This window comes from Aquila chrysaetos, chromosome 12 (assembly GCF_900496995.4).
Source record: "Aquila chrysaetos chrysaetos chromosome 12, bAquChr1.4, whole genome shotgun sequence".
NCBI lineage: Eukaryota > Metazoa > Chordata > Aves > Accipitriformes > Accipitridae > Aquila > Aquila chrysaetos.
Genome location: NC_044015.1, coordinates 3,692,549 through 3,823,526, shown reverse-complemented (window position 1 = coordinate 3,823,526; position 130,978 = coordinate 3,692,549). Strand labels below are relative to the sequence as shown.

Here is a 130,978-nt window from a genome sequence, read left to right as displayed (position 1 = left end):
TCAGGCTTTTAATTCCCTGTCTCGGTCTTGAACGTGTACCAAAAATAAAGACTCATGGGAGTGGTGTCAGTGCACACCAGCACCTTTCCTGGCAGAGTTCCTGGTCCCTCCACCAGCTGCACCAGCCCTCAGAGGCCAATGTCCACCGCCTGCACCATGTCAGACGTCAGCCGTGAACTGCCTTTTTCAAGTGAATAAGTCATGTAGGTGTTGGCACTGAGGAAAATTTGCTTCTACTGTTAGTTCACAGCTGGCACCGGGCAGAGAGAGCTGAGAAGAAAGAGGGTGTTTTGCACCTCCCAGGGAAGGCAAAGAAGTAAGAGCTAAACTATTAGCTTGAATCTATGTATGTTAAAAGGAAACAGATTTGCTGCTGGCTCTTGCTTTATTCTTTCATTACACTGAACTGGAAAAGAGACCCTGCAGGCGACGGACTAAAGACATTCAGGTTACTATGGCCAAACAATGACATCAGCTGATAGATTAACTCATAACAGAGGGTGATGGTGACTCGCACACGACCCTGACAAGCAGAGTCTGTTAATGAGCCAAAAGAATAAAAAGGAAAATCTATTTCCCCAGACCTTGAAATATTAATAATATTTGCAAGAGGACAAAATAATGATGCAGCTCCCAAGAGACACGGAATGATCTTCTGCCAGACAGCCCAAGACACAAAGACGTCTGCTCTGTGTGTTTCTTATGAGGATGCTGAAGGCTGCACTGATCTCATGATTTGAGACAGGAATCCCGTGTCCTTGTGCTGCTAGCCATTTGTAAATAGCCATTTTAACGGGGTGATTGGCGGACACAAATTTGTTCTCATCACTTTTGGTCTTTCTGTGTTTTTCAGTAATTCATTTCAAATGTATCCTGAAGATTTTGGATTCTTCTTAGACATGGTTAGACCAGTAACCAAGCAGACCCTTGCATGGGGCTGGCTATTGGTCTGTGATAGTCCAAGCTGATAAACTGCTAGTACCCAGGTGTGGAGCAAGTCAGTGAACACTCTTCCAGCCAATTCCCATGCACTGTTCAGGGGATAAGTGAGGTCATGATCCAGTTTAGATGTCACTGCCTTGTCTGGGGGCAGGAGGAGAGTTTAAGGATCTGGACATGATCCGTGACGTGATAGTTGTTTTCAAGGCAGGAGAACAGTCCCTGTTATACTCATTTGAATGGATCTGCTTCCCCCTTCTTTTGCTTTAACATGACTTGTGGGTGGCAGAATTGGGCTTTGCTCAAGCATTTCAAGTATTGCAGTTTACTGCAGGGAGAATTCAGGGCTGAATTTGCTGCTTGGGATGGTTTGTTGTCTGTGGCACTGGACTGCAGCTATGTGATGGTAAGACTGTTCCAGCACACGCTGTACTGTTCCAGCTCCAATATTGCCTGTGTGGTCTGGCAATGTTCGCAATACAGATGCAGTTTTGTGCAGCACCTTCTGTGGAGGCAAATCTTGGGACAAGAAGTGAAGAAAAGAATGCCCAGGCAGTATGAAACCTGAGATAAGTTTGCATTTACGAACTGATGCTGCACAGGCAGACAAATCAAAATCTGTGGACCTCCTTTGAACAGAATAAACCGACCACCATATTACAGATGACATGTCACTGGAGAAGAATTAAAGAGTATCCATCCAGGGCAACGCAGCCGCATGAAGCGATGCATGCTGCCTCAGTTGGCAATGAACATGCTGGCTGATATATCATAGAATCACAGAATGGCTTGGGTTGGAAGGGTCCTTTCAAGGTCATCTAGTCCAACCCCCCTGCCATGAGCAGGGACACCTTCAACTAGAGCAGGTTGCTCAGAGCCCCGTCCAACCCGACCTTGAATGTTTCCAGGGATGGGGCATCAACCACCTCTCTCTGGGCAATCTGTGCCCGTGTTTCACCACCCTCATCATAAAATATTTCTTTCTTATATCTAGTCTGAATCTCCCCTCTTTTAGTTTAAAACCATTACCCCTTGTCCAACCACTACAGGCCCTGCTAGATATCAGAAGCCCAGTAAGCACTTCAGCGCAGGGCTCCACCTGAATGACCATACCATGTTTCTCAGCAGGGCTAACTTGTCCAGCAACCTTTCCAACAGGCCCTTTGGACGTAGCCACACAATTTTTGGAAATAGAGTACTCAACACAAGCCGTGCCACACCATTTAGCCTTGGGGCCAAAGGATAGTGCCTAGTTTATTTAGCTGATCATATGGACATAGCCTCAGAGAACTTACGTACAGTTTTTAGCTGCAAGAAATAACTGACAAAAATTTCACATGGAAAATTCTGGGGTAGTCCTTCTCCACAGAAAGTAAAATGCACTGCAGTTGAATTCAGTCACTGAAATGCCACGCAAAACTCTGCCACTGCCCTTCTGCTCTCCTACATTTCCTCACCAGATGTTTAAACCTGCTCACATCAAACCTGTGGAGGGTAACCCAGCCATACTTCCACTTTGACGTGTCCCTTGTTTTGCTAATTATTCAGGAAGGTTATGGAAGGGCCTGCCTCTTGTATTCTGTAGCTGTAAGCTGCTGAGATGCTATGATAGTTCAGCTGGTGAAAACAAAAGGTCACCTAGCAAAACCAGAGATGATCCCATTCTGTCTGTACATTGTTAGATGAAGTTTTCGAACTAAATATTTGATAGTTCAGGTTGAGTCTTTCCTTGTGCTTTTTCAAATAGGCTCACATATTTAGTGCTTGTCTGCAGTGCTTTCCACTGCCCCATGCAGTATGCAAAAATACTTTAATCTGACCTTGAAATACAGCCAGCTCTGAAGCAGAAGACTGCAGCTATTTGACAGCATAGATCATTGCCTTCAGTTTTAGGCATCAGAAGGAGATGCAGAAGGAAGTGCTTGGGAAAAAAGTGGGTGGTTATAGCCAAGTTGGATCGTGGTTAGGCCACTCTTAGTATGATTGGTCAACATTACTTAAGCTGCTGAAAACTGACTGCTCGTTGGGTACAGGAGAATGACTCTTAACATGTTTTGACAGTTTTGGTCGTATGTAGGAGCCTGGTGGCCATATGTGCAATAGAAGTTTACAAATATGATTTTATTTAGCTTGCCATGGTCAGGGAGCTGAAATCTTTGGTATAAATAATTTGCTCAGAGATGGGAAGACTTGAATGAAAACACACAGGATTTCCCATCTTCTGTGTTAGAACCAGGCAGAACTGAAGACAAGCCAAGACAGAACATAGGCACATGGGGGGACTCCTCCATGTGTTAACATATAAGAAGCGCTGTGTAAAACCTCCACAGGACATCCACATCTCTGCCCAAGGATTCATCTAGTGTTCATCCCTGTGCACACATAGAGCTCCAAAAATGGTTTCTTTAAAACTTTCTACTTTGAGTAGAGCTTGTACCGAGTTCAAAATGCATCATGTGAAAGAAAATTATTAAAAGCATCCTGCTTTTGCTTGATAGTGAGTAGAGGTCCCAATAAGGAGTCGGTGTTACAGGGTGGGATCTATTCAAGGAAGAACAATGCTGCATTAACACAGTGTTCTGCCTAACTGCAAAAATTAATAAAGAGAAATATACCGTGCTTCATATTTGTTTTTAAATCCCTTTACAGACCTTGGCTTGCTAGTCAGCTGAAAGCTCTAGTGCTTGGTCAGAGTGTTAGGACACCTTCTTTTCAGTGACATTTCCAGAATTTACTGGGTTGAGATGGGTTGAAAATGTCTGTGTTTGAAACATCCATTGCCAGTCCAAAGGATAGTGGGAACATCCCTCATGGCTAGTCATTCACATTGCATGGTTCATACTCTGCTCCTGCTTTTGGGAGTCCAGAGGAATCACTTGTTTGAACGGTGCAGTACCAAACATAGAGGGGTTTTGAAGGACTAAACTAGAGCTCAATGGTCTCAACCAACCTGAATTGTTTTGTCTACTAAGGAAGGAAAACGAAATATAATATAACATCATGCATTGGCAGAGAACACAACAGATGACCTCACAGGTCTTTTCCATCTGAAAAAAAAAAACCAAACCATACACAGGACAGCTTTTATTCTCCTAATAAGTAGCTAATTAACCCAGCTGCTTTCACCTTTACGTAATGGGATGCTTGTTATTTGCCTCTCTGCAATCCATGAGGAGGTGAGTTCAGTCTGGAAGTGAGATTGGACAATGTGTGAGGAGGCATCTCATTTGGAAAACACTCATTAGACACACAAACCAATGGTGCCTTGAAAGTCGGTGGGGAGAGGAGCACCTGGCTCAGGACATGCACAGGAGACTGCCTGAATCTGTGGTTATCTCTGCTCCGCTCTGGCTCAATACCGAGATATCCGTGAGCTACCCTCCCGCAGGTACCTTCAGGACTGCAGACGGGTGAGAACTACCCCCTTACCACAAAGGTCCTGAAATATCTAAAATCCTGCCTCTCCAACACAGGTGATGTTCATGACAGGGATGTCAGAATCATCTCCACTCTATAGCACAGGTCACCATAACACAGTGGTGGACTGGACCCGGGCCCAGCTCACAGAGCAGTTTTATCCAGACCCCAAGAACCCTGACAGGACACAGAACTCCATCAAGACTTCTCATTTAATCTTTGCCCCCAAAACTGCCAGCAGCTCTTCAGCCTTTGGTCACCAGTTGATCTCCCAGGCTACCTGTCCTGCTTAAAAACCCAGCAGCTTTTTCACATGGAGGGTCCAGTATGTCTTGTTTTTCTATAATGTTTCCATGTTCACCTTCCTGCTTGAATTAATGAGATATAAAACCAGCTCATCTGCTTTTGAAAGCAAGGACTCTTGCACACAAGAAACAAGGTTTTCTCCAACATTTTTGCTTACTTTTCTCATTTTTACTTCATCACTGAGCCCTTCCCAGCTGAGGGCTGTGGGAAGGTGCCAGGTATCCTCTCTCGTGTCCTCATGAGTAATACTAGAATATCATTCTTGGCCATTATGTAGTTCTTCATCACACAGTCTTACCCAGGTGTTGCTGGGTGATCTTTCAGACCCTTCAGTACTTCAGAGCCCACTCACACCAGGGAGTTGTTCTGCCATATAGAACAAATGCATTCATTTTGATTCGCTGCACATACATTTTTGATTACTTTTTTATTGACCCTCAGTTTTACCTTAGGTCAACCTGAAATTTGCCCTTTGATCTAAAATGAAATAATGCATTTGGTTTCACATTATATTTTACCAAGCCTAGACAAGACAGGCAAGACTTGAGATGGAGCTGCCATTTTAATCTTAAAACCATAGGCTTGTGTAGGTTGGAAGGGACCTCCAGAGATGTCTAGTCAACCACCTGCCCAAAGCAAGTCCAGTGTGAGCACCTTGTCAGTCCATGTGGAGTGGGAGTTATCTCCAAGAATGGAGATTCCATCATCCCTCTGTGCCTATTCACAGTGTTTGACCAGACTTTATACAAAAAAGGTTTTATATCTAAGTAGAATTTCCCTTGCTCCAACTTGTGTCCATTGCATCTTGGCCTTTCATTGTGCACCTCTGAGAAAACCTGTCTCTGTCTTCTCTGTACCCTCCTGTTAGGTAGGATCCTCCTCCCTTTGCCTTCTCTTCTTCTCACTGAGCAAACTAATTTTCTACAGCCTCTCCTTATACATCATGTACTCCAACCCCTGACCATCTCGGTGGCCTCTGCTGGACATACTCCAGTACATCAGTGTCTTCCTTGTACTGGGGAGCCAGAAACTGGAGACAGTGTCCAGATGTGGTCTCACAAGTGCCGAACAGAGGGGGAATAATCACTGCCCATGACCTGCTGGCTGCACTCTTGCTGATACAGCCCTGCATGTGGTTGGTCTTTCAAAGATGATGGAGAGCAGCCTCACAATGACTTCGGCCAGCGCCATCAGCACCTTCAGATGCATCCCATCTGGTCCCCTGTATATTTTTGTTTTGGGGGGAAACAAAAGTCTAAGAAATATCAAAACTTGAAGTTCTTACTTTCCAAAAAATGTATGTCCCTCTTTGTTTTGACTGAAAGAATTTGCGGATGATTCCAGAACTTCAAACAATATTTCTTCTAGAAAATTTGCCTACCACAGGAAAATTCTACCCATCACCATTTCAGATTAGCTTGTAAACTTTATGAAGTTGTGATTATTGGAATTTTAACTAATCTGTCCTTTGTTGCATGTTGTAAAAAGACCAGTAACCACCTCACAACTGAAAAGAGGGAGCTCTTGCCCTCTGCTCCCCTCCTGAACTTCTCCAGTCCCTGTGGGTTCATTCCTTTTCTCAATCTCCTTGCGCCAACTGACTGCTCTGGGCTTGGATTGTGCACAATGTTCACGAGTATGAACATGTTTTTTACTCATTTGTTTGCACTGAAAGAAAAAAGAAGGACGTTCTCTCCCCTGAGGAATGACTCCAACGTGTGCCTTGCTCATGGCTGGGCTCAGAAGTGTGTGGATGTGCTTGAAAGGCAGGCACAGAGCTCTGCCTGATCTTTGCCTTCAAGATAAGCTAGCTGTGGATTTCACCACACCGATACTTCTACAAAGTGAGTCGTAGGAAGGGATATTACAGCTTTCCCTAAAATTATCCTCTTGTTTTCACTTGAAATTAGTTCACATGGAATTTGCAGACTTTGGACCTTCCACTGGGGAAGTACGCTCATGTGGTGACTTGTGGATTGCTGATGTCCTAAAGAAAATTCCAGCTTCTCTATCTGAAAATTGTTTTTAGGCTTTGCCTTGGCAGATCCAAGCAGTAAGTGGCTGGAAATCCTGCATACGGCATTGAGCAGAAGTTCCTGGGATCTGGGGAGTTGGTCCAGTGTTCTCCATCTGTTCCAGCACCGTTGCCAAGTTAAACTTCTGTGCTACAGATTGCACAAAGGGGAGAAAAGAGCTACAAATTTAAAAAAAAGGTTTGAAAATGGGGGACTTTGAATTCAACCAAGGGAAAAGAGAATAACGTGGGCCTCTGGGGCTAGAGCAGGCAGCTGTGGTGGGGAGACTTCACATCTGCCTGGAGATGACCACTCCATGGCTGTGAGACTCCCCACCCCTATGAGCAAGGGCTGGATGCAGACTCCAGCCCACCTGAGGGCAAGAAGAAAGGTGTTTGTATCCCTGATTTGAATTTCACAGGAAATGGAGAGATCGCCTTACTCCTGGCAGGAGAAAGAGGCAATTTTCATTCTAAATAAGGCAGCTCCCATGTCAAAAGTTCCACAGTGAAATCCCACTGCACTCACTGCATGGCTTTTTATGAATAAAATCTTAATAAATGTCCAGTGCTTGATTTTTCGCAGCAGACTTGCCTGGCTTTGATCTACACTTGCCTGGGCTCAGCACGGCTGCTGCTGCCTGCCAAGCTAAAGAGAAAAAAAGTTACTTTCCTTAGGTTTAAATAAAAGTGTGTTTTTTTAAACATCTTGGCTGTTGAGTTGTGTGTTATACATCATGCCTCGGCCCCATCCCTTCTCTCCCAATCCAGAGCGCACACTGAAACAATTTCCCTGTGGTTTCCCTCCTTGGTGGAGTCGAATTCCTAGAAAACAAAAGGAATGTTGCAACTGTGGTCACAAGCTCTAAGACTGCAAATCTTACACACAGACGGGAGCCTTGGCTTGAGCAGGACACTGATAGCAGCTTATCATGAGTGGGTACTTTGGGTTTGATCCTTGCCGTTGGCTCCAGCAAAGCAGACGGGTCTGTCCGGTTCAGTACACATCCCAATTCCCACAGGAATGTAATGCCTCACACGTATGTGCAAAATTAGGGAATATTTCAATAGCCCTGGGAAAGGCAGAAGGCAATGAGGATCTGATCGCCTCTTGTTGGTTGGCCCCTTGCCCCCCATCCCTGAGGTCAACTCAGAGCTTCCCGTGACTTCCAGTGGCAAACCCGTAAGGATCTGGATGTGACCCGGTCCTGTCTAAATGCCCCTGACTGAAACCCAAAGTCTCAGGATGGGTGCTGGCTCTCATCCAAGGTAATCCACACTGAACTCAGGCAAAGCTGACGGATAGAGCTAAGAATGCATCTCGCTGGTGCTTGGGCAGTGGCTCACAGCCCAGCTGGACCCAGCTTTCCTCCATCTGCCCCCAAAGGCTGATTCAAGGGTGCTGGTGGAGAGGTGGGCTGGAAATGAGAACCTCATTCCCATCAAAGAGGTAATGCTACTCCTTGGGCTTGTGCGAAGCAGTGTGACAGTAGTGTCAGCACGGCCACTGCCCGGTGGCTCTGTTCATCCAGGTGTCACAGGCTCCTGCTGCAGCAAACCAGGAAAGCCCTGGGAAGGAAGGAGTTGGCAAGCATCATCTGCCCAGGGATCTGGAGTGCAGGGCTGCCTCCTGCTAGCCAGCACACACTCCCCAGGTGGGATCCCGTCCTGGTGCTGAGGGAAGCTTGGACTCCTCTCGTCACTCTGGAATGACTCCAACGGGACCTGAGCAAGGCCAGCCCCACTGCGAGGGCAAGGCCACTCCAGGCTCCATTGGTGTCTGTGGGCCATCCAAAATAGTGGTGGTTCCTCTGCCAGATTGGAACTGAGCACTGACAGCATAAGCAGAGACCAGAGGATTGCTCCCGGTCTGGATATCTAGAAGACAGCTGCCCTTTTCTGCCTGACCTCAATCTATTCTGTCCATCATGAATGAGCCTAAAACCTGGACAATGAGATCCAAAGAGCAAAGAAAATAAGTAAGTGCCATCTGTACTTACTTGTACTTGGCATTTCAGCAACTCTGGTTTCATCAGGCCTTTCTGCTTTTGGAAATCTATGAAACAAAAGACCGCTTTAACTATTACGATGCTCTTGTTTTTTGCATGAGCAGCAGCAGGACTCTTCACATCCCACTCAGAGAACTGTGAGCAACCGCAAGGCTGATGGCTGTGAGCTGTTGTTAACATATTACGGTCCCGTGTCTCTCCCACTGGTGCCCTATCCTTGACTCCTCTCCCCTCTTCTCCCACTGCTACCAGCACCTGCAGTAACACCCCCCACCAGTGCCCCAAGTGACTGGGTTGCTCAGTGCACCAGGAGGTGGCTGCCAGTCCCTTCCCCTGTCCCTCTGCTGCCTGTCCCTTGCTGGAAGTCAAATGCCTGTCCTCATGCCTGGGGCTTCCCTTCCAACACACTAAGCAAACTTTGGCTTTCTAGAATTACAGTCATTAATGGTAAAGTGTGCCCAGGGAGGACATTTGCAGTAAGAGGTTCCTCTCCTCCCATAAATCCTGCTATAGACCGTCCTACCTTACCTGGAGAAGATCTTATTGAAGAGTGTTTTTTTTCAGAAATAAAACCCCCAAATTTGCTTTTGTGAGGGCAGCTCCCCCAGGGCTCATTCCAGGCAGTGATGGTTGGATCTGGAGACTTTACAGTGCTGTTTCATGCCAGGGTGCAATGCACCTGGGTTATTTTAGGTATCAGCCATAGGGTGATCCCTTGGGATGGTTTTGAGTTTGGGTTTTGTTTGGTGAATTTTAAAGGGCGTCTAGACAATGTGCAGGAGGGGATATATGCAGTATTCTAGGAGGTGAAAGTCATTGCTATTTCCCATCGTCAGTAGATGGGCTAATTTGCAACCTTTTGGGGCCATCAGCTGTCACTGACCTCAGCAGATGGCTGCCTCCTATTAATTGTCCACCAGATGAGAGGGTGATTAATGAGGGAGAAAATTTCTGGGGGTGGTAGTAGATTCTCTGCTGTGGAGATCAGAGTCACATTTTCAGGACAAAGGCAAGGTACTGGAACATCATTTAACCCTTCCCTTCACAGGCTATGCTGCTCTGGCATTAACTGGGGGAAGCAGTGCACAGCACAGCTTGTCCAGCTGTTTTAAACCTTAGACAGGAATCACCTATTCCCTGGGCTCATCCATTCCCTTCCACTGGCTGCGTGAGTAGAAAGTTCATGTCATGAATCCTAGTGCCTTGATGTCCACACCGGACCTTTTTTACTATATGTTTTAGGCAAACAAATATTACTGGACTTAGCAAAAGGTGAGGCAGCAAAGTGATCTGGGCTGCATTATTTAGAATGTCAGATAAGATGATAAAATAGTCTGGTTTGATGTTAAAAACCTGTTGATCATGCTAGACTGTATGCTAAACTGGAAAGCAAGTGAAACAGTTAATGTTGTAGTACAATTTCCCTGAGGAAACCTTTGTCTGAATTTGTTCCTGACTGTCTTTAAATGCTTCATGTGGTGCTGCTGGCTTCCACTTTTGATCTTAAATAAGTTATGAAATTTGATGAGAAATTTCTGGAAATTCCCTGTATCTGTTTTTGACTCCTATTCACTGCAGAAGCATTCTTCAAAGGAAGACGGCATCATGCCCCCATCTGCGGGCACGGAAGCTGAAGCACAGAGAGATGTGATTATCCCTCAGCAGACCTGAAGAAAGATGGAATTTGTCTCTTGAGCTCTGTCTTGATCTCACAAAAATCACTTATATTCTACAACACCCAGAAACAGCATCAAAAGCATATTGGCTAGGTAATACTAAGATTATGTGGCACTCATGCCCTTGGGGTATGCTGAGAAGGCTTTCGGTACAGGAAAAGCACACGTCCCTTGCCATGTGTCTGCCTTGCAGACCGCCCATGGGCCATCTGCCCAGACTATCAGACATTCTGCTACCTTGCCGGGTTTATCTGGACATGGGTCCCTGCATGGACGGTTGCACGGCTCCTGCCGTGCCAGAGCCTGGATTGCAGGGTTACTGGTTTGTACTGCCAGCAAACCCAGCCTGGAAGACAGCTCTGGAGCTCTGTTAGCTTGCAGTGCAGCAGATTCAGGGGATGTGTCTTCCCATTCCATCACCCAACTCATGTGAGCCTGGCCTATCTTTGAATAAGTCCTGTTCTTAGAGGGACAGGACTCTGGCCATACTCTGGAGCAGCTGCAGGAGGAAGGGATGCTCTGCGGGTTGTTCTGGCCCCAAGGAACATCCAGCTGTCTTTCAGGAGGAGTCCAGGGGTCACAGCTCCATCCAGGACAGAGCATCTTTGGCTCCCTCACAGTCACCCTTGCACAGGCCTTTCTGGCTTCTTAGGATCCTTCTCCTGGCCTCCTCCATCACCATCATCTGAGCATTTGGTCCTAGTGATCACAGCTCTGCCCGCTGGCAGCATCCCATGCCCCGGCACCACAAAGCTCTCAGGTAGTGCAGGTTCATCAGCCATGTCCACTTTGCCGTATCATCTTCAGACCATTATACACCATTCCCTTTAAATAAAATCTCTAAATTCTTTGTTTCAAAGCTGGAGCGAGCAGCTGTGGGCTTGCCAGGACACAGCCTTGCAGGGAGCTTGGAGCAGCGGCGTAAATCCCACATTCCCTGACCTCAGTTCTCAGCAAGAATCTGAACATGAGAGCCTGATCTTGATTTTTTTTTTTTTTAAATGACATCACGATTAAGAACTGTTGCTGTCCTGACAGAAATTGTGTCATCTTACAAGAAGCAACACGTACTAATTTTAGCGAATGCATTTTTTAGGTTGCACTCAATGAAGTCAGAAATGGAAAAGTTAAAGCTACTTTAACTCAGCTTTGTTATATGTTTTTGACAGTCACTGATACAACTGAAAATATCATCTCCTACACTTTTATGCAGAAATGTAGGAAAGAGATGTGATAATGTGTAACATCAGAACTGGCACGCCAAATTCCCATGTCTCATTATATTTATACTCATAAGAACCTGATATCATGTATTGCCCAGAGAAAGAGCCATGAGATAGCCCAGTTAAGCATTAAAAAGAAAATGTTGAAGTGAACAACTGTCTAGGTAACTTTAAACATCCTCCCCTGTGCATTTTCATGGTTATAATGACATTAATTAATGAGGATCTCATGCTATTTTTCCATAGGATTGTCACATGCAGTGCATGTGATACCTGGAGCTCACCACAATGAAGAGATGGGATCTTTTTCTCCACCCTGTCAGACGGTCCTATGCATTATTTATTGCCTACAGTTCAGTCTAGGTGCACAAGAGACATGGCAAAAATTCCTGGACCAATATTATGAAAAGCCTGTAAATCTCTGAGTTTGTCAAATAGTTTTGACAGATAATTAATTATTTGCAAATCTTTCATTTCACTTATCGTAAAATTATATGCTGTACTTTTTCCTTTCAAAAGAACATTTTAGGAGCTTGAATAAATATAATAATTTTAAATTAATTAAAAACCCCTCCAAAACCAAAAGTAAATGCATTGTTTAAAGTCAAATTATACGTTCATGTCAAGCTAAAATGTTCATCAAATCATCCCTAAATGACTTTTCCTTTCTCTTCCTTTATTTTTCAGTATGTCTAGTGCAGCAAAAAAATCAATTACTTGTACAGCTCTATTCTAAGCACATAATTAATAATAATAATTAATTACAAGCATTTTTCCACTGTGCTTCACATATTAAAACTGAAACACTTCACAAGTAGTTTATCTTCATGACAGCCCTGTGAACTAAGGCGAGGCATTATCCTGTTTTACAGGCAGGGTTCTTAAACACAGTGCAGTTGGCATGAAAAGATATTTGCTAATTTTGAGATGGTGGTAACTGATTTGTTTCTATGATATTAATTTTACAGGGGTTCACGCACTTTTAAAAAAGTTTGGGCCCTCATAGTTTTCTTTGGGTACGATTTGGAAGCCACAATGGCCAAGCTAAGAAAATTTCTGTAACTTAATTATGCTTGTCAGTTGGCAACCTTAGTTAAAGTAGTGGTTACTGTTCCTGTCCTATAGCTAACTTTGCTCCAGAAAGATCTGTCATGTGATTGATACTTATCTGCCTTTATTCCTACAAACAGGGGTTCTCCATTTGGCTCTTAAAAACTGCAGAAGGGCAGCTGCTTTTTATTTAGGGTAATGTTACATGGGCTGGTTGGGAGTGTATTTAGCCATCCTATGGCTCCTCACACTCCAGAGCTTTTCCTTTGCAGAGTTTTGTGGACCATGAAACAAACCAGCTGAGAAACATCAACTGTTCCACCACTTTTTGTTTCTCAGGGGGCTGATGTGCACCCCAGTATTGCCTGAAAGAAAGATGACTTTCCTCCAACTCCGTCTCCCATCCCAGCATGAGGTCTGCTATGAAGTTTATGAAGTTCTATTGGATGCAAAGAGCAGAGGTAGGTGACACACTCGAGGTATTCGGTTGCCTTCTCCATACCACCTGGGACCGGGGACACCCAGGAACGATTGGGATGAATATATTATTGTGCACAAAAGCAATGCCAAAACACCCAGCCACCCAGGGGGAAAACAGATGGGGAGCTAGACAAACGCATGCAAGTGTTTGTAACTCCCTGTGGCCAGCAACAAGCATTTGATGGCAGGGAAATAAAAAACTGGTTGGAGGCTTGAAGGAGACTTTGAAGGAGATCTTGCTGGGATGCCTGAATCCTGGGGCTTGCTATGCCCTAATCACATGCAGCTGTGCTGAAAAGCCCTGCTCTAGAAAATCAGGGAGGGAGCTAAAAGCATCGTGTTCACAGAGGTTTGCGTATGTTGGAGGGATTAAAATGCTTCTTAACCCTCCAAAGCGGAATGCGGGGGGGGGGGGGGGGGGGGGGAAAAAAAAAAAGAGTATATTTCCCTTGCATGCTAGTCATTTGTAGGGCTGTGTCCCACTGCAGCCCTCATAGAGAGGCTGCAGAGAGAGGAGAGCAAATGTACCCAGGAAATGTTAATTAAATGTGTTCTCCGAGATCAGTTACATGTGAATTAACAGAGGAAGTGCATTGAGCAGGATGCCAGAGGTGAGACACGGGATAGCATCTATTCTAAGCACAAAGAACAGTCTTCACTAGCCCAGATTCCCTAGACTGTAGACCCAAATAAAATCTAACTGGCATTACAAATGCTTTCCAAAAGTAAAGATCTGTGGTTGATTTAGCACCTGGAAAGGAAACAAGAAAAATTCTCCATTTATGTAATATCACCTGCTCTGGACACTTGAAAGTCTGTTTTTTAAAATACTTGGTGATCAAAAGTTGCAGATAGATTTTTTTTTTTTTTTTTTTTTTTTTTTTTTTTTTTTTTTTTTTTTTTTTTGGGGAGCTTCTGCAAATATAACAAAGACCCTGTGTGCATGCTTAGGTGCCAGAATACCTTTAACTATCCAGTGCCCACATAAAAAGTGTGATGATCACAATGTAGGAGTCCGCAAGGATTAAACTAGACTAGACTGGAAAGGGAATCTTTTGCCTCAACGGTTGTCACCAACTTGCTGTGCCCTTGAGAGGCAGGAAAATGTAGTTTCTTGTGCTTTCATTGCTATTCTGCTCTGTATGATATCCCAGTTCTGCCATTCCCAACCAGGTAAAGTGCACACTTATTTTCAATTGAAATAGGTCTTGCAGGATTGGGCCCAGGAAATAGTTTTTGTATCTCATTGAGCTCTACAGAGCACTGCAGATGTGTTGACAGAGCTGCATTCCTTGCAATGCTCCATTATTGGCTGCCTGTGAAAACGAGCTCTGCCTTTTCCCTGTTAGTCTCTGCAAGTTTGCTGTTAATTAGGCTGAGCATCATTCTGACTTCTATAAAGCTAGTAGGGGGTTGATTAGGAAGAGCGAAAAGAACAAAGAAGGCAGCGAGGACATTTCAAAGAGAGGCAGGAGGAGAAGAGATGACAGTCGCCCTGTCAGCTTGGGGCTTGCCCTGGAATTTCTGCACCTCTGTGAACTGATCCGATAGCTGCATTTGAACCCTCATCCGCTGGGTGTAAAGAGGCAACCGAGCTCCAAGCCAGATGGTGGGATAATAAGGAGGCGTTCACCCCACCGGGTGCGTTGTGCACGGCCGTTTGGGTTCCGTTTGGTGCAGAAACTTCTCTGAACCTCTTTGACCTGAAAAGCAGCTTGATTTGGGCTTTGCGGGGAGACTTCTGGCATGCCGTCCGTCCACGCTGGGGGACTTCCACCTCCTGGAAAAGTCGTGGGTGTGCAGTGGCACAGAGCAGACGGAGCTCAGAGAGGAGGAGGGCCATGTGCGTTTTATTATATATTATTTAAAGAAAAGCCATCAGTAATCATTCCTAAAGCAAGAGGCAGAGGAAAGATTTTCTGCACAGAGCAAAAGAGTGGAATTAGATTCAGAGCTGACATTCAGACATAGTTCTTCCTTAGAAGAAAGACTTAATATCACAACATACTTTTTTTTTTTAATATATTCAATTTTAGAAAATGCTTTTAACTTCAAAGATTTTCTCCTCTGGAGCCGAGGTGACTTTTGAGCATGAAGGTCCTGGGCTGGGTCACCTATCCCTCAAGCCATCTGTCTTTCCTTAATTGTGTCACATTAGTTGTATTAAGTACAGGAAAATGATCAGCAAGAAAAGTGCCTTTTACTTGAATTTTTTTTTTCCCTACTGCTAACACACCATCATTTTTCAAGAAAAGAAATTAAGAGTAAGTCCCAAATTGAAACCGAATTATTTTTCACCAACTCTTTTGATGTGAAGTCACTGTTACTAATGCCCTCCTGCAGCTCCAGCCTAAATTTGGGACAAGCAGACACCGCGTCCAGCTGAACTGAAAGCGTTCCCTAATTAACTGAACCAAACGAGAGTACTCGGCTCAGAAGGAATGGTTAGGTGATAATCATGTCTGCATTCAGACGTCTCTTGCTAAACCCAACCTCTCCCCCAGCCCCTCCTTGAAGTTAAAAACTTTTGGCTGAAGAATGCGGTAGGGTTGTCCTCTTGCTACTCCCACTCCTCCTGCACCCCTTTCTCCGCCACAAGGCCCTCCCCCTGTCCAATTTGGATGAGGCTGTACCTTTTCTTCTCTCCTTCAAGAGTGAGGGTTTTATTCCCTTCTTTTCTGCCCAGATCTCCACTAAACAAAGGAGCTCTGGGCACATCACCAGTTCCAGGACGTAAAGGTATTTAAACAGTTTCAGACTAAATCCAGAGCTGCATAGCTAAGAGCTGATTGCTTTCTCTTTATCTGCCTAATTGTTTGTCTGCCTAATTGTATTTTACTGTGTTTTGCACATATTTTTTTAATTGATTGATTTAATTTGCACACTCAAAGGCATGGTTTTGAAACGTCTTTCCTGATTCCCTCCAAACTTGCAAATCAGTTTAAAATCTGACTTAGTGATTGATTCTCTCTTTGCTTTGCCAGTATATTTCTTACAAGTGGTGTCTGATGGAATTTCTCAGAGCTGAAAATAATTTTTGAGCCTTTTTTTTTTTTAAAAAACCTCTCTTTTGATGGTGTAAATGACTTTTCCATACTCTCCTAGTAAGACTTGTGTGAACGCTCTCAGGGTATGTGCCTGTGTATCGATCATTTGTCATGCTTCTAATTTCTCCGTGAGGAAATGGATGCATCTGGACTTTCTTCAGTTTAAAGTTGTGCACGAAGGCTGGAAATCTCCTGAAGTGCAAAACTTCATGCTTTTTACGACTTCTTTTTCCATCTGTTCTCTACCTCGGGAGCTCTGGGAGCAGAGGAAACGCTCTCCCTTTTGTCTCGCTGAAGATAATCATATCCCAGCCTTCAGCAGACAGGCGTGTGTAGCGAAGTAGCAGAGCTCTTACGGCTGCAGGAAGGGCAGTTTCTTTGTCTCTGCCTCTGCTCCCAGCCCTGCCTTTTTCCTTCCCACTCTGTCTTTCTCATTCACTGCATTTGAAATATTAGAGCCTGAAAAATGCATGCCCTCCAGAGCCGAGACATTCCCAGCTGGGACACTGGGAGCAGTGAGGGTTTTTTTAATTTTTTTTTTTTTAATTTTTTTTTTTAGACACATTTTCTGTCTTGTCTGGGCAGATTTTTTTTTTTTTTTTTCCCCTGCTTTGGGGCTGGGCTGGAACGGGAAAGTGCTGCTGTGGGAAAGCAAGGGGGACAGTTAGGGGAGGCTCGGGGGCCCTGTCCCTCCCCGCAGGAGCCGGACTCGGAGCCCGTGCCTCTCGCAGAAGCAGCAGATTATTCCCACTCTGGGGTGGAGAGGGGAGACCTGTGAGGATTCCTCCCCGAAAGAACAAACTTTTGGGGTCTCGAGGTGAGAGATGCTTTCTGATCCTCCGCCGGCCAGGAGGAGGAGGAGGAGGAAGGAAGGGTTCCCCAGCCCCATTTTCACAGGCAGAGCTGGGAGATTTGGGGAAGGGGGGGAGTGCGATGAGGCTGGGGGTGAGGGGGGGAGGAAGAAGAGGGAGCAGAAGGGAGTAAGAGTCTACAGAGCACATTCCTCCGCGATCCATTTTACAGAGCCTTTTCATCGGGCTTTCCCATAGCCTCCCTGGTCTCCTGCCCTGAGCCCGGCCTCACAGCCCTGCCGGCTCCCGGCTCCCCACATTAACACCCTCAGGCCGAGGCCGGCCGCCCCCTCACAGGCGACCCTCCCCGGATTCCGCTGTGACTCCCACTGGGATCTGTGTCGTCCCAGGCTCCGTACCCCTCGCTCGGGGCTGTTTTCCTTTGCCCCTCAGCGCCTAGAGCCTCCCGGAGCCAGGACGGCTGTAAGGACTAAAATAAAGCTGCTCCGGAGTCCGCCGTGGGCTCCTTCTCCCCTCAGCGCCCCACGGCGCGGGCTGACCCCCCGCTTCCCTCTGGGCTCTGCCCCTCGGCTCTGCTCGCGCTGGCCCCAGGCAGGGCCCGTGGCCTGCCCACGGGACCCCTCCGCCATGTCACCTACCCCCGGCGGGGGGAAGCAGGGCTCGTGCCTTTTTTTTTTTTTTTTTTTTTTTTTTTTTTCCCCTTGTTCATCAGGACGGGCTTGCTCAGGGCAGAAAGTCTCTGGGGGCTGAGGACCTGCCCTGGGTGTGATTCAGGGCCAAAGTCTGGATCTGGCCCCTGCCCAGCTCTGGCCATCTCGTAGGCTCGGTTGCCGGCCCCAGCCCTGGAGAGCTGGCTGTGCTGCGCTCGCCCCAAGGTGTGTCCACAACCAGAGGTGTGAGGGGTCTCCTTGCTGCCTCCATCGGCCCACTCCTCCCCTCCACGGAGGCTTTGGACCCTCTGTCATCCTCCTCCCTGTGTCCTCTCGTGCTCGGCTGCCTGTCCCAGCTCAGGAGCTCTCCTACATCCTTCCAGCATGCCCAGCCCTCCGCCTTCTCCTCGCTCCCTTCACCCTCCATGGAAACCAGGTTTAGCTTAATGCACCACGTCTTCATGCTCTAGTCCCAGCTCACAGTCTTCCATCTCGCTCCAGCCCATGATGACGCTTTTGCCTACCTCAGCACTGGTGTACATGTCCCTCTGATGGGTTTGCCAACAGACTGCTCCCCTCATCCAGCTAGAATTACTGGGTATCTGGGAGGTTGTTTTCCAGCAACTGATCTCCATGCTATGGCCTGTCTGGAGTACAGTGCAGTAAAACCAGAGCTGTGGGACCTGGGAAGATGGTCCATAAATAGGATATGCTCTTTCTTGAAGTTCTCTTCTTGCTTCATAGCTCTGCATCTCCTGTTACTCCTCTGAACCAAGGCACTATGCCGGGGTCAGTATCACAACCCATCATCATGGGCAGGCCCAGGACAGATGTGCTTTTCTCATTCTTTGTTTCTCCATCAGGAGGGCAAAATAGATGCAAGGGCAGAACCGTGACTCTTGGAGATCTCTTGGTTTCCAGCTCTTGGGAAAGAAAGGTTTGGCAATGCTGTGGTAGGGAATGATAGTGTGAACATGTTGGTTGCATGTACAAGGATCCAAACTCGGTGTGACTGTATGACCCCACTGGATTAACTCTGGGGAGGGGCCACCTGGGATGATCAACTGTTTTAAAAATGTGAAAGCCCTTAAGAACACTTGTGTCTCTTTCTTTCTCTTTCCTCTGTTTTTGCTTCTAGAAAGGGAACGGCAGGACGGCACCTTGGCACTTAGGGGCTGCTGCCAAAAACCATCCTCCACCAAGGCAGCAGGGAGCCTCCAGCTGGAAGAAGCTTTCAGGGCAGCCGGGGGAATCAAGGAATCCGTGCCATCATGGGGGTATTATGGCTGGCCAGGTTCATGCTGGGATGTACAGCAGTTATGTACGTGGAACAAGCCCAGGGTCAATATGAAGGGGACTTGCAGACAGACAGATTTGCAGGCTACGAGGAAAGACAGCCAGCAAACAGAGTGAGAAGAAGAGGCCAAGACACTTTACGAGGGTACGTTTAATGTTCTTTTCTATTTTACAAAGCAGAACTTGGGTTATTATCATAGCACATAGAGACATGCTTACAGAATTTCCTTTCCTTGAGCTCAGGAAGTGGTCTCCTCTGCAGACCTACAGTAGGAGGAAAGCTCATGCCACAGAGGACAGTGAAGCAGGCTCCCGTGCGAGCAGAGCGCTGTGCACTGAGCTCTGCTGCTTTGTTCGGGGGATCACAGCACCTTAGGGCTCACCTGCAATGGCTGTGAAGAGCCATCCACGATCTGCCTGTTTGTGGGAGGGATGCTGCGCATTTAGTTGGAGTGATGGCTGTGGCTGGGCTTTCCACTGTCGCTAGTGGGGATGCTGTCAACTCTGGTTTTGACCCTGGAGTTGCCTTCGGCTCTCTCCTACCAGTCAATGCTCTGGGCTGTATTGAGAGGTTATTGCCTCTGATAGCTGCTTTTACATGATGATTGTTGCTAATGGGAAGGTGTCACATGAAGTCATTTGTTGTGCAGCATAGTTGTGGCTTGTGGTCTCATCTATAGACAAATCAGTGTGAGAGCTGGACCCATGAGTGTTTTCCACCTGAGGAGGGAGACAGGGCTCAGCTAGAAAATCCTGAAGCTTGTGCTGGAGCTCAGCTGTGTTTGCATGCTCTCAAGATGGTTCCTGGCCCCAGCATTGATTCTGGGTTATTTTAAGTCTGCCTGGCTGTCGTTCTTGGAAAGTGTTCCTGTGTCAGTGGGCAGAATCAGAGCAGAACGTGATACACGCGCGAAGCCTGGGCTGTGCCAGAGTCCTCCGGCACTTGCTGGGGAATGCTTCTTGAATGGGATGGAGTGCCGTGCTTTCAGCCCAGACAGTCAAATGTGCCGTGTTTGGGCTGGAGCTGGAACACAGAGCCTGGCCGTCGAGCTGCCAGGGGCAGGGCTGTGGGGCTGGCGGCATCTGCTCTTGGAATTCAAATGTGCATGGCCACTCCCTCCTGCTACGGCAGATTCGGAAAAGATGGACAGCAACTGTCCTGGGGGTTTGATCTTCTCAAAACTAGCTACCAAAAGCAGCCGTTAGCTCACTCACAGGGTAGGGACACCCTATGTCTCCCCCAATATGACCCATAAGTACTTTCGCCATGCTCCTCTCTTTGAGTCCGTCATCCCTCGGATAAAACATCCCAAATGTTTATGCCTAATGGGGATGAAGGCCGTTACTTGAAAAGGATGGGATGACAGTCTACCAGATCCAGAGGCTCTTGTTCAGCCTGGCTGCCCAAGGCTATGTGATTGATTACTGTGCTCATAATGGGGATGGAAAGGTTTGGAAAGAGTTGATGTGTGTGTGGATAATGCTGTCTCACGCAGCCATGTGAAGAGAAAGGAAGGGCAGAGCAAGGAATCGAATGTTTCCATTCCCCACGGGACCTGAAAGAAGGTCACTGGTGTTCAGTGGTCTTATGGCACTCAGTGATTTAGGTGACCAGATGCTGTTTTCAAAAATGATTTACAGCTTAAATCCTTTTGACTTCTGGTGATTCTGAAGGGTCCAAATCCCAAGTGCATTTTAAAAATGAAGCCCAGATTCCCAAGTTAGAAATTACTTCTGAAAACCCTTCTGTACTTTAAAGCCTCAGACATGGACCAACATTTAAGTAAAGTAATACCAAATTATCGGTTGTGTAAGTTCTTAGTGGCCACACAGTAAGTTCGAGACAGGATCAGAATCAGGCCTGAAGTGTCTGGCTCCCAGTCCCCCGCAGAGAGCAGGACCACACTGCTACCTCCTTCAGTTTCTCTTCTGCTTTCCTCCTGTCCTCTGAAGCAATTGCTGTAGGAAAAGAAAAAACCCCACTGGGATAAGTGCAAGGTCTGTTTAAGGAAGTCTGTGCGACTATAATTTAAGATGACTGAAGAATCATTGTTTCTTGGCCCTTGGGAGAGCAGTCTTGTTTCAAGGGAGGGAATCATGGTGGGCAATGCAGGGGAAGCTGGTAAAACTCAGAGTGGCTGGAGCTTCTGCCCCAGGCACTTCCCATGCTCTGTGTCAAGCGACCCTGACAGTCTCCTAGGTTTTGTGTCCAAATCTCTCCCTCAGGATTTCCAGCCCTTCAGCAATCTCTCTCTTTAAAATCTCTATTTTACAAGCAGAGAAAACCACTTGAGATGAGAAATCTATTGAAGAGCGATGTTTTAAATAATGTTCTACTGGGCTTAGAAAGCAGCTACAGATGTCACCAGCTGCAATGCTGTAGATGTGTCTGGCAGCCAGTGAAAGCCATCTCCTGCAGAGCCACAGGCCCAGTAATTTTTGCTGTAGATTCCCCAAACAGCACTAGTCCCTCGTCCTTATGCTCTGGCTTGGAACAATTCTGGAGAGTTGCAGCTGTGGATCAACATCTTCCCTGACCTGGGTTTTGCTGCCTTAAGGTATCAGGATTCTTTGCTGCTGTGAAATTTAAGTGAGTTTGATACACTTCTTTGGGAAAATCAGATAAGTAATAATTTAAGGTTTGGTTCATTCACAGACTAGCACTGCAGTAGCAAAAGAAATGAATGAACAGTGAGTTTTCTTGATGCAGCTTTAAATGTAAAGGAAGGTAGGGTTGTCGTCTTAAGTGTGGTGCTATTTTACAATGTAGGTATGCAAGTGGCTTATCTTGACTATTGGGATCTGTGGAATCATCTATTCTATAATGCCACACCTCTAAACACACATCTGAACCTCTGAACATGTTTATCTGTGGTCTCTATTTTAATAGTTTATGACACCATTTCAAATATTTGCTTTGGCATTTGCTTTCAAAGACCCACAACTTACTTTCTCAGAGAGAGAGAATAATTTCAATCCAACTTTCATCAGAAATACCTTCAGTTCTGAGACTTTCTTTGGTTCTGAGGCTTGCATGAAAGGAATTTAAATAGAACAGGAATTAAAATAAGGCAAAGCTTAGCTGCATTACATGGGCCTGATCTGGCTGCTTGCCTGGTGAGCCCCTGGCCACCACCCGCAGCCACCATCCTGAACACTCTTGTTTCTGTGTGAATGTTCAAAAGTTTGTATCTCTGTTCTGAATGAAAGGAAACAGACAAACAGATTTTGAGGATTTGCTGGTTAGATCTAATGACGAACCAGTGCAGAGTCCTAACTTATGCTCCTCTTCTCCTTCGTGGAAACCTTCTGCTCAGGGCTTCCAGACTGTCTGTAGCCCTGTCATATTTGTTCCTTGAAATAATTTGTTTTCCCAACACAACTTAGTCAGTGTTTTACTTTCATACACTATGCTTGAGACCTTCTATCCTGCCAGATCTCAAAGCCTTTTACAATGCTAACATGCCATTCACAGATCACTTCATCCATGGCAGAAGTGTTTTTGCTCCCAAAATAGATTATGACAGACAGATACATTAGAGGACTCAAAGGACAGTCGCCTATCTTGACAAGCTAGATCTGGCTTTTGCTCTACCATTTATTCTTGTATGGGCCTCCTTTTCTCTTGGGTGGGTGGAACCACAGATTGCCTCCACCTCTAAATTGTGTTGTATCACAATTTGGACAAGAAAATAGAATCACACCAGAACTGCACAGAGAAGTGTGACCCAGATGTCATTATAGGGAAATTTTTACCAACTCTGGAAGAATCAAATACCCAAACATATTTGGTGCTCCTTCCTTCATTTTCTCTTAAAATCTTCTACTCCTACACATAGCACAAATAACTTTCTGTGGGTTTCCCAGGAAAGTCTTGAGTAAGCCCAAGTAAGAGAGGATATCTGCTTGCTTTTGGTGGCAAGTTACTTTGTGTGAAGTTTTAGTCGGTTAGTACTAATAGAAATGCACAGAATCATTTAATGTCATAGAGCTCATAGTGAGAAACTGCTCTCTAGTAACTCCGTGAGCGACACAAGCTCTCCTTGCTGACGTCTGGTGAACTGGCTGTGCACGAGGACAGTTGTAGATGTCAGTAAAAGAGGCTTCAGCAATGCAGGAGGAAAGATTGTATATGTTTCTGCTGGAAACATATGTATTTGGAGCTCTAGTTCCATCCCATTCTCCTTTAATAAAAGGAAAAGTATGAAATAAATGCAAAGCATGAAATAAATGCAACATAAACAAGCCTGTTATTCACCAATGCTTTTACAAATAACAATTAATAAAGTAATGTAGAGCAATAAATCACAGCCAAAGCCATGATTTAATCTGTCCTTAAACTCATTAAAGTAGAGACAATTTAAAATGACCGTCTCCTGAAAGGAACAGCACTGACAAATCCATTTATGTGGCAGGATTTGAATGGGATTATTAGTTTAATGAACTATTGAACAGTTTCCAAGAGCAAGAATGTGTTTAACAAAGGGGAAAGAAAAGATGATTAGTCTGCAGCCAGCTGAGCTCTTTGCTGGCAGTATGATTTCCTGTAAGTTCATGGCTGCCTGTTTTTTCAAGTAAGAATAAAGGCTCAGCTATAGCTTGACTTTAAACACAACTAATTATGTCAAGCCCATTAATTATGAAATGGCCACTGCAATTGAGAAGATGGATGAAGAGAGGGTGTTTGGAGAGGCATTTGTCATACCTCTTCCATTGCTCTGACTTACACAAAAAGACAGAAAGGTGTCTAAATTAATTGTGGGGAATGGGGAATATGTGGAGTTTCCAAGCTGCTCTCCCGTAGATTTTTGACACCTTCTTATCTTCCGACTTGACACTGGGGAATGGAGAGGAAAGGCACATTGCAACTGCAAAACACCAGCAGAAGAGGAGTTCCTGGGATGTAGATGAACTCTCCATCCACCACCCTAAGCTTGACAGCTCGGATGCAGTGGAGAGGGAAAGCCACAGGCTGTGATTCTGGGCCACGTGGCACCAGGTTAAACTGGAGCTGACACTGGGATGATGTTTAATGTCAAGGGGAGATCTGACATAGCAGAGATGAGCTTCACCACTTTTGCAGTTTACTGTGAGATGTGCACAGAGAGCAGATGATTTCCAGCAGCGTTTTAATCTGAGTCCATCCCTGACACTGCAGTTCCACAAGCATCTTAGTACAGGAATTACAAAAGGTTTTTTTGCACCAGTAGCAATTGTAATTTTCTTCACTCTTGCTTTAGGTTTATCGGAAACATGTGCCTTTAAAAAGAGCTGATGCCCAAAACACAACCAGCACTGTCAGATGTTTCATGATTCAGTCCCTGATTCTGCCTCTGCCAAGTTCAAGCATAAAGTTTTAGTTGACTTCGTTGAAAGGAATAAGTCCCAAGTGGGAGTCAGCAAATCTTTTCTGCAGTGTTACCATCTCTGCTGCTACTGTAAATCTAGTGAGAGGTATTGATTTCCTCAACATCCCAGAGTGAAGGTCTTTAAATGTAGAAGTTCAGCTTTCATTCCTTATAAAAAAAATTGATTTCTTGACCTTGAAGTGATAGAAAACTTGCTTGAAAATGAAATCCTGTTTAGAGCAAGAACAAAGGTGCTACTAAGAGGTGGTGGAAGTTATATGTTCCATTTCTTAACTTGATCTTATACTTTAGGCAACCAGACTCTCTCATACTGATTGTGTGGGTTGTTTGTGAAAAAGAGCCGGTAACTATGGTGATTTAAATACTTAAAAAAGCAAATTTGTGGGGTATGTCACTAACTACACCAACTGAAACTACAAGCACATGTAGCCAAAGAGTAGCAACAGGACTCCAGTACTTACTAAAAATTGTTGCCTAAAATGGACTGTGCTGCTTGTGGTTGCCCACGTCATTGCAGTTGGACCGGTAGTTGGACTTGTAGGTCCCTTCCAACTGAAACGTTCTGTTCTATTCTATTCCATTCCACTCCAAACACTGGTTTTCTTACAAGATGGTGAAATGCATATTCATGCATGCACAGAGGACTCTCCATCTGCAAGGAGGCAGCTTTGGAGCATCTTCACTTAGAAATGATGAGGAAGAACATGGCAGGGAAGACCGTGGTCAAACTGTAGCAAATCTTTCTTGCCTTCCTCCACCACATTCCTGCCCTGGGCAGAATGTGTGTCTCCATGCTCCAAGGCTTGCTAAAAATGAGTTTAGAGTGAGTGTACATCACTTCAGTAAAGGTGCAACTGGAGCTTCTGTCACTGTGACCCAGTCACCTCTTGAGCACATTTTGGCTGTTTCCAGGTCCACATACTCCACACATAAACCTTGATATTTATTCATAAAGCCAGAGATGAAATACTACAAATAACAGGAGGAACAAAATTAAGGCAGCAGCTGGAAACTTCTGACTTAAGAGTCTTGTTCCTAAATTTTCCTTGTGTCTTGATTTATATTGTGAAATGGTTGATCTTGGACTTCTGGCCTAGGCTGGTTTCTCTCGTTATTGGCAGGAAACATGAAGGCGAGTATTGGCATGGCAAAAGATTATCTGGCGTAGAAGTTAATAGGTTATATGGGTTTTGTTTGGAAGTTTTAAGAACTGTATTTGAAGTCTTGATATATTTCAGAATTTAAGGGAAAAAAAGATGGAAGAGTTGGTAATGCTGCTTTCCAAATGAAAGTGTTAAGCAGTTCCTGGAAATCAGTTGCATTTTTAGGCTTTTTCAAAGGAAAGTCTTCTCTAGGGTTCCTTGCTGATATATAGGATTTAAATTTATATGTGCACAAATAAAGGAAGATTTTCCCTACCATCGCTCATACAAAATGTGCGAAGATCTGAATAAAGGGGAAAAAATACTATTATTGACAAAGAAAAGGTATATAACAAAGGATTTTATAGACCCAATTTGCTAAAAAAAATTGTACGCATTATTGGGCTTGAACTTGGCATTAATCTAAGCAGATAGAATCCAAAACCTATACAGTCTTTGTAAGACTTTCCTTGCATTTTGCTTCATCCCTTTTATGAAACTGAATAATAATCATGCATCTTTTAAAAATGATTTCCATCTCTCTTCCCCCCCCCCCCCCCCCCCCCCGCCCCCACAAAATTTCAGCTAAAATTCAGGTGTCTACCCCGGAGTCAGCTTTGCACGGCTCAGGTCACCTCAACTTGGGCAGTACTTTGTTGTAAGCATAGAGATTGATTTTGGTGTGATCTAGTTACCTTGGTGGCAGCCAGGCAACCTTCTCACCGTGGCTTTTTCTCTATGTATGTGCGTCTGGAGTCCACATGTGCAAGGAGTCCTGCCTGAGTGCAAGGAGGAATTTTGAGCTGGGGCTGCAGTTTTGTACTGGGGATCCAGAGGTCCCTGATGGGACTTCACTTCATTGTAGTCTCTTGCTCCATCACCTTACTGATGTCCTTACTGATAGCTGCATCTCAGCAGGAGAAGGAAAGGGGGCTGAGATGTGGTCTTGAAAAATTACAGATCCCTGTATCTCTGTATTAGACATATCAGACATGGCCTGTCCCCAAGGCACCCAAAGCTGCCCTCTGCTCTTAATTATGGTGGGAAATTCAACCCTGGGCACAGAGACAGGAGGCGTACCGTCAAACACTAGAAAGGCCCATTTAATGCTGTTTCAATTTCAATACAAAGAGAATTTAATATGTATTAGAAGTAGAAATGTAATAACCATCTGGAAAAAATAATTTAATTTCTCCCCATTTTCTAATAATATAAAAATGAAAACAGTAAACACCTGAGTAACTTTGAAATTACATAATTGCTCAGTTAAAAGGCATATATTTTGATATAATGCATTTTCCTGGTTAATTAAAGAAAATGCTAAATTAGGTGTCAAGGCTATCTTTAGTTTCAGATCTGCATTCTCCAGGAAAAAAATAACTAAAACATAAACCCAGAGATTAAAGTAACTGCTTAAATTAAGGCTTCCTTTCTGTTAACTGAAATAACCAAGAAAATATAGTCTCTGTTCACTTAAACCAATCTTTCTTGTCTAGAGTCTCTCCTAAGTTCTGGGAAGAGGAGCAGTCAGTGATGAACTCTTCCTAGACCTCCCTGTTTCCTTAAGGAGAGCCACAGTGGAGATCAACAGCTGAATTCAGGTGCTTGAAAGGCTCAGCTTTCTTCGAGCATCTTATGTCAAGGTCTTCCGAGTCCCAGCTACTCAGTCTGGGCTCAAGCAGAGATCAGGTCAGCATTGCTGGGCAGCAGAAATGAGAGATGCTCAGTAATGCTACCTGGGTTTGCTCAGGAGGGAGCTGTGCACCAGTTCACACCACCTTTATCCCCGGGGATGGAGGTAGGGGTGCTCCTGGGGCCAGGGAAAGTAAAGGGTCTCCAGCAGGAATGCAAGAGACACTGTAAGTCTGGGGCTTTGGTGAGATCTGAGAAAAATGTTTCTGTTGCCACAGATGTATTACTTGAGTTGAGTGTTACAGGCATTGCTGCGAGTCTTAGGAAAGCCATCCATAGCTCGGCTCAGCAAACAACTTCAGGAGGTACTGAATTCTGAATACTTTTGCGCTTGCAATATTACCCAGCAAAATAGCAGTTTTAAGGTGTGTGGCTTCCACTGGTGGTAACAGAAAGTTAGCATCTCTGTACCTTTAAAACCAAATTCTTAGAACCAAAAATAATTGAAACCGCTGGGACTTGAACTCATTCCTAAAAGCTAAACAGATGCTGGGCTGCTTTGCAGAATAAGAGGATGATGTTTCAGGTGGGAGGAATGAAGCACCTCCTTTGCAGGACTGAGTCAATATCCTTACATTAAACAGGGGGTTGTCTGGATAGGAACAGCTGGCTTCTGCAGTGGTATTGCTCTACTTTCTCATTTGCAAGTTACTTATCAAACTGTATACATTGCTTGAACACATATAGGCCTGGGGAAGTAAGCAGTGAACATAGAGATAGCACAGTCCTAGACTCATAAAACTGATGTATCACTGAAATAAAAACTTGCAGTACATTCAGCGGATCTGGTAAGTCAAGAACAAGGAGGACACGAATATGCTCCCCGTTAGGCCAAGGATCCAAAAGTCAGCATTGTTTCAAATCTGTTCTCACGCCATGACACAATCCCAAATCCCTCTGGGTGGGGAGACGCATTACCAAAAACCACTATCACATTTGGCAGTAATTATTGCCCCCCCGGTGATCTCCACTGAGGCCAAGGGTCACTGATGCCTGCAATGATGCTCCCCAGTTATTGTGAGAGATGATCCCTGGGGCACAGCAAAGAATCAGGCTAAGATCAAAACCAAAAAGAATCTTGAATTATAGGAAAAATTTCCAGCTCAGATGGAGAGGTAGGATCATTGTCCCTGGAATAGCCATGTGCTTAAGTCATATAAGACACATTCATTTTATTTGACTCTTTGCACAGGCATGAATTTCATGATGAAAGGAGGGCTGCGGGTGGGGGGCAAATAGTCTAAAAAGAAACTTCTATGTCTCTTCCCCAAAACAGCTCTTCTGTGGATAGCAGACAACCCTCCTTTTTGCAGTATCAAATCAGAAGTCCTCACTAGCCTGGCATTAGCTATATTTTCTCTGAGTTATTGAATTTACAGCAAAGGGTAACTCTGAATGACTTGGGGAAATCTGGAGCAGTGTTTGGGCTGATGGCCATTCCTAAAGCTGAACAAGTAGAAGTGCATTGAGAATTGACTAAATCTGTTGCTGGGGTGTTTGATTTCCCCATAAATATTTCTAAGCTGAAACTTGAAGACAGAAAAAACCTGAAAATAAAGTAAGGGACAGGGAAGGTAGTGATTATAAGCATGCCAAGGGGTTTCCATTCTTCCCATGTAAGTTGTCAGAATAGCTGCACCCCACCCCAAACTGGGTGTGTTTGCAGAGGGGAAGAGAGATTTTCATGTCTCTTGAGATATCCCAAGAATAGAAAGAAAGAAGAACAGAAGAAAAACTGAGAAGATTGGGCAAGCTTATTGGACTTCTAAAATTAAGAGATTGTGCTTAAGCAGAAGAGGGGGAAATAGCTCCCCCGGACCTGCTGGCTGTGCTTCTTCTAATGTAGCCCAGGATGTGGTCTGCTGCTGTTACGGATTTCTCCTATGATGAATCTCACCCACCTATTTTGAGGACCAGTACCACAGATGAAGTCTCTTATCTCTTGATCATTAGGTTTGTGGCTGGATAGTTAAGCTGTGGTGCTTCTCATCCTGAAATCACGAGGTGGTGATCCCATGTGCTGGTGGGAAAGTTGCCGCTCACCCTTCCATAAAACACTGGGCTCCAGCCCTACTACTTAGCCTGCACAGTTGTACTTTGGCAGAGCAGGAGGGTGGTTTTTACTGAATGTTTTGTTTGAAACACTTAGAGAAAACGGAATTTGTGCTTGGTCATTTGCCTGACTTACATCTGGGGCCTGGTAAAAGCGCAAGCCATACTTTTATTAACAAAGTCTTAGTTTACAAAAAGACGAAGTAGTATGAATTTCTGAGAGCACCTACTCGGCAACCTTGACTTGTTCTCATCAAGATAGCAGAGAAAACCTGCAAGAGATGTAAAGTGTTGGCATCTCTGCCCTTACCAAGAGACTCAATCTGGTCCAGAGAACCATTGCTCAGTGCAGCCAGACCTTCTTAGCTCAGACTCCTTTTCCCATTGAAAAGAGAGTATCTTGAAAAGTAGTGCTCAGGAGACAGTCACAGCACCGAGGACCTGTTTTCAGCCAGCAAGAAGAAGCTTTAGATTGTATCAAGGAGGGAAATAACAAATTACTGTGATAAATAAGGAAAAGGATCCCCATGCTCAGGCAGCAGATACCCAGTCCAAACTTTTCCAGGCAGACACAAAGAAAACAATGAGCTGGAGAAGCGTTTGCTGGACGACTGAGCATGCACCAAAGCAGACTAGTTCCAGGCTCTCAGTCACTGGACAAGGGTCTGGACTTGGTGAAAAGAGCAGGAAATTGGCCCAAAGTAATGAACTATAGTGAATTCTTCCTGAATTAATATGTTGAATCCCCCTGGATGAGGCCAGTGTGAAGGAGAACATGTGAGCAGCCGGGGGAGCAATCCTTGTGCAGACGAAAGCAGCTCTGAGAATTACCCCAGCCCTGGCAAGCCACCAATTTTCATTCACTTCTGTCTTCCTCTAATTTAAGGAATGGAAATACTGCTTCTGAAGGCCAGTGACAACTGAGGTACACTGATTACTCATGACAGGAGAGACAAATCCTGGGCTGCTGTTCCTGCTGTCTGGAAAGCACACACTACATGTAGCCAAGGGTTCATTAGCCGTGGGTCTTGCTGGATGGCAGGAGAAGTGCTCCTTGCAAGACACTGCCGTTACTACACAAATCAGCCCTTTAGTGACTGTGCAGAGCTTTCTGAAGAAGGTTTGGAGAGTTTTGGAGAATATTTGGAGAATACCAATATTTGGAGAATATTTGGAGAATACCAGTTCTAGCTGGGTATTCCTTCTGCCATGGCTGAAGGAGTGGACACAGACCCGTGTGCATGCACATGTATTGAGGACATATCTGTGGGTGAGCAGGAAGCTCAAGGTGACTTGACTTTAGTTTTTGGCTAGCATCTGAGTCTGCAAAGTGTTCTCAGCCTGGACTTCACACACTGTGCTGTCTGCCCTCTCCTACCTTTAACAATGAGTACAATTCTGCTTCGGTTACACTAGGCATCTGACAATAATTGGCAGGACAGAGTCTTTTTCGGCTGCTTGCTCAGCTAGTAGGCAACAATTCAGTGCTCTAGGCTGTATTTCCCAGGCTGCTAACAGGAACAGGCTGCTGCAGCAACAGCCAGATGCCGCTTGTGTTCTGTCCCCACAGGCGGGCTGGCACCCTGAGCCTGTGGGCAGTCTTGTGGTATGGACTGTCTCCCAGTCCTTGCTCATGCCTCCGACTCCATTGTGGATTTGGGAGAAAGGCTTCTCTTGCTAACAGCCATGCATTTTCACATCACATGGCCACAGCTCTGCTCTGCTCCAGTGGTTTTTTCTTGGCATCTCCAAATTCTCAGATGGAGTCACTGCCAGCAGGCAGCATTTGGTGCCATCAATTGAAATTCATGCTTACTTTGTCCCTGCTTATCTCTATAATCCTATTGTTTATTTAAAGTGGACAAAGAAGACAATATAGCTAGCATTGCTTTTCCCTCGGTCCTTTTCTTAGCATCACTCTTTTGGCCATATTCATTTTCATGAAAATAGTTCTCTTTAGCAGCTGAGCTCTTTCAGCCTTTTCCTAGGCTGCACAGAAGGTGATGAGGGAAGGTCTGCCTCATATAGGCAGGTCTATTTTTGCATCAGCCATGCAAACCAGGGGGGTGGACCAGCAGTGCAGTCGTTTGCCAGAAAGCATTGCTAGAAAGGACTGGCACAAACATGTCAGCTTTTATCTTTATGGCTCTAACACCCAAAGGAAAAGTCACGCAGGCATAAGCACCATCTCAGCAGTGTAACTATGTCTCGCCAGGACTGCATCATGTCTGGATAAGACTGTCTTGCTACTGCTGGCTAGCAAGGAGGTAAAGCTGACAGTGAGTAGAGCTAAAAAAACCCTCCTGATTTTTAATTCAGGACTGATTGCTGTGAGGTTTCTTGATAGTTCTGAAATATCTGTGGATTTTGATTATCAGCAATAATCAAAATGTTGTGGGCAAGTTGATTGAATTTAAATGATTTTCCCTCTAACCTTGACCTTCCCATTCTTAGGAGCTCTTCACCACAAACTATGGTTGCAGTTTTCTGTTTAACAACTAAATGACATGCCTTTTATCCACACCTTCTTGCTAATGAGAACATGGGTTTCCAGCTTGTATTTCCCAGGATCGAGATAACTGTTGTTAATTTTAAAAAGTAATTTTGTCACAACTTTGCTGAAGATGTTGGTTTTCTCTTACAAAACAGCATTCTCCTTATTGAGTTCTTGCTTTGGAATCTAATTTCATTCTCCCTCTAGGTCATTTCTATGACACCATTAATTTGAACCCATTCAGAATGGATTCTGCCCATGTTTTGTTTTGAAACTTTGCTAATTTTTAGCATATGCTTATAAAGGTTCAGTTTTGGAGGAACAATTGTGATCTGGTAGTTTAGTCTACTGTGTAACAGGGTGCCCAGGACCTCTCCCAGGATCCCTGCACAGAGCTTGATGAAATCCTTGGCTGACTGTCTTTTAGAAGGAGGTGGTACTTGCCACCATAGTTAAAAATACACACTTCATTATCAATTTCATTCAACTTCCACTTTCTTCTGTCTTAGTCTATGGGATTGATGCCAAATACCTCTTCCTTCACTGACTTTGACAAAAAAATCCCTGATTAAATGGCTATATAATATTCTTTAATCTTCAACAAGGCTTGAAGTAGCCTGAGGCCAGGGTGTGAAGATCATTAGTGTACTAAGGTTAATGGCTACCTCCCTTGCATAGCTGTTCACATCGACATATTGAAAACAGGGGACGAGCAAACAGATTCAGGTGGAAGTTAAACTGCAATATTTGGTGCCTGGCTCTGAGTTGTCTGGGCTGCCTACACATTGCATGGAAAGTCCTATATCAAAAAAAGATCATCCACCCATCCATCCATCCATCCATCCTGTATGCTGGGAACCTGAGGTCTGAAACTTAGGCTTTACAGGACCTCCATCTGCTCAGAGTGAACTTATGTTCCCAGTCAATGCCAACCACAGACATATGTCTACTCCTAACTGGAGATTTACACTTGAATATCAGGGGCAGTACTAGCTAGCTTTGTGTTTTATCCAACCTAATGCAACCAGGAACTGCAACCCAAGATGTTCCCCCATCTGCAGGGAACCTTAATCCATAGCAACAAAATCAGCTCTGCATTCAAGGTCTCCTTTTAACTTCTAAGCCCAGGAGAAGCAACAGATGCCCAGGCTTTTGGAAAATATAGGCGCTTTTGAAATCAAAATACAGATTTAGTCTCTACCTCCAACCATAGCACCAAATTATTTTAGCAGAGCCCTTGATTCGATGTTTGCAGGGCTGGTGAAGGAGGCTCCACATAGCACTGGACAAAAGCAGGTCATATGGAAAAAACAGTTGCCACAGTTTCTACACAGGTCATCGTGTGCTCTGGGAAAATTAGAACTGGGAAGCAGAGCAGCACCCTTCATTGCACAGAAAGTCATTCAACATGGTCTGTGCAGCTCAGGGCTCTTCTAGTCACCATGAAGAGTAGAAACTAGGATTGCTTTTACGTGGGAACATCATTGCTCAGTACAGGGTTCCTCAGAGTTTGCTCTTAGTCCAGCTCAGTGTTTTTGTCATTAATGCAAACACTGCCCAGTTCCTTTTTCCATGGGAAAGCATTCTACTTCTTCCACTTTGGAAAGGTACACCAGCAGCATATCTGCTGCACATCTGCTGTGTGTCTGCTGCATGTCTGCTGCACATCTGCTATATATGTCTGCACATGTGCTGCATTTCTGCTGTGTCCCTGTTTTGTGTCTGCTGTGTGTTTGCTGGATGTGCTCTGCACATCTTCAGTGTGACTGCTGTACGTACACTGTGTTTCTGTTACATCTGCTGTGCATCCTCTGTATATCTGCTGCATATCTGCTTTATGATTGCTGTGTGTTTTCTGCACACATGTTGTATGTATGCTTCAACTTTGCTGCGTGTCTTCTGTGTATCTCCTGTGCATCTACTGCAATCATGCTGAAGGTGGAAGACTCATGTATGCCTGGGTAACTGATTCAGGGTTGTCTGGAATCCACTACCCTCTCCCAGCCAGAAAAGGAATCTGCTGCCCTAAAGCACTACAAGTTCTTGCCAAAGTCCAGACTAGAATCTGGTAGATGGGCACTACAGAGTGCAGCTGAGATTGGCTGTTGTGCCCAGGGTGCACAACCATCCCAGCACCCTCCGCCTTCCCACTCCTGGCTTGCTGCAGGAACTTGAGAATGGCAACCAGAGGAAGAAAATCTTCCCCTAATCCCCACCACTCAGGCAAAATTTCCAGGCAGAAACAAAGGCAAGTTCAGTAAAAAAGACTAATGGCACACTTACTATAACAGAGACGTCAGGATTTGAGGAAGGACAAGCAAGACAAGTTCTGCAGTAAGCACTTCACAGCATGGGAGGGAAGTAGAAACGTCCATGGTTAAAGCAGTTTCAACACAGCCACAGGTAATGGTTGGGGTGCTGTTTTAAAAGAATGAAGGGAAGCTGAGGCAGTACCTCCCTTATATGCATGGTTCTTGCTGGTGGCAGAATAACAGGGAAATAAAAAGAGACTGTTCCCTGGAAAATGAAATTAATTTGCTGATCTAGCTGAAGATCAGGGACAAATTGACACATTTTCAGAATTAAAAAAAACCCAAACGAATCAACCAATGCTTTTGGAGTTTGTAAAAATCGGATATTGTTGTTGCTTCAGTCTGCCAAATCCATCAATTTGCTCCCATGCGCCATCTAGCCAGAGCTATTTCTGCAGGTAGCTGTGATATGCTGGTAGTTGTGGAGGTGTACTTCGCAATGAAATGAATTACAGTGAACATAGAATCACAGAATCACAGCATGGTTGAGGTTGGAAGGGACCTCTGGAGGTCATCTGGTCCAACCACCCTGCTCAAGCAGGGTCACCTAGAGCTGGTTGCCCAGGACGATGTCCAAACAGCTTTTGAATATCTCCAAGGACGGAGAATCCACAACCTCTCTGGGCAACCTGTTCTATGCTCAGTCACCCAAACAGTGAAAAAGTGTTTCCTCATGCTCAGGTGGAACCTCCTGTGTTTCAGAAACATCCCAAACTGCATAGCAGAAAATTGCCAAATCTGATTCATTGACATAATCCCATCCTGTCTGTGCAATGATGATGATAGTTACTATCACCACCCCCAGGCAATCTGCTGAAGTGGTTGATGTAGAACTTAATTAGTAAAAATTAGAATGAGGATATGGAAATTTTGGACAATAGATCCTGACAAACTAATCTGATATTTTCCTTCTCTTATCAAAGAGAAAATTAAAGGGTGATGTAACAACCTACATAGGTCTACTGGGTGAAGAGACTTTGTTAACAAATGGTTCTTCAATCCAGCATGCAAAGATATAACAAGATCTAATGGCTGAAAGAAGAAGCTAGATAGATTCAGACCCCAAAATTAAGCTTAGAGTTTTAACAGTGGGGATTATTACTCACTAGAAAACCTCCAAAGTGTACGCTTGTTTGCTGGTGATTTTAGTTCAAATTCTCATGCATTTCTGAAAGATGTGATCCCTCAGCAAATCTCCAAGAAGAGGTTGGAGGGTTGCTAGCCAGGGTCCAGGTAAAGTCTAAACTCTCTGCCTACACTTACCTCTCTACTGCCTTCCCCCATCTGTCTGATCCTGTGTTAGAGCCCCAGCACCTCTGCAAGGGGCTGTGTTCTCATGACTCCACACTTGAGAATGTCACAAGAGTATGAACATTACCTAGGTTTGTGGTTTTCATGTTTTCTTTTGGGGATTTTTCTTGGGAAGTCTGTTAGTTCATGTATGGATGTGTAGCATGGCACAACATGGTGTAAATGCCATGCTGAGGTATACGCTTGGGCTGGGTTTCCTGCCGTCTTTGCTATGTGACATTGATTAAGCCATCCAACAAAAAAGTGAAGACAAAGAAAACCACGGGCAGCCTGTCTGATAGACAAGTTGGAGTGTGCAGGAGTTTAACTGGAGAGTCAGAAAGGAAGAGCAGGACTTTGTCCACCTTATGCATAAACAGCACTGCTAAGCTTTGTTCACAAGAGACAGATGTCCTCCTCCTGTGCAGCTTATCAAGATATTCACTTGCTTGTGGTCTCTAGGGTTGTCTGGTATCTAGGTCTCTCTCATCCCACATGGAAATGCAGGTCACCAACTGACTGTGTCTAAACTTGTGGGTATGGTCCCATGCCATGACTTTGTGTCAGGGTAGCTCTGGCTCTGCTTCAGTTCCTCACTCCTCCATATAGTCCTAAGAGGGTCACTGTAAGATCACAGCCCCAAAGCATTCTGCACAGGGAGGTCAGAAGTCAGTTATTAAAATAATATATGGTGGCTCCTTTTGGTGGGAATTAAACATGGCTTGTTCAAACTCACAGTGAGGGAATGGAGTTTGGCAGAGAAATGTCACACAAGAAGCTCTTCAACTGCTCTCCTGCAGCGATGATACATGCTGAATTTATCCAATGGTACTGCATAGAAACAGAGGAAAAAAATTGTTTTTAATTTTCAGACCCAATGTCTGTGGCTCGAGGTTCCATTCCTACTGCTGCCCCGGCTGGAAAACGCTGCCCGGAGGGAACCAGTGCATTGTCCGTGAGTATCCATTTTCCTGTTAAGGGCACCAAGGGAACTAACTGTCATGTGGGAAGGAATGCATATCTCACATTTCAGCAGATGACAGAACATTTCATAATCCACTGGGACAGGAGCAGCGATTGCTGGGAGTTCTCATCTCTGCTAGTCTTGATTAAAGCAGGGTGGTTGCAATTGGTCCCATTTAGTGTGTGGCCTTTTATCTTCTGCCAAATTGCCACTGTGTTCCTTGTTGCTTGACAGTTTGTGTGCCTGCTTTAGAAGATTAGCCTCAAAGGAAAGCTATTGGTGACTCCTGAGAAAGTTATTTTAGGGCTGCTTGTTTAGGTGAAATAATTCAGTCAGTTTCTAGAACAACAGCTAGATGCTGACATTGCAAACTTGATGTCATGAGATGGTGTCTACAAGCAGGAATTTGCATCTTTCTTTGAGTGGCCATCCAAAGCAGGATGCTGATTTAGATAAATCACACCTCTATTTTGGCAGGTAGCTTTCCTATTTGGAGTAGAGCATTATTGGACTCCTAAGTGCTGATACACTCCTATAAAATCCATTAAGGGGCTGATGTTTTGCATTTCTGTCAATTAAAGGCATGAGCTATAGGGAGATGAAGGAGCCTGCCCTTTGGAGGATGCTCCCATGGGAGGTGAAAGTCAGCTTAGGAGTAAATAAATGAGATTCTTACTGGAGACAATAGGGGTATTTGTACTCCATTTAGTCATGCTTCAGACTGAAACACAGCAAATACACTGGAGATATTAACCAAAACCTGGATATACAGAATAGCAGACAGCACTATGGGATGCTTGTATCTCCTAGTATTTTAGCTTTCTGAATAAATTTTCTGCATTAGAGCACGCTTGGAATTGTATGTGAATGCCCTTTTCCAAAACTTCATAAAAGTAATTGACAGTGGGAGGTTTCAAGTTGAGGAAAACAGTAGGCTTCTCTAGTGGGATCTCCCACATAATACAGGTCATATATTTCAGAAGTAATTCCACCTTCAGAGTCAAAACCTCAGTCATCTTGGAGAGAAACACATTGTGTTTCCTAATATAGAGCTGTCTGGGACCTCAGATATACAAAACTGAACCCAGAGCTGCAAATACTCTCCTCTCAAAGGAAATGGTGTCTGTTGTATTATGAGTGATGGGGCCAGTTAATGTGTCCTTGCACACAATGAGTAACCAGTTCCAGAGTATGGCATTTTACTCACTCAAGAAAGAAGGGCAAAAAAGAGGCATGACGTCTCAAGAGTTAAATGCATCCGACTTCACCCCAGGTGATGGTAAGACATGGAGTTCTGTGCCCTCTCCTTTCCCCACAAGAAGAGACAGGCAAACTCATAAAATCCTCCTCAGATCCCTTGGATGTATCCCACCAAGGATACAAGGCTGGAGTTTAATGCTGGCTGCAGCGAAGGGTTAAGGAACTCACAGCCAAATAGCTGCTCAGTGGCATGCAGGGTTAGCGACATTCAGACAACTCTGCTGACTTTTCTCATAACTGTAAAACATGCCATCTGGGCTGGAGGTCCTCAGGGGACTGTGTGTTGTAATTGTATTTATAAAACACACAGAGATGAGATACTTTCATGGGGCTCTAATAAAATCTGTGCTTACACAGGTGGAACAATACTGCCAGCTATGCTCTTGGCTCCCATGGCACAGGAAGGGGAAGAGATTAGCAGGGGTCCCAGGCAAGAAAGGATGGGGATTGATACGAAGGCATCCTGCTGATGCATCTCTGGCTGACTCGGGCTCAGCCCCTCATTCAACAGGAGATGCATCTCAGTAACAGCCAGTTTCCTCAATGCCAGACTGTGGACTGCAAAATGCTTCATGGAAACACAAAATTTTTCAGGAAAAGAACAACCTGGCTCAGTGTGAATGTCACTTGTCTCTGCTGAGAAACATTTTTAGCAGGCAATAGTGAAATGTGCCTTCCCCATCCTCTGCTGCTGAAAAAGCAATGTGGTAGCAGGACCAGCCACAGTCTGTGATAAAAGGAAGATGTCTCCAGGAACTCCCTGTGAGCAAGTGGGTCCTTCCCACTGTTGCTCAGCCCATGCCGAGGTCTTCAAGTGTTATCCCAGCTTCATCCCCAGGTTATTATTCTTAAAAGAGATGATTTCACACCCTTTTGGCAGCCAAAAGTGCATCTGTGAGCAAGTTCACAGACTAGCACATTGTGCTAATCACTGTGTCCTATTCTTCCTCCAGCAATTTGCAGGAATTCTTGTGGTGATGGATTTTGTTCACGGCCAAACATGTGTACGTGCTCCAATGGACAACTTTCTCCCAACTGTGGCTCAGCTGGAGGTAAGAGAACATTGCTGGTGATTCTCCTCCCTCTGCAGTAGTTATGTGCTCTCTTAAAAATTTCCCAGTCACAATGAAAGGAAATCTCTGAAATATTTTGTGTTTTGGCAGCCAGGTTTTAATCTGAATTGGGTAGTATTCACAAAATCTTTCATTTCTTGTGGCACTTTTACTAATGGTCCTCATTGCCCTGATACCTGGAGAAAACTGGCAACCTGCTTCCAATTTCTGCTACTTTGGTATGAGAAATCCTACAGGTTGCAGCTCAAGAAATCATATCTCACAGCAGCAAGTAGCAACATTGCTGCCAAAGAGTCTATCGACCCCTGGCTGTTCTTTGAAGTGGAATTAAATCTGTCACTGCTTTTGTTAACCAAATAAATATATTTTTTCCAATGGAAAAATTACTAAGTTTTTCTTAGCCTGTGATTTGGATGTCAGGGACCATTGCCCAGCATTTTTAGCAAACTGCAGTGACATGATGAAGTTGCACACTGGCAAAGTTGGGAATGCAGAAACTGCATTGCCACTTTTTCTGCTTTATTCTCCCATCTCAGACCTTTAGGACAAAAAACTGAAAAGCTCTGGGAAGAGGACTGGGTGGCTGAAGTTTCTGAAAACAAACTATGGAGGACTCAGCAGCGTGACAGTCACATATGCAGAAAGCAATTCCCATATCCCTCTGGTAGTCCCTGCAGGACGTATTCAAGACCAGATCTTGCTTGCAACCACTGCGTTACCCTGCAGCACATGGCTCTGCACAGAAAACACTCCTTTTGCTTGAGTCTCAATCCTGAGAGCTGATGGTCTTGCGTACTTTCTGGAAGGGAATTATTGCTCCTCTGTACCCTTTTTTCCACTGGGTTGTACTGCTGGAAACGACCTGGGAGTTATGGTAGACACCAGGCTGGATGTGAGTCAATAGTCATATAACAGAGGTCAATGGCCACAAGTTGCCACTTGGGATGTTCAAGCTTGGGATCTTGAGGCATGACGAGAACTTTCGTACACTGGAGGGTGGTGCAGTGCTGGGACAGGTAACCAGAGCTGTGGGGGATCGCTCTCCTTGGGGGGTTTGAAGACTTAGCTAGACAAAGTCATAGCCAGCCTGATCTGGGGGGGGTGGCTAGATAGAGATGTCCAGCAAGCCCTTCCACCCACGCTCCTGTAAGCCAGCACAGAGACCCACCTGGGTCAATGCAGGCTACGCACGAGCCAACAGGTCTGCCCGAAAGGGCTTCACTTGTTTCTAAAGCCAGTAGCAGTGCGTGAATGGGGATTGGCCTTCATTCTAGATCTCCAAATCATACTGGGTGACCATTTGCACCTGACTGTATAAGCAGTCCACCCATACATGATGACACTACTCAAACACACCAGCCAAAAAACCCCGAACCTGCAAGCAAAGGAACAGAGCTGTGGCACAGTGTTGTTTTAAGAAGGCTGATTTTGCTAGTGCCCTATGTGAAATGCAGAAGTTAATGGGATTTCATGGAGTCTTTTAAGGTCTCAGATGACCATTGCTAGAGACAACCCAGAAATTTATTTTCCATTATTGCCCATCTGTAGGCAAGCTATTGTTAATAAAGTGACTCGCAGGCATCTGATTGAAGGCCAGAGAACTAGCCCCCTCAAACCTCAAAACCACATTCAGGGTGTGACTCAAAGAAGGAAATTCCCAGAATCTGATTCCAAAGTGCCACGTTGTGCTACAGCCCTGCAGATGTGCCCTGCAAGCGCTCAGCACCAGAGCCTATGCGTGCGCTGCTCCGCAGACCTTCCCTGTGCTTTGCTGAGAGGAAGGTGCTGGAAACACAAAAGTTTCTGGAGTGAGGGTCCATATGTTAGCAATCATGGAGGAATGCAAGGAATGCTGTAAGCACTATATACGTTTGGGCACAGACCTGGCATTCCCCTGAGCCTGGGGTGGATTTCAGCATGTACTCGGGGCGGGGGGGGGGGGTAGGTTCCTCTGCAGGGGCTTCATCAAATCTGGCATTCATTGTGGGGATGTTTGGATCTGCATTTATCATGAATGCTTCAGGGAGGTAAAGAAGACAAATTGTGCATTCCAGAGGCAATAAAAGCCACTCTGCCTCTCTCTGTCATAACAAAAAGCTTGGTTTCCTACTTCAGGGAGTAAAGATATTTTAGGAGTAAAAATATTTTAGGAGTAATTTGCAAGTGACTGTTTAGATAGTAGTAGTCAGTAAGCAGACAGAAAACCTGCCTGCAAACTCCACTACTGATGGCTGGCAGAACAGCTGCAGCCACTGATCCTTTAAAATAAATTGTAGAACTAATCCAATCCAATCCAATCATGAGAAAAGTTAACTAGGGCGAGCTGTCATTCTCTTTTTCCTAGAACTTCGGTCTCTGCTACCCTGGAAAATCCTGACAAAGCATAACAGGCCTTTAAATTCTTGGTTGAAAGATGTTCTTTTGCACTTCAAGTCTGCAGGGGGTTCTACCAGTGCCAGCCTTGGAGATAAGTCAGATCGTGATGGGACTTCAGGGCTTTTGGGATCATGGCAGAAATAAGAAATGAGACCTGCTCCATGCAGGTCCAGGAACAGTCTTTGCCAGTTAGTTGGAAAGTTTCTGGATGAGCATCATGGCTCTTCTTATGTACACACCCTGAACTCCCCAAATTTCTCAGCTTCACTAAACCTTACCACTTGCTGAATGCATTGAATGCGAGGCTCAGGGTGCTGTGTAGGGAAGAGCTCTGACATATGGACAGCTCTGACAGACAGACACTTCCTAGCTACCTCTGTCTCTGGGCAGCCCTCCCAGATTTGCTGTATGTAATGGCTTTCCCAGGGCTGATTAATTGTAGTGAGGGGTGTAGGGTGAGCATGTGCTGGAAACAGTGCCTTTTCCCAGAGAGACTGGTCTGATGTCTGACAATCTGGGCAATGCTTTGAAGCCTCAAGCTTAGTTTCTCTAACGATTAAGCTTTCATCTAAATTTGGCCTGATCTCTGGCCATAGAGCAATAGGAAGAATAGTAGACATCATGACTAATTCAAACCACACTAGCAATGCATGGATTAAATGTACAGCACATGTGCCGAGCATTTTGAATGCAAAGCTCTGAGACTTCCCATTCTGCTCCTCCTTCCTTTCAGGCTTCCTCTGAACAAGGCGTCAACCATATAATTATCCCTATTGGACACTTCTGAGTCCTACTACCTTTTGGACAGACATTTCACTTGCACTGGCCCCATCTCTTCCCTTCTTGGAACTGATGTAGCATGCGCAGAGAAGACACAAGCCACAGCTGAGCATCCACTCACATATGCACTCTCCAGCCCCACCTTCTTCAAGCTGCCAGGTCACGGCCCCTCCTATCCCTGGCAGACAAGAACTGTGGTGTACATGCTGAAAAACAGTTTTCACATAACTTGCTATAACCTCAGGCACTTGCAGTTTGAGTTGTCACATCTTACAAAGGAAGAATGCATTGTTCCAGGCATTGCAGTAAAGAATGAAAGCTGTTTGACCTGTATTTGTAACTCAGTGTTTAGCAGTAAACCTCCCCTTTTGGGCTCTTCTACTTAAATACCACATTCCTTAAACATTGAATAGTGATGAAACAGTTAAAGCCAATACTGGCTTTGTGTCTACATCAGTATAAAACTTCCCGACTCTTATTTATTGCTATTGTTTTCCCACAGTGTATTAGTCACATTCAGTGTGTCATAATCTAGTGTGAAAGCTGAACTCTAACATAGAAAGAATAGATGATACGTGCTTTTCTTTTCAGATTTCTTAAAAAAACCTCTTGTATTAAATGAATCTCACCAATAAGGCCACATAGTAATTGTAAAAGGAAGAGAACTATCTTAAAAGTTGATGATTTTCCGCCGCCAAAGAAATTCTATCCCCCCAAACATCTCATAGGTCTTTTAATATGAAGGCATATTAAAGATTAGACAGCCCAGAATGTGAAAAGCGTGTTTTGAAAATGGAGCAACAATCTAAAAGAATACTAAAAAGGGTATGAATATATTTGAAAAGTGTAGTATCCTAAAAGAAAGAATTGTTTAGAATGACAGTTACCAAAGAAAGGGAGATATCGGGAAATATGCCCTTACTCACAGTCACATGAGCTATGGCAGGACGTCCTGTAGAAAGGACAAAGCTGCAGATGTTTAATTGGGGTAGATTCCTTAATGAAGTAAAATGATGAGCATCTTTGATTTCTGTGGAATGAGGCCTATTTATATTACTCTAAAAACTTTTTGCCATAAGAGAACAGTGATACCTTGCCTTGTATGAGATGGACTTGAAGAATTATATCCCCTAAATTGCTCCTAGTTTCACACTGCCCATTGTGTTCATGGCTTTCCCCTATCTGAACAGTTCAATACTACCAGGTACAGGAACAATAAAAATGTATTACGTCTAGGGAGTAAAGAACAGACCGCGGTATTTACTTTTGTAAGCAACTCTGGGGTAATTATACGTCAGTAAAAGTGCAAGCCTTTAACCACACCATGGGCTCATATCCTACCATGGGAAGTCAGCAGTCCCTCCATTTAACTTGAAGCAACTGGACACCTAACATCACCCTTAGATTCTGCATTGAGACAAGAAAGTTTTGAACATCCATTACATGTGAGGTGTTCACCTCCTGTCACAGACAATTTGTTGCATCATCGTGTAATATTTCCCTGCTCTTCTCCACAGTCCAAACCTGCAATGTGAGATGCATGAATGGTGGGAGCTGCAATGAGGAGTCCTGCCTCTGCCAGAAAGGCTATACTGGAACATACTGTGGACAGCGTAAGTACTGGCAACACCTGCTGTATACATGGTGAGCTGAAGGGCAAGGCTAGATTCATGCAGCCTCGTGACTAGAGAGGTCACCTTGCACACACTGATGTACTCTTTGATGTCATCCCTGTATTCTCCTCTCCATTGGAATCTCAGCCTGCTCTCCTTAGGGGGTATAGATATTAGATATAATTTCACTGTAAATATATATAAAAATATATATGCAAATATATACGTATATTAGATATCATTTCTCTGCAAATAGTTTCAGATAAACAGCATATTCTCTGGGAATGGGCTTTTTCTGGGAAACCTTCATTTTAGCTCAAATGAAGTCTTTCAATTAGAAGAAGTAAAACAAAAAAACCGAAACAAACCAACATTTTTTGATTATAAAGTACGCCTGGTTACATTTGGGGAAGTTCACTTTTTAGTTCTGTTTATTTGACAACACTGACTTTCTATAAGGAAACGTCAATATAGTAATTGAAAGACATTTTTTCAACGTTTTATGACTTGGTTTTCTATTTTGCCAAAGCACCTATACCTTTCATAGGGAGAAATTCAGTTTTTTCCCCTAGTTTCCCATGAAAGATATTTGGCAATTTTAAATCATTGCTTATGCACATTGTAGAATTAACAACCAAACAACTTAGGTGCCATCTTTAAGAATTGTCTAGTAAGCAAGTATGCACAACAGTTTTTAAAAAGAATCTCTGATCAAATGGAACTTCCCAGGCAAATTTCCAATCCCTGTATCAATGTGAGATTCACTAAAGTCTTCAGTGAAGTCTGTGAGAATTTTTTTAAAGATGGGCAAACCACCATATTTCCCCTAAACTTATCCTCAGCTATGACTGATTCATTTTTGCTGAAACTTTCCAAAAAGTTCAACTAAAGGCAGACACACCATATGGAAAATTTCATTCTGAATAGCTAAAGCTTGGGAAAATTATAAGTAACAGCAATCCGGGGCTTATAATGGAACGTGCTAGGCAACCTTAATTATGTGCTGCTACCAGCTCCACCTATAATATCCTCAGTAGAGTTTTCATAATGGTTCAGATATTGGCAAGACATCACTGACAGGGTGGGGAACAATGGAGAGTCCCACTGGCAGCATCCCAGCAGAGCAGATTTCGGCTTCCTCGGCTCTAAGATGGGTGTAGCCTTTGAAGGCTGTGAAATGCAGCAGTACCTGGCCTCTCTGCAGCTCAGAGCTTGGCACTAGACCAGTGAGGGCCACGCTGAGGTATCGTACAAGATTGCTGTAGACCTCACCTTTCATGAGTTTATATTCTTCTCATCTTCAATGCGCTGGTGTTGCTGGGCAACTGAGTAGCTCAGAGAGTGAAGCTCCGTATGGGAACTTTAAGAAGTGTCATAACAGTCGTAACAATCTCATTAGTCTTTACAGCTACTGAGATCTTTTTAGTAGGTCAATGGCATCTGTCACAACCAGCAATTGCTCATGTCATGAGCAGAAATGTTCCTACATCCTGTTCAATTAGCTTAGTCTCAGCCCAGGACCTAATCAGCAACCTATTCCTTTGACTTCAGTCCTAGGCTATTGACTGCAGTTTTTCAACTAAGGGTAGCAGGTCTAATTTTAAGTCAATGAATACTTGTGTGCTGATCAGACTGGATCTTCTTTGCTTTGGGTACATGGGTTTAAACAGCTGACTAGTCTCCTCTCCTCACATTTCACTGTTGTCATATGTTAAACATTTGCCTTTATGCAGTTTCTAATTTTTATCAGTTCCTCTTGACCTTGACATTTAAATCCCTATGCTGACCTGAATGAACTGAGATTCCAGAGTGTAGGAAATCCTCTCAAGTGAAATAAGAGTTTATAGCCTTTTTATAAATGAGTTCATTCATAAACAGGAAGTAATTTTCCAGGAAAAAATATTAAGACTTTTCTCTGTATATTCACTGCGTGGAGGAGACTCCTGACGGGTGAACAACACAAAGTAGGTGATATTCCAAGTCCTGCCAGCACCACACGCCTCACACTGTGGTTTCATTAAGAGCAGAAATCACTGATTTCTCTTTCTATTTCAAAATAGCTGTCTGTGAAAATGGCTGTCAGAATGGAGGTCGATGCATTGGGCCAAACCGTTGTGCTTGTGTCTATGGATTCACCGGTCCCCAGTGTGAGAGAGGTAAGGAACACATTTTCATGATATTATCACTGACAGAGCATAGGATCAGGAGTTGTATATTTAAGCACGTGTATTAAGGATTCACAATTTTATGTGAATTTCTGCTCAATTCCTCTGCCTGATGATACAGCCTGTAATGACAACCTCATACCCAAACAACTTCCTGAGATCCCTGGTTATTACATGTTCAGGATGCAAAGTGCCTACTGACTGCACGGCTGGTCTGTGTCTCTGGATCCTCCTCTCCATATGTGGCCCCTTGTAGCTGTTTGTTAAACATCAGTAAAACCCTGTGCTGAGTACAAAATGGGTATTTTCCTCTTGCGCATTTCCCTGTTTCTTGTCTTGATAACCTGGGAGTGGCTTAGAAATGCCGGGAAGCCCCTTACCACAGCATCCTCATGAAGGGAAGGTGACACCATCAGTCCCTTCCTAAACACTAAGAGAGAAGGGAAAAGAAACGTAAGCCAAAACTTTCAAACATGTGATGGGTTGACCCCAGCCGGCAGCCAAACACCCATCCTACGTCTCTCTCACTCCCCTCTCCCTTGGGATGGGTAGAAGACAGAAGGAAGTCAGAAAGACTCATGGCTGGAGATGATGTCAGTTTAATAAGGAGAGCAAAAGCTGTGTGTGGTAGCAAAACAAAATAAGGAATTGATTCACTACTTCCCACCAGTGGGCAGACATCCAGCCAATTCCTGGGAAACAGGACCTCAGCACCTGTAACGGTGTCTTGGGAAGACTAACACTGTAACCATCTTATATCCCCCCCTTCCTCCTTCTTTCCCTGAGGTTTTATGGCTGAGCATGATGTCATATGGTGTGGAATATCCCTTTGGTCAGTTCTGGTCACTTGTCCTAGCTGTGTCCCCTCCCAGCCTCTTGCCCAGCCCCAGACTACTAGACTGGGGCTGGAAAGAAGCCTTGGCGTTGTGCAAGCACTGTTCAGCAACAGCCGAAACACTGGGGTGTTATCCACACTGTTTTAGCTACAAAAGCAAAACACTGCACCACAATGAGGAAAGTTAACTCCATCCCAGTCAGACCCAACACAGCCAGCTAATTTTGGTGCCCATCTTGAGTTACCCTGAGCTGGACTTGCAGGACTCGATGATCTTAAAGGTCTTTTCCAACCTAAATGATCCTATGATTCTGTGACTCAGTGTTCACTGTTCCTGCTCAGCACTGCAAGTACAACTCCCTGCAGCTCTTGCAGAGGAATGAGTCTAAGGAGTTAGGGACCACACGCAGTTAGGGACCACATGCAAAATGCCGGTTTAAGGACTTGGCCAGCTCGCACAGGAACTCCATCAGACATGGGTAGATGGCAGTTCACCAGGCGAGCACTCAGGTCCCCCATCAGTAAGACCATTTCTGCAGACTCCTGCCTCTCTCACTAAATAGAATCAAATTCCTGCAGCAACTCAGTTTATTGCCTGAATTTGACCTGTCCTGTGTGCTTCAGGAGACAGTTACTTTTGGGTGAAGGAAGTCAATACCATGTACCATGAAAAATTAAAACTAATGATGTCACCAATGCTAATAGCCGATAATTTTCAAATGAACATGGACCTGAAACCCCAAAAGTCAACATTCCGACCTTTGCAAAATTATTTTCACGGATTAGTACTATAATTACATGAAAAACCTTGAAAATTATGACCAGAACTTAAGGTTTTCCATGAAAGTACCTTATTGTAGTAAAAATGTTTCAAAGGGAAGCATAAGCCAACTCTGGTTTATTGTAAACCTCATGCAGTTTGATGCCAGCTGCTCATCCAGTATGAATCGAAACAGCTCCAGTAAGAACCACAGTTTTCACCAGCTAAGCATATGGCTCTTAGTGACATGTGGCTTTGCTGTATTTCATCCAGCCAGCATGTGCCGAATGGCTAGATCAGGTTTACATTTGGGCAGTGTGGGTATGACTGAGGTTTTGGCTGAGATATGAAATTTCTCCCTTTCCTGTTGGCTTAAATGGACATCTCACGACACTGCTCTGATATGATTTTTGGCAAGGTCAGAGTGGCACAGAGCAGAAATGAAACTGAAACATGAAGCCAATGTGCAAACTCCCAGGATTAAGATCAAAGCACCCTGGAAATATTCTGCTTTTCTAGCCTCTCGCTTTCTCGAGATTGGGCTAATTCTATTTAACTCCATGTCCAAGGATCGGACTGTTCTTGCCTTTAATGTTTTTTTCCAAGTTGGGGATTCTTGGCAATGTGATTTAGAGGGTGAGATAGGAATAACAGTTGGTTTCCGGTAGCCCAGGCATCAGCCAGCCCAGCTTGAACAGTGGCCAGCAGAAATACGCAGAACTCAACATAGTTGTGCAATGTTCCCTGGTTGCAAAAGTATCTACTGAACCTAATGGTGCAGGTGCCCCATAAAAGGCCTCTGCTGTGGTTTGAGCCTCACATTTATTGGATGCAGAGAAGGGAAAGCTTTTTAAGAGCCTCCACACACATTTATTGAAGTAACCTTTCATTGTTCCAGTCTCCTTCTTTGTACTCTACTGCAAACACAGGTATCAGTCGAGCACTGCCGTTATATATTCTTTAAGCCCTCTCCCTGCCTTTTTGTAACACACACACACACGTGTACATGCAGATGTGGATTGCTGTAGTTATGGAAAGGAATTATGATAACAGCCTTTCTCTTTTGAAGGCTCTACCTTGCAAGATTCCTTCCCCTAAAACCCTAAACCCAAGCCCCAGAACTGTGTGTGTAGAGCAGCTTACTTTTTTTCTAGCTCATGGGGAACTGAAGTAGAGATTCATAAATCGATATGGACATTGGCCTTGTTTGAAAAGAAAGCTAGAAATTTCTTAAAGAAACTTCTGGATACAGCAATGCCAGGAGGGACTGAAAAATCCAACTGTCCTGACTCTTGTGTGTGTGGTAGTGGAGGGGGTAGGAGAGAGAGTGGAAGAGGCAGGAAAAGAAGGGGTCTGAGCAGGGGCAGACTTTGGAGACATCTTGTAATGTATAAAATTCTTTAAATAAAGAGAGCATTTTTACAAAGCCTTTAGAGATTTGGTTTAGTCCAGACTTGTACTAAGAGACAAAACAAGCTCTCCAGCTGTGTATACACAGGTCTTCCCTGCCAAGACAAACAGAGCGCTTGCTTTGCTAAGAGATGTTAAAAGTTACACTTTTCAAAGAGGCTCCTGGCTGGGCAGTCTGTGAGTTTGCAGCCAGGTGAGGTGGTTGTGACTGACCTACCAGAATAATTAGCGTGACAGCAAAGAACTTAACCCTTCCAAGGAGAAAATTAATTCCTGCTCCATCACTAGGCCTGTTAAGATGAAGTCCCTAAGCACCAGACTTACTGGAGACATGACCACTGTTGAATTCCTGTTCAGTTTCTCCATTTAAAGCAGCCACGTTATTTGACATGTTTACAAGCATCCTTGGGAGTCTCCAGTAACAGGAGACTCAAGTAGCAGGCTTGGAAGCAACATGGATCATCTATAGCTCTCCATTTATCTCTGAGTCTTGTTCCTAAAGATTTTTCTGAAGAAAGATTAATTCAAAGCAGAGCCTGAAACCCACTGGCTTCATATGTAGGAAGTACAGCTTTCAGCCCAAGGCTCCGTGGTGATGCTCTCATAGCACGGCTGGGTAGGTGTACTCTGGAAATTCCTTGGATTCTTGCCTGCATCTCTGTGGGCAGAGAGCTTCCATTAATGCCAGTTACTGTCTAGCAAGACATCATTCACCTTCCTCCTTCCGACACAGAGTAGCTACTGTGGTGTTTCTCATGGGGGAACCATTGCTAACTACTAAAAGCAGCACGCTGGCACTAGGCAATAAGAATGCACTCTTGCACTCTAGCATCCTTGTGCCTGCTGCTTCCAGACCACAAAATGAGAGATTGTCCTGGCTACGGAGCACGAAGAAAATGACAGGTAGTTTAAGCTGGCTTTCACTGCCTTTCAGGAAAGAAAGCAGAGATAATGTGATACGTACAGTCATTTCGCTCCGTGTTGTGAGATGTCTACTGATAGGAACCATCTGGGCTGGCAGATCAGACCACACTCAGCCGGCAGAAGAGAGGACGTATTGTAGGATACATCTCTCCACCTCTCCCAGCCCCATTACTGAAATGGGGCAGTTGGTTTGAATCATAGCTGGGTATTGTGGAGATTTTATGTTCTGAGCATAGGACAAAGCAGTATGAGCTCTGCTGCTCCATCCTGAGTCTGGCTCACTGCTTGTGCTTGTTTAGGCAGCTCATTACATCACCCTGTTACATTTCTCTGTAAAATAATAGACATTTTGCTGCAGCACAAGAACTGTGAGGAGTCACCAGAGGGTTGCAGGAGGGCTGGTAAATCAACTGCTAGCAGCAATAAGAGCACGATTGAGGCAGGACTGTGTGTTGAGATACAGTCAACTGTGCATTTGCTCCTGATGATGTTCCCAAATAAGCCACCTCAAGGCTAGAGCCACAGTGTTAAATAAACCATAAGATGCCTCAGACTGAAAAGTTGTGTTAAGAGACCAGTCTGGTAGGAAGGATGGGCTTGCTCCAGCTCATATTGCTGTGGCTGGCTTCTGGACCAAGAGCTTCTGGCTGGCTTGCCTCCAGCCAGCATGGATGCACTGGATATTTGATGATGTGCTTTTACAGGCAGAGATGTTACCTCAGCCTAAGAAAGGATACTGAATATTCTCAGCTTGATATAAATGCCAGGAAATGTGGTTTTTAAAGAGCCCTTCTGTATCAAAATTCACCAGTATCCATGTTTCAGGTGTAGCAGAAGCAGGCCAGATGATACCTCACACACAGATGGCCCTGAACCGATGACTCTTTGGCTTTGCAACTTGCTGTTATATTTGGGGACGTCATCTGTCTGCTCCTCTGTCACTCATCTGCTTCTCTACCAAAGAGCTCTGTAGGAGAAGCCTCTTGAGCTCAGCACAGGCATAACCAAGAGTACAAAGGGATTTCCCTCAGTCAGGACAAATCTCTAAGTGGTTTGTTCAAGCTGAAATGCCAGTCTTCCTCATGAACATTTCTTCCCAAGAAGACCTGGATAAAATGGTGCCATTACTTCAGGAAGAGTCTTTGGTCAAACACACTTTACATCCTGAGGGCTGTACCCTCTTCAGCAGCGCACACGCTGGCAGAAGGGGCTAGCTGACAGTATCACAGAGGGGTGGGATGTCCCTTAGCAGAAAAGTCTTTCTTGTAGAATGTCACAACCCGTGAAATCAGGGGCTGCCCCTGGTCATTCTCTTGAAGCAAGGCAAAGGGACTGAAAGCTGAAGGAAAACAAGTTCAAATTGGAAAAAACAGATCATGGAGACCAAGGAGGTCCGTTTCAGCTGGCTGTCTTCGACAGGAATGTGCTGGATCCCCCTCTGCACTACAAAACCTCACTTTAGACCTCTGTGGGATAGATGTGTCCAGCTGAGGACAGCGCGCCATGAAACCTTATAGGTGATGGGCTCATAACAGCACTGAGAGGCAGGATTCACTGACCAAATGCAGACATTGCCTTTAGGATGAATGTATATAGAGGGGTGATCAGTTCTGCCACAGACATACGGACTATGGACGTCTCTACATTTAATCAGGTGAATCCCATCTCTGGAGTCTTCAGATCAAGAGAGAAGGGCTTTCTAAGGATGTGTTGTGGCTAATCCATACGTGGTAGGGTTTAGGCAAGAGTCTCTGGTTGTCATGTGCTAGCTTGCTTGACGTTGGGACTTCAGACCAATTCATTCTTAACAGATTTAAAATCTGTAAATGCCTTAACAGTGTAAAGATAGTTGTCTGTAGGCTTCTCTCTGCTGCAAGGCACAGCGTGGTTGCCACGATCTGATTGTTATATGTGCAGAAGATAATACCACGCAAAGATACTAACTTGTTTCAAAGAACACAGACCTGCATTAGTCCAGCTCATATCTGTGCTGAGGAGTCGGGATTCTCAGAAAGGCTCGTTAGCTTTGTACAATTGCTGTTGTTTGTAGTGTGGCCGTTAGCTGTTCCTTTGCTCTCTGGAGGTGTGCTTTCCTACAGGCTTTGGGGTATCAGTTTAGACTGGCAAGCAGTGAAAAACGTGCCCATCTGTGTTGATGAAAAGAAGGCATTCAAACCGCACAAATCTATCCAACTACAGATTTATTTAGGGTTTTAATTTGACTTTATTTTGCTATAACCATAAAAAGAGATAATATTACTTTTAAACTATAATAAACTAAATTCCTGAATGCTAAGCAACAGCTTCTGCTGCTGTACACTCAACAAGCTGCATGTTCAACAGCTCAGGGCTCCAGTAAGAGGCTGCTTTGTAATGGAAGCAATCTAGCTACCTTCACACTTCATTCAGGAAATACTCCACTTCAGAGGTAAATACCTTAATAGCTAGGTACTCAAAGAATCTTAGCATCATTTCCTCTCTCTACTTGACATCTTCAGGGATGAAGAACTACTGAATATATTGTATAATCCCAGCAGCCTTTGGTAACCTGAACTCACATTACATCAGTGTCAGAGGAAAAGCTGCAGTACAGAAAAAATGAATCTGTGGGGAGAGAAGCCAATTTTTTTTTTAATAGTTTTACAGAAAAATGAAACATTTTGATGTCATGTCTCTGATTTCACCCTCCTTCAAGTAGGAAAAAATTTGTTGTAAAAAGTGACAACGTTTGACTCAGGTGAAGGTGTGGAAGCTCCTCCTGATTCCAAGGATGATGTTTAATTTGGTTTTTTTTTCCATCCAAATGCTGAAGTCTTCACTGTGGATGCCAGTTGGTACCTCTTGTGAAAGAAAGTCTTCATTTACTTTGGAAAAAAAAGATTTTTAGAGTAACATTCTCGATCTTTGTGGAGACTGGTTCCTATGATTTGTCTGGTTCAGAAGGCCCTTGCTATGTCTGCATGTCCTTTCCTCTTAATGGTGCAAGATTTCCAAAAGTTTAACCAACAAACTTGTGGGGTGGTGTTCTTCAGGGCAAACACTTCTGGGCTGAGCTGAAAGCCAGCTGTGCTCCTGAAGCCTTGCATAGTTCCTCCCAAGTCCCATATCCCATGAAGAGTCTTGGAAAGGATTGTGTCCATGTAAAGATAATAGCAAACTTAAAACTGGCATCCAGTGTCTGAGTTCTGGCTCTTCCTTAGCCAGTGCAAGAAAACAAAGCCCTATCACTGAATGCAGTGTTTCAAACATGTGAACAAAAGCAAGGTTAGAGCCACAGCAGGTCCTAGATATACAACATCCATGGAAGAGGCAGTGTGTATCTCCTGTTCTTCCACAGTCCTCACTGCAGGACTGTTCCCTTTCCAAAACCATAACCAGGACTGGGTTGGATTGAAGTGAAAATGCTCCCAAACAGCAGCTTCTCACCAACAGAATCCATGTCTTTCAACAATTCACAGCTGTTTTCATGAGATTCTCATTTCTCCTATTTCTTTCCAAATACCTCGAGGACTGTCAACCATTGAGTGAGGAGGACACAAGCTTTCAAATACTGCCATGCGTAGATGGGTTAAACCGTCTACAGCCATCCTCTAAAAGAGGAAGACTGAGAGCCTGTGTGTGGACCTTGATCCCATCCCATGGTAGAGCCTTGGTTGGTCTCTTTGCAGCAGGTCTCCAGATGAAGCCACAGCAGCAGTCAGTGAAGAGCAGATCATGTTCTGCATGTCCAGTGCTTCTCCAAAAGCACTTGGGATATAACCGGAGTGGGCAAAATCGGGTCCCAGGCATAAACAAGACATAGTACATGGGGAAAAAGGACAGATAGCATCTAAACCGCTACTCAATACATTTTACTTTAAAGCTGTTGCTAATTTTCATCTGTTTTCTTCCTGCATCTCCATTATTCTGCTTATATCAAGATACAGCTTTTTATATTTTAGCATGTATGTAACATGAGGATCTCCTTTGATGTGCACTCAGGGAAGATTTCTGAGTCTCCATAACATGTCTGTGTCTGTAGATTCACCAAAGTTTCAAAAGGATTTTGATGTCTTTTTTTTCTGGAGGGTGGCCTTGTGAACCCAGGGTTCCTTATAACTCATACAATTCCAGTCCTGGAAGAAATGTCCATTAACAGTGAGTCAGACTAATGCAAGTCCCGGGATTAGCATATTTTTATATGCTATATCAATTTCTCAAAGATCCTTACTGTATAGGACAGCAGTTGCTCTCATCCTCCTAATTTAATTTGATTTCTATCAGTCTAACTGCCACTTACCCATTGTCCTGAAATATTTAAGCACTAGAAGAATTGCATAAGGAGGCTGTGGATTTTTATATCTGTAGGTGTTTAAGAGCAGGTTATACAAATATTGGTTAGGTCTAACTCTGGTAGTCAGCCTTGTCTAAGGGAAAGAGAAATTCAAAATGATCTCTAGCATTCCCTCCAGCCGTAGCTCTTCTAGTGACAGACACCCCATGCCGTATATAAACAGAATACATGATCCAAAACACCATCTTGTAACGTACAGATGGATGCTAGTGAGTGTCTCAGCATAAATGGCACTTTAATCCACTCAGATTTCCAGATGGTGGGAATATTGCAGAATACCCCATTATTCTTGCTTGTAAGGCCTCTCCAACCCCCTTCTGAGAAGAGCTATTAAGAGTGGCTTTGTCTCAGCTTTTCTGTTTCCTCTTCATAATGATTTTTTTTCCCCAAATTTTCAGTCTAATTTGGAGGCTTAGGAGAAACGAAGCAGCCACACAGGATGTGTCTGATCCCCATGCATGCATGTAAAAGCCATAGCAGGAAGCAGCCAACAGTAACGCGGTCCCTTTGCTCACTCCTGCCTAACTCAGGTCACAGTCCTGAACTTCCGAAATGCCGCTCCTAGTGAAGTAATCCGTAGGGATGTATGTATTTCACACCTTTAGCTGGAAACTCCCCCAAAGGCAAGGCACGCAAGAACATACAACATGCCAGCAAGAAAGGGACCACAAATAGTTCATGGAAATTCAATGATATCTGAGATAACTTGGAAAGGTCTTTAATCTCAGCCTTTGCATTTCAGATTAAGGTACGTCAAATTCATTAATTTGAGCTGCCCAGTAGAATTTTTGTTCTGGGGATAAATGTCAGCTTGGCAAAAATATCTCCCCCATACAACCTCTGGCTGTGCCTGAGGTCTATGCACATCGTAAAGCTGAGCCCCAGTCCATCTGCTTTTCTGAAGGAAGAGTGACGCACAGCAACAACCCCAGAGGAATGGAGAAATCCCAGAAACATGGACTGGGATGTGGCTCCTGAGACCAAACTGAAATTTGCTTTGCCTGGGGCTCCACATACATCCCCTGAGCTGCAAGGCTGTGCCAGGGTGTCATGAACTCTTCTTCATTTCTTGGGTTTCAGTTTTCTGGGGTAGGAAAAAGGCAAGGGAAAGCACTGGCTATGGTGGCTCCTTTCTGCCATGCCCACTCAAAGCCGTCTGGGTGGTGCAAGTATAGTACGCAGCTGAGACATGAGTTTGCCGAACACTCGGTAAGCCCTTCTTCCTATCAGTTCTGGATTAAGCTTGAAATTACTTCAACCAAAAATCTTATGGAGGAATGCTATTGGCAGCGGTTAAGATTTTTTTTCCCCCAATGAGCTTTTTAATAAAAGACTGTGTTTACAAAGAGATTTCTCATCCTCGTTAGAAACCAGGGGTTCAGCTGATTTTTCCTGGTGCTCTGCTAATCCAGATGTTAAGACATAAAGCAGAACTTGTAGCTGAGATGTGTGATGGAGTTCCTTCTCCTCAGCCTGCCTCCAAAGGTGAGGCATAAGCTCCCATCTCTCTACATTGTGGTAGAAAAAGCGTTTTGATACTCAAGTGCAGTCCGAAGAGCTCTGACATCTACTGCTATAACTTGCCTGCCTTTATGCAGAAAGGTCTGGCAGAAACTTCACCACAAGTGGAATGCAACTCTGTACTCAGTTGTAGGTTGCCATTTTCCTCCTGCAGACAGGTTTACTTCATAAAATAATTATAGTTCTGTGAAACCACATTTCCCTCTGATCTCTGCAGAAAGCCAGTCATAGTCTGCTGGGAATACTGGTGGGATGTAGATGCATCCTGCACATATAATTTTCCTGCATGCCCATGGGCTTTATGGTACAATCCTTAATGAGACAATCACATACTACTTTTCCCCTGCCAGAGAGTGGGCAGCACTCCCAAAGCACAGCTACTTAATACCTTTGTTTGCTGCTTGGTGTTCAGCAGGTAGCTCAGAGGCCCGTTCCTTGTGCAAAATGGGAACTAGCCTCTGGAATCAGAATTAATTTCCTTCAGAGACCTTCATGGAAACAGCATTCCCAAGATTTATCTTTAAATCTGACAGGAATGTTTTGACTGGAATTTTCCAAAACTGCTTATCCTGGGTACAAACCTCTTTCAGCCTGAATAGGTAAAATTTGGCAAACGTACAAGTAATAGCAAAGAGGGTCTTTGCAAAGAGATGCATGAGTCAACCTTGTCCAAAGGCAAGCCATTTGCGTTGCCACTAAGAAACACAGGAGCGTTTGAGTCAGCTGTAGCTGAGTGAGCCGAGGAGGCTGGACCGTCATGGGTTGGGACCTTCTTGTCTCTGCAGCTGGCACCTCATTCCCTGCTCTGGGTTGGGCAGGAAGGTGGCTGTCTTATCTTCTGACCCTTCATCGCTCTTGGATGCAGTGACATGTGGCTTTCTCTCCTTCTCACTGTGGGGTGGGGTGTCCATGAGCAAGAGTAGTCTGATGTTATTGAACCTGCTGATCCTTGTGGGAGAAGAGCGGCATGAAGATAAATGCCTGTTTCCACTCTTCACCCAAATCCGGAGACTCTCTCTGCAAGGGCTGTAAGCAGCCCTCTGCTAGCTGACTGTGAGGAGTGCAATAGAACATCACATCACAGTCACAGGCTCAGTGGAGCACGTTTGGAGGTAGATGCATGAACAGCTGCAGTTCCTGTGCACTGATATCAACCCAAGGCTGTGCATCAACCCACCGTTCTCTGCAAGCCCGTGAAGATGACGAGGAGGAACACAGACTGGCAGGAGAGGCATTGCTTGGTCCACATCTACTCAAAGGCCCTTGGGCAGTTCAGCAAATGGGTGCTCAGGTCATGGTGGCACAGCAGCTCCAGGCCTCTCCAGCCAAGCAGGGTCCACATACATGCCCCATTTGTGGCAGGGACTTGGAAATCTTCCCACTGAAGACAAAGACAAAGCCTGCTAAAGTGTACTGGGATAAGAAGATGCTAAGGAGAGCGCAATATTTCCACTTCCATTAATACAGTCTGAGAAAAATCTAATAACATGCTGTTTGTATCTACTTGGTCATTTCTGAGACTTCTTCCTTCTATTTCAAGATGCTTTAGCTGTGGATAAGCCTCTTCCAAAGAACACCTTGCTCTGCCTCACACGAGCATTGCATTGCCACTTTTGAAATACAAAACCTTTGCTGAATGCAGCAACGGACAGATGAAGATGACTGCAGCTCATGCACAGTAACATTAATACAATCAGGCAAGACCTGTAAAACTAACCACATTGTTTGGAAGTCCTTGCTCAGTAGTGTCCTTGCCATTACTTCTTCCCAGCTCATTGTCCCAAAAGGAAGGTAGGCAAAGTCCACAATCTCTCTGCCCAAAAATGCTTCCCACTTGGCAGACACAAATTTCTCCTTCCCTTGCTCAGTCCTATCAGGAACACACAGTCAGGAGGAATCCCCCCAAATTCAGTCACAGCTCAGCCCAGCCCAGCCACCATCTCCTTATATTCTTTCCCCTGATATGCAGGAGCCTGCCCATAGTCATGATCTCTGCCAAAGGAGTCTGAGAGGTGCAAGTCTTCCCCCCCCGGGGCAGGTGTGTGTGTGGGGAAGAGTCTGGAGCTACCAAACCCCATGCCACCCCCAGCACCTCCATTCCTGCACCTCCATCTCTGGACAAACTGACCAGACAGGTATTCAACAGCCCACAGCGTTCTGACCCCGTGATCTCTTCCAGGACGGAGGACACAGCATGGATCCCCCTGCTCAAACCCTCTCAGACATTTCTACTACTGCTGGAACCACTGGCCCAGTGTTACCGTGTGTGCGCTTTGTGCCTCAGATGCTGCTGTAGTGGAGAGCCCTTGGAGGAGGGTTGTGCATGGAGCTCTATCTCAGGTTTCATCAGGCTAAGACTTTGACAGGAAACTGTAAAAATAGGACAGGAAAACTTAAAAAACTTCTCCCTTTACTATTTCCTTTGAATATGTTTTTTCAGCACTTGGAATGTCTGGCCTTATAAACTGCCCCAGCCAGCTTTTTCTTTTCTGCAAAAGTCCAAACAGTTAAACATCAGGAATGTGGCTGTGTTTGTATGAGGTAAGGAAATGACTAGGTGGAGAAAGTATTCCATGAGAAAGGAGCCCTTTACGGAGACCCTCACGCTGTTCTCCCTGCATCCACCATCCCCCCTCCCACCAAAGCTGTCACGTATCGACACAGCCTGAGAGGCTTAGCAGACATTTAGAGTTGCGCTGTGTGCCGAGACCTATGATCAGTGTTGTAAAATCTCTGCATTCACGTTTAGTGCAACAGAAATAATTGCGGGATTTTTGGTTGGCTCCTTTCGGTTGGTTGTCTGGCTGGTGGCTTTTGGATGCTGTTCCCCTGTGTACTTTCCCATACGTTCATGGTCTCTCTATAAGCAGGGCATGAACTGCCCCATTAAGCATTTAATTTGTAAGTTATCAGCTCTCCCGGCATGTCCCAGGGGGCACAGCCAGTCTTCTCTGTGGGGTCTCTGGGGAACACCCCCATCACAAGCAGCCAGAGTCTGTGTGGGAATCTGTTTGGGTAGAATTTGCAGAGGCATCTGCCAGATTAGTGCCTTGCCTTGGTTGCATCGGCTCTCGCTCACTCCCAGAGCTCCAAAGCCCAGAAGGTTACAGACAGAAAGAATTGCAAGGCTGTGCTCCCGTGGCCTGGGGGACCAAGCCTCCTGCTGATGGAAATCATTCACTCAAAATAGAAAAATAGATATTGGGCTTGATATCCACTCTCCTTGCTCTCCTGTACTCAGTTGCTGGAGCTTTTAGAAAGCAACGTGGAAGCCTGCCAAAGCCTGGGGCATGTGTTGTAGTGACCTCATCCCAGCGAGGTCTGTAGCTCTCTGGGGATTACTTACAGGCCACGTTTCTCCTTACTGTTTTAAGAAAAAGCCTTCAGCGAAAGCATTGTTTATTATGAGAAGGAATTTGATTTTTAGCAAAGAAAAATCTCTTCTTCCTTGCTGCTCTCTTTATTTATTTTGTAAAGAAGGAATTCACCCAGCCCATGGCCTGTCTCACGAGGGGATTCCAGCCAAATGGTGCCAGAGAAATGGCAGGCTGAAAGACGGGGTGAGAGTGCGGCGGAGAGCTCTTCAGTCCCTTCACCTTCCTTTTAGCCTGGACTCTGCAGATCTGCTTACACGGCTGGGGTCAGGCATATTCGCGTTTCTAGGATTGTGTTTTAAATAGCAAGGAAAGTAGTGCAATTGTTCCTGCTTTTGCATCTTCACCCAGGGATCTGGATTCCCATTGCAAGCATTAATTTACTTGGTGATACCCTGCTGGGTAGATGGATGTTGTAGAGGTGGAGGAAGCTATCCTTTTTCTTGTGAAAATTTTCAAACAAAATGCTTCTCTTCAAAAGTTCTTTGTCAAAACCTACCAATTTTCCCCAAGGTACAGTAACAGCCGGTTAAAAGAGAGTAAAATGTTAATTTTAAATGCCTTTTGTTTTCCCCCTACAGCAAAGCAGTAATTTAAATTGGATATGAAATAAAGTTGTAAATATTTCAGGTTCAGATACTGTTTCAATTCAGGTGTTGTTACAAACCATTTGAAAAATGCCCTTGTTTATGGAAGTGTTCAGTTTGAGATCTCCTTCAAAGAAATCAGTCTGAGTTGCTGAAATTAACATTTCCATGAAAATAATGGCATTGAGTTATGCTGTATAGCCCAGGGAAACATTCCCTACAAAAGATTTCCATTGTTTTCATTTAGCATTGGGGAAACTGAGCAATAGAGAAGGTGCCTTCCAACTGTTGTATATAAATGTTTGATAGCCTCAGAGTGGTAATTTTAAATAGTCTGAAACGCATTATTCTTTTTTAATGAGTCCAAGCTGCATTTCTGGCATAAATTATAGCCATGGCTGGCAAGGAGTAGTGCATCATTTTTTATTACCTCTTGTAGGAGGTGAGACAGGTTCTGGCAAGGTGAACTTGGGTTAAGTAGGGTAGGCAAAGCCTGGGCAGCGTCCCTGGTCAGCACAGCACCCCAAGTGCTGGAAACGGAGAAACTATGAGGTTTTGTGTGCTGGCTTGGCTGAACCAGAAGTACTTGAAGCCATTTACTGTGCTTTAATGTCCCACCCCTTCCAGCAGGACTCCATGCAGCACGTGGGTGAAGGCAGATGTCCACAGCAACCGTGAAGCGTTCCTCCACTTACGTCCTAGACACACTAATTAGGAAAGTTAAAAATGTCTACAGGGATATTTTCAGGAAGCTGCTTGCAAGTGGAATAGCGTGGCTCAGTGTAAGAGCACGTGTAATGGCATGGATCCCACCCATTAACTCCCCAAGGGTTTGCGGCTTGGAATTGTCAGGAATGGCCATTCATTAACTATAGGGGTTCCTAACGATCTCCATGACAACCAGCCAAACATGGAAACTGGGAATGAGGTCTATTCCTGCTACGCTTCCTCTTCTGAGCACATCTGGGGCCTGTGTTGGCTGCAGGACTGAGTAGATAAGACTCACTGTAGCCCCAACATGGCTCTGCAGCATCTGCAAAAGTCCCCAGTTCAGGCTAGGTGGTGCTTCAAAGCCGTACGTGGGGGGAGGCGAGGGTTTGAAAACAAAGAGCATAGCAAGGAGTCAGATTTCTTGTGGTTAATGCAAACACGTTGATGCTTCAACTCTGATTCCATGGTGCCTTTTGCAATTTGAGCGGTCTCCTTGCTGGCTGCTCAAGACAAGTAGGCATGAATAGTAACCTAATCTAACTCTACGGTGATAAGAAATCTACAGACTGAATGTGCTGAGCACCGTCTACTTTGAAATTAATAGGGCAAGAAAGAAAAATGAGATCAGTGCATGGATGAGACTGATGACAGATGCTGGGCGAGAAGCTGATGTCTGTCCTATGCTGTGTGTTTACTGTTTGCAAAACTGTATTTGGAAAGCTTAAGTCAGGCAGTGAGCTGGCATGTTTTTTGCAGCTACAAATGACTGGTAAAGGCCCAGATGTGCATGGCCCTGCTGTGTTAAAAGTCTGTTCTGTAGAGGTGAAAAGATTCTGGCTGATTCCCAAAATAAAGCCTGATCCAGTATTTCTTGCAATCTCTTTAATGAGAACTTTACCTGCAGATGGAAAGGTGGAACTCATCCATATCCTACCACTGGACACTGTTACTGTAAGGCTGAGTAAGCTTGAAAGAGGGAACAGGAAGAAATCTCAGCTTTCAGCGAGGAAGCCACCTCGTCTCTGTTTTTCCAAGGAATGTACCAGCAAAGACCAAACTTCTGAAGGACAACTACCTGCAACAGGGTTCCTGGAAGATGGGATCCCATACATAGACTGTAAAAGGGCTTTAGACATCTCCTAAGTGCACATATTTCCTTAATAAAATTTGATTGGTGCCTCATTAAAAATTTAATAATTTGACCATTAAAATTAGCAACAGATGGGAGCTGGAATGCAGCCAGGCTTTCTGGCCTCCAGACTGCAATTTCCTTGGCTTCATTCCCTCTAAAGAAGTAATCTACATATGAAAATCTATTTTTGTCAATTATTTGTTTAAAAGGGGGTGTTCTTACAATCACACTTTCATTATCAATCTCAAGGAATTCTTGCTGCGTTGCATCCAGCCATGCCTCAGCAGGATAATGTGGGAGGTGCAAGTTTACCCCTTTTCTCTCTGTACAGTGCTGCCATGCCTCAGCTTTTGGGTTATACATTTATGTGATTTGACCTCCTAAGCCAACCAGAGCCCTTTGTAGGTAGAACCACAATGACATCAGCCACATGTTCTTCTCCATGCTCCTTCTGACTAGGAAAGGGGGAAAGCAAGCCCTCTTTATTAGGTGTTTCTGCATTGTCCTAGGGTTAACAAGGTTTCAGAATAGCTCATAAAATGTATGATATTTCACTGTAAGCACATAGGCACTGCCACATTCAGCCACAGCTGCAGCCCACCTAACTGTAGTTATCTAACACAGAGGCTCCAGCTGCAATGATGCTGCAGCACAATGTTGAACCCAAAACAACTCTAAAATTTAACTGCCCGGATGGCTTACAGAGTGGTAAGAGGGTGGATTCAGGGCCCCTGTCTGAGATGACTTTGTGCCTCAAAGCTCTGGCAGTGCCCATAAGCTAATGTCTGGGGAACAGTATAGGAACAGCGCAATCCTGTATGATCCTCCTCTGTAAGAATTTCCTGGGGACCAGGCACCTGTAGCTCACAATCTTTGACAATTCACAACATCCTCTGTTAGAATTCCCCTTAACTTATGTGTTGCCTGAAGAACCACTTTTCTCAATTTATTTTGAATCAGCATCACTTCTTATCTGCAGTAATGCATGCTGACTCTGCAAGTGAGTAGCCTGTTCCTCCTCAGGCCACTCATGATTTTGTACCCTGCTATCAGGTCTTCCTCCAGGTGTTTCTTTTTCAGACTGAGAACCGCTAACCAGTGCAGCTGTTCCTCATACATAAGCCCTTCCACACCTTTGATCATCCTTGTTGTCCTTTTCTGATCCTTTCCCAATTCTGCTAGCTGCTTTCTGAGTTGGGGGCTAGGACTGCAAGCAGCCCTCAGGACGGAAACAAACTGTGAGTTTAGTGATGATGCTCTCTCTTTTGTTCTTTATTCCTCTCCTAATACTTTAGTACAGTCTGTCAGCTTTTTTGTTGTTACTGAGTTGATCACTCTATTGAAATAAGATCACAAAGCAATTTCTTTCATAGTTCTTTGGGTATGATGGTTGAGAAGATTTAAATTGTTCACTAGTGTGGTTATAAAGAGGTCTCCTTGGTCTGTTCCTCAAGGTTGAAAATTTGAGCAAAAGCTTTGCAGTTTTACTAAAAAAGACAGCGGGTGAGAAAACAACTCAAATTTTGTTGATTTCTTTTCTAGGAATAAAGTAGAACAAACTAATGCATTAAACTTGGCATGGCAGGAGACATTAATGAGGACCATGTGCTTTGGTATCTTGTTAAAATTTGGGTCAAAAAAAGATGATTATTTGGTAACTCACCATTGCAAATGTAGTACATATTTCTGTGCAGATTTCCAAACAAAGGCATTTTTATGAGATCACGTCACCTTTATACCAGTGTAACTTCAAAATCATTGCCCTTTTTTATTTTCCCTCAAATCCTTCTTGCTGTTTACATCTCAGTGACAACCACAGACCAAACTTGTTTTGACACTCTTTTCAGCATTAGTTTTTAAGTATGACTGTGCTCCCAACTGCTCAAGAAATATAAATCAGAGGGAGCATTAAGCTGGAAATAAGTAATTATTGTGCTAATTGATTCTTTCCCAGAGATGGAGGAGGATTTCCTGTGTGGTTTCCATGTAGCTTATGCTTACCCTGATGCCAGGTGGGACAATTATAACACAGATGAACCTCACACAGTTTTTACTCAGCACAAGCCCCAGGGCTGAGGAAGGCACATCAGCACAGGCACTGGCAGTCTAAAGCCTGCAGTAATTGCCAGCATTTCCAGATGATCTTTTACAGCCCAGGATAAAGGCACTCTGTCACGGTTTCATGCAAATGTAGGTTCTGCCAATGTGGCTGCCATGCAAACATACCCTATGGGAGAAAGCTTTCTGTCTCAAACCATCTATTTAATGGTTTTCCTTGCTTTTTATTCTTTGCACATGTGTGTCAGGATTTAAATAGAAGGGAGCTGATTGCAAAGATCATGTGTGGAAAGACTTATATCTGAGAACTTGCAGGCCAAGAAACGGAGCTTTGCTTTGTTGAGTGTCTACATTATACTAAGACATTTCTGGAAACAGAATTATTAATCTTCAGATGTGGGTGCCAGTGCTGCCCATGGCTTGTGATTTAGGTATAACCACCCTCCACACAAGTTTTTTGTTGCTTCACATGTCAAATCCAAATGTTTCACTGCAAAGACAGCTGTGAGCTAATCTGGGTACTGATGCAGGGATTTGGGTTCACAGTCAATTACTAATTACTGGGCACTCCAACATCAAAATTCCCTAAGCAACTTTGCAAATCTCAGCCAGGCTATCTGAAATAACAGCTATTTGACCAACACCTAACTTTCTTAGACAGTTAATGTGGAATTTTCTGGTCTGACAATAACATGGTTAAAGGTCCTTTTTCCAGCCACAGATCAAACACTTGCATGCAGTCATCTATTCCCAGTAGAAGGAAAAAAACTCTTGTTTAAGAATTTTGTTTCCTGATGAATTCCTGCTGTGCTAATATCCCTAATCAAGGGTCATAAGAGCCCAGACAGTGGCAAAACCAGATTCCTTAGTGCAAGCCCTTCAAAATCTTTTTGGTTTTAAGGGATAGGAGGGTCCCTGTTGGGAATGGGAAACAGGCTAATTGTTTCTGCAGCATCTGGGTTTTAAAGATCTAGTTAAAATTGCCAGGGGACCTTTAAGAGTTAAACCAAAGAAATTAATCACAATGACATGTATTACTGCAGGAGGTTGCCTTTACAGAGACTGTCAGAGAGTATAGAAATCCCTTTGTGGGCTTTACAGTAGACATCATGGGGAAACGTTTGGGAATTCTATCCTAGAAAGTTTTGTGGGTGAGATTTAGGACTCTTACTCTGCAAGCCGAGTAGAAGTGATCTGACAACAAAACATCTCCATCATCCTCTATGTTTGCATTATATGGACTGTCAGGCCCTAAGGCTGTCCAGGAAAGATGCTTGTACCACATCATCTCCATGTGTACCTTTGCCCCTAACTAAAATGAAGTTTGATTGCTTTGCTGACCCCAGCAGTTCCACAGAACAGGTGAACTTGCAGCCCTGAAATTGCTTCTTTGCCTGACTTCATATTTTGAATTCATTCTAGGGCCAGTACTTAAAGGGAGTGACTCAAAGTATAGAATAAGTGTAGTTCATGGGATGAGTCTGAGGGACACCAGGAAGACCTGGCTTGGAGAACCTCTAGATGATGGCATGAAATGTACAGCAGAAAGATCAACCTCCAGTACTGGTCTCCAGCTGGGTCTTAAATTTTTATTCTTTTCAAGATTGCGGATTTTTTTTTTTCCAGAACTTGTTGACTTTGCACCTGAACGAAAGGAAAGGGAATAGGCACTCTGTGTATTAGACAGAAAACCTTGTGTTTGTGCCTTGATCTAACCTGTGGATGTTATTTTCTCCCTCAGACTATCGTACTGGTCCCTGCTTTAGCCAAGTAAATAACCAGATGTGCCAGGGCCAACTCAGTGGGATCGTCTGCACCAAGACCATGTGTTGTGCCACCATTGGACGGGCCTGGGGTCACCCATGCGAGATGTGCCCTGCCCAGCCTCACCCCTGCCGCCGAGGTTTCATTCCCAACATTCGCACTGGAGCCTGTCAAGGTAAATGCCATGAACATCTAAAGGATGTTCCCTTACCCATCCTGATGTGCACTGAAAGGGTGAGTGATGAATACCTGTCAGGAGCCCCAATACAGAGAAAGTTCTCTGTGTAAACTTTGCTAAATCCATCATTGCATGTCACAGAGCATCACCATGGACCTTGGGTCTCCCATCGGATCATCTAAGATCCTCTTAGCTCAGTTAAAGATTCTGGCCATGCTGTGGTTCTCAGGTGACTTCCTCCATCCCACAAGATGTAGTGAATCAGGCTTGTGTGTCACCAGGTTTAAAACTAAGTTACAGCCTTCCATATAGCCTCATTCTGTGGTGCTGCTGTTGTTGGAGCTTCTGTCCCAGCACTGGAATGTGATCAACACTTCTATCGGGTGGCTAGTGCTCTGTAAATTGTATTATTGGTTCAAAACAAAAGCCATGACTCCTTCAAGATCACACAGGCAATTACAGTATACATGAATCACATGCTTAGAGGTTGCATTCAATGTCTAGGACACCCAGGCAAAAATAGCAGAATGGTCCACTGAGCTCCCATCAGCAGGTCCCATTGGCAGCCTTTCTGGAGCTGCCATTGCACCTCCATAGTGGTGGGTTGCAGGAGTCTTCATTTAGAGTTGCATGAATTCCTTTCTGCATCCACAACTGATTTCAGCCTTTACTTGCCATGATCAAAAGCCAAAATTACAGTCCAAGTCCCACATTGGCCAGTGTCTGTAGGATAAAATTGGGAAGGCTGAAGAGGACAACTCTCTTGCTGTCTGTTGTAATCTGTGTTTTATAGCCCTCATCTCTTCAGGAGAGCTTGGCCTATTTAATAGATTTGTCACTCACTGTTACTGCAAGCAGAACTGGAGTATAAATAATAACTGCAGCACATGAGCATGCCGGTTCTAGCAGCAAGTACTGAGGCCTTGCTGAGGTGCTTTGGAAAGCACAGTGTCGCCTCATCAATGAGAAGACCATGACTGCAGGATGACCCTTCCTTGGTCAGGGCTGAAGAGCAAAACCTTACAGTCCACAGGTTCCCCTCTCTGCCCTGCAGTAGGTGTTGCTCTCTGAAGGCTGCAGGAGGATGTCCCACCAAACCAATTCTCCTCCCCAACTCAGCTACCAGCCTGGAACAAACCACGAGGGCGTAGACACATTGATGTTTGCTTTGGAAAATATTACTATACTTTTGTCTCCCTCTTGCTTGTGTAGATGAGCCAGCAATACCTTTATGTCCCTTTTCTGTCCTTCACCTTATCTCTAATGTAATCGGATGGGTAATTGCATTATGAAACGTAAATCCACCTACTTGGAGCAAAGCTGCTTCTTTCTCATAGCACTCCCGCCATGCTAGGATTGAACACTCATCTGTTGCAACGGCTGCACTTTCTAACATCTTTGCTCTTCCTCCTGTAGATGTGGATGAATGTCAAGCCATTCCTGGCCTCTGTCAAGGTGGTAACTGCATCAACACTGTGGGTTCTTATGAGTGCAAATGCCCTGCAGGACACAAGCAGAGTGAGACCAGCCACAGATGTGAAGGTAAGATTGCAGGCTTCTGCACGGCTTCACCAAACTGCTCAGCATTGGGTTCCCAGCTAACACTCTGAGAGCACAAGGGCATTTAAAAACTTGAGAATCTCTCTGCTCACAGGGTATCTCCAAGGCTGTCAAAACAGAGATGTGAAAGAGCTCCCATGTCAGCCTTGATCCTAGCTCCCAAACAGGAGGGAGTACTGCAAGCATCAAGGCATGTTAGAAAATGTACTGCAAAATGAATTTCTGAGCTCTTTATCTGCTTCCCAGAGCCCGAGGCAAAGAAATGAGGAATAGAGCTTGCCTCATCTTCTGATCTTCTCTTAAACTAGAAAGAGGTGGGGGGTTTGTGCAGGTGTTTTCTGAAAGATATTTTAATGGCAACACAGACTCATTGAAGAGAAGGGACCTCTGGAGGGCTTTAGATATCTGCTTAGATCAGGACTGGCTTCAAAGCTATATCAGGTTGCTCAGTCTGATCAAGTTTTGAAAACTCAAAGCCTTTTCTTTTGGGGCTCTTGTCCCAGGGTTGCACCACTGTCATGGTGATGAAAATTTTCCTTATATCCACTTGATATTTATATTTTTGCTGCTTGCAACTTCTTGGCTCTAGTTCACTAAAGTAACTGGAAGGAAGGCAAAGTGGGTGGAGTCTGAGTAGCTGAGATGGTGATGGAATAAGACAACCAGAAGTAACATCATAGCTCTTGGAGTACTGCAGAAGGTCTGATTCCATGAGATGAGGGTATAGAGCAAGCAAATGCAGTGTTGCTTCACTGACTTGGTGACATTTTTCCAAACTGACATGTTGGCCAGAATCTGAACCTTGTTCTTGACTACAAAGCAAGCACAAATGAAAATTTGGTATTAGAGACATGAAATGCCAGTCAGCAGCATGCTTATGAGCATCCCTCCTTTGAGCCAGTGGCCTGATACTGTCCCAGACCCAGAGGGGAAGCATACCTCGCTGCCAGTCCAGGGTTATCTGCAGGCAGCCTGCCTGCTGTGCCTGGTTTTCCTGTTTTTCTGGTTACTTTGTAGGATGCACCTTGCTCATATTCAACTGAGTTGTAAATGGGAGTGACCTTTTCAGCCTCAGCATCTCTCTTGGAAATGATACAGTGCTTCAGAGGCATGGTTTGTGCTTACAGTTAGGGATGCTCTAAAACTTTCCTGCTTTAGCAGTAGCTATGGAGCTACTGTAGCTTGAAGCCAAGCAGTGGGGAATGCAGTCTGCCTCGTCACAGCGTCAGCCTTAGCCTGGCGCTGTGGGCAGCCTGGGGATTGCAGTCAACTTTCAAACTCTCTGGAGAAGTTCCCAACCTGATGGAAGGGAACTTTGCAGAAACTACTCTTTGGCTCTTCAGCACAGAATTTGGAGGAGTTTAGGTATTAATTACCTTCTAAAAACTCTTCAGTGGAGGACCCAGATGCTTTGCCCAGATGTGCAGGTGCAACTCTGCTCTGAACATGTAGGCAAGCTGATCTGCAGTGTCAGCAGTCAGACCTCCATGTCTGGAGACAGGGCTCCAGGAAACAGAAAGGATCAGTCTCAACAGCTCAGCAGGGTCTGGTAAGGTGGTGCAGAGAGCTCTGCCATTTTCAAGGGAAATACTTGCCACGTGGTTAGCGGAGTTGCTTAGAAATGGCCAAATACCTCATCCTCAGACCAGAGAACTGCTTTCATTTGGGCTGTGAAAATTTAACAACGTTAAGACCAGTTGTGGTAGTTAAGGCAGAGCTCTGCCTGCTTCTGGAAGCCCTTGGAACTGCTTTTTGCTCTTGGACTCAGGATAAGTTGGTCCACTGTGTTACTTAGTGAAATTCAGGACTCGCCTAGACAATGCAAGGCAATGTCTTGGTCCATGCCGTAAGGCGCACACTTCTGTAGTGAAGTGTGGAGCGCAGACAGGATGAGGTGCAGTCAGTATGTTAAACATTCACAGTGCCACCAGTCTGAGCACTCTTCATGCTGTTTTGAGTCTGGCTCCAGTTCATTAAGGTCCAGTCTCAGCATCTCCTTTATCACTGCTCAGCATGTCTCTGAGAGGTGTGCAGACCTCTGTGGGAAGGACACGCTCTCCCCAAGCATTTTGCAGCAGTTCTCGTGGGTCAGACGCATACCTTGCCAGGCAGGCTGCACCTCTCAGAAGTAGGGGAATAAGCATTTGTTGTATTTTCCAAACATCTGGCAAATGAAAAGCAAAACAGCATTAAACTTTTCCTGCCTTGGTTGTAAAAGCTCTTTCCCACGTACCCTAATGAAACCCCGCTGGCCTGTGTTTGCCACTTTAGGGTTGAAACGTGTTTGTTGTGCTGGTGTGACTGCGTCACACCTAGCCGGGCTTCAGGAACTCGGCTTCCCAAGTGGAGTTGGGAGCTGGGCTTCAGGAACTCCACTTCCCATTCCTGTCCAAGGCTCTGCTGTAACCAAGACAAGGGCTGATGAATGTACTAGAATCCAGATGTTTAACCTCAAATTTGTTTCCAGGTGGCAAAGTTATTTGCAGTGGTAGAACTGTAGGCAGCTAACTATTACACAGAGAGAGCACTTGCAGCAGCCACCATATAAGCATGGTAACTTAAGCAGTCACCATATAAGCATTAAAGCACCTCCATGGCACTGTGGGTTTGACAGCATTCGTTGTCCCACGGGGTTTCTCCCAATGGTCAGTTCTCAGGGAAAGGATCATTACTGCTTCCAGGTGACTGCTCCCATACCCCCACCTTCCTGCAATCCAGACATTTTCCTTGCTAGGATAATTCTAGTAGTCTCTGTGTCAGTGCATGCCGTGTGACCCGGGTTCAGCCCTTCAGAAAAACTTTTCCAAAGTGAGACACAAGCTACAGAGGTTAATCCTCCAGTGGGGGAAGGACGTTCTTTTATGTTGAGAAGACATCTGTGTCTGTGGATCTTCCTTGGCAGGATGCCATGAGACTTTCTAAAATTTTAACAGAGGGGTTTCTTGCAGTGCTCCAGCATCCAAGGACTTGGAACCGGTAGAATCCAAAACAGCCCTTTTACCTGCATCTCGGGTGAAGAACCAGTTCCCCAAATCCAGTGATGCCCCATGCAATTTGGCTGGCCAATGGGCAAAGGCTGGGCTGCACTAGAACCATGGGCCCAGCCTCAGGATGCAGAAAATTGTTCTTGCCTTGGTCTGCCTCACCCATGCTGGCTGGGGACCAGACAAAGCACATATGAAATCAGTTTAGCTGGAATCTCCTATATACCAAGATTAAAAACAATCCATTGTCTGAATCTGTCATCCAGATGCGAGGGGCCTCTGTGTGGGTCCCCACTTCCCAGAACGCCTGCAAAAGCAGCATGATGTGGCCATAAACAGCTTCCTTTCACTCTCCTTCCTGGATGGCCATAAAAAGAGACATCTCCAGCATCTATGGTGTCTGTTCCATCACTTATCTTACCTCAATGGCTGAGGAGACCACCAAAAGAGGATGCTTTCCTTTGGTATGATTTACTGACCTAGGGGTCCTTCTGTGAGAATGACATAAACATGAAGGATGCTCTAAACTGATAGGGTTGAGATTGTTTTCGAGGGCTTGTTTCCCAGACATGAATCACCAGCATGTCCCCACCAGGCAGTCAGAAGGTGAAGAGGATACCTTTGTCTGGGTTATCACTGCTCCCCTCTAGGGCATGTACCCTGTGTGAGTCCCTAAAACTATGTGAATAGGGGAATAGAAAGCCAGCATCTTGTAAGGGGTTCATCTGATGCTAACACTTTATAAATATAGGAAGATCTGGACCCTGTCTCAGAGTTTGCTGCGTGCTTTGGTACGTCAGGAGGGAACAGTTTGGTACAGCTGATAGAGCACTGAATTCCTGATTTGCTGAAATGGTCTGTACTGCCAAAGTGGCTGTATCAGTCCAAGCAACCTCCTCGCTGAGCCAAGGGTTTTAATCAAAATAATGACCACAAGCATAAGAGGATATTTTCTTTATCCAGGTGTGCTCCAAGCCTAAAATCTCAAAGCTGCAGGAGTTCCATTGTTGAGTCCGTTTGTGCTAACTTTATAGCTGGTGAAAGGAGTGATCTCTCAGCTTGCGCTGAGACCATCTTGCTTTAGGAAGAGGAGATGGTTTCCCCTTGTTTTCAGATTCCTTATCCAAGACTAGCATCCAGGAAATATTAAAGCTAGATTAAATGTCTATGTTAAATTCTTCCCTAGTTCCCAAGAGCTTGTATTTTCTGCTTAGAAGATTCCTCCTGGGGAGTGAAGTCAGCAGATGGGATTGCGTTTGAGCCAAAGGTCAGAGCCCGTGTCACTGTGTCTGCTGATTAATGATGTCTCCCTCATTAACGCAGCAGCATGTACCACTAATCTTCTTTGGTCTTTTTATTGGTGGGAATAGGCAGGAGTAGAGATAATGTTTTTTGTTTCCCATAGTGATACTTATCTCTTAACACAAATGGCACCTGGAATTAAGGCTCCATTTTCAGTCCCTGAATCCCTGAAGAATAAAGATGCTTTTCTTATGCAAGATCTTCTATGCTGATAACGGAGGCCAGCTCAGGCCCTGATCTCCCAAGCATGTGAGGGGGCTGCAGCTGGATACACCGGGTGAATTTTGGTCAACCCCAGAAGGAAAATGATGTCCTTTTTCTATCTGCAAAATGTGAAAACGTGCACACAACGTCAAGTTTGGATTTGAACCTAAATATCCTCCAAGTTCAGGGTTGCTCAGTTCCAGAGTTATTTCTGCAGCTCATCTCTAATGAATGTGACACTTTCAAATAGTGGCTTATTTTATGCCTTTGTTCATTGTATTCTGAGGGAGCTCGAGGGATCAAGAGTTCCTGAGCTTGGGCCTGTGCAACATATAATGAGAAATTTCTGGCACTGAGAGTTGCCTGCTCACTTTCTGAAAGATGTAAGCAGTCTGTGAAACACAGCCCGGGGAGGGGGGGGGCGGCTGGATCGAGGGTGGGGAAGGGGAAGGCTGTTCTCTTAACCAGCACTAGAGACAAGGCCAGCTTTGCAAGTGCCAAAGGATTGCTTTTATATTGTGTTGGTATGAAAAGATGAGCAAGGAGGACAGATGTTGCCAGCTCAGGGCTAAATTGACAGACTCTATGCCTGCCTTATGGGGAAACTGGAAAAGAGCAGGGTCTGTTGAGGTTTGCAGGGGAATGAGAAGTGTGTGAGCACTGAGAGAAGGGCACGCTTCTATCCACCTGACTTCTTACCACTGCTGGAAGGAAAGAATTGTTGAGGAGGATGCAAGAAAGCACTCCTGGCACTAATGGTGCAAAATGAAGAAAGGAAACATCAAAGCTGAAATCAGACACATCTTCCTGATACAAAAACCTTTATCAATAAATCATAGGGAAGTGGGGGGGGGTGTTACCCAGAGTGACGTTTTTAAATTATCCTGGAAGCCACCATAAAAATTACACTTAAGGGAACAATTCCACGGCATGTTCTTAAGGGTGGAATCACTGACTGAGTAAAGCTTTTCCTTCCATAACTTTAGTGGTTCTCTGCCAATAATTTAACTTCTTTTCTTAATAGCCCTTCCTCTACTGCATAACAAAATGCTAAGCCAGCTCAGTTATCAGTGAAGTATGTAATGCCAGTACCTCACCCAGGATGCTTTCCAATGCCCCAAAAGGAATAAGTGTCTCGCATCCAAAATTGTTCCAGGATGATAACATACAAGATACAAAAAAGTACATGGAGAAACACCAGGCAAGGGAGTGAAAGACACTGCATGCTTTGTGCAACAAGCTCTGTTCAAATCCATCCGGGGTAGATCCATTTTGACGGTCTTCTGCATCTCCAGGAGATGGATTCTGCCAAGGGAGAACAAGTCCTTTAATTACAAATCTCATGTATTTTCACTTGCCCCTTTCTATTTAACATTTGTAGGGTGACATGTTAGATGCTACTTATGTCCCTCCGGGCTAGTCTTTTGTCACCGCTACACAAAACTCCAAATTTTCTGATGAAGACGAGGCTCTATTTTTTTACTCTGTAGAATCTCATTCATGTTTCTGAATTGGAGGGAGCTTTCCTGCATTTTCCATGAGCAGAGCGGGTAGACTGGCCCACTCTCCTCACGAATGGAACATGATAGCCATTTTATTAGCGTGTTTTCAATTTTCTTACAAAATGTCCACAGAAGAGCTCATTGTTTGGATCCATTAAAAGCTCATTTCCATGGATTTGGTGTGGTTTGGAGGGTTCCATTACTCTCCTCTGTGGTTTCTTTGTGCTTTCTGGAAGGGAAGGTCTGAGAGTCCCGTGCGCTGCACGAGAGAGGGCTGATGAGGCATGACCTCTGCTACGTGACACAGAGATGTTTTCTCCATCAAGTCCTGTTTTTTTAGCAGATGGAAAGGTTGGGGTTTCAACATGTCTGTGGGCACCCGTGTTGGATGGGCTTTGCAGACTGCAACTCTCTTTCTGAAGCTCTGTAGCCTTTGGCTTCCAGCATTTTCAGCCTTAATGATCAGGCCAACTCCAACCCAGCGAGTTGGAGACCAGATCCAAAATCAACGTTTGCATTGAATTCTGCCATTGTCTGAAGAGCAGAGTACACAGAATATTGCTTTAATTTTTAACAGAGAGTTGGAAAACTCATGAAGTAGCCAGGTTGGAGTTGGAAGAATTCCCTACCCAGAGCTGGCAGCTGGGTGTTAATGAGAGGTGTACATATCCGTCCCACTGTGTCAAGCTCTCCATGGACTTCAGCTCTGAATGAATCAAAACTATGAGACACTTTACAAAGAGAAAATGAAGACGGCAAATGTGGTGGGGAAGAACTGAAACAACAACAAAGCCCAGAGCTCAGTTTCTCAAAGTACAGGATGTGCGAGTAGTCTTGAGAAACTCTGGCTTTATTTCTGCTTCTTGGGTTGCTAACACTGCTCTCATCTGAGCTAGGATTTTCAAGGGGAAACAAATGTTGCAGTTTGATTTAACCTTTTGAATTAACTCTGTTTTTCCTTGAGAATGGAATGCAGTTGCTGCCCCCACAAACACGTACACTTTTTCTTGGGTGACTGACGCTGTGTCATAAGTATTGATCTAATAAGATGCCTGCCTGTCAGCTGGCCTCCAGATCTCTGATCCAACAAACTTGAGGAGAGCTATGCCGAAGTTTTAAGCTGTTATTTCTAATAGCACAACCAGCTTTTGCTTCATAAAGCTCTTTCCCTTCCAGTGTTCTGCAAATTGTAACCAAACACAGGCCTGTAATTAAATGACAGGGCAGGCTGTAGTGATAAAATCTCTTTCGCTGCAGGGGCCCAGGTGGGGGAAGTGTTTTCTGTAGATTTGCATTGCTGCCTCTCGAGGTTTCAAGTCATGTCTGTCTGTTGGAGGGGCTCTGAGCATCAAAGAGCTAAAGGAGCACTGCAAGGACAGAGGCGATATCTCTGCTGCTTGCAAAAGGCGGCTGAAATCTTTGGCTAGCCAAAAGCATAATTTTGAGTTCCTAAGAAGCCAAACAGGAAGGCATCTTCCCCTCTTGATATATGAGTGTATGCCCTATGCACTTGGGCTTAATTTTGTGCATGTTGAAATCGAGGTTTCACTTGAGTCCTCAGGACTCAGAGTTGCAGCCAAAGTAAAACAGAAGATAATTGTGTTTGTAACAGGTTGTGTGAGTAAGGAGGAGAGGTTGAAGATTATTTCTTTGACCACATGAAGCACCCATGGGGGGTCTCTGTCCACACCATATGCCTCACTTCAAAAAGCAGCTCGGCTCATCTTACTTGAACACATACATTGTCAGCGTCTATCGCTGAGGTCAGTGGAATGAATTTTACTATGTCTCACTTTGCAGGGAAAAATCACCGTGAGGGCACAACTCTTCTGCTCTGTTTAGATGTTTCCATTCAGATGTGATGAATTACTGCCTGGATGAAATTATCTCCTTCTGCTGAGTGTAAATGGCATCTAGAAAAAACTCTGATGGAGATGCATGCTCTGTAACCATCTAACACATCTGACCACAACTCAACATGCACCACTGTCCGGATCATTTCTGCCATCTTTTCCTCTAGAGGTCTAACAGTGTAGACCCTCTTATACCTCTTTTCCCACAGAGCAAGGCGGGGGCTTTGGGGTGATGCGAATTAACTGTCCTCATCAGATGTCCATGGCTGTCCCACCCTGCAGCCAAAGGCTGGTGTAATGGGGTCACAGTGCCTGGGACATGATGGCAGAAGGCTTCTGGCATCCTCTCTAACTTTAGAGAGAAAGATAAAGTTTATAAGGATGTTTCTGGAGGACTGAGGACAATGCTTAGTCCTTGAGAGTCACTTATGTGCAGCCAGATTTCACCCCCACTTGCCCTCCCTTGGATTTGTGCCTATGCTAGGGAATCCTTTTACAGACATTGTTAAGTGAGTTGAATCCGTCCCAAGCCTTGGAGAACTACCCCTGTCCCTGGGTAGGTAGACCAAAGATTCTTTACCACTGGTAGAAATCTGTCTGCTTCATTCCAGCCTGAATTTACAATGTCTCAGCTTCAGTTTTCATCTTTTCTTTTTGAGACTGCAGAGCACTGCGTTCTCAACATCATCTTTGTGCCTCTTTTCTATGAACCCATCACATCCTCACAGTTTCTTGGATAAATGTAATTGAGTCCTGCCTAGTCCCTTAACAACAGGCAGTTTTTTCCAGGCCTTGAGTCGTCCCCCTAGACTCTGAACCCCTCCATTTTGTTAACACCCTCTTGTAAGAACTGACACCACACAGAGCTGTGGCATCCAGGAATGATCCTAGTTAAGAGGTAACATCACCTACCTGCTTCTGCTCGGTGTTTCTCCCATACATCTTCAGGGCTGCACTAGCATCGCTAGCCACTGCATGGCACTGTGAGATTGCAGTCAGACATTTCCTTCCTAACTCAAATTTTTTCTCAGTTTCACACTGGACAGGACACAGCTCACCACCCCTCGGGGTAGCCCCCACCCATTTCTTACAGAAATTTCTTGCCCATTTCTCAGATCTGTCACTGTGGCTCATATCCATCATCACAGCCAGGCCTTCTGGCTCCCGACACAGACTTCTTCTGGTCCCTCCCTTGCCCTGATGGGTGGGTTCAGGTAACTCTTTCCCATGTCTGTATGCTGCCTTCATCACTGAAGACTGCTAGATGAGCTCTTCCAAAGACATCCTCCATCCCCACTCCTAGATGAGAGGTCTTTGCTGTTCTGCTTTTTTTCTGGCAGATTAGTCTTTGCCCTGCAGCAACTCTAACCTCCACACATGCAAACGCCATCAGGCTGTGCAAGGCTGTTATGCTGTTCACATCAGAAAAATCCCCTTGAAGGAGCAGACTTTGACCAGTTCCTTTTCATTACTTTCCTGCCAGCCCCAGGCAGCATCTGAATTGCGTATAAAAATCCCCTTATCCATTCACAACAGCACGATAGATTTAAAATACAATAAATAAAGTTGCTTAGCAGAAATGATTTATTTTGCCAATTGCCAAGACACATTTTTTTTTGCCACCATAAAAACTATCGAGCAAATATTCCTTCTGTCTTTTACCACCACCTGGACCATGACCACCAACCAGCTGCTTTGGGTGGATTAATTAGAGGTTGGATCTAATTCCGTCTCAGCTTCTGAAACAGATTTCGGTTGGCAATAGAAAAAAATCTACAACCCTGCTCCCAGAGAAGTCCTCAGAGCCAAGTGCCCCACAAGCATGGCTAGAACCTGTACATTTAATTATATTGACATTTTGATCAAAATTTGTTGAAAACAGATTGCCCTTTTCAAAATAGCCGATTTGCCACTCTGTTCCCTTTGATTTTTCAAGTTTCAGGTCCCAAGTGATAGCTGCATACAGAAGTTTTAGGCTGTCTCTCTCTGTATCATCTGTATAGGTACTTGTTGAATTTTCCACCCAAGAATTTTCTCAAGGTTGTAATATAAATGGGCTGAAAAGTTTGGAGAACTCTACAGTTCTCAAGCAAACCCTATAGTGTCTCATCTTTCCAAGTCAGTTCTTCCAGCATGGATTAAAATCTAACTCTGAGCAAGATTTCAAATATAGGTGCTCTGTTTCAGGATCCAGACCTAGGCATCCAGGACCTTGGCAATGGGGCTAGTTTCCATGTTCAGCCTGTGGTGGGGGTCTGCCATATCTCCACACTAGACAGATGCTTGTAGAGCACATCGTAAGTTCAGATGGCAGAAGCTGCAACTGGGGTGATTGTCTCTGAATTGTGGTACTTTTATATCCTCTCTGCAATTATTACCATATGTCTGGGCACTGGGGCTGCCTGATCCTTCTGATGTCTGAGTCCAGCTGTTGTGCCTTGACAAAATCTTGTAATGTCCTTATTTTCCATGCTCTTAAATCCAGAGAGATGCCTCTCACTGATATGTTATGTTGTCACACACATGGCAGTGGGAGGCTGGAGAAGCAGGCTGCTGCAGAAGCAGTGTGGCAGGGCTTACTAACGTGGATAGTGTTTCTTTGATTGCCATGGATAATTAGGTGTGATCTCTCCAAGGACTCAGTCTATATCTCTATCTTGCTAATCTTCTCTGTGACAAGATAAATAGTTCAAACTATGGCATGCTCATGGCATTGTTACGCAAATCAGTTCACACTAAAATAGGACTGCTGATCGAGGAGCTGAACCCATAGAGTGATATGCCCTGGCCTCCCTTGCCTAACTGATAGTACAGAGGCCTTTTCACCTGGATTTGGATGCCTGAATGTACTTAAAATTGAACCAAATCCTTCCTGTATGGAGAAGTTTGATGAATAATGCATGAGCCCAGTGCTTTTCAAAAACATGATGTTGTCTCTGATGTTGCATCTCTGCTTTCAGAGGCCTCCAAGTCACATGGAGGGACCTGCTGTCCAGCCAGTCATGTACCTGCACAGACACGTTTCTGTCTTGAAGCTTTCTTTGTACTCCAGGGAGCTCGACATTTTAGATCAGCCTACCCGAAGACCTACACTGTCAGTAGAGATAAGCAGAGGACTCCATGAAGCCCTCTGTATCACCCCCTGGGGAATTCTCATTTTCCATACTGATCCACTGCTACAAGGCCACTTATGGTCTCGGGCATCCCATGACAACCCATAACACCAGCTACTGTCTTCTGTGATCCCAGTTCTGGTCCTGGATCCACACTGCAGATAGGAAAGGAGATGGTTTGCAGGGAAACATAATCACTGTTGGTTTGTTCTTTTCTAGATGTGGATGAGTGTGGCGCGATCTCTGGCGTGTGCGATGGCGGCGAGTGCACCAACACAGCAGGCAGCTACGTGTGCACATGTCCGCGTGGTTTCATGACCAGCCCCGATGGATCACGCTGCATTGGTAAGATGCTAAATAGATCTCGGGACCACAGATACAGGGAGAGATCACAATCTGAAATCCAGACCTGGTGATTTGCAAATCACTGTCTGGTGTTCACCAGATTTGCAAATCAAAGGGCACATTGTTCCTGCAATAGCTGGAAAGTGCTCTTTTCCATGTGCTGTCCTTGCACGTGCCATGGCTGACGTGGTCCGTCCTGGTCACAGGTTTTGATGCTGTTGCAGACCAGGGCTTTCTCCATCTCCGTAACTTGGACTGCAGGTGCCTCAGTGCTTGAAGTGTTTGACAAGGGGTTGCTGAGGACACTAGGAGGAGGACTGGGGTGGAAGGGGTCTGGCTGCGATAGTGGTCTGTTTGAGGAAGGATCCTTGTGCTCCTACTCAGAGAACTGCAGCAGCTAGCCGGAGAATCCCAGGCACTACCCCTTTTCTCCCGCAGTAGATGTCAGCCAGGGAGAGACACCAGTACTCCCCCTACAACTGAACTGCAGGCACAGTGTGTGGTTGTGGAGTGTGGAAGTCCAAGGGAAGGCTTGCAAACCTTCCCGGAGCAGTGATGGGGAACATCCCACAACTGCATATTCATCTGCTTGCTTTGCAGAGGTGAAGGGGGGAAAGGTTTACTCCAAGTGTTTGCATAACCAATGCAAATAAACGGTGACTTTTATCGTTTCCTCCTGCTTCGTGCTTAGACCACAGGTAATGGCTCATAAATCCCTAGTGCCCCAAGCTAATAATCAGTAGGGCTGTGGACTCAGTTGGCTTCATCTCACTGAACTCAACCTTTTGGGAGTGAGTTGCTTTGCACTGAGCTGGTTGTCTGGATCCCTTCTGTACCCAGTGCAGAGAAAGAGGGGCTTCCCAAGCGCAGCACGGGGCACTGCAGACACCTATTCCTGCACCCATGCTGAACCTGCAGGTTTACAAGTCTGTCCTGTAAGCTCTTGCGCATTACCTTGTAGCCCACCTTCCTCCCACAGTATCCAATTTCTGGCAACAGAATGACTCCCAGGCTCGTACAGAAATCACAGTGGTGCCATCCCCATCCTGCAGACTGCACCGAGGGCTTGGTGGGGCTGGTGTGTGCCGCTCTACCGGCTCTGACGTACCTGTTCGCCCTGTCTCAGTTTGGCGCAAAGCATCTGTATTTCAAAGCTTCCCAGAGCTGGCGTGGGTCCAGGCAAGCTTTCTCCAGACTGACGAGCTGTCCTGCCTCCAGACTACAGAGCCTGGAGTGAATCTTGCATGTTTAACAGATCAAAATTCCTTTCCAAGCCTTGTAAATATTTGATGGTCCATTTCTCTTTGTAACAGACAACAGTTTCTATGATAAATAGATCAGCTCTCTGTTTACTTGCTCTCAGCAGGGGCATGCACTTTAGTCAAAATGAATCCCAGGGTTTGTCTCACTATTCAGAAAGTTAATTCGCCTTTAGAAAGGCAAGGATGCAAGGATTTGTAAAGAGGAACTGTTACAGAAAAGGCAAAGATCATTGTTAGTGCAATGGAAAATGTCAGGTACAGCTTTCTGTTGAGAGTCCTGGAAATTAATACAGAAAAAAATAATTTCCAAATTCTTTTATATGCACAGAACCTGGAGTGAAAATTAATCATGTTCCAGTTCCGGAAAGAAAAACGTTGTAAAGCATAATGTACCAGTTACCTTGTTTGGGAATCTGATAGATTTTAATGAGAATGAAATTCTTTTCCTCCCTGTTTCCCAGACCCTGCCGTAAGCCTGGAGGGGTGTGACGGCTGTCGGATGAGTCATACGGACATTTCCCCACTTTACTTGAAACCAAGTGCTTCAAGAAATGAAAACTAAATAAAATTAGAAAGCCCAAATTTAAAAATAGTCCAAAGCTTAGTTAGCTGCAGTGGACTATGACAGCATCTGAACTCAATACATCATGCTCTAGCCATTTCCCTGAGCTAATATATGCTGCTAGTGTGCTGTCACATTTTGGGACAGACAATATTTTTTCTGGCAAAATGCACAGTTACTATTGGGGTGTTGTTGCCCTGGGATCCATATTTTGCAAACCCTGCTTCTATCCTTTGAGGGGGTTTTAGTGCTCGTTTTGAGAGTTTATGGTAGTTTAAGCTCACAATTTACGTCCTATGAAATAAATCAAATAAATAGTTTGTAAAATTGAAAATTAATAAATAATGTGGCCACCCTTAAAGCATGAACAGCATCAGGAGAGAGGAGAAGAGATTGTCACACTGCCACCTCTCAGATGTTTAGACTGGAAGTGACCGCAGTGTCTCATATATCATGGGGCACCAGCACTGGCTATGTGGTGACTTTATGGTGGCAGCCTTGATATATTCCCATCCCTTTCCCCTCCTTTTTTAGTAAAGTAAACACCTTTTTATTGCATTTGAATAATCTCCTGTAGTTTTTGCAGCTGAAACAGCAAGACACTGAGCTTGAGTTGATCCCAAATCTCATTAGCTGCTTTCACTGCCTTCCTCAGTAAAATGCAAACAGCAGCATAGCTGGAGAAAGTCCGTCATAGTTTGAAATGAACATTTATTGAATGATTCAACCACCTGTGCTTGACACAAAGAATCCAGTTCCACACATGTTCATAACAGTTTCATTCATTTATGCTTGTAAAAGACAGGCTCAGTGTTTTGCAGGCAGCAGAAGGATCTGCTCCAGCAGACTGTGAGGTTTTTTTTTCTTTTCAGTACAATGGGTTGCTTTTCAAGAACAGCTTAAAAGAATAATTTTCAAATGAGAAAAATGGCCTTTCAGATGCATTTCCAGACATGTACATGGTGTTCCTTTGTTCGTTGCAAGTCAGCACTCCTGCACATTGCTTTCTTTGCTCTTTTTCCCTGATAGTGCAGCAAAGCTCTGAGAGATTTGGGTCTTATCTCTTCTTGGGCAGCATCAGCAGATTTACTGCCTAAAATTCTGGGTAGGGCCAGATCTTGCTTATCGTTGCAAAGTCCTAGGCTCAGAGAAGGTTGTGAGGGTACTACTGAAGACTTCACCTGCCTGGACAACCCTTTTGGCCCTCTTTGGTCATTATCCAGGAAAGAAAAGAGCAAGAGGAAAGAGGAAACATGAGGAGATATTTATGAGGGCAAGAAATGACAAAAGGGAAGTGGTGTGAGGGTCACAGGCTCAAACCAGATTGATAAGGAGCTGGGGAGTGTTTCTGAGCAGAGTCTCCCAACAGGTCCGAGGCATCAAGAGAGCTGGTGATGCTGCCAAGCCGGGGTCTGCCTGGACATCTGCAGGGACCAGAGGGTGTAGAAAGGCTCCATAGTGTGAACCTGTGCAGGAACCTCAACTACAAACTGGATCATTCAGCCCACATTTGTAAAACATTTCCCCCTAGAGAGAATAATTTTTTATCAAATCATTTCAGGGATGCATTTATACCTCAACCTTGTAACCGTTGAACTGGGATGTGAATTTGGAAAAGACCAAACAGCCAGGGAAGGAGTGAATTTATTATGGCACTTGCCAGCAAAGAAACTGTCCTGCAATAACACCCAGAGCTTCCCCGTTTGCACTGCAGCCCTCCTGCAGTAAGGCAGCAGAAGCGTTGGTGGCCAAGGTGTGCCATGGGTATTGCAGTTTGGTGGGAGCTGTGCACAAAGGGATGCTTTGTGCCCTTGTTCTGGCATGATTCTTCACTGAGACAGACACCACCATCTAATCTTACCCAGACAAGAATGAAATTGGTCAGTTTTCCAGAAACAGAGAACATATGATGGCATCATCGCTCCAGACTGACTGTTCTCACCACAGTATGAGGCTCCTTTTTTGCACCCTTCTTCCTTGCAAACCAAGCACCATTGGACATCTTGGGTGGGAGACCTTTGGCTACATGCTGCTGTGTTGCAGCTCCCTTCTGAGCTAATAGCCCTCAGGTTCTTTGTAGTCAGAGCCAACTGCCTTTTGCAACCACTAGTTTGTTTGGGTTTGGTCACTTGAGCTTCTCAGTTTCTGTACATGACAAGTCACAAAGTGAGAGAAATACTCACCCTTTGAAGTTCTTTCCTGGGAAACAGTACCAGCACTTTCTATTCCTCCATCTCTCCCTGCCCCTACCCCACCACCAAAGAAACAAACCAGGTTTTCATCAGGATGAAAACCGCAAAATCCCTTGCAGGTGCACGACACATCTTAGACACCTTGCGCAGACCACAAAGAGGATGTCCACACTGAAAGGGAAGACAGAGATTAGCCGTGCTGGATAGTCACTCGGAGGGTGCAGCTCCTGCTGTGGGCTTCTCCTGGGCATCAGGACACACACACCAGAGCATCATGGCCCAGCCGGACAGGTGCAGACTCTGCCAGACCCCAGCAGAAAGGTCCAGCTTGGAGTCGCTCCTGTCCCATTATGATAAGCAGGCCAAACTCCATCTCCTGCTCTACCGCTCCTGGCTGGACCTTGTAAAGCATCCACAGCATCTCTGAGTCAGAGACCTCTGACAGACCTGTGGCTCTATCCCCCACCTCTGTGCACCATCTAATCTCGTGTGGAATTCTACCTCCTTTCTCGCCTGCAGCATTATCTGATTTACTGAGGTTATTGTGCAAACCTGTTCCCTTAACAGCTGCAGAGGAAGGCAGAACAAAACCATGACGGCTTTGTGCTCGTACCTCCAGCATGTGGGTGGTCCTGCAGGAGGTCACAGAGGGACTGCAGGGACCCACTGTTCTTTCCATCCACCCCTCTCTCTGCCCAAGGCAGCTCCAGATGAGTTTTCAATTAGTTCTGACCTTCATTTCTGAGAGAAATTATTATAAACTGCAGCAAAGACAGCTGAATTTAATAAACATTTGTCCAGATGAATAAGAGCTGGACCATTCCCCCCGTTACACAAACTGCTGTGACCTCCCTGCCTTGTCAAACTTGTCAGCACATGTCTGTCTGTGGGGAAGGAGACTGCGTTCTCCAAATCACTCCTTGCCCATTAACTGGCTGCCTGTCACCGTGTATCATAGCTTTTGGGACAGCAAGCATCCCACAGAAGAACAGAAGGAGCCGGGTGGGATCTCTCCTCTCTAATGCCCAAAGGGTATATTCCAAACTACCACCCTCAGATCTAGAAGTTCATTTAAGCTCAGCCCTAAGTCCTCACTTCACTAAACTCCCATCAAGGGTTTGAGGTGCAGCTTTTCCAAATGGCCCCACTATCTTGCCCTGGCTTGTTCAGACAGCAGCTTCCTTCTGGAATAAGAGGGGGCTACATGACACGCTGTGGAAACACAGCCCTCTTCTACACTCCAGCATCTGCTGAAACCCGCAAAGACGTGGGCACTGCTTTTGCACTTTTGCCACTTGCCAGAGGTCAAGGGTTTGGGATGACCCAAACACCCATGTGGCTTGTACTTCCCTTCATTAGGATTAGGAGCTAATCCAGTGTTGCATTCAATCCCCTCACTCAAGTTTCCCTTCTCCTAGTCTGTCTGTCTTTCTGCAAGTCTCTTTGGTGGATAAAGTTTCCTAAAAGGGAATAGTTCATGCTGAACTCAGTGCTGCAGAATGGTGGAAAGGATGTATCTGAGAAAAGACCTGCTGGTTTAGTCACCCTGGCTTTAAATGGGGTCACTATCCTCTGCAAGTCACTGAGCTGTGATTAGAGAAGAAATGTAACCACAGCCCACAGATCAAACAGCTCCATGCAATTAATTTCAATTATATTTCAGGGAAGTGTCAGCCTGCTGGCTAATGTCAGTCTAGAGGCACAGATGACAAATCAGACTAGACTTTCTCCCTCATTAATTTACTTGAGAAACAAGGACGGGAGATGAATGAGTGGAAGATTCCAGGTTTTCCTACAGGACTTGGTGCCAGACGGAGCCTGCTAGACATGTGAAAGACCCTCAGTCTCCTGGGCCTTGTCCAGAAGCCACACACACCAAACACCGGTGCCAGGCTCGGTGTCTGTGGCTTTGGCCAGGCTTGCGGACTTTGACCACCATCCAGGGCTCTTTCTCCTCCCAGCTCAGTCCAGGCTGTGAGAACTAACCCATGACCTGAAACAGGCATCCACTGGGAATGGGAGTGATCAGGCTGGAGGGATGCGGAATTGGGAACAGCTCCGTTTGTTTAGCGAGAGGTGCTGGGACCACTGGGACCTGGCAGGGAATGCTTCCTCATGGGAAGCCTGGAACGTGGGACATTTGCCATTAAATCAGTTCTGGGAAGGAGGGGCAGGTCCTTGCCAGGCCTGAGATGTGCAGGACCACGCTGGACACCGGTGGCTGTGGCAAGGTCCTTGCTTAGCACAGCATCGGGGATCACTGACTAACGCTGGAAGGGTTGTACCTGAATCCCCAGCCTGAGCAAAGTGGAGTAGGAAATGGCTGACCACCTTGGTCTGCCAGCTCTGTCCTGCAACAAGTGAGAACAAGGGAAAGGACTGTTGCAGCCAGGGCTTCAGCCTAGAGCAGGAATGGCTGAGGAATGCCCACTCACTGTCTGGGAACCCTCAAAATAGTAGCAGGCAGCGCTGGATTGTTTTTATCACAGGGAAGTGTTTTTAGTGGCAGAAATCAGAGGAAAATAGATTGTGCTGGGTCCAACAGCCCAAGAGAGGAGAAGACACTGCCCTCCACGTCGCCAAGTTCAGGGCCTGTTGTACTGTTATATTGGCACTGATTGCCTACCCTTGGTCACAAATGTAATATAAATACGGAAGACAGACACTAACATCAGAGGAGGAACCTGAAGAATGGACATCTCAGCCCCTCTCCCAGCTGGTATGTTGGGTCAGTGGTGGAACCCGTCCCTGACATCTCTCATTAGTGCAGAAACTCTGGTGAGAGGAGGGAGACACCTGTAAATAATCCCATTTCTTTGGGAAGGTGAGGAAGCACGGGATGACGTGGGGGACCGCATCTGTTTTCTGTTCTGTGAGTTCAGCCAGAATCTGCTGAGTCAGCTTGTCCTTCCCGCAGGGCAAGGAAGGCAGCTCCCAATGGAGAATCCAATGGGGAGGGATTGCCCACCTCCTGCCTGTTTCTGGCTCTTGGTCAGGCTGCTTATAGTATTTAGGAGCCTAAATGGGAATGTGAGATCTGATACTGGGGAATGAGGCCTGGCCCTACAGCCTTGATGTGCTCCCGATGGAGGTGCTGGAGAACCTCATGATCTGGGAGGATGAGGCAGAACAGCAGGTCAGATTGGGACATTGGACAGCCAGAAGAGATGCTATTTGGAATGGACCTGACCAAGAATATGGTGATGAAATGCTGTGAATATGTCTCCTTCTCCTCTCCCTCTCTGCAGACCAGCGGATTGGGACGTGTTTCTCTGCTTTGATCGGGGGTCGCTGTGCCGGGGACCTTCCCGGCCAGTACACCAAGATGCAGTGCTGCTGTGACTCAGGGCGTTGCTGGGCCATTGGTCAGACTCCAGAGATGTGCCCTGTCCGGGGGTCTGGTAAGTGCAACCCAAAGGACCTCCACCTGCTGCTTGGCCAACTCTTGGCTCTTACGGCCCTGGTGGTACCCCAGGCTTGACGTGGAGAATCATCAACGTAAAACCCAGAGAAAGGTCACATGGGGATGCTGGCTCTCCTGCCTGGGTCTCATCTGAAGTTGAGCCAAATGAGTTCAGCCAAGGCGAGAATTTATCCCTTTCCTCCTACCCCTTCATGTCTCTTTGGCTTCCACCATAATTGATCCTTGGAGCCAAATGAGGGTGAGCCCAGGCAGCAGGAGGCCTTGAGGAGGCACAGCACTGTAGATAAATCTCTCTGCCGCTCTTCTTTCATCACCAGCTCTGAGCAGGGCAGAGCTTCACAGTGTCTGGCACCGTCCTGTGTCCCGTCCTTTCCTGCATGAAGGGAGCCCACGGTGCCAGCTGTCCCACGCACCCTGAGAAGCCGTTGCCAAACACCCTGGCAAGCTGTGTCTCATCATCTGCTCCGGAGTGAAGGGTGTTACAGCCCTCCTCACCCATCTGCCCTTTTCCCATCAGCACCCACTCTCTTTGCTCCCTGCCGGTCCGTCTCCATCCCTCTGTTCTCTGCACTCTGGCGGAGGCAGGAGGGGGATTCAGGCACTCTTGGAAAAGCACTAAGGCAGCTGTTTTGTTTCAGATGAGTACCGCAGGCTTTGCATCGAAGGACTCCCAGTCGTGCCAGGGTTCCCTGGGAGCTTTCCAGGAATTCCTGGATTTGGGCCCAATGGTGTTGGGCCGGGACTCAACGGGCCTGGAGGCATCGGACCAAATGGGGCAAATGGACAAGGCGGGATCCCAGGTCTGCCTGGAATGGGCCCAGGAAGTTCAAGCATTGGTAATTAAAATTACTTTCTTACTGTGCTGACCCAATTTGGCTGCCTGTCTCAGAACACAGGCAGCGTGTCTGCCTGCGTGCCGGCCCGCTTCTTTGAGCCATGCACACATGAGCAAAGCGCCCATGCTCTTAGCCAGCTACAAGGTTTATTTTGACGTGGGGGGAGTGATGGGATGTGACACTAATACTGTGCAAGATGCTGAGCCCAGAAGCAGATCAAACAGCATCTGCTGGCAGAGCAAGGGAGCCGAGGCTGGCTCTGGTGCAGAATATCTTTCTAATTACCAAATAGGAATGAAGCTTTCACGTCACCGCCTCACTCTCTGCCTCCCCAAAACAAAACTGTTTTTTTCACCACCTTGGATACCCCTGTCATGTGCATCCCTGTATAGCTCCTTGCTAAAGGCTGAAGCCTGTGAAAATGCACTGGATGTCAATAAATATTGATTCCCAGCTTGCTTCTGAGAGGCTGTGCCATCTTGTGCATGTCAGTGGGGTAGGGGCATGCCACATACTGCAGCACCTTGCAGAGATTTCTGAGACAACTGAGTTTGTGTGTGCAGCCCCACGGTTGTTCAGGGCTGAGGAACATCACTGATCTGTCATGGTGTTTGGACTTACTGACCCTGCTTCCTGGGAACAATCAAGGGAGCTGTAATCCTCTACCTGATGCTGTCTCTGTGCTTTCCAGGAACCGCCACTTTGAATCAGACCATTGACATCTGCAAGCATTTCACTAACCTCTGCCTGAATGGACGCTGCATCCCCACCCCATCCAGCTACCGCTGCGAGTGCAACATGGGGTACAAGCAGGATGTGCGCGGAGAGTGCATTGGTGAGTAGGATCTGCCCGACACGCACACAGATCAGCTCCAACCATGCCCCATGCCTGCTCCTAACAGCACCTTGAGCTGCTGCCCCAACAGCCCCCATCCCAGTCAGAGCTCCCAACAAGAGGCTGGAGATAGAGGGCTCATGTCAGGTAATGAAGCAGCATGACAGAAAGGATATGTCTGCCCCGCAAAGAACACCCAGGGTGACAGCTCTCCTCTGGTAGCCACAACATTGCCATTGGCGTAGCTGCTTGTCACTGCTTGGACAGAGTCCCAGCACCGGGGTGGTGCTAATGGTCCCGGTGGCCAGTTCACACCATGGGAAGCCCCATATAACCAGCCCTTGGGGAGCACCAGTAATCAGGGAGCAGCAGGAAGGGCAGCGTGCTCTGCCGGTTATTGGGCTGCTGCCTGCTCTGCTTACGCCGCAGGCTTAGGCTGCAGCCCTGATGGTCACCCCAGCTAGCTGGTAGCTGTGCAAGCCTACTCAGAAGCTTGAGGTCTCCAAGGAATTAGAACTAGAAGGATGGCATCTTTCAGAAGAATTACCATTTTATAAGTAAGTGGGCTATTTTTTCTGAGAACTATAAGGACACTGTGTCCTGCTGAAAGAAGATGGTGTCTACCCACCACATCTGCAAAGAACAGCCTTCCTATGCTGACAACTCCACCCAAGCAGACCTCCCAAAGGCTGAAATAACTGTCCAGACCTTAGGTTGTATGGAGATCCAGCACCTGAAGGCAGTGGTGAATGTCATAGCCCAGCTATGTAAGTATGTCCAACTAGAGGAACTCTTCAAACAAGTAGCTGTGTTATAAGAGGAGCTCAACAGGCAGCATGGTATTTGGCAATGTACGCAAGAGGTAGATATGTGGTACTGTGTGCTGTCCCAGGCTGAGTGACAGCCCTACCTCAAGGCTGTGCAAGGGGGAGATAAGCCTGAATTCAGCCTTGAGCTGACTGACACAAATAACTCAGAAGATGAAGGAGACTGGACCCTTATCTCTGCTGAGGGCAGAAGGAAGAACCTTCCTCTGAAGTTCCCCTATGTAAGAGATATGACGCTCTAGGTTTGGAGGACAAAGAGCACACGAGTAATGGACAAGATCCAGGAAAAGCCAACCATGCAACCTTGATCCAGCCCCCCACATGCATTAGAACCAGTGCCACCAGAAAAGCCCATGAAGTATTAGTAATTGGAGATTCCTTACTGAGAGGTACCAAAGCACCCAATTGCCATCCCCCCAATTTCTCTGGAGAAGTTTGCTGCCTCCCAGGAGCTCACATTTGCAACATCACTGAGAGGCTGCTGCGACTGGTGAACCCTCCAGATTATCATCCACTCCTACTATTCCATGTAGGGTCTAATGATACTGCAACAAGGCAACTTAGAACAACCAAAAGAGACTATACATCACTGAAAGCAATGTTGAAAGAATCTGGAGCACAGGTGGTGTTCTTCTCTATCCTCTAAGTCAGAGGAAGAGGTTCAGGAAGGAGGAGAGGAATTGAACAGGTGAATGCCTGGCTGCATGCCTGGTGCCATACTCAAGGTTTTGGCTTCTATGATCATGGATCTACCTTTGAGAAGCCAGGTCTGTTGGGAGCTGATGGGGTTCACCTGATCAAGTGGAACAAGAAGGTCTTTGCTAAATAGGTGGCCAGACTTACAAGGAGACCTTTAGACTAGATTTAGAAGGGGATGGAATTTTGAGCAACAAAGAGCCAGGGGCTGCTGATGTATTAGGAACCAACAGGGAAACACCTGTGAAATGCCTGAAAGGAATAAGGGTGTGTTCCTCTAAAAAGGTGAGAGGGTTGATAGCCCAGCTGAAGTGCCTCTATACCAATGCATGCAGCATGGATAAGAAACAGAAGGAGTTGGAAGCCACTGTGCAGCTAGAAAGCTAAGCTGAAATGCAGTGGGACTAATCACGCTACCGGAGCACTGGAATTGATGGCTATAAACAGTTCAGAAGGGAAGATATGTTGAAACTCATGGAAGATGGAGGTGATTAGAGACAGCCAACATGGCTTCACCAGGGGCAAATTGTGCCTGACTAATCTAGTGGCCTTTGACGATAGAGTGACTGCATCAGTGAAAAAGAGGAGAGCTACGGATGTCATCTACGTGGACTTCTATAAGGCCTTTGATATAGTCCTCCCCAACATTCTTACCTCTAAATTGGGGTGATATGGGTTTGGCAGATGGACTGTTGAATGGATAATGAATTGGCTGGAGGACTGAGTCCAGAGTTACAGTTAATGGCTCAATGTCCAAGTGGAAACCAGTAATGAGTGGCATCCCTCAAGGGTCCATACTGGGACCCATACTATTTAATATCTTCATCAATGACATAGATAGTGGGATTGAGTACACCCTCAGCAAGTTTGCAGATGACACCAAGCTGAGTGGTGCAATTGATTCACCTGAGGGAAGAGATGCCATCCAGAGGGACCTTGCTGGCCGTGCTGTCAGGATGCTGAGCACTGGAGTTGAAAGGACCGGCTCAGCAGCTCACAGGAGCAGCCTTTGTTACCTGTCCTGGTAGCTTGCTGTGTATAGTGGTGACTCACGGGTTTAGGCTTTTCTTCTTGCAGATGTGGATGAGTGCTCCAGCAGCCCCTGCGTGCATGGAGACTGCGTGAACACACCTGGCTCCTACCACTGCAAGTGCCATGAGGGCTTCCAGAGCACCCCCACAAAGCAGGCTTGCATCGGTAAGTATTTTCTGTCTCTCCTTTTGGAGAGTGCTGCAGGAGTGTCAGCAGGGTTATCAGAGACCTAGGTACCAAAGGAAAATGGCTGTAAAGGGGAAACAGAGTGTGGAGTCCCCAGCACCAAAAAACCTCCCAGCCAGGTGTGTGATAGGATTTCAGAACAACTCAGGTGAGCTGCCAGCAGTGTCCTGAAATCTGTCTAGAAGTTTCCTCTACCGTTATCTACCTTAAAATTGACTAGAGGCGATCAAGGAACTTAGAGAGTCCTTTTCAAGAGCAGAACTCTATTTAAAGATGACAACATTTTGTTTTGACAAAAGATAGGATTTTTGAGGAATGTTTGTATCAATGTAGGGATTCCAATTTCTAGCAAAGTTGCTCTGTCAGTGTCTTGCAGCAAGATGGTGCCCTAGATGAGGGAGTGCTGAAAAAGAATGGTGGGAAGGTAATGTCCCGTGTGAACAAGAAACAAAGGCAGATTTCCTTGTCAGTGCCTGACATTTGTTTTTTTTATTTTTCTGTCAAGTGGTTTCTGATTGGGGGTTTCCAAAGGACCCCCCAATTGCCTAACAATGTGAAAGGCTTTCCTAATTTCCAAACTAAATCTCTTAAGCTGAATTCTTCTTGTGGTTCTCTTTCTGGCCATGAAAATTCATCACTGTCTCGTTTACAACATTTTTTACATGTTGGGGAACTGCAACTTGTAACCCCCTGTCATCTGCCTTCTAGACTAAACAAATGCAAGTCTCTCAATCTCCTCTCATTGGTAATGTTTCTAAGCTTCTCATTGTCCTTGCTTTTATCTTCTCAACTTCCTCCATTTTGTCCTTATCTTTTCTAATGTGTGGTGCCAAAATTGGATGTCATTCTTCAGCTGTGACCTCTCTGGCTGTCAGGACAAGAAAAGGCCCCATGTGGGTTACACATAGCTCTTCTGCTGATACAGCCCAAAAGGTTTCCTTCTGTGCAGGGTCACCCCATTTCATCTGTGATTCAGACCCTTTTCTGCCAGGCTCCTTTCAAGCTAACTTCTCCACATTAGGAGAAGTCTACAAAGGGTCTGGATCATCCATTGCTGCTGGGGCCAGACTATTGGTTTTCAGTAATTTGCTCATAAAATAGCTCATCCTGTCTGTCCCAGCTCTTGACAGAGGGTCAGTAACAACCCCCTACGTGAGACAGTCGTCTTCCTTTCTTCGATAATTTGAGTTGCAAAGGGGGGCCTTGGGGCAGAAGGTTGACAAAGACATCATGGATGGTTTGAGATCCCAGAGCTCTAACCTCACAAATGTTTTGCTGCTTCCAGAGCATTCAGAAAGCTTTTTTTACATCTTTTCCATCTCCTGTAGTTCATCCAGAAGGGAAGAGTGTGATCCTGGAGCAGGGCACCCTCTGAGTGTCTGAGAGCACTTGCCCGGTTTTCTCATGGAGCGTATTAAGCTGGAACTGATTCTCACTCCACCTGCTGCTACTTTCTTATGTTTATTTCTCTGCCAGATATTGATGAGTGCATCATGAATGGAGTAATGTGTAGGAACGGCCGCTGTGTTAACACTGATGGCAGCTTCCAGTGTATCTGCAATGCTGGCTTTGAAATCACCCCTGATGGCAAGAACTGTGTTGGTAAGCTATTTCCTGATGTGCCTTGGGGAGGTTGGGACTGAGCTGAGACTATGTCCTCCCTGCGGATCGGTGGTTACTTTAATCTGTGCTGTACTCCCTTCATCTCTAGGGCAGAGTGCATCTTAAAATGAGAGGACTGAAATAGGAAGATGTTTTTATAAGGGTGCTAGCACTCCTGGAGTGCACCTGTAGGTTTTACGGTCCAGGAGCATGAGCAGGGCTGGGTCTGGAAGCAGGACATTCTCCAGCAGCCAGTGTCTGAGTCCTGCTGCGAGCTGCGCCGGCTGAGCAGGGTACTGAGAGCGGCAGGGACGCAGCAGGACAGCTGTCACCAGGAGAAGCAGTGGGAACTCTGCCTTGAGGATTAGCACCCACTGCCATAAGAAGCAATTTGACCATGAGATGGGGGACAGAGTTTTTGAGCACAGGAGAGTCTTGCTGCAGCTCTCGGGCTCAGCTCATGTTTCTGTTTGTCCTCCCCAGATCATGATGAATGTGCCACGACCAACATGTGTCTCAATGGGATGTGTATCAACGAGGACGGCAGCTTCAAATGTATCTGCAAGCCCGGTTTTGTGCTGGCTCCCAATGGGCGGTACTGTGTCGGTGCGTAGGTCCCCAAGCTTGGTCTCTGCCCTCTTCCCAGCCAGCCGTACACATTCCTGGGGACTTGCGATGTGTCTGAGGCCAAGGGCACCTGAGAAAAACCAAGCCTGTTGCCAGGCATCTCCTGCTCTGCCACCAGAAATTACCCCCTCACAACAGAATGAGCACAAGGGAAAATGTTCTTGCATCTCCACTACTTCAGCACAAATTGGAGCTTAAATCCTCTTTCTGAAGGAGGTTAAGCAGGGCTGTGAAGCTCTGTATAGCCAATGTGACCTGGCAGCAGTCATCTCCACAGCTTTCCCAGCCTCTACAGCACATTCCATTACGGTTTGTGTGCCACCTCCCAAAGCCAGGAAGGTTAGGATGTAAAGGCAGAGTGGAGAAAGGAGGAGGAGGAGAACATAGCATTTCTTCGGTATGCTGCTGTGACATGGGGTGAATTCTGTGCGTCACTGCCCCATTAACAGAGCAGAGACCAGACCCTGCTACTCTGAGAAGGGGCTGGGTCTCAGGAGACTGAAGAAGCCCAGATCCCTGTTCCTTCCCTTGAACCATTAGGGACAACCAGCAGAGCATGCAGGGGACATGATGCTCTAAACTGCACCTCTGGCTCCCTCTTAGTCTCCAAGTCTCCCTGCAAAACAGTCCAAAGCCCCTGTCTGTGTGTCCTGCTGCCTGTGGGTAGGTAACAACCAGTTCGTGCTTCCTCTTTCAGACATCGACGAGTGCGAGACGCCAGGAATCTGTATGAATGGCTGGTGCATTAACACAGAGGGCTCCTTCCGCTGCGAGTGCCTCGGGGGCCTGGCTATCGGGGTGGATGGACGAGTCTGCGTGGACACCCACATGCGCAGCACCTGTTATGGAGGCATTAAAAAGGGCACGTGTGCTCGTCCCTTTCCGGGAGCAGTCACCAAGTCTGAGTGCTGCTGTGCTAACCCAGACCATGGCTTCGGAGAGCCCTGCCAACCCTGTCCGGCCAAAAACTCTGGTGAGCTCCTTTTCCAGCTGAGTTTGCAAAAAGCCAGGAAGGTGCTCGGAGACATTCTGGGTCCCTGACAGTTTGACACATCCCTGAGATGGCCTAGCAACTTAGCAGTGACATGGAAAAGACATAGGCAGGGGGAAAGGGATGCCATGCAGTCAACAAATTTAGGTTGGATCCACAAATCTGATGCTGATCTCATTGCAGGGATTCTCACAATGTTGGACTATTAGCTGCAAGTATCAGCTCTAAAATACACATTGCCTAAGTATAAACAGACACTGCTTGGAAGCCCACAGCTGACACTTTAACAAACAAACAATGAATCCAACGCTACCCAGAATTAATGTCACTGTGATGCGTGAACTGTCTAGAAAAACTAATGGCTCTGTTGTGCTTTCTACACAGCTGAATTCCAGGCACTCTGCAGCAGCGGCATTGGAATAACAGCTGATGGCAGAGGTATGTGCGTCCCATGTACCAGATTCTAGACAGGCACATCTAATGTCACTCTCAGCTTGCTTTCAGCTGCTTTTAATGGAGTGTGCATGCATCCGTGTGACTGTGGGAGCGTGTGCCATGAGAGACTTGGCACTGCGGAGGGTGTGCTGAAGAGTTAGCACGTTACGCCTGTGTGCGTGAGAGCTGTTTGTGAGTAAGCGCAGGATAGCTTGCAGAGCCTGGGTGGGTGTAAGTGCATGCAAGAACCTACTTCTGTGTTAGTGAGTGTCTGTGGGTGGGATGTGAGCTTGGGCACAGGGGGAGAGGGATGCTGTGTGTCTTTTCTCCTCCCTAAGGCACCACGAGTTAATGTTGAGCAAGCATCCCTGAGGACTGTGTATTGAATCAAGTGGTTGATTCCTGGCACCCTGTGGGAACTGCATTTCTGGGGATGCACACACAGAGTTTGGCTTTACTCCCTGCTTTGATGGGAATGAAGAGCGTGACCAATTGCATCCTCTTGCTTGTTTCCCTCTTCTGCCCTCCAGCTCCCTTGGTCGAGGGAGAAGAGGGTTCACAGTCTCCCAGGGAGAGGGAGGTGATAAGCGCGTGTTGGGATGTGTTGCCAAGGGGCTGCTTTGAATTAGACAGCTGTGCAAGAGGTCAGGCAGGCGGCTGCGCTGCCAGCCCTGGGCAGTGCTTGGATCAGCAGGAAGAGCACAAAGCAGCCAGATAGCTACGGCCTTTCAAAACTTTCCAAATGGGAATGAGCCAGAGGCAAAACCCTGGTGGCTTCTTGGGCTTCCTTCCAGGGCACCGTGTCTTGGCCGAAGTCAGTCTCAGGCTAACGATAAGATGCTTTCTAGCAAGAAGCTAACGTCAGACATGCTCTGGTCAGCCCATCACTGCCCGCAGCCAGGACTACGTGCACTCAGCGCTCTCCAGGGTTGCATTTCCCTGGGGATGTAACTGAACTCCAACTGCACGGGGAGACAAAGGCCAGCAGTGTCTGGGAAGCCCTGGCCTGGGCTGCTTGCCATCTGGCCCTATGGCACTGTGAGGACACTGCTGTACGAACACGAACCTGCCCTGTTCTGTGGGGAGGCTGGTTCTTGCCAGGGTAAAATCTCTTTGCCTGGGCACCAGAGGTTTACTCCAAAAAGGCAGTGAGAAGATGCTGATGCAGAGGAACAGATGCTGCCCACCTGGCTGCCACCCTTCTGGGTTACTCTCCACATGCAGAGGGCACTTGGTGCTGTTGACAGGGGAGGGAGGCAGGAGGTAGGTGATGGCAGAGATGCCCACAGCTCTCCCTGCCAGACGTTCTGCAGACCTGAGCCCAAGCATTATGTGCATGAAGAGGCTGTGGAACCCACCACACCTTGCTGCAGAACTGTCCAAAAATCTCTCAGTTTGGGGCAGGTTTGTCCAAGGCACTCTGCAAGTCTTTGAAGCTGAGGTTTTGACATCCTGCAGAATTTGGCCCCTGTCCCAGGCCCTGCCCTCACCCAAACATAACACTCCTCTCTGTCCCTGCCCCACCACCACCACCACACATTCTCCAGGGCTAGGAACCAGGCAGAGGCCACAGGTCCTCACTTCTCTCTTTCCAGGCTGCCCAACCTGCTTTCAGACAGTTCTTTATGTCAGCAATAGGGAAAGGAAATTTACTTTGGCCTGAGCAGGACTTCTTCTAGCCTGGCAGCTGTGTGGTCAAGCTCCCAGCTTGGGGACTGTGGCTGGGCTAGGAGATACAGACTGTTTGCCGTCGGAAGGGCTTTGCTGTGACCACCTAGCTATGGACATGACCCTCTGCCAGCCCAGCTGCCCACAGCGTGCTCTCCAATATGTCTGAGTACTCCTTGCCCTGTTCTGCCCCCAGCAATGGTCACCTGTGGTAGGGCTGTGTATGCACAGGCAGGTTGTCCATCATGTTCTTCCCTTACCCCAGTTGGCCCCAGCATCCTGCTCACACCACCTTATAAACAGCTTCTTCCTCCCACCTTTTCCAATAGGAGGGATAATTAAATGGTCTGACCTGAGTACCTGGGATAGAGATACTGTAAGGAGACCCAAGAATGTAACAGAAGGACCTGAGAGCCCTTGATATGGAACCGAGTCTGGGCTTATCTCAACCCCTTACCCAGTTCTCTCTTCCTGAGCTCAGAGCCCTATGCTAGATCAGCTGTGTATCCCCAGGACAAAGATGCCCAGCTCCACAGCACCAGAAGGAGAGGAACAAGGCTCCCCAGGACCTACTAGGTCAAACCAGGAGGGTAGGTAGGACAGGAAGGAGGGATTTCTGCAGAGGCATGCCCCAGCTGGCTATTGACCGCAAGGAACAATGAAGAATTAGGGGGTGGAAGTTTTCTGTATTTGCATTTGCTGTGGTCCATCTAATTTGACTTCTTTCTCTGCGCAGACATCAATGAATGTGCCCTCAACCCAGACATCTGCCCCAACGGCATGTGCGAGAACCTGCGTGGGAGCTACCGCTGTATCTGCAACCTGGGCTACGAGTCAGATCCCACGGGCAAGAACTGTGTGGGTGAGTCAGGGCAGCCCAGGCTCCGTGTGGCATAGGGAACCGGGAGCTCAGGGCTGGTGGGGAGAGGCTGGCATGCACTCAGCGTATGAGGCTGGGAGCCAGATGCAGACCTCCAGCTGTACAGGAGCCTGAGGCGATACGGCAGCTGATGCCCTCGAGCACTGTCCCCATTCAGGGCTGCCTTGTCCACATGGAAGAGCACAAGGTGCTACGCGAGAAACTACACATACATGATTTAACATACTTTCCACATTGTATTGCTTTGAGGTCGGTACTGCATTTCGGTGCCTCTCAGGCTGCCAGAGCTCTGTAGAGCTGGCAGAGTAGAAGAGTGGATGCTGGTGCCGTAGCTCAGAAACCCCATCTCTCTGCCCACAGACGTTGATGAATGCACTGTCAATCGTTTGCTGTGTGACAACGGACTGTGCCGCAACACACCCGGCAGCTACACCTGCACGTGCCCCAAGGGCTTTGTCTTCAGGACGGAGACAGATACTTGTGAAGGTAATGTGACTCTGAAGGCAATGGAGAGCATCTTCATAAGATGCAAAGAGCTGTGGCCTGAGGTCCTGCCTGAAAGCGAGCTCAAGGTCTAATGTGTCTTTGGTTCCCTTTTGACCGCAGTGGTTTGAACTGGAGCAGGTCCAGGCTTTGGGTTTGTGGGTTTGTTTTTTTTTCCTAGGGAGAAATTTCACACTTCATTCAAAATGGTGGACATCCAAACCCAGAACATCTGGGCTTTTCAGTGGCTGAAAACCAGAACAATTTCCTCTAGGGCCCCAAAATTTTAGCTAAAACCTGACCAAAATTGCAAGTTTGGGGGGGTTGATTGAAAGCTTACAGTTTGGAGTGGGGGAAATTGTTTCCTGACCACAAAGTCCTCAAACATTTGAGAACTGGCACTTTGCACATAAATGTCTATTTAGAGGAAAAAAGTGATTTTCTGTAAAGAAGGTGAAAAATGGCAAATGCTGTGTAGCCTCACATCTGGTTCAGACAGGTACACGAAGGCCATATTCAGCACTGTGGCTGCTCCTATCTTAGCCAGGAGCAGCCCTGAGTGACTGAGTCCATCGTTCCCCAGTAGTTGCACCAACCACCCTCAATCCATCCATTCCCTCAATCCTGAAGAAGCTCACTAATTTCATGGTGTCTGCTGTCAGTGCCCATCCCCCTTGAGATGGTGCATACTTGAGTTGTATATGCAGGACTCCTGTGGTCTGGACTGGTGATCCTCTGAACAGTTGAAAAACTCCTTTCTTCACGTTCTTTGCTTCTCATCTCCCCCAGTCTTTGGCCCAGAAAGCTGGGTCCCACGGCACTCACTACAATGACAGTCCCTTTCTTCCCACAGACATCAATGAGTGCACCTCTAACCCTTGTGTGAACGGTGTCTGCAGGAACAATGCTGGCTCCTTTGCTTGCGAGTGCTCCCCTGGCAGCAAGCTGGACCCCAGTGGCACCATCTGCGTGGGTAAGGATGTGGCCTTCTACAGGCAACTCTGATATCAGCAGTGCCCATCATGAACCCCTTGTTGTTCATCTGAAGCAAGTCCCATGCTCCTGCCTTAGGGATGGGGATCCTTTGAGGCCTCTCTCTCTCACTTAGTGTTTCCTTGGTTGTTGGTAACAATTAACATAGTTCTTATGCATCCAGGGAGCCTGAAAAGCTGCAACCTCAGGCAGCGCTCTGAGCAGTGTGTCAGACACAGAAATCCCCAACCGTGCTGCAGCAAGACAAAGCACAGACATGGGGTCTCAGGGGATCCTGCAGGGCATCAGGATGGTGGGTTCTCACTCACCAGATGGGTTTGTAGCGTGCTGACATTAAGGCACATCAAGATGAAGTAGATCCCTTCTCATCAAGACGATGAGAAGGTACCCAATTCCCACTCCTAGATAGTCAGGGCCTTGCAAGGCTTCACAGGGGCAGCTGGAGAGAAAGGACTATTTCTACCCAGAAGAGGAGCAGGCTTGGACTAGGAAAAGGGCAGGACACAGAACTGACATGATAGCAGTTGTATCAGAGCACAGAAATACTGCTCCACAGCACAGCTGTGAGACAGGGCTCTGGGCACCAGCACAGTTTGTGTCCGTGTTGCAAAGTGCTTGGCCCCACAGCCTAAAAGATAAAGTGATGCCAGAGAGCAATAGTCATACTGCAGCTCAGGGATAGTTTCTCCTAGCTGCTTCTCGTGGCAGTCTGGCTTCCATGAAGCTGAGAACCTCCATCAAGGAGCAGCTCTTCACTCACACCTTGTTTTTGCCCCTACAGACAGCATGAAAGGGACATGCTGGCTGAACATCCAGGATGGGCGTTGCGAGGTGAACATCAACGGGGCCACGCTGAAATCGGAGTGCTGTGCTACGCTGGGAGCAGCGTGGGGCAGCCCCTGCGAGCGCTGTGAGATCGGTAAGGCTCTGCTTGGCACAGAGATCAGGAAGGCAGGAGGCAGCCCATTTCTTTGCTGACGTTCCTCTGTTTTCTTGCAGATACTGCCTGTCCCCGGGGGTATGCTAGGATGAAGGGGGTCACGTGTGAAGGTAAAGTACTGCAGAGCACAGAAGGCTTTTTTTATCGGGAACATGGTCATTGTTTATTTGTTGCTACCCTGCATCTTTGATTCTGGTGGGGGATCTACACTTTCTGGCCCTTTGTTGGACTCTCTCCAGTATGTCCATCTGTCTCTTGTACTGAGGACCCCAGAACTGGACACAGTACTCCAGTTGTGGCCTCATCAGTGCTGAGTAGAGGGGAAGGATCACCTCCCTCAACCTGCTGGCAACACTCTGTCATGACCCAGGCTGGACAGACCAGGGAGTCATGTTGAATTTGGAATTCCCTTGGGCTAAATTAAGGTGAAACGACACCAAATGATCAGTTAAACATTTTATTCATGACAGAAGCAAACCGAACTTGGGAGGCATAACAGTAGATGGTGGGGTTTCTCACAACAGGAATTGGCATGAGACTACCTCCGTAAACTGTGTAATCCGTGGTAACCATATACATCAATTCAGGGAAGAAGGAGATCTCTCCTGCTGAGTCATGATGTTCAGAGCAGACCCCCTTGCTTTCTAGACTCCTTCTCAGAGAGGATCCCAGGGCAGCTGGATCCACTCCTAGTCCCAGACTTGGTCAATGGTTTTATGCCTAAAGGGATGAGGTGTAGGGATTTTATGGATAAGGAAAAGGAAAGAGAGAACAAGACAGAGAGAGAAAAAGGAAGAGAGAAAGATTTCAACGGTCCTGGGTCCAGTGTTGGCCCAGTCAGCCGAGGGGCCCAGTTCCAGTGGGCTTGCGCACATGGGGCTTCAGTTTGTGTCCTTTTATCATCTTTGTCCCCCTTTTGGGCAGGCACTCAAACTCATTAGGCTAATTAGGTGTCACGATCAGTTTGTGAGCCTTTGGGCTTGGGGGTCATTTGGTGAGTGACTTCCCCTTCCCTGCAGACGTGATCTTTGGCCATGCATGGTGACCTGTCCTGCTCAGCATATCAGAACAGCACATCAGAACAGGGAGCTGTGCCCCCTCTGGCACACCCTCCCGGTCCTGTTACTGACGGGTGCTGATCAGCTTCTTTTCACCTGGGGTTCCTTTCTAGGCAGGTTTCCTTGTTATGCACAGTTCGTAGTTAAGCAGAACTTGCCCCACCACAATGTTTGAGACATTAACTCTTTCAGTCTCTCACACACTCCTAATGCAGCTCAGGATACCATTAGCCTTCTTTGCAGCAAGGGCACATTGCTGCCTCATGTTCAACTTGGTGTTTACCAGAACCCCCAGGTCCTTTTCTGCCAAGCTGCTTTCCAGCTGTGTGACCTCCAGCATATAGTGATGCATGGGATTGATCCTCCCCAGGTGCAGGACCTTACACTTCTCCTTGTTGAACCGCGTGATGTTCCTGGCAGCCCATTTCTCCAGCCTACTAAGGTCCCTCTGGATGGCAGTATGACCTTCTGGTGTATCAGCCACTCCTCCCAGTTTTGTATTATCAGCAAATTTGCTGAGGATACACTTTACCCCATCATCCAGATAACTAATGAAGATGTTAAACAGGATCAGACACAATATTGACCCCTGGGGTATGCTGCTAGTTGCTGGCCTCCAACTAGACTTTGTGCCACTGAACACCACTCTCTGGGCCCAGCCATTTAGCCAATTTTCAATCTACCCATTGTCTGCTCAACCAGCGTGTACATCAACAGCTTGTCTGTGAGGATCTTATGGGAGACAGTGCCAAAGGCCTTACTGAAAGCTAAGTAGACAATATCCACCACTCTTCCCTCGCCTACCAGGCCAGTCATTTCATCACAGAATTTTATCAAGCTCATCAATCATGACTTCCCCTTGGTCAATCCACGCTGACTACTGCTGATGATTTTCTTGTCATTCATGTGCCTGGAAATGGGTTTTCAGGTTTAGCTGCTCCATCAGCAGTACTCATGTTTGTGAGTCCTGGTGCCGCTCTGTCAGTGCTGTGCCAACTATGGATGTGTGCAACAGGACCACCCTGTCTCTCTCTGACAAGGTTTTGTAATGCAGCCTCCTTGCAAAAGTGTCTGGGCATGGCTGTGGCTCTGCGTGGAGCATGTGGTTTTCATTGTGACAGGTTGCGGGCAGCTCTGGGCTCCTTCCGCCTCCTCCAGGAGCTCCTCAAGGCCATACTGGGCTTGGCCATGTGCCACTCTCATGCCTGTCTTTTGCTTTTGTGCCAACAGATGTGAACGAGTGCGAGGTCTTCCCTGGCGTCTGCCCAAATGGACGCTGTGTGAACACGGCTGGCTCCTTCCGGTGCGAGTGTCCAGAAGGACTGACCCTTGACGGCACTGCTAGGACATGTGTGGGTAAGGACACCTCATCTCATCCAGATCCTGGCTTCTGTTCAGCCCCCTCTACAGAGGTCCCACCACCCCCTACCCTACACGCAGCAGTCTTGGGAATAGAGTGATGGCACGTCGTACCTCGTAAGGGCTGCCAAACCCATCAGTCTAACCAAGGCAAGGCTGCCATAACTTCATGTCCCCAGGTCCAGCCGGTAATGCAATTGTTCTCCTCGGGTGGACTTCAGGGGTAGCCAAATAGATAACCTAACTGGTTAATGACACAGGCCAGCAGTCCTAAAACAACTCCTGGCTGCTTTCTGGGCACACAGTGACAAACCTGTGCCCATCATAGGGCCATCTGCACTACCAACTACACCACGGAAGGTCCTTTCTCTGGCCCTGTTGCCAACAGTCCCAGGCTGGCCATGTCCTTACTATTACATCTCTCATAGCATCCCAAACAAAGTGACCTCATCCAAATGGCCCATACCTGGGCATTGTTTGGAGGATGCCTCAGCCAAAGTTGTTCCAGGAATCTTGATAACTATGTCACAGAAAATGATATGTCTGGTTTTACCAGAGGTTAGGTGCTGAAGACAAGGGCTCAGCTCTGTTCTCTCACCAGACGTGCGTGTGGAACAGTGCTACATGAAGTGGGATGAAGATGAGTGCACAGAGCCTCTGCCGGGCAAGTACCGGATCGACATGTGCTGCTGTTCTGTGGGCTCAGCCTGGGGCATCGATTGTGAAGAATGTCCCAAGATCGGCTCCAGCGAGTACAAGGCCATCTGCCCGAGGGGACCTGGCTTTGCCAATCGAGGCGATGTGCTTTCAGGAAGGCCCTTCTACAAAGGTGAGAAGAAAGAGCGGAGCTGCTGATCGTGGGCTGTGCTCAGCCCATCTCAGCTACAGCCCAAGGAACGTGCTGCCTGCCCTGGGACCCTAGGTTCATTGCAGACATCCCCTCCCTGAAACACTGCTATTCTGCCTTCACCCACAGATGTAAATGAATGTAAGGTCTTCTCTGGCCTCTGCACTCATGGGACCTGCCGAAACACCATTGGCAGCTTCAGGTGTCTCTGTGGCAATGGCTTTGCTTTGGATGCTGAGGAAAGGAACTGCACAGGTAAGGGAAGAGTAGCCCCCCCTCCAGATCCCTCTTGCCCATCTTGCTGCCTTGCCTGCTTTCTGGGGTGTTTAGCATGATGGTGGTACCCAGAGGAGTCATGGCAGTTATCTTGGGGACATGCTGAGAAGCCAAGGGCAGGACCATGAGCAGAAGAAGGCTCCTCCTGCTCGTGGGATGAAGGATCAGTCCTGCTCCAGAGAGAAAGCTTAACTGCTGTCTCTCCCTTCAGGAAAAGGAGTTCCTTGGTCTGCTGGGTCAGACTTGCCAGTCCTTGTTCATTGAATTTGATGTGCAGTACAGGCAGCCCAGTGCCAGCTGTAGTGGTGCTTGTAGTCTGTCCTGCCTCCACTAGCTGGTCTTCATCCCCACAGACATCGATGAGTGCCGCATCTCACCAGACCTGTGTGGCCATGGCACCTGTGTCAACACACCAGGAAGCTTCGAGTGCGAGTGCTTCGAAGGCTACGAGAGTGGCTTCATGATGATGAAGAACTGCATGGGTAAGGACTTGTCTCCGGGGCAGGGCAGCACCCTTACTCTTTTGCAACAGGGAAGAAAGTAGCTGGTGCCAGATCTGACAGAGGGCTTTGTGCCAAGCTGCTCTCTGTGCGTCTGGCTGTCCGGCTCTCTGCTCCCTGGTGTCAAGTGAAATCTCTTCATTGCCCTCTGGGGGAGTTGTGGGAGTCCCTGTGCTGCAGAGAGCCCTGGCAGCCTCTGCTCTCCCCAGGGTAGTGAGTCTTCTGCCTTGCTTTGATTGCAAAGGCAGAACGGGGCTGAAGGGCAGCACGTGTAGAGAGAGGAATGCTGTGCATGTAGCTGAGAGCACCATAGATGTAACCCTGGGAGGACAGCAAAGCATGTGCAAAGTGAAGTCAAGGGGTTCATGAGACACAGCACAGGCTCTCTAAGCTGGAGGACATAAAGGGAGAGGCCATGTCCCCAGCAAGGCTTGGCTTGAGCCCCAGACCCCTCCAGAGAAGGAGGGCAAAGAGACAGAGCTGTAGCCTCTGCCTCCTGCGTGGATCTTGTGCCTTACATGGGCCAATAGTCCATCGGTGACAGGCCCCATGCTGTCTCTGCTAGCAGTGCCCCAGGGCTCTGCACCATGCAGAGCAAAGACAGACTGTCAAAATGTTGCCAGACTTGGGGCCAAAAGTGAGAGCCTTCCCTCAGAGACCTCAATTTCTGAGGTCCTCCTGGACCAGAGGCCAGCACCTAGGCTGGTGGTGTCCCATGAGCTGGGGAAGGAGACTGGCAGCCCAGGCCAGCATCAGGGAGGACTCTGGGTATAGTGCCAGGCCCAGGCGAGTATCCTGGGCTCTTCCTGCTATGGAAGGATGGCAGGACCATCGTTGGTCCTGCCCTGCCACCTCCTGGTCACGGTTACCTCAGCTGTGGGAGCCCACAGGACAGCCCACGCTGGGAGCCCATGGGGCCACCGACCAGTTTTTCTCAAGTTCTTTCCCATCCCTTTCCTGCTTGCTACACCCAAAGGACATTTTCCTGCAATCCCAGTGCAATATTGCCTTCCTTTTTTACATAAGGCTAAAGCCTTGTATTTCCCTTTTCAGCTTGTACTCGTTCGTGTACTTGTACAACGTTCATTCTCCTTCATTTTGAACTCTTCCTTCACTTGGACCTTCCCTTGCACCAAACCTTGGCCACTAACCTTTCCTCTTGTTTCAGCCACCAGCAGCTGGAGCTTGAGCCTGGCATTGCCACGGAGCTGGGACAGGATCCATGACTGGTGTTTTCATTCCTGCTATATAGGGAGACGGCAACCTTTATACTGGGGATTGGCTAGTACACAGTGGAGCTCTGCCAGGCCGGCAGCTTGAACTCGATGGCTGTGAGCTCCAATTCTCATACACACTTGGCTGTTTCTTGTGTGACGTCTGATCTCCTACTTCTTTCAGCCTTGTCTTACCCATCTATTATTTATTCTGCCACTGATTATTTACATATCCACACTCTAAATGTATACCCATCTCCAGACATTATTAACAGCATATGTTCAACCCTTACATTAAACCACGTATTTTCAAACACCATTGCAGAATGTTTCTCAACTTGCAGATCTTTTTGTGTGGTACCCTATCCATGCCACCACAGTTATCTTCTTTCCTTGGCTCATCTACCTGCCATAAATGATGTCTCACATTCCACATCAGTCATTTTAATCCAATTACATGTAGCTTGGTCCCTTTTCTAGGTAATATATGTTCCTTGCAAGTAGCTGTCAGTTATATCATCATTAGACCACTGCTGAGATTAGTAGACCTATTATTTCCACTCCTATATTAGGAGACATATTAAGCTTTGGTCTTTATAGCACTGCTTGGCCTCCTGCTGTCATTGCACATCCTACAGCCATGTGCTATTAAATCAAATGCCTCTGCTGGCACGAGAACACGGAGATATACCTTGGTCAGCAAGAGGTTCACCATTTGATAGCTTGTGTCTCTTCTAGCTCTGAATCTTGCTGATTCATCCAATTTTGGTGGGGCTTCTTTCCACTGAATCTTTTCTAAAATGACTCTCAACTTGGTCTCACTTTGTGACATGTAATCAACTGTTGCTGTTTCTGCACCATTCCTTGGGATCTGCAGCAATTTCATACCAGCCTCAACCATTAATCAGGCCCCTGTCCAGTTCCCCAAATATTTGTACAGACCAAGTCCTTCATGAGAAGGTCTGGTAGACCATCAGCATTCTTCTACCCCACCCTATTTCCAGTTATAATTGTTAAGGGCTCCCTTTCACCTGCCCATTTAATCGTCCTTTATCCTCAGATAATTCTTTACAGCTCCTCCCATCTGGCCAATGCTTGTTTTTATTCTGTCAGATTCTCATCTGTTTTCAATTTAATAATTCTTGTTTGTAGCTTAAAAAATCCCATCAATGACCTCAGTACTTCAGTTCGTCTCCAACAAGTCAGCCAGACTGTTGCTGTCCTCTAATTCCTGGCATACCATGTTCCTCTTCTCGTCTGTCTAGCCAGACTAACTTGTCTGACTGACCTAGCCTTAATATTCTGCTCTTTCTGCTTTGGCTTGGACTTTCAAACCACTTCAATCTGTGGCATGATTCAATACCATTTATTTATTTTTCATATTTGATTCTCTGGATTCTTTAAAATATATCACCGCCCTGCCACTGGAATGGTTTTCTGTCTTTTCCATACAATTTGTAGCATGAGTTACCACAGCTCACACTGGTCATCTTCCTCCTTCTCCTCCTCCATTTCTGAGATACCGAGAATGTCACAGTCCCCACTGATGGCCTGCTGACTTCTTGCAGTAATGAGATTTCTGCTATCTTTATATAAAGAATGTTGTGTTTCATTGTTTGGTTTTTTTTTTAATGCTATTATCTGCACAATCCTCCTTATCCTTTTTTCTAGGTGACAGGGGATTGAGTCATTTCACCCCAAAGGGTGTTGTGACACTACGGCATTTCCCGTGGTCAAGGATTAACTTCTTCCCATCTGTGTTTGGCAAAAGAACTTGGCTTCAGCCTCATGAGGGAGGAATTCTTGCCAGCCCCTGGCAGTAGACAACATCAGCACTGAACCTGCATCCTGCAATTCATTAGGAACAGTCTCCCACCATGGAGAACCAAAGGCATGGGTCCTGTAGGACTGTTTGATAGGGGCCCGTCACCCCATTGTCAGATGTATTCCAGGCCACTTTAGCTGTAGATAAGCTGAAAAATCTCATCAGAGTGTTTTATTCAAGTAAGGTGAAAGATTCCATTCTTAATTACAAGGTTGGGATCAGTAAAATAAACATATGAGAAGAAATGGGTTCTTCAAATATATCTGATATCACTCCCTTTGCTGTCACTGAGGGGTTCTTGGGGGCATTTTTTTAGCTCCCTTAGTTCATTTATGTTGCACCCAATGGCTTTGTATTCTGAATGCACATTTCTCAGAGTGCAATTGTGGACAGATGAATCCTCTCAGCAGTTCCAGGGAGGCTTCCCTCTTTTTGCTCTCTTACTGTCAGTGCAGGACATCTTGAGTCAATTGTAGGGGCATGCAAGAATGCAAAATCTTTTGAATCTATTCTGGGACCAAAATAGAGAACCTCATTCTCAGATTCCTGTTTCCAAAGTTAGAGGATCAGATTCAGCCAGCACTTGCCCTTCCAAAGAGCATAACTTGCCCTGTGAAACACCACAAGTATTACAAAGACTGTTACCTGTACAATATCAGAGTAGATCACAAAGAGCTTTCTCCAGGGGCCATGGATAATGAAATGATAACAAGGCTTCCCAGTTTTGATGCTTGCCATGCTTCATCTCCTCCTTCTGTTGGTTTTTGTTTCCAACCGTCACCAGTACACCATTCCTGTAGTTTCTCTTGTTTGGGTTTTTTAGTCTGGAATTTATAAACTTTTCTATCACTTTTTTTTTTTTTTTTTTTTTTTTTTCCATTTTTAATGCCAGCAGCCTGGTTTCATCTTTGGCTGGATCACATCTCTCTCACACCAGTTTAATCTATTTCAGGAATTTCTCCAGTTCCTAGTAAATTCAATCCCTTTGTCCATATGTGATTTTTTTCAGAAATGTACAGACTATTTCCTAGCCCTGTGTGTGATACTGTAACTACTCTGAAGGCTGTTACCAAGAAAGCCTGTCTGTTAGTCTTCTATCAAACTACACATTTTCCAAGGAGCTCTCCCTCTGCTGATGGGACTTGTGAAAATGTACTAAGATAGGTGGGGTGCGAGCTAGGAACTATCCTTCTAGACCTTGCTGGCTAATCTGCACAAAGCTAATCACTTCTTTCCTCCTGATGTTACACTTTACGTTCTACTGAGCTCAAGGCAAGAGTTGCAATTTCCCAAAAAGCGTACTTCAACCATAAGTCCACTGGACTCACCCAAGCCCTGGATTTGCTGCCCTGTCAATTTTGTGAAGTCCTCTGTTTTGGGATATATCCTGGTGATGGGACTGTGGTGCGTGGCACCAGCACCACCCCATTATCCCCGTTGTCTGGAAAACCCAACCAAAGGGGACAATCCACCGTATTTCATGTCATTCTCTGCAGATATCAATGAGTGTGAGCGGGACCCACTGCTCTGCCGAGGTGGGATCTGCATGAACACAGATGGCAGCTTTGAATGCATCTGCCCACCTGGACATGAGCTGACTTCTGAAGGGAACACTTGCATAGGTGAGATGATGGAAAGCTATGTTATGACCAGAGCCTGTTCAAGGGTAATGATACAGGGAGACTTGGATTTCATGCTGGGCACATGAATCTCTCCTTCCAATCCCATGTGTGGGTAGAACACACTCATCCAGGAAGGACTGAGGTCACACCCAGGGTTTCATTGCATTTATGATGTCTGTTGTCTACCTGCTGTTCGCTGAGGACTGGCCAATGGGGCAATGACAAATTCAATTGGGAGATGGTAGTAGGTGGGGGTACCCAGGAATGCATACCAAATGATGCACAACGTGGTGTCAACACGGCTGGCTGCTCAAACTGTTCTTCCCACTGCAGATATCAACGAATGCTCCCTTAGTGACAACCTGTGTCGCAACGGACGCTGCGTCAACGTCATTGGTACCTACCAGTGCGCCTGTGATTCGGGCTTCCAGGCCACACTGGACAGGCAGGGCTGTGTCGGTGAGTGCTCCCCTTTGCCAAATAGCCATACCAAGACCCCAGTACACATCCAGAACCCTCCTGGCCTCATACCTCTTATAATGCTGAGTGCGGTGTCTGTGGGTAAGGCAAGGGGGGAACCTCCTGGTTGAGCTACAGCCAGACTGGCACTACTGGTAAGGGGCTGTCATCAGCTGCGAAACTACTGTGAGCTGCAAGTGGTTGGCAGAGAAGGCAAGAGGTGCTTTCTTCTACCTAGGGGAGCTTTGTTTCCTCTTCAGCACCCCTCCCACCCTGTCTCTGTGTACTGGCACTGTGTCTGAGCAGCAATGCTGCAAGGCACGTATCCCAGCCCTCAACCCAAGCAGCTGCCTGACCTTTCTCTTCTCCTCCAGACATCGATGAGTGCACCATAACCAACGGCGGCTGTGACACACACTGCTCCAACTCGGAGGGCAGCTATGAATGCAGCTGCAGCGAAGGCTACGCATTGATGCCAGACAAGAGATCATGTGCAGGTGAGCAGTCAGCTTGGCTCTTGTAGGTGCAGCCCCAGGGACTTCTGCATCCGTTGCCAGTCAGCCATAGTGTTGGCTTCAGGGTGAGGGGGTCTCATTTTTAAGTAACTTCCAGAGAGATGATTTCCCTGGACAGATGTTTTTGCTTTGCACTGCAATGTCCAGCCCCTCATTACAGGCCCCAGAGTCCTGTAACTACATGATTTGGAGCAAAGCCCCTCCTGTGACTCCCTCTTGCCCTTTCTTGCTCCCACAATATCTTTTCACTGGCTCTAACGTCTTTACTTTGGCAACGGTCTCCTTTCTCTAGATATTGATGAATGTGAGGATAATCCAGACATCTGTGACGGTGGGCAGTGTACTAACATCCCGGGCGAGTACCGCTGCCTCTGCTTCGATGGTTTCATGGCATCCCTGGACATGAAGACCTGTATTGGTGAGGACACGGCTGTGCCCTGGGCACATGCCAGCACTGCATCGCAAGGCTGCTGTTGGACTGAGGAAGGGATACAGAGGGTTGCCTCAGAGTCATGTCATGGTTCTTGTGGTGTTCCAAGCAAGTCCTTTTTCTCCTGCAGATGTGAATGAATGTGATCTCAACCCTAATATCTGCCTGCACGGCGAGTGTGAAAACACGAAGGGCTCCTTCATCTGTCACTGCCAGCTGGGCTACTTTGTCAAGAAGGGAACCACAGGCTGCACAGGTGGGGACTCACCAGACCTGGAGCTAGGGGTGCTGGTGGGAGCCCTCACAAACACCTCCTGCAGCTGCCATGGAGAGAACACCATCCCTGTACTGAGGGATGCTGTGGACACCTAGGGATGTGGTTGTGAGCTGGGAGCCCCTCCTGGGCAGGCAGAGATTGCCACGAAGGCAGGCTGCAGGCAGGAATTGACACTTTCCTAGTTTATAGCCAAGCCAGGGGTCTGCCCTTCCTGGCTCTTCCAGGGGTGAGCACAGATCAGCTCCTCAGCTCAAGGGTACAACTCCAGGCAGCCTGTTCCCCAAAGCACCTTGTTCCCATCCCCTGGGGTCCAGACTCCCAGGACCCAGTCCAGACTCGTTAGCAGGATTGTACGCGGCTGCCCCCTCCTCTCCTGGGAGAGCTGAGCTGTGTCAGCTCTGATGTCCTTCCTTCTTGCAGACATTGATGAATGTGAGATCGGGGCTCACAACTGCGACATGCACGCCTCCTGCATCAATGTGCCTGGGAGCTTCAAATGCAAGTGTCGCACGGGCTGGCTTGGAGACGGGCTGAAGTGCAACGGTGAGTTCTCATCCCAGGAGAGGGTGTTCATGTGTCTAGGTGTTCTGTGGGCGCCTGTGAAGGCTGGGGTGAGCTGACACCTGCACTTAAAATGCTCTTGAGCCCCAGGAGCCCTGCATGAGGGTTTATGGAAGTGTGGAGAGATGTGGGTGTGTGACAGAGGGTGACTCTAGGTGTGGGCGTATGGGTGTTGCACTGTCAGGCCCTGCAACCGTGTCTGTGAAGCCATGAATGTGGGAGCAAGGGCATGTATTTGTGGGATGTGGAGTGTGTGGACATGGTATTGAGATGAGTGTGGATGAATGTCATTGTCAGATTGGCAATGTGGCTGCGTGGTGATGTGTTGGGGCACGGTGTGGTACGTATGCAGGGATACACGGGTGTGGGAGACGTGTAGGGATGTGTTGGCATGTGTATGGTGTGTGTCTATGCAGGGACTTACTGGCATGTGTGTGGTGTGTATGGAGGGATGTAAGGATATGTGTGTGGATACATGTGTCTGAACTGGGGAGGTACCGGGAACGTGGGTATGTGTGTGTGAAAGTGTCTCGCTGCCATATTGTCTGTGTCAGCACTGCCAGGGGAGCGTCTCATGGCCACAGAGGCTCACAGAGATGTGTTGGAGCCTCATAAGTGCTCCAAGTGCCTGGAGGCTGCAGTCTCCTGGGCCATTTGCGCGCCCCCCTGGGCCCTACGCTAGCTGCCCAGGCTTAGAGGAAAGGCCAGAGGCAAAACTGACAAGGGTGTTCTCCCTGCCCAGATCTGGATGAGTGTGCAACCGAAGAGCACAAGTGCAACCTGAATGCCAACTGCGTCAACACACCAGGCTCCTACCGATGCGCTTGCCGAGAAGGCTTCAACGGGGATGGCTTCTCCTGCTCAGGTGAGGCCCCTAGACTCAATTGGCAGCAGGAACGTGGCTTGGGCATCCTGCTGGGACATGGAGTCACCCCCTCTTAACCACCAGCCTGGCTCAGGACCTGGCTGCCTGTGTCTGGAGGTCCCCAAACCAGATGTCCCCCAAAAGCCACTGCAGCCTGCCCTGCACCACAGCCTGCTCAGATACCTTCAGCAGAGATCCACCTTCTTCTCAGCAGGCGTTTGGGGAGGATCAAGGCGATAAGAAGTATTGCAGCCCCCTCCTAGCAGCCTCCCAGCAGAAGGGTGGGAACAAGCTTGTGGGAATTTTCTGGGCAAGCTGAGGGAAGCTTCCATCTTCGGGTGGACACCGTGTCAGTCTCATGCTTGACTCTCTCTAGATGTGGACGAGTGTGCGGACAATGTGAACCTGTGTGAGAATGGACAGTGTCTCAACGCACCTGGGGGTTACCGCTGCGAGTGCGAGATGGGCTTCAATCCCACAGAGGACAGCAAGGCCTGCCAGGGTAAGTGCCCAGAGTTTTGACTGCTGCTCCAGGAGATCCAGTGTCCACGTCCTTTCTGGCCTTGGTCTCTCCACTGCACTTGTCACCACCTGAGCCATTACTAAGCAAGACCCACCATCAGGGAGTGGTGCAAGGCTCCTGAGGTGCCAGCTCTTCCACTTACAGGAGCTGGCCCCCAGCCTGCAGAGAGGCTGGGCTAAGCCAAGGATCCATGCTAGATGTGGACAATCAGCAAAACAGGAATGAGGGGAGAGGGCATACACAGAAAATGCCTGGTCCTGCTCACCTAGGAGGTGGTATCCCCTGGCAATAGAACCATCCTGAGATGTGTTACCCACAGCTGGGCTGTAGCTCTGCTTTGAGATGGGAGCAGGAGAGGCTTGTCCTGGCCCTCACTCTACCAGATCCTCAGTACCCAGCTCTCCTTGTTTTGCAGACATTGATGAATGCACCTTCCAGAATATCTGTGTCTTTGGGACCTGCCAGAACCTGCCCGGGATGTTCCGCTGCGCCTGTGACGATGGCTATGAACTGGACAGGAGTGGAGGCAACTGCACAGGTATAAGGACTTTCACAGGGCTGTTGGATGAGGATCACTGCTCTGTGATCTGCTGGTGTGCGCTTGCCCCAACCATGACAGGGAGTGGCACTAGCAGCCTAAAGCCAATTAAGTAATTAAGTGTCCCTGGGTGATGTGGTGATGTGTCTTTGCTCTTGGCAAGGCCTCGATGCTGCTGGAAGGTGGGCCTTCAGTGGATAGGAGGGAAAGCTCAGTGTGGCTCTGCTCCTTTCTTCTAACTCTGGGCAGGGTGGTGTGAGGTAGGACAAGGCAAGGTCTGTTTCTAGAAGGGCTTTGCCTGCCACCACGTGAAAAGCCTTAGAAACACCGTGGTCGTGGGGATACACCCTGAACACACAGTACAGAGCTTAGGGCTGGGGCTGTGGTTTCTGTGGCAGTCTTCATCTTTTTTTTTCAGTGTTCGTCTTTCCATCCTTTCAGACATCAATGAATGTGCAGACCCTGTGAACTGTATCAATGGCCTGTGCGTCAACACCCCTGGCAGCTACCTGTGCAACTGTCCACAGGACTTCGAGCTGAACCCCACTGGTGTGGGCTGTGTGGGTGAGTGGGGACCTGTGTGGAGAGCACACCTTCCATCCAAGACCTTGGTGGTCCTTCTTGTTGGTCCCACATAGCTGGAACTGGCCACTACCAGAGACTGGAGTGGCTGACCACTATCTGCCCTGCCAAATACCTGGCTGTCCATGATGGGCTTAACCCTGCAGCAGCAGAAGAGTACCTACCTCCTGTTAAGCCTGGCCCACCTCGTTTCACCAGTGTGGGTGCTCTCCTGCTTGAAGCAATGTTATTCCTGGGCAGCTCTGGGGCTATTCTTAAGTGTTTGTATCTTGAAAGGCCCTGGGTTACTGGTAGCATTATTTGGGTTGTGCTCCCTAGCTGTACTGAAGACAGGCCACCATGCTATGACCTCTGTATGATACAGTGTGGCTTTTACCAGACAAGCTGGGGACACTTTATTCTTGAAGGGTTCCCAAAGTCATGAGCTGCAAGGACAGTCTGGATGTGGTTTACTACAATACAGGTAGCTGACAGTGTGGACATCTGGGCCAGGACTGGGGCCTTACCCCCTCCCTGCTTGAGGCAATAGTGCTATTCCTCCTGTCCACACGAGTCTTTACTGGAGAGGCTTTGCTCACCCACTGCTGTCTTTGTACAGATACCCGTGTTGGGAACTGCTTCCTGGACACTCAGGATCGAGGAGATGGGGGGATCTCCTGCAGCGCAGAAATTGGAGTTGGGGTCACTCGCGCATCCTGCTGCTGCTCGCTGGGTCGTGCATGGGGCAACCCCTGTGAGCTTTGTCCTCCAGCCAACACGAGTGAGTTGGGAAAATGTCTGGGGTGAACTTGGGCATGGGCCAGATGGGCAGCACAGAGCAGAGCAAAGAAAAGAGGCTGCTTCCCTATGGCTTCTCAACTCAGGCTGCGCGCTGGCTCCAGGATATGCTATCATCATGACGGAGCAAGGGAAGCTGAGGGAGAAGAAAGCAACCCTGTTGTGTCAGTGCAGGGCTAGGCAGGTGGACCAGAGCAGGGGACAGGTGAAGTGGGGTGGGTGAGACCAGGCTGGTTGTGCCTGAGTGATCCAGATTGGGATCCTTCATTCCTAGTCCAGTGGGCTGGGGGAGGGCAGTGGATGTGGAATAACCCCATTCAAGGGTGAGCAGGCAGAGACAGTGTGGCTAAGTTGGCTCGGCATGTGATGGGAGTCAGGCTGTTCCATCTGGACCACTGTCACCATCCTCATGGCCTATTTCTCCTGGGTTTCTCCTGGTTCTCCCTACCCCTCCTGTTTCATGGGAGCCCGCTCAGCTCAGGATCCCCCTGACTGACTTTTTCCGCAGCTGAGTACAAGACCTTGTGTCCTGGAGGAGAAGGTTTCCGGCCCAACCCCATCACTGTCATCCTGGAAGGTAAGCCGACCCGGCCCCATGCCGTCTCACCAGGGGCTTGGGTGCTGGGGGAGCCCAGCCGTGGCACTGGGCTGGCTGGGTGCCCACCGAGCCCCTGACCGCCGAATGATAAACAGCAATTGTGTGCTCTCCTCGGATGTGCTCCGGCCACCTGGCCGAGCCGCTTGGGTTGGAGTTGGTGGGATAAACCTGCCGGGGATCCCGGGGTGAAGGCACTGCCTGGGCTGGTCTGGCAGGCAGCGAACACCTCCCTGCTGCTCTCCCTCCTCAGATATCGACGAGTGCCAGGAGCTGCCAGGCCTCTGCCAGGGCGGCAACTGCGTGAACACTTTTGGCAGCTTCCAGTGTGAGTGCCCCCTTGGCTACTACCTCAATGAGGACACACGCATCTGTGAAGGTAGCTGCATCGTGGTGCCTGTGTTTGTCTGTGTGCCTGGCGTGTGTGGCACACGTGTGTGCATGCATGTATGTGCAACAGAGTTGTGCGTGTATCTGGGCTGCCCTAGGAGTGGTTGGCAGCATCCCTTCCACTTTTTCTTCCAGACTTCCCATCCTCATCACAAACCCTGTCCCCTTTCCCTGTGCCAGGCCAGCCTGGTCCCTGTGTGAGGCCTGTCCATACCTTGTGCCAAGCCTACCCTCAACCCCGTGTCAGGCCCTTCTCTACCTGTGCCCAGTGCTTTGACCTCCAATCTCCTTTATTCGGCAGATATTGATGAGTGCTCTGCTCACATTGGGATCTGTGGCCCTGGGACCTGCTACAACACCCTCGGCAACTACACCTGCGTGTGCCCCCCTGAATACATGCAAGTCAATGGAGGAAACAACTGCATGGGTATGCCATGGTCCAAATCTGCGGGAAGGGGTCTGGCAGTGCCCTGCCTGTGCGTGACCCCTGGCTTGTGCTGTGAGCAGCACGGGGTGGGGAACGTGGCTGAGCGGACGGAGCAGAAATGCTGAGAGCAGGGGTCTGGGACTCAGGATGCCTGAGTTCACCAGTGCCTCACCGCATCCCTGCCCCTATGCCGCGCATGTTGCCTCTGCCAGAGGGGCTGACGCTCACCCTGCCAGCAGTTATAGGGAGAGCGGCTGGCATGGGGTGGTGAGAGACCCAGCAGAGCATTGCCACTGCCTGCTATGGGGCAGGACCCAACGCTCTCACTGGAGCAGGGCTTCAGCCCATCACTGCAGCCATTTTGCTGGGCTTCCCTGTGTGTCACCTGCAGTCCCGGAGCACCAGGACAGGACAGGGTGGCACATCCCCAGCAATGAGTGCCCTGGGGCTGGCAACACCCATTCCTGGCGCTGGCACAAGACGCTGTCTGGGCTGCCTTTGCAGACATGAGGAAGAGCGTGTGCTATCGCAACTACAACGACACGTGTGAGAACGAGCTGTCCTTCAACATGACCAAGAAGATGTGCTGCTGCTCCTACAACATTGGCAAGGCCTGGAACAAGCCATGCGAGCCCTGCCCCACACCAGCCAGCCGTAAGTCAACCTTTCTGGAAGAGCATCTTGATACCGTGGATGCCCCCTCACTTTTCTGGCAATCCCATGCACTTTGAGGCACAGACACTAACAAAATAGAGGGGGAGAAGGGAGAGCATCATGTCTGGCAGGCAGCACCTGTGGGTCAGCGCTGTGGGGACATGCATTGCACTAGAAAGACACAGGGGACTGCGACAGTATCTGCGGAGAGATGATGTGTGGGCTGCATGGGCAGGCTAGGCGTGGGTGACAGCGTTGCAGAGGGGCCGGCCGTGCACTGCGTGGAGGAGTCTGTACCTGCATGCGAGGCACACAGATGCCGTGTGTGTGCATGCCTTTTATGTGGTGTGTATGCACGTGTAAGCCCTTTGCCTGGTGCCATACCTGTTCTTGGGGTTCCCCATGTGCCGGGCCCTGCAACCCCTGGCCAAGCAGTGTGCAGATCCCCTCCTGCCAGACCCCCTCTCTGCTCACTCCAGCCGTAGTTGGCCCTTATCCCTCTCGTCCCTGGCTGCACCCCACTCTGCCCGCCGGGCATGGCCATGACCTCGGTGTTCCTCTTCCAGCTGAGTACCAGATCCTGTGTGGGAACCAGGCCCCCGGGTTTATCATCGACATCCACACAGGAAAGCCGATCGGTGAGTAGAGCCCCCATGCCCTGCGGAGCCAGGTCTGCTCTCTGTCCCTCTGCTTTCGTCCCACGGTGCTTGTGAGCTTGTTCCTTTCCCCTCCCTTAGTAAATTAAGCCCTGAGCAGAGGAGAGACAAGGAAAAGAGGTGGGCAGATATGGCTGCAAGCGGCTGGCCAAGCCTTCAAGCTTATCTCCTGAGTGGCTGGGCTGCTCAGACCCCCCCACATTCGCAATTGTGCCTTGGTTTCTGTCCCAGCTGGAGAGACAGGTGGCCAGTGACCACAGACAGTGGCCAGTGGCTCGGTAGATCCCGACCTGTGATAGCCCTGGTGCTCACACTGCCGGCAGCACCGGCCCTACGGCAGCAGGGCACTGCTGAGAGCCAAGCTTTCAGGTTTGTGCTTTGGTAGATGGAAAGCCAGAGCTACTGTTGAAAGTCCTATGATTTGTGGGCCTCTACAGATGTTTTGCAGTCTTGAAAGATGGACTTGCTGGTAGTTTGTGAGACAAACAGATTAGTTAATCATTGCTTCACCTGGCCTTGGCAGTGCCAGCCAGAGGACTGAAGAGGAAGGAGGTGAATTCATCTTCTGCCCCCAGGAGGAAAGTGCAAGAGTGTATCAGTGCAAGGCTGCAGGGCTGGCAGGGCTGGTGGTAGATTGTGCTGGGCACAGCGACAGAGTCAGGGACCCTGGAGCCCTCTCAGTATTTCAGTGACCACCTGGACTTCCCATTTGCAGCCTGGTCCCAGAGCCTGAGCAAGTGTCCATGTTACTGCAGAGACACACTCAGAGAAAACGAGGTGGATGTCCTGGGTAGGATCCCTCCCAACGTGTGCTGTGCAGGCTCTGCCAGCAATCCCGTGGTTCCTACAACTTGGAGTCTTGTGTGACTCTGCTGTGTACCCAGATCTCTGCAGAGCGGCCCTAGCCTGGCATGATCTGCAAGATCCAGTATCAATCCTCCAAAAGTTGCTCCGCTGTTTGTCTGGTGGCCCTTTCCTGCTAGTCTTCTTTCTAGAATGAACAAAGGCAGCAGTCTCCCAGCTATGGGGGATGCTTTCCTCCCTGCTGCCTTCCTGGGATGCTGAGAGATGTTGTCTGTGTGCAGATATTGATGAGTGCAGTGAGATCCCTGCTATCTGCACGAACGGTGTCTGCATCAACCAAATCGGCAGCTTCAGGTGCGAGTGTCCCATTGGATTCAGCTACAACAACATCCTGCTCATCTGCGAAGGTAACGGGGCAGCCGGGGTAACGCTGCCAAGGGTGCCCAGGAGGGTGGGTGTTCTCCGCGTGGCACTAGCATCTCCCTACCTCATGGGGCACCAGGGTGAGGGCTGTCAGCAGACATGGACAAGAGTGTACATGTTCTCAGCCTTCTTGAAATCTTCTTCATTTTTCGCATCAATGGTTGGACAAAAATTGCTGATTTCCATTCATGTTCCTGTCTGGTTTTTCCTTCCTCTGTTTTTGGGGGGTTTTTTAGAAAAAGTTTGCAAATGTGAGTGTTTCAAAGTTTTGAGTTGTAACTAAAATTCCCATTATTTTATTGCAAAGCAATAGAAAAAGGTTGAAAATTGACCCTGATTGGAGCAAACCAAGGGTTAAAATTCAGTTGACTCCACTCAGCCACTCCAGCCCTACCAGGATGATGGTGCCTGGTGAGTGCCTGGCACTCTGCACAGTCCAGCTTTGCACTGCTCTCCTTCCACAGACATCGATGAGTGCAGCAGTGGGGAGAACCTCTGCCAGCGCAACGCCGACTGCATCAACATCCCGGGCAGTTACAGGTGCGAATGCTCAACTGGATACAAGCTGTCGCCTAGCGGAGCCTGCGTGGGTAAGATGGGAGCTCTTTGCTACCTATTCCAGAGACACGTGTGCGAGGCGCTGACACCCCTGCCTAGGCTCTTCAGATGGTTTTGCAGACCACCATGTGTGGAGCCGAGGAAGAACAGGATGAAGGACATGCCAGTCCCGTGCATGGGTTCCTGGTCTTTTGTCAAGCCTGGGGACTATGACCTGGCTGTGCTGTGATTATGGCATAACTGTACTTTGGGAACAATTGCCAGGGATTCTGGGCTCCTGAGGGATGAGAGAAGGTCACTGTGAAGTACAGCTTTAGTCAGGCCATTTTCTCCAATTAAATTTTTTTTTTTTAGAGATCACAGTGCATAAATCTTGTTCTCCGTGAAGCCACCTCTCAGAAAAACAAGACCCCGTCCTGCTGTGCTGCTGCTCACAGACACAGCTTCCCACCAGCAGGCAGGGGTCTGCAGAAGGCCAGTGCCTTGGCTCTTCCCGTTTGGTCCATCCCTTCCGCTCACTACTGCCCACTTTGCTTTGTTTTAGGTCGCAACGAATGCCAGGAGATCCCCAACGTCTGCAGCCACGGGGACTGCGTTGACACCGAGGGCAGCTACGTCTGCATCTGCCACAACGGCTTCAAGGCCACGGGGGAGCAGACCATGTGCATGGGTCAGTGTGACTGCCACAGCCCTGCCATGTGAATCATGGATCAGGATGGACGTGAGCTCTCTCCAGCACCTGCTGGGTAGTGCCAAGGACAGCCAAGGGCCACTGTGTCCTTTTGATCCCAGGCTGCCCCTGCAAGCTACAGGGGTGTTGTGCAGCTGCCTCGACCCTGTCTGCACACACAAAGACAGTGGCTTTTAGCTCACTCAGCCCCTGAATCAGCTGTGACCTTCTCTCTGCAGACATTGATGAGTGTGACCGACAGCCCTGTGGAAACGGGACCTGCAAGAACACAGTTGGCTCCTACAACTGCCTCTGCTTCCCTGGCTTTGAGCTAACACACAATAACGACTGCATGGGTGAGTTGCATGAAACCCTGACCGCATGGATTACTGATCAGGATCAACATGGCAACGGCTGTAGGGCATGGGGTGTCACACAGTGGCATACAGGGGGTCAGCTCTGGGTGTCACCTGGCGGTGGCTGTAGAAGTGACCTCTGGGTGTCACCTGGCGGTGGCTGTAGGCGTAGTTGTATGTGTCAGAGGAGTAGGGCTGGCTAAGGTGGCACACTGACACTCACATGCTGTGCATATCTCTTCCCGTTGTGCTTATCATTTCCCTCCCACAGACATTGATGAGTGTTCATCCCTGGTGGGGCAGGTGTGTCGAAACGGCCAGTGCATCAACAGCATCGGTTCCTTCCAGTGCCTGTGCCAAGAGGGGTATGACCGGACCCCTGATGGGAAGAACTGCGTAGGTGAGTGTCTGGGCAGGAGGCTGGCCCTTCTCAGTGGGTTGAGCTGTATGTTGGTGTGGCTGGCACTGTGCAGTGCTATGAGACGTGGTCCCCAAGCTGGTCCCATCAGAGGCAACTAAGCAGTGGACTCTCCAGAACTGTTCACAAGGCCCCAAGTCCTCTGGAGCCAAAGCCTGGTCAGCCCATGGAGAGCTGGACTGGGCCCCACTATGCCTGCATCTCCGTTCCAGCAATGCAGGGAACAGTCAAGCCAGTCCCTTTCCATGTGCTGAGACCCGCAGGCAGCGAGGAGAAATGTTGTCCTGTCCGTGCCCCTAAAGCATGCAGAGTTGTACCAGGGATGCCTTGGCAACTATCCTGCAGGCGGGGACTCTGGGGGCAGGCAGGCAGGCAGGCACGTTGTACTCTGGTTACTTGTGTCCACCACTCTGCCTCCTGCAGCACCACGTCCTGCAGGGCTGAGTCCGTGTTCCCGGGGTGCACAAGGTAGAGCATTCTGGAAAATGTCTTCTCTGCTTCCCTTGCATCTTTTGGGCAAAGCAGGGTGCAGCTGCAGGTAGGGCCTGGGTGCAGTAAGGTACCCTGCACCCAAGTCCTTTGAGCTGAGCACAGACACTATCACTGGTTATTTCCCCTCTTCTGCAGACATCAACGAGTGCGTGAGCCTGCCTGGGACCTGCTCCCCAGGCACCTGCCAGAACCTGGAGGGCTCCTTCCGCTGTATCTGCCCCCCTGGGTATGAGGTGCAGAACGACAACTGCATCGGTAATGTTGCCTCTCTGCCTCCACCATTTCCAGCACAGCATGTGGACATCTTGGACTATTCCCAGAACAACCATATTCTTCCTGAGTGGGCTGGGGCATGCATGACCATCCCCAAATATCTTCTTGAAAGCAATTGGACACAGAGCAAGGCAAGGCCTGCTCCCGTGACAGAGGAGGCTCGGTGGTTTTGCTGTGCCCTGGCCTCTTCATTGTCCCATTTGCCCTGAGGGTCGGTTAAGGGTTAGGGCCGGGGTGATGTCCTGCAGGCATCAGAGCTCCCCTGACATCACAGCTTCAGGTGGTTTTGATGCAATAAGGAAAGGAGTAACCTTTGGCTGCTCTGTAAGTAATACGTCCCTGGTGCTCCCAGATATCAACGAGTGTGAAGAGGAGCCCAACATCTGCCTCTTTGGGACATGTACCAATACCCCTGGCAGCTTCCAGTGTGTCTGCCCTCCAGGCTTTGTGCTGTCTGATAATGGCCGACGGTGCTTTGGTGAGTGCAGCTCATCGTGGTGGGGAGGGGAGCATAACCATCCTGGATGTCTGCAATGACCTGTGCATTTCCCCATCCTCCTACAGACACTCGCCAGAGTTTCTGCTTCACTCGCTTTGACAACGGAAAGTGCTCTGTCCCCAAGGCCTTCAACACAACCAAGGCTCGGTGTTGCTGCAGCAAGATGCCAGGAGAAGGCTGGGGAGACCCCTGTGAGCTGTGCCCGCAGGAAGGAAACGGTAGGTGTGCTGGGACCTACCTCCATGGGAGAGATGGCTGCGTGTGTCTCCAACACGCGCAGAGTGTAGGGAAGGCGTGCAGGTCAGGCAAGACAACCAGCAATGTAAGCCGTCCAGCAAAGTGGGCTCCTCCATCTGGAGGCTGCTGCTTTGAAACCTAGTAGCTCTTACTGGACTGCAGTATTCCCAGGGTCTCCAGCAACCGCAGTCAGGCTTATTTCTGCTTTGGATCTGCTCTCAGTTCTCTGCAGGGTTTTAGATAAGGCAAAAGCATCTCAGTGCCTCCAGATCCAAGGCAAGCGCAGGTGTTTTCCAGCCAGCCAGGGTTTTGTGGTCTCCCATGGGCAGTGAGCTGTCAAGCTCTCGGTCCTGCTCTAGAAGCCTCCAAAGCACATTTCAGCTTCTGTGAGTAAAAGCACTTGTAAGCATATCTCACTTTTCTGCTTTCTTCCAGTTGCCTTCCAGGAGCTGTGTCCATATGGCCATGGAGCCATCCCAGGCCCAGGTGACACCCGAGAAGGTAAGGTCTGATCTAGGGATGAGAAGAAATTTGTTTTGTGGGAAGGTTGCCTAGAAGCAACCAAACTTAGGCTATCTGGAGAGTAGGGTTGAATCCCAGTGGCAGGAGGGGAGGGACATAGGACTGGGTGCCTTCCCGAGCTCATCGTCTCTGACTGTTCACCAAAGGTTCAGCTCCCAGCTCTGGAGAGGGAGTATCTGAGATTGCAGGGTCAGTCCTGAGAGGACAGGGATATGTTTCTGGCTGCGTGTTCACGTGAGGTTTCATTGCCTTGATTTCCCTTCTAGATGTTAATGAATGCTCAGAGAACCTGGGTGTCTGCATAAATGGGGCCTGCATTAACACTGATGGGTCCTTCCGCTGCGAGTGCCCCTTCGGGTACAACCTGGACTACACAGGAGTCAACTGCGTGGGTAAGGGTCTGCATGGGGAGCACCTGCTCCCTCTTGCTTTTATCTTCCTTAGATCAGAGGTCACGAGCATGTGCATGCATGTGTGTGCGTGTGTGTGTACTTTTTTTGCCCCTGGCTCCTGGCTTTGCTGGGCTTGTTTGAATGATCTGGCTGCAAGAAGAGAACAGCCTGCATTTTTCTACTTAACTCATCTACCTAATGTGGTCCTGGCTTCCTCCAGATACCGATGAGTGCTCCATTGGCAACCCTTGTGGGAACGGCACCTGCACCAACGTGGTGGGAGGCTTCGAGTGCGCCTGTGATGAGGGTTTTGAGCCAGGTCCCATGATGACATGCGAAGGTAATACTGCTGTGAGGCAATCCCTGCACCCCCATTACATATTGGGCCATGTGTGTGACCCCACTGGGTCACTGCCTGGGTGAGCAGCAGTCAGGTCAGCCTTCAATGAACAGTGTAGAAAAGCTGGCTGGGGCTCATCTCCACATGAGTGTGTACATCAGCACTGGTCCCTTTTGGCTTCCTCTGAGGCTGGAGCCCAGGAGGAGGTCTGGAGACCTGCCTAAATGCAGGAGCTGCCTCACGAAGGAGCCAGGACCCTGTCCCCATCAAAGCTGCTGAGACACCAGGTGTCTGTCCCTCTGCAGCTGAAGACCATGACAGGAAGCCTTGGTGGAACAAAGTTCTCATGAGATGAATGCACGGGGAGGAGGGGAGTCTGTCCTGGGGAGGTCCACCACCATTACTGCCCAGCTGACTCTGCTGAGAGCACACAGTCGAGCTCTATCCTCTCTCCTGCCTCCCAGATATCAATGAATGTGCACTGAATCCCCTGCTCTGTGCCTTCCGCTGCATCAACACCTTTGGCTCCTACGAGTGCACCTGCCCATCTGGATACGCCCTCCGAGAAGACAGAAGAATGTGCAGAGGTAAAATTCCTTTCTGCACCCATCGGGGGGGTCCCAGGCTCTCCCCAGCCCCCTGCACTTAACCGGTCTCTGGTGCTGTACAGAGAGAAGGCAGGACTTCTGAGCTGGCATCTCTGAGTTTGTGCTCACTCTTACCTGCCTTGGTGTTCATGCTGTGTGCCAGCCAGCCTGGACCAAGGCAGCAGGGATTTGCGGAGCAGTGCAGATGTGAGCACTCAGTTCCTAGTTGCCCACACAGTGCTGCAGAGCTGGCAGGTTGAACATGGTCTCATGAGGTTCTCGGTTGCAGATCTGGATGAGTGTGCAGAGGGACTGCACGACTGCGAGTCTCGAGGGATGCTGTGCAAGAATCTCATTGGCACCTTCATGTGCATCTGTCCACCAGGAATGCAACGCAGGCCCGATGGAGAGGGCTGCACAGGTACCAAGGACCAGGCTGGGAGGGATTCCCAGTCGGGCTGGAGACCATCCTCCTCTAGGCATTGCCCATGTAGCTTTATTTTGTGTCCTTCTGCCAAACAGCCCCTCCCCAGGGTTTCCCATGTGGCAGAACTTCCCCTATATCCTACTAGATGCCTACACACACAAAACCTCTGTTCATGTCTGGACCCATAGATCTACACAGTTCCAGCACAGGATGACACACATTATGCCATGTGTCCTTTCTGTTGAGTCTTTTCATGTCTGTGTTAAGCTTCTTTGCACTGAGCTGCTTTTGGAAGGGCCAGCACCGGACAGCCCAGACCTGCACAGTATTAGGCACAGCAGGAATGCAGAATAAGCCCAGCTCCACTCCTAGCCCAGCAGCTTGGCCACTTGCAGGTGGAGAATGTGCAAACTGGGGAAGCTGGGTACTCGGCCACCCTGCTTTGGGAGAGGTTCAGGGCGGGTGGATGTGTTTCTCAGCTGCCTAAGGATGTGGAAGTGGTCCTCAAGGACTATGTGAGGGTGTTTCAAACTGAGTGGTAGCATGGAGACTCATGGAAAGCTGAAATTTGTCCTATGCCTCACAACAGCTCTTTGTGGTTGCTTCCTTCCTTCCTAGATGAGAATGAGTGTCGCACCAAGCCTGGAATCTGCCCCAATGGCCGCTGTATCAACACGGTGGGAAGTTACCGCTGTGACTGCAATGAAGGTTTTGAAGTCAGTCCCTCTGGCACAGAGTGTATTGGTAATTACCAAGTCCGGGTGGGTCTTGAGCAGCGTCTCTTTAGTAGCAGATGATGCTTTTCAGGTGTTTCGGGGTTTCTGAGGGGAAAGGTTTTTGGGGCATCACCTTTACCTTTAGCATTATCCAATCCACACTACCCTCCATGCTGGAACTATCACAGGCTGGACAGGCTGCTCAGTTATCCCTGGTGTTGACACTGTCTCAGTTCCTGACCTTCTATCCCCACTCTCTCTGTCCAGACACCCGCCAAGGATTCTGCTTCACTGAAGTACTGCAAACCATGTGCCAGATGTCCTCCACCAACCGCAACTTGGTCACCAAATCTGAATGCTGCTGCAACAGTGGGCGCAGCTGGGGTCCCCAGTGTGAACTCTGCCCCCTTCCTGGAACCGCCCAGTACAAGAAAATGTGTCCTCATGGGCCAGGGTACTCCACTGATGGGAGAGGTGAGTTGGGGCCTGAATCACCTTCGATGCAGAGGGGAGAAAGCAGAGATGTGGATACAGGCAGAATTCCACCGGGAACTGGCTGGGACAGACCTACACAGTGCCTGGAGCAGACAAGAAGCCTCTGTGACACTATCTTACAACTCCCCGAACGTAGTCTCTGGCTCGCAGGGAGAGTCTGAGCTGCCCTGGCACAGTGCTGGCACAGGAGCATGGGGACAGAGGCGGTATTGGCACTAACAGGTCCTTCCCTCCCTCCGGCAGACATCGACGAGTGCAAGGTACTGCCCAACCTCTGCAAGAATGGACAGTGCATCAACAGCATCGGCTCCTTCCGCTGCCACTGCAGGCTGGGCTACACCGCGGATATCACAGGCACAGCCTGTGTGGGTGAGTCGGGAGAAGGAATCTCATGTCTGGACAGCCCTTGGCCTTGGCAGACTTCCACCCCCTACTTTTCAGCATGCAAAGAGAGGGTCCTGTAACACCCACCTGGCACCTGACCTCACCTCTGCCCATACTGTCCTGCATTTCCATAGCAGGGCTTTGGACACTTTGCCCTATTGCATGGTCCTCTATACCTCAAACTTGTCACTCCATGTTGTTTAACTCCTTAAAACTGAGGCTTTTTGTCTTCTCCCTCTGACCCCAGGAGTCACAGGGACTGGCAGGGAATGTGATCCAGAGATGAGAGTCTGTGAGCAGCCAAACCTTTCATTGGCAGGGCAGCTGGTTCTAGCCAGCGTGAGTGCCACGTTGGGATGCAGATGTTGACATAAAAGGCACCCCTGGAATCACAGCTGCAGGCATCTGGGGAAGTACTGAAGGAGTTGAGGATGTGCCATGCTTCCAGTACTGAGATAGTGTTCAGGACCATGCCAGCAGCTGTGTCCTAGACACAGAGCGGAAAAGAAACCAAGCTCTGTGCCTAGGAGTAGAGCAGATATGACCTTGAGCACCAGGACAGGATTCCTCTCTAAACATCCTTGCCCTTTCTCCATCTTTGTCTCCTCCAGCCTGGCTCACAGTTATGGGCTTTGTCAGAGCCATGGCTGTTACTGCCTGCTGGGCAGAGGTGACAAAGCTCCAGAAGTACAGGGCTGGCCCCATCCCTGATGTTCCCGGTACTCAGGAGGACCATCTACCTGTCTCTTCAGCTAGGAAGGGGCTAGGAAAGATGTCACTCAGATCCACCAGGCCACAAAATATCCCATGTCTGAGCAGGGAGGTGTTTCAGCTCTTTTCCTGCAGGAGATCTCCTGGATTTGTGGTGCTGGCTCAAATTGAGGTGTTCCTTCAAAGCCCTTGTCTCTGCTCACCTGCTTCCTGGAGAGTGGAAGAGATGCATTTATCTGGGGCAGGGAATGCCAGGATCCATAGGGCCATCTGACCACTTAGTTACGTGGGCTCACCTTGTATTCAGGAGCCCTTTGGTAGACTGAGTGGTCCAAGGAGTGGTGGGGACCCAGTCCAGCAGCACAACCTGTGAATGCTGATGTGTCTTGTCTCTCGAGTGTAGATTTGGATGAGTGTAACCAGTCCCCGAAGCCATGTAACTTCATCTGCAAGAACACAGAAGGCAGCTACCAGTGCTCCTGCCCCCGAGGGTACATTCTGCAAGAAGATGGGAAGATCTGCAAAGGTATTCACCCAGGAGAAGGCAGCAGAGACCCTGCCTCATCTCTGGCAGCATGGGGGGATGGCAAGAGCTGATTAACATGTGACAGATCAGTCAGGTCTGTCTCTTCAGCCACAGCACAAGGCTAGAGATGGAAAAAGGTGCCATGCTGGACCGTCGTGGACTGATGCATTAGGGTGCCATCCTTCCACAGACAGTCTAGACTTGTCTCTTCAGGGAAAATAAAACTCCTCGCCCCTTGCTACAGACCGCACAGCATATCCCAAGCTGTGCTGAGCTCCAGGGGCCTTGAACCTGCGTGTCTCCAACAAGTGGGCTACGTGTGTCAGAGTCACTGTCAGGGTTCCTGCTGGTGCTGGCAGCTGCCAGGCTGGGGCTTTGCCCACCTCTCACAGTACTCATGTATCAGGCTGCGAAGAGGGTGGCCTAAGAATCCGGGAGAGTCTGGGATCTGTGGATTACAAGAGAGGCAGAGAAAAATCTCTGCATCTTCCAAATGTGTCTGTATGTGATCAGCAGCTGAGGTGGGGAGAGGCTCCCTGGACTTGTTATTCTCATATAAGAATTGTGTGTGTGTTTTTCCTGAGGCTGGTCCATGGCAGGTCCTGGTCTACCCAGCACCACTATGTATCGCCATGTACGTGCAGGTGCCACAGAATCAGACCACAAAGATAAGATATCTCAGTAAGATAAATTGAGAAACATGTTCTTGTGCTTGTTGCTTTAGACTTGGATGAATGTTCCACCAAGCAGCACAACTGCCAGTTCCTCTGTGTGAACATTATCGGAGGATTCAACTGCAAATGCCCCCCAGGCTTCACTCAGCACCACTCGTCCTGCATCGGTGAGTAGAGGCATTCGCTGCTCTGCTATATAGCACCAGCAAGGTCCCCGTGGGTTAGCTTTAAGCCCAGAAGAGTCTTTCCAGCCCCCCAGCTCTGGCTCTAGAGCACTGCCCCTCTCCAGTCGGCCTGGGGTTGTGTGTCTGACTTGTCTGTCTGCTACTCAGACTGGGCTAAGCTCCACGATGCAAGTTAGCTGTCTGCAAAGCTGCACACAGCCACGTCACTGGGGAGAGACTTACAAGCAGCCACCGGTGTTTTGCAGACAATAATGAGTGCACAGCTCAGCCCTCTCTGTGTGGAGCCAAAGGACAGTGTCTGAACACGCCAGGCAGCTACAACTGCGAGTGCCAGAAAGGATTCTCCCTGGACAGCTCTGGTGTCAACTGCGAAGGTAGGTCTGTGTCTCTGGGGCTTTGACAGACACATCTTCCATGCGGAAGAGTTCCTAGTTCACTCACAATCTCTAAAGCAGCTCAATCCAGCCAAGGGACTACTCCTTATTGTGGGGTACCAGGAGCCCACACGGGAAGCCCTGGTGCAAAGGAGAGGTCAGTGCCTGACCTGCCTGGAGAAACACTGGCTCTTAGACAAGTAGATGAAGGTCTCAGTGCTGCAACTATAGTAGCCAAGGCTGGGAAAGGAATGGTCCTGTATCTCATCAGGGGAGATCTCATGCCGGCCAAAACCCACCATGTGCTATGCTAAAGAAAAGCCTATATTCAGCCCAGGCAGCCTGAAGCAGAGCAGATCTGATAATGGTCCAGGCCAGACCTTAAATCAAAAAACATCCAAGCAGCGGCTGCATGGGGTTGTCTGTGGGTCTTGGGGCTGAGGGTGTTATTCAATTCCAAGCTGCAGAGAAATAATTAGGCAGAAGACCTGCCCACCCATATAAGCACCCTCAAGGATGCTGGCTGCTGTGGTCCCCGTGCACCCAGTGCTGCCCACAAGACAGGGAGAAGTTGTCTCACCACCATCTGTGTTACATTGCTGCAGATGTGGACGAGTGTGATGGAAACCATCGGTGCCAGCACGGCTGCCAGAACGTGCTCGGAGGCTACCGCTGCGGCTGTCCGCAGGGCTACGTGCAGCACTACCAGTGGAATCAGTGTGTGGGTGAGTGTGGGATGGGGACTTTTGTATGCTGTAGCTGTGGGGTGGGGGATAGAGGGCAGCTAAGCCCCAAGACCCTCTCCAGCCACCCCATGCCATCTCTGACACTGGATTCTGGGTTTATCTCTGCTAACCCAGCACTGATCTTCCTGCTCTGTCCCAGAGACAGACCATGCCTGTGCCCAGAGAGGGTGCCCCTGCCCTGCCCTGCACTGCCCCAGGTTCTTTCTGCAACAGGGAATGTCAGGAAGCTCCTCTGCAGAGCGATGAGCTCCCAGTGCTCCTGACACCAGCAGCTCCCTGCATTGCAGGAGGATAAAAAAATCAAGGCAGTCCTTCAGGAACCTGCATGGGATGAGGTCTCACAGGCAACCAGAAGGGAGCCTGCTGCCAGCTCAGCAATGGCCATGGGCAGATTTCCTTGGCCATGTGGAGTGGGGAGCACCAGCAGCACAGGAGCTCCCTTCCACTAAGTTTCTGACCAGTTCTGCTGTCTTTGGGCGCAGATGAAAATGAGTGCTCCAGCCCCACTGCCTGCGGCTCTGCCTCCTGCTACAACACTCTGGGAAGCTTCAAGTGCGTCTGTCCATCTGGCTTCGATTTTGACCAAGCCTTTGGTGGGTGCCAGGATGTGGATGAATGCTCGGCAGGCGGCAGCCCCTGCAGTTATGGGTGCTCCAACACAGATGGAGGCTACCTCTGCGGCTGTCCTGGAGGCTACTTCCGAGCAGGACAAGGGTAAGAAAGCAGCCAGCAGGTAGTCCCCACAGGCACCTGTACGTTCCTGGGAGATATTGCAGGCTGCCAAGTGCATGGTGCCCCAGACATGCTCCATCACCACACTTCTGCTCTCTGCCACCAGTACAATTTGAAGGAGCTCCAGAGGCTAGTAAGGTCCCATTCCCACATGAGTCCTCAACTTCTCCATGCCAGACTGTTCCTCCCCCATCACAAGATCCTCATGCTAATGTGCATCTCCTCTTCCATTTCACTAATCCAATCATTAGTGCAGCTGCTAGCACTGTAGCAGATGCTCTGCAGATCCATCTAGTGCAGGGTGCAGACAGATTAAACCTACTGGCCACATCTGAACAAGATGTGGCCTGATCTCTCTCAGGCATGTCTTGTGTACAAACCATGTCCTATACCCAGGCGTGATCCTCCATGTGTTTCTGGGTGCCACATGGAGAACCTGTGAGGGCAATGGTAAGATGTCCTTCTTGAAGCATGAATCTGAGATGGCTCTCTCTGCTCTTCTGCTACCAGACACTGTATTTCTGGCTTGGGTTTTGGGAAAGGTTCCTACCTTCCTGCCCCCCAAGAAGAGGATGAAGACAACCTGCTCTCCCCTGAAACCTGCTATGAGTGCAAGATAAATGGCTACCCCAAGAGGGGTCGGCAGCGACGCAGCGTCAATGGCACTGAGAAGCACCAGGTAAGAAATTCATGGCATCCTGGATGGGGTAGAGCAAGGCAAGAGCTGGGTCACTTGGGGGATAGCTGCCTGGAGTGGATCCCATGCAGTGTGCCCATTCCTGTGGGGTTGCCTCAGTCCAGACAGAGATAGAGCTCACTCTGTACCTGCCCATGCTGGGTGTTTAGGTGTTTGTGCATGCTGCTGAGTCCAGAAGTCCTGCAGAAATGGAAGGTCTTTCACAATACATTAGAGGAGGTCAGGACAATCTTAAGTGACACACACTTGTGTGGTTTGGCCACAAATGCCTGGAGATACGTGCAACCAAGAAATAACGCACACATGGGGAGCTGATGGGGGAGCAGTTCCCATAGGGCCATAGCGGACTCTCAGCACTTACTGTCTGACTCCAGACTGGACCTGTCACTATAAATACAGGTTATTCCTTGAGGGAAGTTCTGGCCTCTCTCCAAGGCTCCCCCAAGAAATTCACAGGTCTGGGCAGGACAGATTGGACTGGGAGGTCATTACGGGCCCTTCAAGCCTTGGGAGGAAAATGCCTCTGAAGTTGTTGGTTCTTCCCCTGAAGATGAGGGCTGTGTACTGGCTGGTTCAGTCTCAGCGACACAAACAGGGTACCAAGAAACACTTGAAGGAAAGCAAGGACCGTAGAAGTCGTAGCCACTTCTCAGAGCTGCTTTGGGGTGGCCCATGGGGCAGAAGTCCTCTAAATCAAGTCCTCCTTCACCCGGCCGTGAGCTTTTCTTGGTATCTGTAAGTAACATGCCTGGTTCCTTTTGAAGGATCACACTGTGAACTTGGCCAGCATGGATGTGGATGCTCCTCTGTCCATGATGCTGAACCTCTCTGACCTGGCTCACAAGGAGCACATCCTGGAGCTCCTGCCAGCTGTGGAGCCCCTGGAGAACCGTGTGCGGTACCTAATCTCCCACGGGAATGAGGATGGCTACTTCCGCATCCACCAAAAAGAGGGGCTCAGCTACCTGCACCTCGGCCGCAAGAAAATAGTGCCTGGCACCTACCTGCTGGAAATCGTGAGCGTGCCCCTGTACCGCAAGAGGGAACTGCAGAAACTAGAGGCCAAGAACCACCTCAACTACTTAGCAGGGGAGCTGGGCCAAGCACTGAGGATGAAGCTCCAGCTCCAGCTCTACTAACATCCATGAGATCCACCCACCCAACCGACAGTACAGTCCTTAGCCTTGCCATCCACACCTGGAAACAACTGCCTCCTCTCTCGCTGCACCCCCTGCCACCACCTCCCCCACTGCACTGTACGACTGATGGGAAATGTCCCCCTGGGCTCAGCACTCACCTTGGCCATGCAGGGATACTCCGCTTCATGGGGTGCTTGAGTCAAAAGCAAGCCACACCGCAAAAGAGCTCATGAAAGCTTTGTCAAAGCTTCAAACCTTGTTAGCAGGGACTCCCTCCCTCTGCTCAGCTCTTGCCTGTCTCCTTTAACCAAGATACTGTCAGTCCGAGCTGGCAAGGGCAGTTCCACGGGGAAGCTGCCTGTCCTTCATGGTCACAGGCCATAGACCACCCCACAGCCCAGGAAATGCTGGGGGGGGCTGGGGGCAGCTTTGGAAGGAGCTATGGCACGGTGTGGTATTAGTGCATTTCCCAACAGCTCTCGTTCCTCCTTTGCTTCTGCATTGTCATGATGGTGCTGCAGAAACCATCCCATACCTACACTGGCTGTGCTCTGTCTTTCTCTGTCCTCTCCGTGTCCTCTGGTCCTTTTGGGCTCCTCTGTCAAACAGAAAAGGTCACCTCTGAGTGAAGGGGCAGTTCAGGTTGCTAACCTCACATCACGAAGCAGCCAGGCCACGGGACCACGGGCTCCTGTAGGGAACCTGGGGTTTTCACACCGCGGTATGCTGAACACGTGCATGCCCTCCAAAGATTGGAGCTGGAAGGGCTTTTCCAGAGCTCCAGCAAGTCCAGGGGATAAGGTGTCCTTCTATAAATGAGGAGGAGCTCCGGGGAAAGGCAAATAATTGCATTGTTGAATGTGGTTGGACAAACTAAACTGGCAGGAAAAATGTCATGAGTCTGGTAAAGAGCATCTGGATGCTTCCCATGCCAGAGGGGACGGAGGGCTTGGCAGGACGTATGTGGCATGCTGCAGGGGCAGATTTCCTGGCCCCCACCGCTGTGAGTGTTTGAAAATCCTGTGAAAAGTTTCCCAGCAGCGGGAGCAAGATGGGGATTGGGGGGTGGGGGGTGTCTCTGCAGCCTGGCAGGAAGAAAGAGGCAGGGACAGCCAGAGCTTCATTTCGCAAACAGTCCGTGACTCCGAGCCACCCCATCTGTGTGACTCTGGGGCTTATGGGCAGATCCCCCCCAGTCAGGAGCACTTCTGAAAACGGGGGCTGCAAGT

At 47.6% G+C, this 130,978-nt stretch overlaps 1 protein-coding gene across 1 annotated transcript; it reads left to right on the top strand.

Moving 5' to 3' along the window:
- Nucleotides 1–15,720: 15,720 nt before the first annotated feature.
- Nucleotides 15,721–129,954, top strand: FBN3 (fibrillin 3). The gene is given in 66 exon segments (XM_030033280.1): nucleotides 15,721–15,853; nucleotides 18,762–18,859; nucleotides 18,862–19,064; nucleotides 36,143–36,225; nucleotides 38,448–38,546; nucleotides 43,241–43,336; nucleotides 45,397–45,492; nucleotides 64,888–65,085; nucleotides 66,505–66,630; nucleotides 77,826–77,951; nucleotides 85,216–85,368; nucleotides 86,030–86,227; nucleotides 86,919–87,062; nucleotides 89,663–89,782; nucleotides 91,280–91,405; nucleotides 91,889–92,011; nucleotides 92,730–93,005; nucleotides 93,408–93,461; nucleotides 95,863–95,988; nucleotides 96,367–96,492; nucleotides 97,343–97,462; nucleotides 98,264–98,401; nucleotides 98,482–98,532; nucleotides 100,711–100,836; nucleotides 101,441–101,668; nucleotides 101,816–101,941; nucleotides 102,316–102,444; nucleotides 106,998–107,123; nucleotides 107,457–107,582; nucleotides 107,957–108,079; nucleotides 108,390–108,515; nucleotides 108,658–108,783; nucleotides 109,225–109,347; nucleotides 110,108–110,230; nucleotides 110,607–110,732; nucleotides 111,169–111,291; nucleotides 111,733–111,855; nucleotides 112,472–112,633; nucleotides 113,159–113,227; nucleotides 113,499–113,624; nucleotides 113,937–114,062; nucleotides 114,567–114,716; nucleotides 115,283–115,354; nucleotides 116,458–116,583; nucleotides 117,064–117,189; nucleotides 117,702–117,827; nucleotides 118,067–118,183; nucleotides 118,455–118,583; nucleotides 119,229–119,348; nucleotides 119,719–119,844; nucleotides 119,931–120,083; nucleotides 120,538–120,603; nucleotides 120,891–121,016; nucleotides 121,237–121,356; nucleotides 121,821–121,943; nucleotides 122,233–122,364; nucleotides 122,989–123,114; nucleotides 123,354–123,560; nucleotides 123,825–123,950; nucleotides 125,080–125,202; nucleotides 125,927–126,043; nucleotides 126,307–126,435; nucleotides 127,041–127,160; nucleotides 127,664–127,895; nucleotides 128,424–128,592; nucleotides 129,375–129,954. Coding segments are annotated over 66 exon segments (8,871 nt in total). The 5' UTR covers nucleotides 15,721–15,735; the 3' UTR covers nucleotides 129,750–129,954.
- The last annotated feature ends 1,024 nt before the right edge of the window (nucleotides 129,955–130,978 follow it).